We start from the raw sequence: 144,179 nt of genomic DNA on the forward strand, positions 1-144,179 counted from the left end.
TTGCATATCGTTTCTTTCTCTTCATTTTAGTCTCTTTCCCTTCTTTCTTTGCCACGACTCTCCATTTATTCATTTATTCATTCATTCATTCATAAATGCATACTGGGCATTTTCTATATACGCCATGTTGGATCCCAAGGATAGAAAGATAAAGATATGCTTCTCAACATCTAAGAGCTTCCTGGCCAGTATCATTTTTTTGGTGCAGGGCCTTTGCAAGATTGTTCCTTTCTTATTTATAACCTCTAGGTGTCTAGTTACAACTCAAAGGTTTAGCTTTTGGCTCTTAGCTTCGAATAACTGATTCCTAAATTTTGTTAGGTATCTGTGGAAGTCAACCAGCCAGAAGCTGTCTTTAGCCATCAGTTAATAGATATGGCCACTTCATATTAATTTTTTTTCATTTTGCAAGTGTCACTTTTTCAACAAGAAATTCAAAACTAGGATAATGATTTTTTTGAAGCTTAAGCTTTCTGGTAACCAGTTTTTAATCTTATTTGATCATTGCATTTGGAAGTGAATGTGGAAAGAAAAAATTTATTCAGATTGCAAAGTCTCACTCCTCCCTCAACTAAATTCTTATTGAATTCCTCTGATGAGGCTATAAGCTGCCTGCTTCTACTTCCTTTTCTTTCTCCTTAACAATTATGGAAATGGGAAAAAAAAGACACATCTCTATTTGAAGCCTATGGGATAGGTGAAGAAATTATTACAAACTTCCAGAGTTGAAGATGGAGAAGCTACTTAAAGCTATTGTTGTAGCTAAGCTAAAGGGCATATTAGGAAAAGACCTTTATAAGGAGCTATGGGAGTAAGTCTGTTTTGAGTAAACAGAACCTATTGAAATTTGACTTTATTGCTTTGTGACTGTCCTCTTTCCCAAAACTGAGTGGCTTAAAACAAAAACCATTTTATTACATTTCCTAATTCTCTGGGCTGACTGGGTTTAGCAGAGCCGTTCTTTCACTTCACATAAAGTCATCTGGGGCTACAACTATCTTGGAGCTCAATTGGGCCAGAGCATCTAAGATAGTATACTTAGACAGTGGATGGTTGATGCTAGCTGTCAGGTGGTAGCTCAGCTGGGGCTGTCAGCTGGGGGCCTTGATTCTTCTCCAGTCCTCCTATGCTTCTTATGGTGCTTAGGCTTCCACATAGAATGGTGGCTAGATTTCTAGAGGCAGGAAGTAGAAGCTGCCAATTCTCTTAAAGACTAGACTTAAAAGTGGTACAGCTTTACTTTTCCTGTATTCTATTGGTTACAGACTCAACTTTTATTCAAGAGGGTAAAGAATTAGACTTCACTTCTCAGTGAGGCAGTGACAAAGAATTTGCAATTATCTTTAATCTATTATAGTAACTCTGTGTGTAACTAACCAAAATAAAAGCTGATGTGTTAAAAAAAAAAAAAAAAAAAAAGCGGGGTGGGGGGAACATTAAAAGACTAGGAATTCAGCGTTAGGTGTCTCCTAAATGTATATGATATAAGGGGAGAAATTGGCTGCATAATGATCACATTCAGGTAGGCTGAAGAAGAGTTTACCTTGATTCTCAAACTTAAGTGTTCATCAGAATTACTAGGAGGGCATGTTAAAACACAGATTGCTGGGCCCCACCCCCAGAGTTTCTGATTAAGCAGACCTGCGATGCATTTCTGACAAACCCCTAGATGATGCTGATGCTACTGATCTTAGAAACCACACTTTTAGAACCACTGCTTTGGACTATGCCAGGCTAGAAAAAGTGAGAAAATAAAAAGAAGAAAAGAAGGAAATATATTATTTTTCCCCTAATAGTATTTTTAAAAGCCTAGTATCAGTAGTATAAATTTAAGTTTCAAGCCACCGTGAACACATTAATATAGGGCCTTTATGTTTGCCAGGGTAGTTAATCTTAGTGCCGCAACATTAACCCCTGAACTCTCATTAGCTTAACACAATAGAGGTTTAGTCCTACTTATATAAAGTCCAGTATGAGTCAGTGGCTTTCCTCTGTAGAGCAGTACAGCATCTGGAACATGTGGCCCTCAATGTTGCTGAGGTAGGGGAAGAGAGGAGAGATGAACAAGGTAAACTGGCTCTTAACTGACTCAGCCTGGAACTGACACAGGTTACCTTCTCTTAGAGTCCATTGGCCAGAACTAGTCAGATGATGATCTCACCCTAAGTACAAAGGAAGCTAGGAAATGTAGGGGAGTACATGGGTAGTTAGTAAGCCCTATATCTGTGCTAGCACCTAAAAACTTTAGTGTCCTATATTTTGTGATTAGGCAGAGCTAGAAGTAGAAAGAGGCCCGTGAGCTGTCAAAACCATATGTACACCACTTGCAACAGTAAGTTTTCAAACATTATTGTTTTTACTTTAAAAATATCTCTTCTATTCTATGAGTAATTTATGGTTTTATTCCTAATTTTCCATGTGGCAGTAAACAGAGTATCTAATGACATCACTATCTCAAAAGAAAAATCTGCTGTAAAAACTCTTTATCCCTGTTACAAATAATTTGGTAAGCCTTTGTTATCAGGGCATTTTAGTTGTTCTGTTAAAGACTGTTTAAATAAGGCACAATCTCTTTCTTTGCTGATTTTGCCAAGCACATAGTTCTTTAGGTAATTGCTGAAGTGATTAAATATGCTGCTAGAGTCTAGACAGCTTGTGCCGATTGGCAACAGGGCATTATCAGGACTTTAAAACCATCTTGTGGGCATTTTTGAAAACAAAGGAATGAAACTTATATTTAGTCTACCCATATAAATCCTACTGTTAGCTAAGTATTAGATAATATTGTACAGAATATTGTCAGTGAGAAATAAAGCACAGTTTTGGTTTAATTTTTTTCTTTAATTAAAGAATCTGAATCTACTTCAGATTCCCTTTTACTGCAATTGCCTGCCTTTGAAATTCTTTACTAATGGTGCCTCCACAAAAATTGATACTGTTGAGCAGGGCTTCTCGCCACATAAAGACTCTGGTCACGGGCTAACATCTCCTGTTTTCCTCTGCTGATGGGAAGACCTTACTTGGCAGAAAAAACTTTAGGAACATGCTACACACCCAGTCTCAGTAGCTCTGAGGCAAATTTCCAATTCAATTTTGTCTCTTAGATTGTGCAGGCTTAATTAACACTACTGATATGTTGAAACAATAATGATGATGATATGTTTTCTGTAGAAACATGCTTGACTGGTAGCAGTCACCTGTCTTTGGTAAACTGAAATACTGTATGTCATGATTATTAGAAAGCATCTGAGTTATGTACTTTGATGCCTTAGTTATATGGTCTCCACTTACATTTAGAGTTTTTATAGGATATTTCCCCCACAGTTATTTAGTAGCTACCAGAGAGGCAGCTTTTTTAAATTAATAAGTTACAGATCAGCATCATCCTTCCCACTGAACAGATAAAGAAACTGAGACAGTTTTGTGACTAGCCCGAAGCATTCTGGTGAGTCAGGGAAAGAGAGTTAAACCTCAGTTTATATGTTCAGGCTGAAGTACCTAGTGTAACTCTGAAGTTAAATTTCTGGAGGCAGAGATATTCTCTTATTTTAATATTTGTTAGAACAGTAGAATGATGTACAGTTATAAAAATTAGAGGCTATTTAAAACAAGTTATCTGATCCATCTCAGAAGTGTGGTTACAATCTTCTACCTGGGATGGGTAAAGAAAGACTTGAGTATACACAGAAGGCTGCAAACAGCAAGATGCTACAGTTGGTAGAAGTAGGTTCCAGTGACAGCTGTGTAATTTTAGCCATGTCACTTAACCTCTCAAGAACCTCAGTGTCTTTACTTATTAAATGTGAGGCATTGGAGTAAATGTTCCCTAAGATCTAAATTTCTTTTGCAGAATTTAAAAACTTGTATTTCTTTTAGAAAGAAACCTCCTTAGGTGAATCTTAATCCAACCAAAATTCCCATTCTTTTAAAGATTTATTTTTAAATGCAATTGCTTTTAGAGTCAGTTTCCTTGGCTCTGACTTGGCATCTGGAATTTTCTCTCTGTCATCAGTTCTGCTGAAATGCACAGAAGGGAATTGGGGAATGAAGCTTGGCTGTGAGGAAGCTGAGTGTGCAGAGCAGGCACAAACTTGTAAGGCCAGGTTCTCTTCACAACCCTGCTTCTCAGTCTTCCAGAGTTGGTGGCTGAACTCTAAACCACCTCCTGATACTCATAGCACCTTACTGATGGACAGAGGAAATTTTTGTGTAGGGAGGGTATTTGCTAGGCTATTTTGGCGGCTCTTATATTCACCTCGCCCTCACGTACTTGATTGGTTTGCCATGTAATAAGTCGGAGGGAATTTGCTTTTTTAGCTTCTTTCTCTTCTCCCATCCTTTTGTGAAGTGAGAAGAAGAATGTGGCACCAGCCTCATTAAAATACTGTGGTGCCTCCCTATTTTTCTACCTGCCCTATGAAAGCTTAGTGAGACTCATCAAGGGCAGAGCATGGGGGTTGGAGTCCCTTCGAAAGGTTTTCTCTGCAGAGGTCCAGGCTTATATCTAAATGTCACTGACCTAGAGGCCAGTTTCACATCCTGCAAAAAAGCTCTGAGAGAATGTGTCAGCAGAACTAACATTGCATGTCTAGACAAAGAATTGATATTAGCATCATCAGCCAGCATCCAATCTATTAACTCTCGTGTAAGCATTTGCTGTCTGTGCCTCAGGCATTTTTTGACTTAAAATGAAAACTGTAGCTCTAAGATTTAGACTTAGGTCTTTCAGGGGATTCTTTCAAAGGAAAGAACCATGAGGTACCTTATTTCAGGATCAGATATTTTATTGATTAATATGAAAGTCTCATCTTTTTTTTCCTTCTTCAATAAAATAGTAGCTGCCTCATCACTATCTTCATTCTATTATATATTCATTATTTCAAGAAATATTTATTAAACATCCACTAGAAACCTATACAGGGCATTCTGCTAGGCTCTGCTGATACATTGATGAATAAAACAGCTAAAGTCCCTGTCCCCTTGGAATTTATAGCTTAATGGGGGAGACTGACCACAAACAAGAGTAACAGGATATTTCTGTCTCAGTTTCGGCTGAGGCACCAAAGAACAAAGCAGTAGGTGTCAAGTTCCTTGGCTTTCTAACTTGAGGTGCTAGACTACCTCTGCAGGATTTTCAAAAAGGGTACCTCAAAACTGGTTCTGCCAGCCGGAACCCATTATCTACCTCCAGGGCATTGAAGAGAAGGCTTAGTGTTCTTGGAGGTTCAAATGCTTTTAGTTTGAAGAGAGTTGTCACTAGGTTGTGTGGTTCTCTTCACCTCAGGGAGGGGCTTTGTATCCCCTCACTCAAACCTAATTGGGAGGAGGCTTCTAGGGAACCACTCAGAGCACTGTCCTGTGTTTCCTGGAGATTGGGGACTGACTTCTGAGGCATCGCAAGGCAGAGGCTGGGGTGAGAGTAGAGTTGTGATGTGAGGGGGCAGCAGAGAGAAGGGGAGGCTGCACTGGGAATGGCCAGTACATTGAGAGGAGACTAGGCAAGAATTGACTGAGGTAAGAACAGACTAAGTCATCTTGAAAGCAACTTGACAAGGAGGACCATATAGAGGAGTGAGATGACTGCGGAAAAAATTGGGCCTCTGGAATATAGCAATTGAGTGAAAATGAGGGGAAATTCTGTGGATAAGATATCTGCCATAATGGGAATCCCTGAAAACCCCATAAAGAGTGGCTTTGGGAAGCTTGGGTGTCTGTCAAGTGCAGAGGTACCAAGCCCAGATTACAGCCATATCTGATAAGTTAGATCTGTCTTCCCCTATTCTCTTCCATCCTCCTGCCCCAAACGCACAGGTACCAAGATGGGAAGAGATGGAGTGAGCAGAAAGCTGACCAGGCTGCCTCCACAAACCTGGATAAGCTCCCAAGCCTGAAGCAAATCTGAGCTGGAAGAGGAGAAAAATTGCAGGTTAACTTAGGTTTGGAGTTTTGATAATGAAAATCACCTGAGACAAGCAAATATTTGTTTATGACTAGGAAGTGATTAGGATAGCTATGAGACTGATGGGAAATTTTCACCTAGTGACAGGGAAGAATATAAGAAAGGAGCAGATTTGAAGGAGCAGAAGTGGGAGAGGATAAATCACTTTCATTTCACACCATACTGGTCCTAGTTCCTTCAATAACCTGGTTATGCTAGTAAATGAATAAGAATTATAATACTGTTCTTAAAGGATAATGGGGAGCCTATTCAGATAGCGCAACAAGGATGACCTCTTAGGAAACAATGAGTGAGAAGGAGCCAGCTGTGCTGTATTTGCCAGGAGCTGGGTGAAGGAGGTAACTGCAAGGTCCAGGTAGAGAGAACAGCATGTGTAAAGTTTATGTGGAGTCATATGATTGGCATCCAGTAAACATTTGGGTGGCTTCAACCGAAGATATTTTCATTCTTTGCACAGGGCACTGAGTTAAATGTCAGGTCTACAAACAGAATAAATGCCTCCTTCACTGAGGTTTAAGGCTTAATTGATCAATGTTAGGAGAGAAAAACCCACTTTGATAAAGTTAAGATCTAAAGGTTCTAAAGAGCAAAGAAGCTCCTGTCCTCTGCCCTCAAATTCCGATGACCCCAGATAACATTCTCCTTTTCTGAGAATTGCCCTGACAAGCAGGCTTTCCTAGTGCGCTGGTGACCTTTTGTGGAGTGTAGGGGCAGCTGGGTAAAGAAACATAGAGCTCTTCTGACAGTCCTGGAAGGGAGGCAAAAACCTCTTAACTTGTTCTAGGACTCTGCTTATGTGTAAGGCTTAGAAAAGTCTACTTGTTGTAAGTGTGCCATCCAAAATAATAGAGGTAGATGTCAACAACTTTGTCAGCAGGGGCAGATATAACTCCTTGTGTTGATACAATGATTGGAAAAGTGGCTTGTCTTTGCTGACATAAGTTTGTTCACTCAGGAAATAAAAATTATAGAAAGATGAACTGGTGGCTTGCTGAAGTTCTGGGAGTCTCTGCGGAACGTGGACTCATCCATTTAAAACTTAGATCCTGGGCAGACAGTGACCTCAGGGAGGATTTGTGCGGGCGGCACTTTCCCCGCCTTGCTGGGGTTCCAGCTGGCACTCAGTCTCTACCAGGAGATGGAGCATTCTGGGGCAGGGAGCAATGCATCAAGTACTGTGGGGGCTCCCAGGAGACAAGAACTGATTGATAACCTTTGCTTTCAAGGAACTCTCTAGTTGGGAGACAGAACCTATATTGCCAACATATCCAGCAGTCACATGTTCAGAGCCAACCCAAGGAAATAAAGAGAGAGGTAAAATATGTTTCCTGTGAATCTAAATGACCAGGTTTTCCATATCTCTAGCTTTTAATTTTATGTATTCACTTTCCCGATAACACATGCTCAACAGAGAAACTGACAAGTGCAGACTGTGTAAGAAATCAGCTATTTTCGTTTTTAAAGAATATTTTATAAATAGAGAAGGGACTTCTGATTTTCAGAGGAAAGAGTTTGTGCTATGTCTTTCTTCTTTTCTCACTGGCAGGGAAAAGTAATTTGCCCTGTTAGAACCTGCACCCCTTAGGGAAGCCAATCCCCATCCAGGCTGTCTCGTGCACAGAAAGTTCTCAATAAATGTATTTTAAAAATCAAAGTTAAGGGATTTAGGGATATAAAAAACTTCAAATTTATTTATTTATTATAGTTTTAAAAACTTTAGAGTATTTTGTAACTAGTCTGTCTTGCCAGTATTGTATATCAATATCAGACCTTAAGACATGCTCTTTGATATTCCTTAATTTAAAATTCAATGTGTTTTATTATTTTTTATTTTTTTAACTTTTTAAAAAATTAAGTTTATTGGGGTAACGTTGGTTAATACAATTATATAATTTTCAGGTATACATTATAATTTGACATCTGTATATTCTATTGTGTGTTTACCACCCAAAGTCCAGTTTCCTTCAGCTACCATAAATTTGATCCCCTTTACCCTCCCCTACCCCCTATATTTGACCCCTTATGCGCCCCATCTACCTCCCACTTCCTACCCTCCAGTAACCACTAGTCTATAGTCCATGTCCATGAGTCTCTGTTTGTTTGTCCCGTCCATTTGTTGCTTTTAAGTTTATGTCCCACATATCATGTGATTTTCAACCTTTCCTGTCTGGCTTATTTTGCTTAGCATGATTATCTCAAGGTCCATCCATGTCATTGCAAATGGCAGTATTTCATCTCTTCTTATGGCTGAGTAATCTTCCATTGCATATATGTACCACAGCTTCTTTAGCCAATCATCTATTGTAGGATACTTCAGTTGCTTCCATATCCTGGCCATTATGAATAATGCTGCTATGAACATCAATGTGCAAATATCTTTTTGGATATGGGTTCTCAAGTCTTTGGGGTAAATACCCAGTAGAAGGATTACTGGGTCATATGGTAGATCAATTCTTAGTTTTTTGAGGAGCCTCCATACGGTTTTCCGTAGTGGCTGTGCCAATTTGCAGTCCCACCCGCAGTGCGTGAGGATTCCTTTTCCTCTGCATCTTCTCCAGCATTTGTTATTACTTGTCCTGTTGATTATAGCTATTCTAACAGGTGTGAGATGGTATCTCATTGTGGTTTTGATTTGCATTTCCCTAATATCTAGCAAAGTTGAGCATCTTTTCAAATATTTGTTGGCCATTTGTGTCCTCTAGGGAGAAGTGTCTGTTCAGGTCCTCTGGCCATTTTTTGATTGGATCATTTGTTTTTTTGTAGTTATTTACTTGTATGAGTTCTTTGTATATTTTGAATATTAGGCCATTATCAGGGGCATTGCTTGCAAATATATTTTCCCGTTTGGATGGTTTGGGGCCAGATGTCTTCAGAATTCAGAATTTTTTGGATTTTAAAAATATGCGCATAAGCCATATACCTAGTTGACTATTTCTTTTGCTTTTTAGTTTGATGTAGTCCCATTCATTTATTTTAGCTTTTGTTTCCCTTGCTTTTGAGGTCAAATTCATAAAATCCTCTTTAAGTCCAAGGTTCTTGAGTTTAGTTCCTATGTTTTCTTCAGGTCTTATATTCAGGTCCTTCAGTGTGTTTTAAAAAATCAGTTTTCAAGCTGATATTGTAGTCTTTACTGTATTTTTTCCTTGGCAACACATTATAGTAGAAAAAGCATGAGCACTTGAGTCAGGGAAATGTACTTTTGAACACCAGCCTTACAACCTTTAGATCTGGAATCTGGGACCCTTCTCTCAATTCCTACTTTGAAGGATCCAATCTGACTCTCTGAAAACTGCAGTCCTACTCATAGAGAAGGAGACAAGAACAAATGCCCACTTGAAACCTCTGTCCCTGTGCTCTCAGGACTCTGGAATTCCCTAACCAGACAACTGGGGATACATTTCCAGGGACTGCTGGGTCCTGGGATAGGCGGACTGGGCTGTTCACCCTTAGGGTGCAGGGTGGGGCCTGACAGGAGTGCGCATGGGGTGGAAGGAAAGGGATTATGGGGCAGTGGGCTGGGAAACTCATATGTACTCCTACATTAGGTCCTGAAAAATTCAGGGGTGGGTCCCTCACATCTGACTCACACTGCTCGACATTTCTGAAGCTCATTTTCCTCCTTTGAAAATGCATATAAGAATCCCTATCTTACAGATATTAAAGGCCCAATTAGATTATGATATAAATGTAACTGTATAGAACATAGTAAACAATAAATTCTTATCACTATAGTCAATCATGGCTAGAATTTCAGGGTAAACTGAAAATATGCTAAAGCTAAATGCATATAAGTGAAATGCACTACTAATTATACTATTAGCACTAACAGTGTTTTAGGTATGTGGTATATTATCTGAAACCTCTGGGGCCAGATAAATTCGGAATTCAGAATTTTTTTGGATTTTAAAAATATGTACATAAGCCATATACTGCATTACACTTGTAATATTTGAGGCAGGGTCATACTATCAAATACATTAATATTTTCATAGCAAAACCTATTGAATAAATATGTGGGATAAAGACTATAGGTAGCCTCATACCAATTCATGTCAGTATTAAAAACAATAACTTCTAAAATTTAAGAATAGTTTTAGCTTTACAGAAAGATTGCAAAGATACTACAGAGAGTTCTTATATATCCTGTGCCCAGTATTCCATATTGTTAGCATCATACCTTAGTATAGTAAGTTTGTTGTAAGTAATGAACCAACATTGATTGGTACATTGTTATTAACTAAAGTCCATCCTTTATTCAAATTTCCTTACTTTTTACCTAATGTCCTTTTTGTGTTCCCAGATTCTATTCAGGATACTCCGTTACATTTAGTAGTCATCATGTTTCCACACATTCGTACTGGCTGTGACAGTTTGGAAACTTTTATTGTTTTTGATAACCTTGACAGTTTGACACGTACTGGTAAGGTATTTTGTAGAAATCCCTTCAACTGGGATTTGTCTGGCAGTTTACTCATGATTAGACTGGGGTCAGGGGTTTTTGGGAGAGAGACCACAGAGGTAAAGTGCCATTCTCATCACATCTGATAGGTACCTACTATCAATATGACTTATTACTGCTGATGTCGACCTCGGTCTCCTGGCTGTTGTAGTATTTTTCAGATTTCCTCACTATAAAGTTACTCTTGTTTTACTCTCATTCTGTACTTTTCAGAAGGAAGTCACTATGTATGACCCATACCTACAAAGTGGGGAATTATGCTTCTCCTCGTAGGGGGTGGAGTTCTTCTACATGGGAGGTTAATCTCTTCTCCCCCATTGGTCATCTTTTGCTGCCGAATGGGTTAAGAATTTTTTTTTTTTCTTTTGTAATTTTGGTACTGGCTTATAGTCTAGAAGTAGTATTATATCTAAGTAAGTTTAAAGTCTAGCATAGTGCTTGTACCTACTCTACCCTTCCGGAGACAGAAGAGACTGAGTGACATTTTTTTTATATATAAAAAGAAAGAATGACAGAGATTAGTGGGAAGGGATAATGGTGGCTCTTCCCTGCCCATTATACGGCTTGCCTGTACATTCCTAAACAAGAAGTATGTTTGGTTGTTTCCATACCATCATAATAAACTCAGCCTGAAGGGAAATACTGAAAAATATGGTGGTGGCCAAGTTAAGAGTATAAACTTTAAAAAACAAGACAAATTTTCCCTTTCATGCTTTTATCAGACCTTTTAAAACATGCATTTTTATAGAAATTCTTGAATTGGCATTGTTCAGGACTGGGAAAGGCATACATAGAAGGAAATCTAGGTAGTTCTTGTAGTGGGCATGCAGAGTCACTTTCTACAGTCACCTAGGGACCTGCTCTGCTCTCCTACATTCCTGCCTCCCTCTGAAATGCCTCAGACCCACCCCCAGATCCTCCCTCAGAGAGCTCTACATGCCACACCTTCTCAGGCTGTCACCTTTCTCCTTAATTCTCTCTTACCTCCTCTCCCAGCTGGATGAAACCCTCTTGGGGTTTTTACTGTACGGTCCTACCTCCCAGCTATGGTCTCCACATGGCTTCTGAAACTCACCTCTACCCAGGGGTAATATTCAAAGTATCTAACAGTCTGCACCCCAGAGCTGCAGCTGGGTCTTGCTGAGCCAGGCACTACCCATCTAGGTACAGAGGGTCCGATGGGAGGGAATTCACTGAAATATGTGAGAGGATATGGAATGGTTGAGAGCAGCAGCTATTTATCAACCTAAACAGGAGTCTTTTGATATTTTAACATATGGGGAAGTAAATATTATTAAATGTAGTTTGTATCATATTGGTCATTGAAGCCTTCCAGAATTAAGCCCTACTGTCCACTTACTGATTACTGACGTATTGCTTACACATTCTCAGGGCTGACTTTCCAGCTTGTGGAGTTATTCACTGAAGCCCAAAGAAGATATCCATTTAATTAGGGCAAGATTATGACCTAATGATATGTTGCTGTTTAAACTTACCCCTGGAACCTAATAGCCTATGTCAGTATGGTCTTAGGGCTAACTCACAAGATGGTATGAGCCCTGGGCAGCACCAGAATTGTTAAAAATGGACCAACAGAAATGTATCTGTAGTGGCTTTTCCTACTTCAGTCTTCAAAGCATAGGTCAGGAGATTTCTCTTCTATTGATTTCACTTCATCCCTGTCCAGCCTATGACTTCACTGCCTACAGTCACGTGCATCTCTTTAGAATACTGTGGGTGATCCTATCTCTTCCACATAATTTAGAAGAAGAATGTGGATGTTCTGAAAATAGTACAAACTTCTGAGGAAACAAAAAGTTATATGTAATTTAGATGATGAATAATCTTTAAATAACTCCCTGAATTTGAGCTCCAATTAGGGAGAAATAATTAAGCATGTTGACATTGAAGAAATAAAATATTTCAAACCATTTTCTGATCTTGGTTGTGTCTCCTTTTCAAAATCCAAAAATTAAACACAATGATGGACTAGATAAATAAGTTCATTATCCACCATCTGGTTATGCCACTTGAATTGGCTGGAGTTTCTCAGAGACCTTTTCAAAGGCCCTTCTGGAGGGGGGGGGGGGCACAGTCCTCCCAAATCTAGTTTCTGTGGTGTCTTTCTTTTTTATTATTATTATTTTTTCCTGTGGTGTCTTTAAACTACATATCACTGGGTTTAATTGCCTACAGAAAACACCTCTAAACTTTTTTGTCAAACTCATCTATCTATTCATAAAAGTTATTTGACTACTTAAGTCTCATATACATTTTATACATTTACTACTAAAATAATATATTATGTGTGCTATAAAACTGTTTATACACATGGTTTGGAAATTTCTTGTGCATTGCTTTGTGAAAAATCTATTGTATTTTGAATTGTTTTTTAAAGAGTTGTTTTTTACAGTTTCATTGGTTTATTTATTTATTTATTTATTTATTTATTAACTCTGGATAGGTTTATAAAACTGTTAAGGTCAATAATTTTTTTAAAAAGTCTCTATTTATAACAGAACCTTTAGCTTAACTTGTTTTTTGGACAGAAAGACCTGGAGCCTGGTTTGGTTTTTCCCGATCTGTGTGGTCAGCAGCAAGCCACTTAACTTCCACGGGCCCTGCTTATCTCATCTGTAAAGGAAGGGCTTTGACTAGATGATTTCTAAGATTCCTATAGCTTTATAATTTGGACAATAGGATTTGATTTGGCAAATCTCCCAAAAGGATGTTCTCTGAGTTTGAGAAAGCTGTCGTAATTTGACTATGGACGTTTTGAATTTGGAAAAACCTCTTTCAGAAAACTCCCAAAGAGAAAAGCATACTCACTGACTCTAGAGGCTTGGTGTCCTAACTATCTTTATGCTGCAAGGTTTGGACAGTAGGTATGTGTGTTGGGGCAGTGGGGGTGGGGTGGTGGTATGGGAGGGGTGGGGGATGTCATTGTGGAATGCTACACCCATAGCGTCATGGCAGCAGGGGGATGGCTACACATGAGAATTATGAGACTGTCAGCAACAGCATTATACATAAAGAGAACTTAAGCTGAGAGCTGAGTTCAATAAATTTTAGATCGATATGCCAGCAATTGGCCTTCTCACGTTTCTTGGTTGTATTATGTGAAATTTATTTTATTTTATTTTTCTGAGCCTTTATGTAAAAGCTATGGTGTCTAGAGAAATAAATGCATAAAAATACAAATCAAAATGTCACATTCTGTAAACATACCATAAGCCGATTATTTAAAATGTTTTCTTTACTCAAGCAGGTGGAATTAGGACATGACAGTAATAAAACACTCATCTAAAGAACAGATTTTGATCAAGGAAGTCTTCCATTGGTTCTGTATATAATCTTTACTCTGTTAGTTTTCCCAGGGCAAAAATTGCACAAAAGAAACAAACCACAGCTCTTGAAATATAATACGTACCGGTAAAACAAAACAAAACAAACAAACAAAAAACAAACAAAACCTCAAGACAAAAACTGCCTTAACAATGCAAACTAGAGCTTAAATAAGATCCTTCCACACCTAGGCAGCCACCCATATCTAGTCTGTATCCTGGAAAGACTTATGACTAAGCGAAGAGAAGAGAGACCATGAAAAGAGTCAGTCGTGGATTTTTAATTTGTAAGCACACGTCGATCCAGGGAAGATTTACAGCAAATTTTATTTTAATGCCTTTTATTGTTTTTTAGCATACAATCTGTGTCTGTCACCAACAGTCTTTGATTACTTCTTTAGCCATCCTGAAATTCTAGGAAGATCCTTGTTTAACCAGTTTTTAATAATTGCATCTCTATGCCACCCTCACCATCATTTCATTTACTTTCAGGACCACAGATCTTTATTTATATTATATTTGAGGAGCTATTATAATATGATTATGGGGTGGGGGGCAGTAATTATACAGGAAATAAAAAAATCAAAATTTTACATTTCTGTCCCAGGCAAGGACCATAAATTATAGTTCAGCCACAGTGGCCCTCTTTCCCATGGGGTTATTGTTATAACATTAGTGACAACACATTTGACATTTTGTGTAAAAGATGATTTATATTTGTCATATGAAAAAATGTGAATGTGTAATAAGCATTGGCATCTAATATGCAAGCAGATGAAGATGCTGAGGTTAAACACTAGGGGAGAATTCCTATGAAAAATTGATAAATGTGTATTTCATGAAAATGATTGTTGGCACTACTGTAAGTAGATAATGTTGCCTTAGTAAAAAGAATGTAGAATAAATGCCAGTTGTTTTTATTTTATGCCTCAGTTCTTATGTTAAAAATTAGGTTAATTATCCAAATTATATGATTAATGTTTATATTGATTTAGTAGCACTAATAATTTTGTATTTTGTGATTCTTGGTTGTTCAAGCCTGCTGTTTTGCTCCCCAGGTGTGCTCAAACTGGGCGGAAAAAAAACAAAAAAACAAAACTTTAGAAACCAACTGAAGTCTGATGCAGATTTTCCTTTAGTCTTAAAAAGAAAAGATTTAATTATGAAATTCTGCAATGGGGAATATACTCTTTTTTGTGTGTCTGCGCCAGTGAAATCCCCACAGCATATTCATGGCTAAACAAGCAGAGAGGATGCATACCATGCTTAGTTTTTGCAGTCCGAGTATTTGGGAGACTCTCTGTGTCAGCACCCCTCCTCTGTGCCTTCCTCCTCACATGCCTGGGAGGGCCGGTGTGGGTAGGACTAGCTTTACCAATGGGGACAGTAGGTGGCTTTCTTTAAAAGGATACTTTCTCCCTATCGATTTGTCCTTATTAGACATCTATCTATCTATCATCTATCACTTTTGATTATATGTTGAAACTGCACTAAGTCCCTGAAATCCCAGAGAATATTACACTCTGGTCTTATAGTAAATCGATAGATATGTGTGTGGGTGCATAATTTACTCAATTGGTAAAATGTATTTACTACATTTATGTACAAGGTGTGTAGAAGATAGAAGATAGAAAAATATCAGTCTTTTGCTTACAGAAATGTGTGGGAGATGAGACATAGTCACATATAAATATAATATAAAGTGGAAAGTGTCAACTGCTAAAAAAGGTGTCCTTTACACAGAGGAACATGTGATAAGGCTTCTAGGGAGAGGATATGGTACATTTAGGGAACCACAAATAATCTGAATTTGGCTGAAGTAGATAGTACAAGAGGTAAAGTGCTGAGAGATAAGATGCTAGGTAGCAGAATGAGCAGGGGTCAATTACAGAGGGATTGTTAAGCCTTATTAAAGAGGTAGGACTTTAAGCTGAAGAGATGGACAATGTGCGTTTATTCATTCAACACATTTTTATTAAGTGCCTCCTATGCTCCATGTACTGTTCTAGGCACTGGGAATACATCAGTAAACAAAGAGAAGTCCCTGCCCTCATTCGGTCTATAGTCTAGAGGCAAGGGAAGGTAGATAATAAACACAAGAAAATTTTGAACAAGTAAGATGCCAAGGTTTTGAGGATTTTTGAGCTTGAGGCAATATGGAAGCAATTTTTCTTTCTTTTTTCATGAAGAATGTAGTCTTTTTATTTGCCATCCATAAAAATAACTGAGGGGCCAAATGGTGGAAGCAATTTTTCAACATTCAAGAGCTCACAGGTTAACAACAAAGAACTGATAGATATATTATTGACAAAGGCACTTGAAATTTTGACATACTTTTCACTTTTCTGAGTGAAGCTAAACTATTATTTCACAGACATAAGGACTATCTTTCCTTTGTCCTGAACCCCTTCTCATCAGGATTGCCCCATAACCCTGAATCCCATGGATTCTCAATGGTAAGTATTAATTAATTTTTTTTTAAAAAAGATTGGTAGGTAGACTGGTAGCAGGAGTGATATCTTAAAGTTATTTGAAACTCAGTGAAATTATATTGTTTTGTGGAGATTCTTTAATAATGTTATTTTGAGCTTAGAGCTGTAGCATCCAAACTTCTGTGCCATAGAACTTTTTGGAAGTTATACTAAATTTGGAAGAATATGCTATTAAAATACTTAGCAATTCAAGAGAACGTTTCATTTCCCAATGTATTTGCTCTATGGTAATTAAGAGTTGGTCACATGTGTGAATTAGATCTAAGGAGTAAAGTTTTGTGGTTAAGGAACTTTATTATTAATATGGAGACAGTAGAATTAGATTTAGTTTTTTTTAAAAATCCACATTTTACCAATAGGTTAGATTTCGCCAAAACACCAACAGATTGCTCTAAAGATAAGTTCCAAATTGCCATCAACTTCTTATTTTTGGACAGAAGAAAGGAATCCAATTTTAGCCTCTGTCTCTTTAAAACAAAATGTGAGGCGGTGAACTACGTGGCACTTTTGATTATATGTTGAAACTGCACTAAGTCCCTGAAATCCAAGAGAATATTGCACTCTGATCCTTTGTGCAGAATGCTCACATGAGTGCTCACAGGAACCAATCCAGAAGCAAATTGCTGCTGATAGTAACTGACAGCATGAATTACTGCACTCTCAGAGACTCTGCCAGCATCAACCCGTATGATCTCACTTTTGCTCATATGGCAAGCCGAGTTTGTGCATGTACTAGAACTAGCCTCCTAAGTTCAGGGAACAGCAAGGTCTCTCAGCAGTTGTTTGAAAATAATCAGCTCCTTTGAAATAAATCACTGTGGCATCTCATCAGCTCACCCTTATAAAACTGGGGATGGCTTTTCTTTGTGGAATTTCCAGTCCTTATCATGTAAAGTCCCTTAGAAAAAGGAGAAATGACTCATTTATTTGTCATATGAAAACCAGACAAGTCAATGAATGCAGAGAGCAACATCAATTTCTCTTTGGCAAGCTGACCTGCCTCTGGGTCTGCCACTTGCTATGGTTCATTTGCAGACATTCTGCTGCTGGTAATTGCCATGTTGATTCATAATAACCTTCAGAAATCCTCCTCTAATTTGGAATAACTAAAAATATTAAAAGAAGAACTATATTCTTCATTAGAAATGCTCATTTGAACTAAAATATATATGATGAAAAATGCTCTAAAAGTGCATTTATATTTGTGTATACCAATACAACCAAGATTACTAAAATATAATTCAAATATAAGAAGCATTCATCTCCAAGTATACATGCCTGGAAATAGAAGCAGGAACTGAAAACATTCTTCCAAAGAATGAAATCATTGATCCAATATCCAAAACCTAAGCTCGGTCTTGATATTTCTTCTCTTATTTCAGTCCATTACTAAACTCACCTTAATAGTACCAAAATTGTAGGGGGATGACCCTTTATGATTTAATGCCTTTGCCCATCATTAGCACTATTATCTACCATTTCTGGGAAAACATAGGCCTTCTGAGCTCTTGAACTTTGTTCTTGGCAGGAAAGAAGTCTTCCAGCTCATCTTAAAGGCAAATTTATTTTTAATTCTTAATTCTACATGTTTTCTGATAATATATTGGAATCTTAAACAAGATTGTTATTGACTCTTTATCTTAGAAAGTACTCATTTCTTCTGAAACAGTAGTCTCTTTGAAAATGGAAATTATTAAAATGGAGGAAATATAGCCTTTCTTTCTTCAATCCATATTTTTGCTTTCTCTAGAAGAGGTGGTAGACTTTAGCCCTTGCAGGATATTTCTTTAGAGTTAGCACTGTTCTAATGAGAGAGAGGAAAAATGGGAGGGTCTTGTCTGTCAGGACATGGGAATGGTTCTGGTTGAGGGTACCTGTAAGGGGAGGTTTTTAGATTGGATAGTCCCTCCTCTGAGGAAAGTCAGAGGTGGAAGCCAGACAATCCCAGCATGGTAACATGAAGTAACACACCTGGGTAATGGGCACACAGAGGAATGAGCACTTACCTTTCGACATGTATGTTCCATAGGCCTTTCCTATTCAATAGATTCAAAACGCAGCCAATCACCTCTTGCTTCTCTTCCTGTATTCCTGATCTCAGTGTAAGTCCCACTGTCCATCCAGCAAGAAGACAGAGAAACCTGCAGTTCACTCTTGACTTCTTGCAGTCTCTTGTGCACCACAGCCAATCTATCATTAAGTCTTTTCACTTCTAATTCATCTCTCTCAAATTCTCTTCCATATTTTTCATTTCCATACTAAGTATCCATGTCATCTTTACAAACAAGTCTAACTGCCCCAATCTCGTTCACTCCAATCTGATCTCTATACTTTCTAAAAGATACATTTATCATTTCATTCTTCTGCTTAAAAGGATCCCCATTGCCTTCAAGAAAAAAATAAAATCTAAAATCCTTTAAATGGTATATTTATCTCTCAGTCAGCATTTCTTCCCACCCTTGCTTCATCATAGTTTCTATCTTGAATGCCGTCCCTTCTTCTTTCTTCTCTTGGCTATTCCTACTTGTCTTTCAAATTTTGATTCAGGTATTACCTCTTCCAGGAAACCTTCCCCTGACCCTCTTCCTGGCCCTCATCACAAAATGCCTCCCAGGTACCTCTTTGACCTTGGTGCAACATTTTCATTTTGCTAACTCAGCATCTAGCATATTGCCTGGCAAAGTTGCAGGTAAATGAATGCAGGGAGTAATCGGAGAAGTCACACAGAGAAGGTGGAGTTGAACTGACTAACTCTTGAGGGAGAAGTAAGGCGAAGGAGAGAAGGGTATTTGAAGTAGAAAGAATAACGTGCAGGAGCACGAGAGAGCTTGCTGTGTTTAGAGAACTACAAGTGGTTTAGAGCAGCTAGAGAATAAAAGGTTGAGATACAGAGTTCTGTGTCATGAGCCATGTTCAGAATTATAACACATTTGTTATGATCTGTGACCAGCTTCTCTCCAGGTTTGGAAAGGCTTCCTGCTGCTTTGCTTGAGGCTCTAGGTATAGTTAAAATGAAGTGTCCAAACAGGATTATACAAAGTAAAAGTCCTATACACTTACATTAAACAAATTAGCTTCTTTGAAACAAAAAACTACAATGCAATTTAATTTTGTTATTTGCAAGGTATTATATGTACTACATATGTGTGTAAGTGTGTGTATGAATGAATATTCAAAGTAGACTATAAGTTTAAAGTTATGAGATAAATGTCTTTTGTGACTATTGTATATCTATAGGAGTATGCCGAGCATCCTTGGAAGGTAATATCAAAAGTCTATCTTTAAAAATATGAGCTGGCCGGCCCTTCACAACTCGACTCTTATCTCCTTATCTGACCTTGCTGGAAGATTCAGCTGTCCATCCTCCAGAGTTCTGGAAAAGTCCAAACTGCTTCTAGAACCAAGGTGCCAAATAAAATGATTCATTTATTTAATTGTTTTATATGCTAATGTATGTCTATATCCAAAGTTATTACTGAATTCTCTGCTTTTCTTTTCTTTTTTTTACACCCTTGTTGTAACTGTTTTCTCTTCTTGCCATCAGATAAGAATGCATGGGTGTCTTTGGGAATATTCACAACAGAAAACATGCTTACATTTGCAAAGTGACCAAGCTGTTATTTTATTCATTCTCTGATAGAATCTCTTAAAATTTTCACTTGGGCCCCAAATTTCCAGATTACTTTTAGTCTCTGATTGAATTTTGTTAGAAAAATACAAAATTTATATATTAGAATTTTTCTCCCTCTGGAGTCAGTGCAAAAATTTTCCTTCCTGGAAAATTCTGGTGAGTTTCTAGATGTTGTACATCAAGGCCTGCCTTTGTCCTTTGCCTTCTTTTTGGGGTTCCTGTCACCTTCTGTAGTGGACTTGGGACACAGGGCATCAAATGGTCTGGAAGAGCCACAGTTAAGCTCCCAAGGAGGATAGCAAGACTTGCAAACCACTGTTTGCCATTTTTTTCCCATTTTTTTCCTCTATCACATAACTGACTCAGGTCTTTGTTTCTCAGAAAGATAAAAGTGTGGTGCAGACGGATGGAGCAGCACAAGTAACTCAGTGGTAGAAACCAATTTAGGAAGAACGTAACTTATTGCTCCTGTGATTTTATTTTTTTCCTCAATATTTGATTTTATTGATTTAATATTTTTGATATTTTATTTTATTTTTCCCAATATTTGGGGTTTGGTTATTTCTTCATTAAGGGAATAAAGGAAAATATAATTTAATACTTTAAGTGACTTTATAACAAATAATAGAAAAAAGTGGTCAAACTTGTAGTATTGCATTTAGTTAGTTGTATAAATAAGCAGATGTTAAAATAGACAAGTTAGAGGTTATTATAATGTTGCTTTTTTTGTTGTGTAAACATACCAAGGAAGATTAGAAGAGGCCATTTCATTTGTTGTTTTTTAAACAACTGGAGGACCTCAGTAACACCAATTTTCGAAACACAACATTTTTCTCATTTCTGTAAAACGGATGAGGAAGATAAGCTGCGTTAACTTCTTATTTATATGCATAACATTTAATAGTCCTCATGATCTAAAAAAAATGCCCATTATATTTAGTATCCATCTCTAACTTCCTCAGTGACTGATAGAAAACTTCAGTATAATATAGTATTAATTCATTTATTTATTCAACTAACATTTATTGAATATATTCTATAAGCCAAGTGTTAATGATAGATGCTGATAGTCATAAGCAACACAGCAGTCTCTGCCCTAATACGATCTATTTAAAAAGTATGATGTCTCTAGATATATAAGTAAAAGCAAGCTACTATTTTTAAATTTTTCTATTTTTGCTTTGATGAAACAAAAATTATGTATAAGCAGATGATTCGCTAGTTGCCATTTCCCTGACTACTTTAACAGAACAAAATGATTTATCTCTGGTAATTATTAATTTACATAATTTCAAAATTAATTAAAATAGTTTGAAAAGAATATTTTGTATTTTGGTAACTAATATGTATACATTTTCTCCAAGTAGAAAAATTCTCAAGAAAAATAGATTTCAAAAACTATTTGGAATTTATATCAGAAACACTAGTAATTCTAGATCTATTTCCAATAACTTGGTTAAGCATTACTTTTTATTTTTTTATTATCTTTGATTTTTTCTCTCCTCTCATTTTCCTTTCGGCATAATATTCAGAAGAAAGAGCTTCTGGATCTGCATTTGAAAACTTGATTCAAGTCCACGCTTTGCTCCTTGTGATTGTGCAACCTTGGTAAGTCATAGTTAACCTATCTTGGCCTAGTTTCTTCATCTGTAAAATAAGATTATATTGAATAATAGTCAAGGTCCTTTCCAATTTTAGCATCATCTGTTTCTTTACTATTCTGGATTTGAGGGTAAAATGTAGACAAGTGGATGTGAACATATGTTGAGATATGCTACTAAAAATATAAACCCAGAATTTTGGATTCAGGTCGAGTTATGAATTCTGATTTGCTTATATCACAACATAGACTTCTGTAATCTGTTAGATTTATACTTTACCGATTCATATTTTCCAAGGCATTTGGAATGAATGTAGCATTTATTACAAAAATTCAGAGCCACCCCAGACTAGAGATACCTACATTGTCCTTTGCCAGGGCAGGTATAGCTCAGATAATATCACTCTCAGATTACATCCCAAATCACAGTTGCATCACAGCACTCGCCTGCAGGCATCCTGTTGACTCAAAGCCTAGTGTCCCAGCTCACTCCTGACATCGCCTCACTTAGTCTCTCCTGATCCCTTTCTAAGCTGGAAGCACTCTCTTCCTTCTTTATGCTCCAGTTCACTTACATTCAGTCTTGTATTAAAATTAGCTGTGTATAACTCTCTCTTGCTCAGTGATTCCTAAGCTCCCTGAGATAAGCAAAATGAACCTTTCTTGTTTATCTGTGTATTTTCCATGGTGCCTTGCACAAAGTAGCCACTTGTCATTTTTGTTGAAATAAATATGAAATTCAACTCAGTAGCTGACATTGATTTTAAGAACAACCACAAAAGCTTTGTGTTTTATATTTTTAATTCCACCACAAGGTTAGAGCTCAATAGAAGTACTAAAAAGTACTCTTGATAGTGGCAGAATGGCATCCAATGAAGAGTCTCATCTCTGCTAAGGTTTGGGAATGTTGACAGCTTAGTAAAGCTGAAAACAGATTCTTACCTGGTGCTCTGGGAAGAAACTCCAAATGCCTTTGTTGTTACCCAAGGGATAATAGTCAGTTTTGGTTAGCTCAGTCAGTGATCCACTCTCCCACCTGCACTGTCTACATTCTTTCATAGAGCCTGGCCATGGGTCATACCATTTCATCACATGACTCATTACTTGATTCATTACTTACGTCTTTATAGGCCTAACCTTTTATGTTGTACAAAAAAGTGCTAGCCAGAATAGAGAATGAGACACTAAATTTAAAAATCCATCTAGCATAGAAAGATTTAGTAGGAAAATATACTGCTCTCAGACCTTTTTGTGAATCTCATTCTTCTCAGTTAAAATTACTTTTAACTTTTTAAATGGTTTCTTGTATAAATAGAGTAATATGTTTGTATTGCTATTTCTCAATTAATCAACTTTATTATTGATGATTTTCTGCTCTGAATGTTGTAGATCTGACTTATTGAAGCACTATTCAACTTTTCTTCCATTCTTTCTCCCAATGTTTGGTATTATATTATTAATTTTAGGTTTTCTGTTGTAACTTTTTCCATATCTGTAATAATAGTATATTTTATTACTAATTAATAGTAAATTACATAATATTATGTAATATGGCGATAATATTCAATGGCTTTTCAATGTGATGGCTTGTGTCTTTCTACATTTTCTTCTTTTATTTTAAATAATTTCTTTTAAATTATGTTCTTCTGTTCTCTTTGTTCTCTTTCTGGAATCCCAGTTGGTTGAACTTTGTGGATTGATGCTTTGTGACTGTATCTTCTCTCATCTGTTTCATCTTTTTATTTCCTACTCTATGTTCTGATACATTTTAAAACTTTTTACTGCTCTTTTATGAATCTTTGAGTTTTGCATTTAAAAAAATTTTAAGAGCTGATTACTGTGACCTATCCCATTTTTATAGATTCTTATTCTTGTTTTTGTTACAATATCATTTAAAAATGCATAAGGACTCTAATTAGAATTAAAAAAAAAAAAGATTTCTTCTGTTTCTTTCATTTCCATTTATATCTCCTGAGTGTATGGCTTTGACTTTATCTTGATCTTTTACTTTAATGTTGTTAGTCTTCCTCATTTGTCTAGTAGTCCTTGCTTATCAGTTCCTATTTTAGGCTAAATGTTTAGGTCAATTATTCCAGGTTTCCTTGGCTGCTGTATTGGTCAGTTGCTTTTCCCAGGATGCTTTGTCTCTGAAATGAAGGCTTTTTGCATGTAGGCAGGGCTTATTATCTGCATAATTTGCACAAGGGTGAATGAGTGAGGGACTGAGAAAACAGAGCTCACACTAGCAGCCTGGACTTCAGGCAGCTTGCTCAACTCCTTTAGATACCTGTGCTGTTTTTATCTAGTAGCAGCGAACACTAGGTTGTGTTTTATTCTGCATATGGAGATCCTGGGGTGTGTTACACGTGTGTGTATGTAGGGCAACTTAGTGCGGCTATTTTATTGAAGGACTTTCAACGATTTCTACTGTCCCCACTATACTTGCGCACTCTGAACTGTGAGCATCTCCAAAGTCCCATTGGAAATTAGGCTCTGCCCTTTATTGAGGCCCCTTTCTGCCATTCTGTCCCGCTGCCTCCTGTTCTCCATTTTACTTATCCAAAGGATTCTGTCTGCTTTCTGTTCCTAGGAATTTGTTGATTTATCTCTCTTGTTCTCTTTTCTGTTAAAGCTTCATTCCCTTTGGAATTTCTTTATTGTCTTTTTCATGGTCTCAGGAAGAAAGTGGGACAACCTGAGCTGTGAGCACATCATTCTGACCTGGAACTCTTTTCCAATATTCTTGCTGTGGGTGCTAGTTCCCAGTTTGATGAGTCTTTTAGTAAGGTCTGAAGGGAATTATTCTAGAGAATAATACCATATATAAGATTGTAAAAAATTGTAACTTCTGTGTCTCAGTAGAAGCAGAAACCATGCCTGAGGCACTTCAACTAGATGACCCAATAATAACAGGCACATAGGGTTGCATATGTACTAGATGACCCAATAATAACAGGCATATAGGGTTGCATAGGCACTGTTCCAAGTATTTTATATATATTAACTCATTCAGTCCTTATAATAACTATATAAGGAAAGTACTATAATTGTTTCTATTTTACAGATGAGGAAACTGAGACACAGAAAGGTTAAGTAACTTGCCCAAGGTCACATAACTCATGAGTGAAAAGCCAAGATTCAAGTTTATCTTCAGAGATTGAACACAACCTTTATGCTATATTGCCTCTCGTAATTATGCCATTAAAAAAATAAATCATATAATAAAAGTGGAGTATCAAATAATAGCCAATGAAATATTTTCTTTAAAAAATGAATACTTTTTCAAGAAGAGATTTTAAAAAATGAATATAATTTCATGGTGATTAGGAGGGCTGAATTATGAAATTCTGACTATACGAAAATGCTCTCATTGGGAAGAAAATGAGAGGCAGGTAGAGAACCTGGCATATTTGCAATATAAACTGATAAGGCTGAAAGATAGCTGTATAAATTGTGGGTGGGAGCCCATATAACTAAGGAGAATACAAAGAAATGGGACAAGAATTTCAAGAGAGCTAAAGCCAAGGATTAGCTGAGGCTCGCAAAAACCACTAGAGACAGCAGCAGCAATTTTTAGAGCTATTTTCAGAAAAATAGATAGATGAAAATTATAGGTCCATTGCTTGAGAATGATAGTATCATGTTAAAAGAAAACACTGCACTTCGGCTTTTCTTCTGTCTATACCGAGAAGAATGATCTTTAAACTGGTAACATTGAAAGATCATTGCATTAAGAGGTCATTGACGTCCACAATAAGAGAAATTTAACAACAACTTAAATATTTTAGATGAATTCAAATCCCCAGACCCAGATAAAACACATTTTAGGCAATAAACAATCTCATTGATTTGACTATAGTACATATTTAAGATATTTTGGAGAACAAGGAAAATAATTCAAAAGAATAGAGAAAGATACCCATAACCTCAGTTTTCAAAATGAGGGATGTGATAGATTATATTATGTGTTTAAAATATTTGCTACCTTTTTCTTCAGGCACCTTTCAATGGGGCCTTTTGTACAGGAAGATTGTATTTCCCACTCCATTACTGTCAGGCTTGGCCATATGTCTTGCTGTGGCCAGTGGAATGTGAAGAGTGACATTAGTCACTTCTAAGCAGAACCTCTAAGAAATAATGTGTTTTCTGCCATCACTGTGAAAGAATATATTACCAATTACTTGAATGACACATAGATATTATATTTCTCAAGTTAATATGACATAGGACCCATTATATAAGGTACTCTCTAGAAAAGAGATTTAATATGTTAGAATCGAAAATTATATAGTTTGTTGAAAAGATGATGTAACAAATGTGATAAAATTTATAACTTTAAGTTTTGTAATTTTGAATAAATGGTAACCTGAAGTTGTATTTTTAAACATCGGTTGTACTGGATGGAGAACTCCTTGTTGGAATTTAGGTGAAACCAGATAATATGGATTGGTCTAAGCCTCAAATAAAAATCTGTGTGCCGGCGCCTTTATAAAAGTGAAGGTGATCCGAAGGCATATCAATAGAGGTTTGGCATCCATATTAATAGGGGGATTATTATGCATTATTATGTCCAATTTTGGCACTATGCTTTAAAAGGAATATTGATAAAACCCAAGGTGGAGTTGGGCGGGTAGAGAAAATGTATCTAAATGTAAAGCAAAGGACACCTGGCCTAATAAGAGAAAAGCTAGAAGAAGATGAAAGGGTAGTGATTGCATTTGTGTTCATACACAGGGAGGGAACAGGATAATGTTTATATATAATGATCTGCCTGGATGCTCTAAGACACTTTACCAGACGGCTGCTCTCCTAATCAGCCTTGTTCAATGGTGATATTAAGTTATAGATGCGTAGAAGAGACACACTAAATAAATGCACATTGTGAAAGTGCTTTCTAATCCTGGATAATTATCAGGATCATCTGGAGAACTTAAAAAAAAGTGCAGATACTGAACCTCACTTCAGACCTACTGAATCATAATTTCTGATGGTGGGACCTGAGAATTTGTTTTTTCATAAAACTCAGTTGATTCTAATGACCTAATGATTCTAATTATTTGTGAGCCACTGTATCTTGTGATGTGGTAGGTACTCGAGAGTCAAAAATTAGATTAGAGAACATTTATATATCGACAAGGGAGGCAAGGCTAAGGCAGTGGTTCCCAGATTTTGGTCTTCATGGACCAATACAACTCTTAAAGAAACAGGCCTCATCAACATATGATAGCTGACTTCCTAGTATAACAAACAAGCCAACCAAACTATGTTCCTTTTAGTTTTATTAAAACAAAACAAACAAACAAAAAAAGAAATTAAATTTAAATAGGTCCTGGGCAGGATATAATATAGGAAGAAAGTACAATCTTTTAGATTGAATGAACTTAGCCATTTTTCTCATTTCACCATGGACTAGTGACAACGTCATCATTTAACATGTCAGCATTTGAGAACCAACAGTATAAGGATATGTACAGTTCCATATGGCCTCTAGCAATGTGCCACTTCATATTATGCAGGGTCAAGTGGCTCATAAGCTGGTTTAAAGACCCTAGTTCTGACAGCGGTGGAGGGGAAGGCTCTGAAAAGAAATATGGATGATGTGATAGGGTTCAGGGATAACTTTGATGATAAAGGATCTGTGAATAATTGTTGAAACTGGCTGTTTAGCTGTAGAAGAAAACTTGTGAGAACCTGAAAGCTGTATTAAAATTTACGAAGGGCTTTCACGTATAATAGTTCTTGTTATACAAGGAAGTCCCTGGCAGACTCATTTCAGTTCAATGTAAACAAAAGCTTTCTGACAATCAGACGTTTCCAATAAAGGTTAAGAAACTACATGGAGATTGCCTCCTCTAGAAGAGCTCAAAACACATCTGAGTAACAATTTGTTGGGAAAGTGGATAGAGTTTCAGACTGAGCTGGAGATTGGACTAAAGTCACTATTTTCTAAGCCTGGCAGGCCTCGGTAGCACCTCGGAAGCCTTTTAAGGAAATACAGACTCCTGGACCTAGGCTTAGATCTACAGAAACAAAATCTCTATGAATGGGGCTTGGAAATCTGCATGTTTAATAAGTCCCCCAGGGGATTCTAAATTAAGTTGCTTGCAACCTTGGAAAACAATTAGACAAGTGAACTCCAGTGTCTTGAAGTGTCTGTAATGAAAGATTCTATAAAATTAGTAAAGAGATAACATTTTGTTATAGCATCAATATTTGAGTATCTACTTACTATCACATTTTACTATTGGTTACTTAAAAGTTATTTCTGAAACAACCAGTTATCTGATCATCAACACGAACTGAAAACATTGACCTGTTTTTAAAACATGGTTTGCTTTTGCTTTGAGTCTGAAAGAGGAATTAGATTCACATGAGGAAAAGGAGTCATGGACCTAATTATGAAATATGAATATGTGAAATTGCCAAACAGATTACATGTTTGTGCCAAAATCTTTTATTTACAAGATCGGTGACTCATTCTGTCCAATCTCAAAGAGCGTATTAGTTTAATATGTTTACTCCTATGAAAGAGAAGTTTTGTTGGGTCTTTGTTATTTTGAAATAATTTATTTTCATATAAATAGTTTATTCTGTTATAGTTTGAGTGACTGTCCCATTGATAGAATTATCAGGGCAGAATAGCAGAGTGGCTCAAAGGTCCTTATTAGTTTTTAGAGTCTGCAGTTCTGATCTTGACTTCTCTCTCTTGAGTTTCTATCCGAAGCTCCTTTGTATAGATTATCTAAAAGGCTTTCAACTGTTGATAGGAGGCTAGACTCTGAATTACAGGCAAAAGAAACTAGATATAAACCATTAATCGATTGAATATATAAATCGTTGCTTGTAGTTTCTTGAAGATCTAACCACTGACAAAAATTTTCCTAATATCTTTTGAGCCATTCAATCTCTTAGAAACATATTATCAAGAACACATTTTCCTTTGCTTATTTTAGTATCTAAGCTCTGGTCGCATATTATTCATTTACATATTCGGCAAAAACCAACTTTATGCCAGGCACAATTCTAGGTATTGGGTAAACAAGATCCCTGCTCTCATGAGGCTATGTTCTAATAAGGAGAGAGAGATAATAAACTTTTAGAAAATACATAAGACTTTCAGCTAGTGGGCAAGTGCTGTAAAGAAAATTAAATGGAACAGAGAATTGTTGAGGGGCCTTTTTTAAAGATAGGGTATTTTGGAAGAGGAGGTGATATTAGGGGAAGACTCGACCACTGTGAGCAGCTGTGAGAAGAGAGCTCCAGGAGGAGGGAACAGCCAGTGCAAAGGCCCTGAAGCAGGAATAAGCTGGGGAGTTGAGAGGCCGGTTACAATTACCGTTAACAGTGTAACAAAAACTTGTGGGTACGGAGGGGGTCAGAAGGAAGTCAAGGACCAGAGAATGCAGCATTTTACAGGTTATGTTAGGAATCTGAATTTGTTCTAAGTATAATAGGTTCTAACCAGGGGGTGATACACCTCTGTATTTTACAAAGATAACTCAGAGTCTATATAGAGAGTGGACCACAGTCAGGTCAGAGTGGCAAGAGGAAGACCAGCTAGAAGGCTGCTTTTGCTTTAGCTTTTGACTGAGGGAATGTATGTGAAAATCATATGTATGCCTCATTCAACAGATATTCTCAATCAAGAAGCTCACACATATGACTCTTACAACATGATTCTTGAACTTGTATTTTTCGGCCTTAATGTTCACATGTCCAACACTATCAGTTGCATTGTTTCTTGTCCTTAGCTTACTACCTCCTTCAGTTGATAATCACTAAGTTAGATGATTGGGCAAGACAACTTGGTGTTTATCAGGCAAAGTGGCATCCATCCCAGTTAAAATTCAGAGACCAACCTTCAGTTGTGTCTGCCATTCCCTTTTTCTTCCCACAGACTTCTCTTTTCCAGTTTCTATCACTTAACTTTCTGTCCTCATAGGAACACAGGCTCCTAAATTTTCCCCTACTCATCTGTCTTCTAAAAGACATACAGATATTGTTATAATTTGCTACTGTTTTGAGGGATTTACTTTTTGTTTGCACAGGAATACAGAGATGAATACACATAAAAAATATAGAAAACTCAATTTCTTCCACCAAAGGAAAGAGTAAGTGAAGAAGTTACCTTTCCTTTTCATGAAATTTTAAGTAGAGCTGGAGGGGGTAGAACATATTTTCAACACTTTTTTTTGAAGAAAAGTAATATATTGACATGGCTATTGAAAAAAATATAATATCTAACGTTTATTGATCCATTGCTATGTGCCGAGCTCTGTTGCAGATTTTTCTTAGACTGATTCTCCTGTTGTTATCCCTCTTCACAGATGAGGAAACTGAGGCACAGAGCTCCTAAGTAAGTGGCTCAAGGTCCCATAGAAAGTGAGGTGCCAACCTAGGATTTAAGGCCAAGTTTTTCTCTTTTCTAGGCTCTGCTGCTTTCGCAGTGAGATGATTTGGGAATCTGTAGAGAAAAGATCTTGCAGGTTTGAAGCTGAAGAACCATTCAATAGATATGTGCTCCACCTTCCTGCCTCTTGACTGTGGTCTAAACTCCCCTTCTAGGCTCTCTATGCTCAATCTACTTTTTAACTCTAGGCTTACCTTTCACTTAGGCCTTTACTGAAAAGTATCTCTTTAAGTATGTGTTTCCCAAAATTAAAAGAAGTATTTCCCCTCTTCTTGTCACTGAATTTCTGACTTGGGTGGTCCCAAACTCATTTGGTTTAACCGCTGCTATCTGCTTCTCTGTGGTTGCTCTCCTTGTGTCTGAAGGGAAGACCAGAAGAGCAGAGCTCCCTAAGCTAGAAGGACACAAAGCTTTCCTCTTTGTGGTTTGTCCCCTTATGTGCTGAGACATTCATTTATCAGCTTGTCCTTTTCACAGGTATACTCTTGGTCACAGCAGGCTCCAGGAGATTACTTGTCTCGCTACTGAATTTCCTTTATGTGTTTTTTTTAAGTATGTAGGAAATTATAGTCTTGAACTTTCCTTTTTCATACACAAACTAATCATTATGAAACCCAATAATGATCCCTGAGGGAAAAACCACATGGAGTGAAAGGGCTCAGACGTGGAGTGAGGGTGTTGGAGAACAGACATCGTTCCGGGATCTGTGGACACAGTTCTCTCCAGGGGGTCAGTGCACTGAATTTTATGACTTGAAGCTATTTTTAGGCTATTACGCCATAGTTTCCACAAAGAAGAGTTGTGTGCTGTAATGTCCATTTTGCATCCTCCGTATCATTTCTGAGCCTGAAATTGCAAAGTTTGAGCATCATATATTATTTATCTGATGATTTGACTTAAAGAAGAGAAAAAAGTATGAAGAGCCAGAAATATCGGAAATACTCCATGAAATGAAGGGACTGGTTTTCCGTAATCCTTTCAACAAAAACTCTTTAATATTTCATTTCTATGGGTTATGTGACTACAGGATGGTTAACTCGATAATTTGCCTTCGAGTATAAGAAAGGAGTGTGAAAAAGAAGTTTCTTTTATATTTAAGATTTAAATATGATTTTTTCTTTCACAATATGAGAGATAAATATACCTCAACATTTTACTTTTGAGAGAGAAAGATTTTGGTATTCTGTTTTAAAGTTAAAACAGTCCTGTTCTTGGGCCAAAATCAGAATACGGGAGTTCTGGCACATTTGCCTCTCAGAAAAGGGTGAGAAATCTGACTTTTTATCTTCTAGCAAAATCTATTCTTAAGAAAGCCTCAAATATTTATTTACACTAAAGCGAAAATGACTAAATACAGTTTAAAACATGATTTCTCCCAAAGGAAGTTGTAGTTTCACAAGGGTCAACTCTTTAGGTGAAAAAGTAGAACCTTCCAATTATTGATTTATCTATGTATTGTTTGTTTGTTTGTTTGTTTGCTTCTTTTTAAAACTATATATATATAGTTTTAAAAAAGAGATTTAAGACCATGCATTATAAAATAAAACATTAAAAAATAATTGTGAACATTAGGATGCCTTTAGTATAGGGAATTGGGGTTGTAGTGGGGAATGGAAAGAACTCATTATTTTGTGGTTGTTAGAAATCCTTTTTTTTTACCTTGAAATCTTATTGGGGCAGGAGTGGGGTGGGGTCACTGACTTCACTTATAGCAGACCACCTTTCAGCACATAGTAGATAATTTATGGTGAAAAGGTGTTTTTTGTTAAAATCTCTCAGTTTGCTTGGAGCATTTAGTACAGTTTATTATTCTAGGTTTAGTTCTTTGGTAGCCTTTTCTTTCATTACTTATTAACCTCCATTTAAAGTACAATTTAATCATTCAAGGTACAAAGTTCAGTTAATGTTTCTATTGGTTCTAATTATGATAATACATAAGGCCACTGTATGACTTGAAACACCTCCTAAAATATAGTTCATATATGAAATAATTAGCCTTTGGGGCCCTGGTTCTGAATACCAGCATTATACAGGGCAATCCTGCAGTAATAGAAAAATGCTGCCCATGTTAATGAATGTTTATATGATACTTGTGTTCCAAATAGTCTATATGCTTCACTCATTACCTCTCCCTCCGATTCCCTCTATTGCTCTCCTTAAAAGGACAGGATGTCAAAGGAGACCAAATTCTACCCTAGGGGAATTGAGAAAGAAAAAAGCAGTAGATTTCCATTTCTGTAGAGCTATGTTTATTTTGCAATTCATCAAGGATGATGATTTCTTAGGACCTAGAACTCAAACTGAAGACAGTGGTTCAGTTTATTCCTATTTGAAGTAAAAGGAGCCCCAGAAGACTTGAGTAAATTTATAGATGCTACGTTTACCAATCAGAAATAAATTGTAGGTCTCTTATCTGCTGTCCCAGAACCTAGAATGGTGCCTGAACATCATATGCATTCAGTGAACACTTGCAAGATGAATGTACAACAAAGTCTCCCTTCTGAAACCTAGCTTCTGAAAGTCAGTGTAATAGGAGGCCTAAGGTACTTTTTAGGTACAGGAAATCCTTCATTTTCTACCCTGTTGATTGACTTAAGAAAAACAAGCTTCTGCTCCTTAGTGTACTGTGTTGGTAAAGGGTGCTCAGCTCTGGAATCAAGTTGCCCAGATTCAAAGAGTATCGTCACCACTTAGTAGCTGTGTAAATGTGGGGAAGTTAATTGGCTCCTCTGGGATGCCGTTTTCTCAACTGTAAAAAGGATTATTAGAGCAAGTAAATAATGTATTAAATGCACAGCACTCGACACCCATGGCCTGATAAATATTGGCCAGCAACCACAGTATAGCAGCCCTAGCCTCCAAAAAGCCTCAAGTCCTATCTGCTAAAAGGAAGATTCTTTCTGGCTAGAAATAACAGGAACTTCAAGGAGTTAAAGACAGATTCACATCTACCGGTGGCTTTTTAAGTCATGTAATAATTAAAAGAATCTTGAGGAAGACTACTTTACAGAGAGAAGTGGGCAGCTATCCAAAGGATTTTGAGTCAGAAATAAATATTGGTGGATTTCTCTCTTCAAAAAGATTTTTAGAATTATCTCCAATAAAATGAAGAGAGTTTATGGTTCTAAAATATAAAAATAATTTTTAAAAGCTATAAATATGGGATTTTACTTAGAAATTATTTTTCTTTAACAAACATGCCATTCATTCAACAAATATTTATTAAGCAACTACTATATACCAAACATTGTGTTAGGTGCTACGAATAAAAAGTGAAAAAGGCATAGTGCCTGTTCTTAATGAGTTTAGAAAACCTGAATGTTCAGATAAGCAACACTCTTCAAAATCATTATTTTGATGATCCTCCACGCTTATTCCAATATTGTAACTGTGGCTGTCAACACCTTCAAACAACTCTTGGGCAGTGCCTTCAGAGTCAATGCCCGGGCCACACAAAAACAGCAGTGGCTTCTATATTTTGGAAGGACCATTAGTCAGTGGACATTAAAATGCCCCAAAGATCCATTATTGATCGATAAACGCCACAGCTCAGAAACCTCCAGGTGCCTACTTCTCACCACTGTTACCGTTTCCTCTCTAGGACCCTCTAGAATGCCCCACAATCCAGTTACTAAAGACTTAATACCTGAACCTTAGTCAGGGTCCTTCAGTGACATCTGTTCTGATTGATCTATGTTTTATCATGCCTATTGCTGCGTATTTTAAATATCACCCCTAATACAGAGTTTCACATTGCATTCTCTCTTGTCTTTCTGTCACACACATTTTTTCTATCTGGTACACCCAGGGCCTCTCTCCTACTCCAGCTTACTTTTAGCTAGATCAAATCTAACTTCAAAGGCCATAGTTTGGCTATTTGTCTAGAATAAAAAGGAACAGACTAAAGACAAGTTCAAAATAAAACTAGATACTATGTTCCATTTATTTCATAGTGATTTGTTGCTTACGTTAATAATATAAGAAAAGAAAATGTTCAGTTTCCATTAGCAGTTAATAAAAATAAAGATGTGAAATTTTTTCCTGTCCAAACTCATGGATAGCTTGGATTTTATTCATAATCCTTCACAGCCACAGATCTCAGGTTGAGAACCTCTGTGAACAATCGGACTAACTTGGAAGCATTGAAAATAGTAATAAGGAAGAAGTATGCATGTTCCCCCCAAATTAGCAAGATGAACTTAAAATAACAAAATGGTACTAAACTTGGTGAAACCATTGGGGGTTGAAAATCATAATCCATAGCACGAATAGACCAAGATGATGAGTAATGGTGGAAGAAACCTAGGAGGAGTTGTGGGAAGCTAATTATGAGTAGGCTTTCAAAGGAATGGAAGAGCAGAGAAAAACCCTGCTATTTCAGGCTTCTAATGAAAAGACATTGTGTTATTGAAAAGGGGAGAGTGATCTTGTCTCGTAGCAAAACCAAAGTGCCTCAGCCTCAACAACCAATGACTATAAAATGTTATCTTATTTTCTTTAAATACCCAAACGATGTGAGCTGCAGTCTCACAGACTAGCTTGACTACCAGAAATTGGCCCCTCTTGCAAATGCTCCACTAACTTTTCCTTCGTTCCCAAGGGCTCTGCCTTAAGAATGTGAGGGATGGAGGTCTTCTGTATTCTTCCATTTGGGCTTTCTGCAAAGCCACCATGTGCCGTCTCTGTTGTCAATGACCCTTGTGAGGTTGATGCACAAAGATGTTTTACCATCTCTCTGACCTGATGTTGGGAGTGCAGGGGTCCTCTTTTGTATTCTTAGCTACTCAATCCAAAGCATAAACCAGTTGCTCTCTTAATTCCACATACAGTAGAGACCAAGATGCAAGTTCCCACAAAACTTCACTAAACATGGTGGGCAGGGGTGCTGTTGGGAATGACTACACCGAATAACTTATATGCAGGACAGAGTCTCTAGGATCAGCTCTGTCTTAGGGCAGCTAAAGAGATTTCTCGCTTTCTAGCTTAGTGGGAGTGTTTAAATACTCCCAAGAGGCCCCCAGAGAAAAAAGTTTTTCTTCTCTTCAGTGAAAGTCCCAGCCCTCAGTGAAAGTCCCAGTCCTCAGATTCTCTACATTTCTAGTTCAGATCTCTTGGGGGACTGACAGTGGGAATACCATATGGGGAAGACCCCAGCTTTACCCACAGAGGCTATTAGTTTAGCATCTATACATTCTGGATTATTTAGTTCTAAATAACATCACGAGTAGGAATTCCAAAGCCAGCCCGTTTTATTTTTGTTTTTGTTTTTGTTTTTCATTTTCTCCTCCAGTATGTGGTGAAGTTCATATCTACATATCTTTTTTATAGTCTTTAAATTCCAGTCTTCTGCCAGCAAGTGCTGTGACAAGGACAAACACATCTTCATGTCTTTTGTCTATTTTCTAATTAGCTGTTTTGGGTTTTTTTTTTAGTGTTGAGTTTTAAGAGTTCTTTATATATCCTAGATAATAGTCCTTTGTCAGATATGTGATTTGCAAATATTTTCTTCCAATCTGTATCTTGTCTTTTCATCCTCTTTACCATCTTTCGCAGAGCAAAAGTTTTCATTTTGATAAAGTCAGGTTTGCCAATTTTCCCTTTTTATGGATTATGCCTTTGTTGTCATGTGTAAGTACTCTTTGCCTAGATCTCAGTCTCAAAGATTTTTCCTGTTTTTTTTTCTTAACAGAAGGAAACATAATTTTACATTTTACATTTAAGTCTGTGATCCATTTGGGGTTAAATTTGTATAATATGTGAGGTTTAGGTCAAGATTCTTACTTATTTTCCTATAGATGTCCAGTTGCTCCAGTACCTTATGATGATAAGGCTATCTATCCTCTTTCCATTAAATTGTTTTTACACCTTTGTCAAAAGTCAGTTCAGCACAGTCGTGCAAGTCTATTTTGAGGTTTTCTATTCTGTTCCATTGATCTGTGTGTCTCTCCCCTCAGCAGTACCACAGATTACTGTGGCTATACAACAAATCTTGAAATTGAGTAGACTGATTTCTCCCCCATTATTTTTCTTAAAAAGTTTTAAAGCTATTCTAGCTTCTTTGCTTTTCCGCATAAATTTTAGAAAGAATAATCTTGCCTATATGTACAGAAATTCTGGCTGAGATTTTGATAAGAATTGTATTAAACCTATATATCAATATAAGGGGAATTAACATCTTTACTCTGTTGAGTCTTGCAGTCCATGAGCACGGTACGTCTCTCCATTTATTTAGATCTATTACTTAGATGTATTTACCTTGTTCCTGATCTTTGGGGGAAACATTCAGTCTTTCATCATTAAGTATAATGTTAACTTTACTGTATTGAAGAAGTTCCTCTCTATTTCTAGTTTTTATTATGGATTGGTATTAAATTTTGATGTACTTTTCCTCATCAAGAGATATGACAATGTTTTTTTCTTTAGTCTGTTAATATGGTAGTTTACACTGATGGATTTTCAAAAAATCGAACTAATTTTGCACCAATGAAATAAATTGTACTTGGTCATGACATATAATTTCTTTTATTTTTAAAATTCTATTTGCTAATGTTTTCTTAAGGACTTTTACATGTATTTTCCTGAATGATATTGGTCTGTGGTTTTCTCATACTCTCTCTTTCTGATATCGGGGTAATAATACTAGCTTCATAAAATGAATTGAGAGTGTTCTCTCCCTCTCTCTTTTCTGGAAGAGATTGTGTAAAATTTATGTCATTTCTTTCATAAGCATTTGGAAGAATTCTCTAGTGAGACCATTTGAGCCTGGAGATTTCTTTCTTGGAGCTTTTAAATTATGAATTCAATTTCCTTAATAGTTATTAGACTACATGAATTATCAATTTCATGCTAGGTTAGTTGTGGTTCTTTGTATTTTTGAAGTAGTTGGTCCATTTTATCTAAGATGTCAGACTTATGTATATAAAATTATTCACAGTATTCCTGTATTATCCAGTATCTGTCATGATATCCTTGTTTAATTTCTGGTATTGGTAGTTTGTGGCTTCTTTTTTCCTTTATCAGTCTTGTTAGAGGTTTGTCAATTTTATCAATCTTTTCAATGAACCAGGTTTTAGTTTTAGTTATTTTCTCTATTGTTTTTCTGTTTTTAATTTCATTAATTTCTGTTCTTTATTATTTCCTTTTCTGTTTATTTTGGGCTTATTTTTCTTTCCTTTATCTAGATTCTTGAGGTGGGAGCTTAGATTATTGATTTGAGAACTTTCTTCTAAGGTAAGCATTTAGTGCTATAAATTTCCCTCTTAGCATTGCGCTAGCTGTGTCCTACACATTTTTATATGTTGTGTTTTCATTTTCATTTAGTTCAATGTAATTTTTTATTTGTTTTGGGACTTTCTCTTTGACTCATTGTGTACTGTTTTTCTTCTGTTATTGATTTCAGTTTGCTTCCATTGTGGTTAGAGAACACCTTCTGTATGATTTAAATTCTTTCAAATATGTTGAAGTTTGTTTTATGGCCTGTGGTCTATGTTTGTATATGTTCAATGAACTCTTAAAAAATGTGTGTTCTTCTGTTGTTGAGTGGACTAGTTCATAAATTTCAATTAGAGTCTGTTGGTTGATGGTGTCGTTGAATTTTCTGTGTCCTTGCTGATTTTCTGTCTAGTTGTTCCACCAATTATTGGGAGAGGGGTATTGAAGTCTCCAGCTATAATTACAGACAAATCTATTTCTTCTTTTAATTCCACTAGTTTTTGCTTAAGATATTTTATAGCTCTGTTGTTTGGTACATACACATCCAAAACAGTCACATCCTCTTGGTAGAGTGGCCCTTTTATCATTATGTCATCACTTTCTGTCTTTAGTAACTCTTTGCTTTTAAGTCTACTTTATCTGATATTAATATAGCTACCCTTGCTTTCTTTTGATTAATGCTTGCATGATATATCTTTTTCTATTTCTTTACTTTCAATTTACCTATATTGTATTTGAAGTGAGTTTCTTGTAGACAGCATATAGTTGGGTCATATTTTTTAACCCATTCTGCCAATTTCTGTCTTTTAAATGGTGCATGTAGACACATTTTTATCTTTAAAATTTACTTTCTTAAAATTAAATAATTAAGTAACGTATGCAGTATACAAAATTTAAAAGAGGGAGAATGGGATGAAGGGTTAAAGAAGTACAAATTAGTACTTAATAGCTGGTCACAGGGATGGGGAGCATGGCAGAGGGAATGCAGTTAGTATTAATATGATGGCTAAGTGGAGGGCCAAGGGAAGGGAGGGAGCAATTGGGGATATTTTATGAACAATATAGATGTCAAAATGATATTTTATGAACAATATAGATGTCTAACCAATGTACTGTATACTTGAAACTAATTTAAATAAATAAATTTTTAAAAATTGAAAAGATACCGAAGAAGACATATTAAAAAGTTGGTCTCCTTCCACCTTTTCTTCTAATCTTCCCATCCCCTTCCCAAGAGGCAAACATCTCTAGTTTTGTGTTGTCTTCTTTCAGAGCCAGTCTACAAGCATCCAAACATTTATAGGACTACATATTTAAAAAAAAAAAAAACAAATAAAAACAAAGTATGTATACAGGAGATCTTGGAGATCTTTCTATGTTGGTACATATAGAACATGCTGGAAACATTTAAATAAAAACATTTTCTTTAGTTTCAAAACTCTTAAAAGCCAGTCTAGAAAAATGTGCCATCTTATACAAGATTAAGTCTGAAAATCTACATGAGTCAAAGACATTTAAGGAGCAGAATGGAGTATGTAATTTATAATGAAATATGTAAATTGCTAAAAACAGCGAGCTTAAATAAGAAATAATTTAGAAGAAATATGGTGGAAATCTACTATTAATAAGTCATAAATTTTCAGGGACTTGTGAGTTATTTAGCAACAACTGCCTATATGACTGAGACTAATGGGATAAGATCAAAAGGAAAGGCAATATTTTAAGTCTAAAATATAGCTCCTAGAAACTTTGTAAAATACTTTATGCTGTTATTTTCTTGTGTATCCAAATGAGGAAAAGCATAATATCTCATGAAATAAAACAGAATTCTGGACCTTGGGATTTTCGAATTGCAGAATAAACAGATTTCTGAAGAGGGAATGGTTAATCTATTAAACAAATATATATTAGGAACCTACTGTGTTCCAGACACAGTTCCAGTCAATGAACAAGACAGACAAAGTCTGTGCAATCTTGGAGCTCACATTCTGGGAAAGACAGTGTGGAAGGAAGGAAATAAAGGAATAAAAACCAAAAAAAAGCCAAGTAGTGATAGACGTTTTGATAAGAACAAAATAGGGCTGTGTGTTACAGAGACACAGGGAGATTATTTTACATTTGGTGTTAAAAGATGCTTTTGAACTGAGAAGCTCAGGAAACCATATCCATAATCCAAGAAAAAGTCTTTTGCTTACATTGCTCTAGTTTGCTCTGTCCTCCTCTGACCTCCTTCTGGCCAAATTCTTAAAGCCACAGCACAGTCCCACATTCTTGGTAAAGCCTTCTGGGATATTCCTGCCAGGAGGAATAAAGTGCACCTGATGAGACAGCCACTGTAAGCACTGGACTGGAGAATGATCTGATTGGCCCGGTGCAAGAAGGGTCAGAGAGAAGAAACCACAAGCAGAAAGGCCAGATGAAGGAATTAAGCTAAATATATACTATCTCAAGAATATTCCCAGAAATTACTGTTAAAATTAAATCTCTGCTTACAATGAAATACTGTATAGCAGAGGTTCTCAAACTTTTTGATCAGAGGACCCTTTATGCCCTTAAAAATTATTGAGGACTTTAAAGAGTTTTTGATTATGTGAATTATAGCTATTCATATTTACTACATTATAACTTAAAACTTTGAAATTTAAAAATATTTATGTATGCATTCATTTAAAAATAATGCTATACCTATTGCATGCTACATATATACATTTTTGTAAAATGACTTTATGTTCCCCAAACAAATGCATTAGTGAGAATAAAGGCAATTTTAAATTTTGCAATCTCTTTAACAAATAGTTTATGAGAAAATAGCTGGTCTCTCATCTCTGCTTTTCCGTTTGATCTATTGCTATATGTTTTATTTAAAGTATATAAAGAAAATCGAGTCTCATATAGATAAGTAATTTTTTTACATAAATGTGAGTATCCTTCTTTGAGGCTACATTTAAACTTTACAAGCAGTAGTTCCTTAAAGGTTAGTTTTAATGTGGATTCTGAACCATACTGATGAATTTTTCATATTCTGTTACATTAAAATACATTCATTTATCATGAACTTTGAATGGATCTTTTACCTATGCATGATTTTGTATCATGCATTGATTATTTAGGAAATATTGGTTCACTCAGTTATGCTCATCCTCCAAATGTTTACATATTTCTTTATATAATATTTTAAAAATCACATGTAGTAAAGTCTTTAATTATTGGGACACTGTCAACTTCATGGTGGTAGACAAGTTTTCCAAAATTTTTGTTTGAAAGTTCAAGTTTTGCCATTGACATGAAATACAGCCAGTTTTCCTTGAAGTTACAGGCTCACTTCATTCATTTTTGAGAAAATGTTTGCCAAATAATCAGGTCTGAATAACCATAGTTTTTCTGTTAGTCATTGAAGTAAAAATGGTGTTCAATGACAAAAGTAATTAGTTTAGCTTGCAACTCAATTTGCTTTTCCTCATGAGTTTCCTTCATTGTACTTCAGGATGCAGTAAATTTTATGCATACTTTTCATTACATCACACAGAATATTAAAAAAATATGAATCAAGCTCTGAGAGTTAATAATCTTTTATTAAGGACATTGTTAAATGAAATTGGCATTGATTTTTATTTATGTTTTTTGTTTATTTATGTTTTGTTGACTAGTATTGAACAATGATAGAATGATGACCAGTACAGTTTGGTGCCATTACCTTGGTTTGTGCTAAGGTACTAGCAATTTTTTCGCACCATTGCTCTTGTGCTATCAGTACAGATATCAATAAAGCAAAAAAAAATTAAATCTTACTGTATTTATGGATTTTTTTAACTTCTGGACCATACTTTAAACTACACTTATGAACCACACTTAGAGAACTGCTGCTGAGCAAAATGAGAATGTGGTCCAGCAGAAGAGGCTGGCTGACATGGAAATAATGTAATATGCTTATTCATACTATGGCATAATGAACTATGTAACTAAAAGTATTATGTTGGAGAGGTAGAATTAGTACCCTAAAACATTTTAGGTATTTGGCCTTTGCTAAGATAATATTCTCCTTCCAGAAGTCTCTTCCATTTTCCCTATATCTTCCAAGCTCGGTTCAGGCCCTGTCTTACCCACAAAGCCTTTCCCATCTCTATAGCCTGGATTACCTCCCCTCTTTTGAACTCAGCACTTTTTATATTGCCTATTTTCCAGTTTATTTGTTTATTGATTCAATCTATATTTGTATAATTATCTAATTTCTATGTTGTGCTAGGTTTAGGATCTAAAGATAAATGGCTTAAACTAATTTGGGAAGAAGGCCAATTGAAACGTTACTTCAGCACAGCCTGGTAAGTGTGACACTAGAGATAAGCACAGGAGGCTGGGGCAATGCACAGATGAGACATTGATTGGGGCAGTATCAAGTGGAATTTAGAGTGAGTCTGTGATACACCTTGCTCTCTCAATCTTTCCTCAAGTGGAAAATGGAGATAATACTATGAAGAAATGTGTGTAGACAATGTAGTATATGCTTGGTAAAGGATCAGTGCCCATGAATGTGTGTAATACCATGGCCTAGGTGGTGGATTGTTTGAGCTACATCATAATAGCAAATGTGTAATCTCACTTTAACTCAAATTTTTGTATTTCTTGAACTCATAAAGGGTCAGGCTTAACATACAATTATATTGCTTAAGAAAATCTCTTTTCTTCTTCTTCCCTCATCTACTTCTATTATACACTCAGGAACTGGGCCCATACCTTTCTAAGAGTCCTCATTCAAAACTACTACTTTTCTTCCATGTTGTCCCTGTGTCGTGGCCCAAAAGTGGCCATTGGATGGGTGGGGAATGCTTTAGGCCTAGCCAAGGGAGATTGATGAGGGGATTGCCTAGCTTAGTCCTGTACATAAATATTTTTCTGTAAATGGCTCTCTATAAATGTTTGTATTTAATCAAAGAAAGTTTCTTCTAGATAATGTGTCAATGCCCATTATCCTATTGAGATGGGGCGGGGAAAGGGTATGAATTTTACAAATGGTGGATATCATCCAGGGCTCTAAATCCTCCTATCAATCCTTCATCACTAATCCAGTTCCCTTGTAATGATTGTTTCTGGACAATCCGAACAAATTAGGAACCTTAGAGAGTCTTCCCTTCTCACTTTGACCAAGTCCCTGAGATGCCTTTTCTGAGGAAGCTTATTAGGGAGAGGTCTGCTCAGTTTATTTTTGAGTGAGTAGAGCTAGGCATCACAATATATACTGTGCCAAGCCATTAACAACTCACTTTTAGGGGTTGTTTACCCACAGCCCCTTTCCAAGAAGTATGTAGTTAGGAAAGAGAGGGAGAGGATGGGAGATTGAGGAGGGGTGGAGGGTGGCGTGGGGAGATAGAGAGAGAGATTATATTACCTAATTACAGATGATTAATATAAATTAATTATATTCAGGGCTTTCTAAGAAAGAGAGTGGAAGAGTAAGTTATGGAGAGGAAAGACAGAGAAAGAAACTAACATTGTGTAACGTTGTGTATTTACTATATGTCAGGCACTGTACGGGTACTTTACACATGATCTCTCAATTAATCCTCAGAACAAACAAACAAAAAGAGGTAAGTCTTATATCTATTTTATAGTTAAAGAAACTGAGCTCTGTAGAGATACTAAATTTATCCCAGGTCAGTCATACAACTAGTAAGTGACATTATCTAGGCCATGCCAGAGTTGTTGGCATAGCTGACAAAAATTGATATCACTGAAATGCTTATTTCTCACTCAGTCCACTGAAGACCTTGCTCTGTCTCTCCTACTGAGAGGCCGCCAGAATCAGTTACAAAGGTTTTAAAGTCACTTTCTTTTGGGGCAGAGAATATCTGGCTGATCCTGTTTGTTGCCTAATGAAAGCTAGCTATTCTTCCTCCTCTTTCTTCCTTGCTGTTAGAACCTGTCTCTCATGATAGAGGCTGAAATGCTAAATACTGGTTTTGCCTGTCCTTTTTGTGGCCATGGCATAGGCTTGCAACTCAATCTGGCTAATGGGACCTGAGGAGAAGTTTTCTCAGAAGCTTCTGGGAAAGGTTTGCTTCCTTAGTACAAGATGCGTAAGAGAGTCTCTACCCTTCCTATCATTCCTGCTTTGGACATTGCTTTGTGAAGATGTCCTGAAGCTGTGGCAACCATCTAGTGACCAAAAAGTTTCCTCATGCTTTTTATTCTCATATGATAAAAGACACTCTCAGGCACACTAGGACTTACCTATAATTAATTTCTTTTATTGTTCTGTGCAGAATAGTTTATATAAATGTTAAAATTACCATGGTGAAAGTAGTTTTATTTATTTTTAGTTTTATGGAAACATTTTTGAGGAGGAAGGGGACTTTCAAATTATTTTGATTTATCAATCCTTCATTTTACAGAAAAAAACATTTGGAGCAATTAAACGCTTTTCTCAGAGTTATAGAGCTAGTTAGTGATAGAGACAAGACTAGAGCCTAGGTTTTCTGGCTCTATATCAAATGTTAGTTCCACAAGACATTTTTTGATGAATAGTAAGACATCACTCAGATATAGCTAAGCTATTGAAAAGATTTATGACTGGTAAGTGACCATCTAAAATGATTCAACTTGTTTCGTTTATCTTGTTTCTAAATAGTTCTGAGCTTAGTTGGCTACTTAAGAGATTATCTGGGTTTTTTTTTTTTTTTTGAGATTCTTCTTTGAATTTGATGAATTATAAAAGTACCATAATTAAAATTATTCTGCAGCAGAGAAACCCAATATACTTTCTCTGATTTCCTTTCTCAGTATCACTTATAAGAGAAAGAAGAGCTGTATCACTTCTCAGTGCCATTATTTATAAGGTATAGCTTTATTTATAATGGCATTGAGATTACAGTTAATTTCACTCATAACATACATTTTTAATGCTAAATTAAGCAGTATTGGAGGACATGAAGATGACTTTGTCCTCTCTGGCCTTTTGTGGGCTCATTATGGAGGACACGAAGATGACTTTGTCCTCTCTGGCCTTTTGTGGGCTGATTTGTAGCCCTTAAGAAGGTATGTTGAAGTCCAAAACTCTGACATATGTGAAGGTGACCTTATTTGGAAATACGGTCTTTGCAGATGTGTTCAAGTTAGGATGAGATCATACTGGATTAGGGGGAGTCCCAAATCCAATGATTGATGTCTTTATAAGAAAACAGAGATTTGGTCAGAGGGGTACAGAGACACAAAGGAAATACAGGTAGAAGACCTCATGAAGATGGGAGCAGAGATTATAGTGACACATCTACCAGCAAAGGAACAGTAAGCCTTGCTGGCAACCACCAGGAACTAGGAAGAGGCCAGGAGGAATTCCTCCCTAGAGTCTGCTGAGGAAACATGGCCTTGTTGACACTTCGATTTTGGTCTTCAGACTTCTAGCCTCAAGAACTGTGAGAGAATAAATAACTTGTTTTAAGCCACTAAGTTTGTGGTGATTTGTTATGGCAGCCACAGGATACTAATTTACCTTCTCAAATGACAAACAAATAGCAAGATGGTTGTCAGCAGCTCCCCTCAGGGTTGAAGTGGGTTGAAGAAGAGAGCATTTGTTTTGGTATCTTACATACGAGTAACAGAATTCACTCTGTAGTGGCCAACTTGGTTCAGTTGCTCACCACTGAACCAACTGGTGTGTCTAGGGAATTAGGTATTCTAATTGGCCAGAAGTGAGTCAAGTGCTTGGCTCCCCGTATTCAGGTGAAGGCTCACCCATCCACATGGACCAAGAGTTGGTGCAGCCTGTTTCCCAAGGGAAAATGTGCCAACTGGAAAACAAGTTATCTACCATAAGATGCTCATCAGAGTTCTTTCACATAATAATGCCACCCTTTTCTCAGTCCTTAGTACTTTGCTTTATAGATCACTTAATTAAAGTAGTATACTATGGTTTATTTAGAATTTCTATGGTTTCTCTTCTAGATCGTAAATTCCTGGAGGTTAACGGATTGTTTTATTTTTAGTTAGTGGCCCAAATTATACGTAATATTTTCTTGTTAGTGTTGAATTTAATATTCAATGAGTAAATAACAGTAAGTTATGGTTTTATTTTGTTCAGTATCTCACTGTAATAGCAAAATTAGCCAAGAATACATCCATAACACCTTCAAGTTCCTTCAGTGCGACATAATCTCATCTCTATAATATCTTGCCTATCACATAGTCAACTGACTGTACATATTTTCTTTTTTCTACCTCCTCCATCCAATTATCTTTTCATTAAACCACCATACCCTAAGTTTAACTTGGTTTCTGAACAATAATAACTACGTAGCCATGTATCTTCATAGCCTATATTACTGTTTCTCACCTCTAATGTTTGTGTTATAGGTGCCTCAGAAAACAGAAATTTATTTTTCAAGAGTTTAGAGGCAATTGTATCTGTGCTATCTAGCATTTAAATGACAACAAATTCTCCTCAGTGTTAAGGGATGGCTGTTAGAAACTCTTTTCTTCTCCTTAGGAATGTGAACTTGACATCTATCTAAATTGTAGGCTGATAAATGAGGAATGCACTTTTATAAGGGATGCCCCAGATCTGAAAAATAGACCAATACTAGATGGATTACAAAGGACTTTAAAACTAATTTAAAAAGTCAATACTGACCTAGTGAAGAAATGAAAAACCAAGTTCTGGATCTATTTGAAATATGTTCTGTCATCCACTGTGAAATAGAATGTAAAAGGTAAATTTTCTTTCACATGTTCAGGTAATCAATACCAGTAATAGTCTTTTTTTTTTTAAAAAAAATAGTTATTTAAAAGAAAATAAGAAAATCTCTTTTTTAACACATCAGTTAATCTTTAGCTATTTTGCATTCTTTAATTTTAACCCAATTGAAAAAAGATTTACAATTGTCTATTAACCTGCTTATCTAGAAGTAATGCTTTCAGAATAGATATGAAAAAGAAAACCAAATTTAAAAACTATTACATATCACCATAATAATGAGGGGTAATTTGGTACAGTTTCCTGATATTTGAGATTATTTAATTGTTGAAATATTTTTATAAAATTATTCTTATGTAAGAGTAGATACATAACAAATAATTAGATAAACGAACTTATTAAAGTGTGAAGTGCCCAATGCTAAGTTTAATAACAATGAGTGTTTTATATTTTCCTATCTGAACCAGTATCACTTTCAAAAAGCTTACATATTTATACCTCTAGAGTAGAAGGCATAAATAAAGGAGAAAATGCTCTCCTTAAAGAAGGCCCTGCTCTAACTGCCCAAGGACTACAGGAGTCTGGGAAGAAGGAGAATGGGGCACAGTCACTTACTTACCTTCCATCTTGAAGGAAGGCATGGAGGTAACTCTTCTAGCTTTGATCTTGCGTGAACTCTAAACTTAAAATCATACCATATATATGGGATAAAATTAAAATTACTCCATTATTAATATGAACATAGAGGCAGTTGTAACACTTCTCTGCCATTTACCAACAAGGATATTCAATAAATGTTTATTGACTTAATTTTTCTTTTCTTTCATCCCTTCCTCCTCTCCTGTACTGACTCTCTCTATCTTGTTTGGTTAAAAAAATAGATCTATGGAAGTTTACAATAATATAAATAATATATATAATTATATATAGGCACTTATATATTATCTATGTATTACAATTATATATTATATATACACAGGCACTTATATACAAGGCAGTGTATAATATGGGAGATATAGGGATGTAACAATTTGAGTAACAAAATTAGATGCAACTTTTACTGTCATGTGCTGCATAACAACATTTCAGGCAACAATGGGCTGCATATGACAGTAGTTGCATAAAATTATAATGGAGCTGAAAGATTCCTATTTTATAGTGACTTTGTAGCCCTCATAATGTCATAACATAGTGCATTACTCACGTGTTTATGGTGATGCTGGTGTAAGCAAACACTGTGCTGCCAGCCATATAAAAGTGTAACATATATTTATGTACAGTACATAATACTTGATAATGACAATAAATAACTATGTTACCGGTTTACATATTAACTGTACCATACTCTTTTTTGTCATTTTAGAGTGTATTTTTTTTGCTTATAAAAAAAAAAAAAAAGAAAGAAAGTTTACTATAAAACAGTATGCCATGTTAGCCTGGCAGAATCCTCATCCATCTCATGTTTACAAAATCTCTTGATTGTATCATGCTTGATTAAATCTCATGTTGTTTTGTTCATCATGACCCTTAAATGTACCAAATCCACTGCTAACGTTACCAGTAAGAGGGCATGTTAAGTGATTGACCTGAAAATGATATTAAAAGTGATTAAGAACTCTGAAGTTGGAAAATTAATGATGGTTATTGCTTGCCAGTCAGGCATGTCTCATTCCACCATAGCTATAGTCTTTTTGAACAAGACCAAAATGACAGAAGCTATTAAAGAGTCTGCTTCATAAAAGGCAATGAGACTAACAAAAATTTTAGAAGGGCCTGTATCAGACATGCAGAAACTTTTAACAACCTGGATTGAAGACCAGACACAGAAGCGTATCCCTCTCAGCACTGTGACAGTCATGGCCAAAGCAAAAAGTTTATTTGTGATGTTGAAAGAAAAGGCTGGACCCAACTATGATTTTGGATATCGAATTTATTGCTAGCTCTGGGTGGTTTAAATGATTCAATGTGAAAATGGGTTGGGAATCTGTGAGTGCTGATATGAAAGCAGTTGAAATTTTTTGGACACTCTAGATAAGCTGATTGAGAAGGAAAATTACTTGCCAGACAAAATATTTCATATAGGAAAAGCTCTCTATTCTGGAAATGGATGCCTGAGAGGACTTTCATCCATAAGGAGGCCAAATCAATGCCAGATTTTAAGGCTTTTAAGGACAGGATAACAGTCTTGTTTGGAGGCAATGTTAAAGGCTACAAATTGAAACCCTGTGATCTGGCACAGTGAAAACCCCAGGGCCTTCAGCCCTATCTATAAGCACACCTGCCAGTATACTACAGGAGCAATAAGAAGTCATAGATGACCCAGCTCCTTTCCAAGATGGTCTCCTTAATTTCTATGCCTGTAAAATGGAGAAGTACTATTTGGAGAATAACATACCTTTCAAGATTTTGTGTGTTGTTGATAATGTTCACAGACATCCTCTTTATATTGGTGATCTTTATGCTAATATCAAAATGGTGTTTCTCTCTCCAAATTCCACCTCTTTGATTCAACCACTGGATCAAGTAGTTATAGCACTTTTAAGTCCTACTACCTGAGGAGGACTTTGCCCAGGCTACTACTGCAACTGAAGAAGACACTGAGAAGACACTGATGCAACTCTGGAAGGATTACAACACCTATGCATTCAGAACCTTGCTTGGGCTTGTGGTGATGTAACCAAAGAGTGTATGAATAGCATCTGGAAGAAGACACTTAAGAGGTTTGTTCATGACTTCAAAGGATTTGACAAAGATGAGAAAGTTGGAAAAATCAATAAGTCTGTGGCTGAGATGGCAAATAACTTTAGACTGGATGTGGATGCGAATAACATTGAGGAGCTCGTAGAGGCAGTTTCTGAGGAATTAGCTAATGAGGAGTTGTTGGAGCTGAAATACATAGCTGAAGAGCAATAGAAAAAGGAAACAGCAGAAGAAAAAACAGAACCCCAAAGAAAATTGACAGTGAATCATTTAGCAGAAACTTTTGTAGATCACAATAAGCTCTTTAAAAAGTTTGAAAACATGGGCCCCAACACTGAAAAGGTTTTTATTAATAGAGAGGAATGTACACGACACATTCATTGTCTGCTTACAAGCAAATATATGATGAAAAAAGAAACAAACCAAGTAAACCACCATGGACATATTTCTGAAAAGAGTGACACCTCCTCTGGCAGGTCCTTCAGGAGGTGGTCCAGGTTATCATAGGACATGACAGCTCCATGGGTGTTATTGCCCCTGAAGACCTACTAGTGGGCAAGATGTGGGGGCAGAAGACAGTGACATCGATGATCCTGACCCTGTGTAGGCCGAGGCTACTGTGTGCATTTGTGTCTTTGTTTTAAACAAAAAAGTTTAAAGAGTAATAAATTTTTTATTAGAAAAAGCTTATCAAATAAATATATAAAGAAAAAATTTTTGTATAGCTGTACAAGGTATTTGTGTTTTAAGGTTGTTATTACAGAAGCATTGAAAAGTCAAAAAAATTAAAAAGTTTTAAAGTAAAAATGTTACTGCAATGTAAGGTTAACTTATTATTGAAGAAAGAAAAATATATTTTTTATAAACTTAGTGTTGCCTAAGTATACAGTGTTTATAAAGTCTACAGTAGTGCACAGTAATGTCCTGAGCCTTCAGTCACTCACCTGCTGACTCACCCAGAGCAATTTCAAGTCCTGCAATCCTGGTAAGTGTCCTATACAGGTACACCATTTTTTATCTTTTATACTGTATCTTTACTGTACCATTTCTATGTTTAGGTATGTTTGGATACAGAAATACTTACCATTGTGTTACAGTTGCCCATAATATTCAGTACAGTGACATGCTGCACAGGTTTGTAGCCTAGGAGCAATAGGCTGTACCATGAAACCTAGATGTATAGTAGGCTATACCATCTAGGTTTGTGTAAATGCACTCTATGATGTTTGCACAATGATTAAATCACCTAACGATGAGTTTCTCAGAATGTATCCCATCATTAAGTGACACATGACTGTACTTTAAAACACATGAGGAACATGCTAGATACGTGGGAGTCTAAATACAAAAGGGTGGAAGAAGCTCATTTATGTTGCTGTAGAAGAGGGGAAGGCATTAAGTTTACTTGAAAAACAATGAAAGTAAAATTATATATATGTTGGAAATTTTCTGAGAAGTTTTTACTAATAAGTTATAGCATACCTTACTAATGTACATGTAGACAGCTACTTTTCTCTCTATTTAGCTGATTTTCTTAGGGGTCTGTTGTGGTTTCTGAGTATTTACAGATTCAACAGAAACAGTAGAAAAATAAGACAAATTATTACATAAAGATAGGCACATAATTGGTAAATATCATTGATGAGAAGTAAGTTGTCTAAACCAGGAACTTCATACTTGGAAGGAGCTCTTCTATAATATATACCTTTTCATGGAGAAAAAACAATTTAGTTTTCCCTACCTCCTTTTTCCTCTTCCCCTTCTCCTTCCTTTTTCTTTGAATTTCTATAGCTCTTCAGTTACTAAGCTTCTTACCTTAGCAGCCATCTGAGGAAGGTCAAACTCCTAATGTGGCATTAACTATAGTTGTTTCCTGACCAGCTTCTATTCTTACCTGTACTCATCTGGCACTTCTCAGACAGGGAGAGAATAAAAATGACATGAGTGTTTCTGAACTTGCAGAAATTCTTACCAAAAGGCATCAGCTGCCCATTGGCTATAGTGGCTGAGAAATGAAGAAGAGTAGGAGTCATCTGTTTCTGTATAAACTGAATGTCTTTCCTTAGTCGATTTATCAACTTGGGGACTGAACCAAAGGTGAGGAGCAAGATGTTATATCCTTTGTGACTATGAGCAGTAGGGACTCTTTGAAATAACCAGCCTTCTGAGTGATGACAAATGGAGGGGGAAAATCAAATTTATTTTGGATTCTAAGAAGGTATTTTATTACAGTTAGTAAGTGGTGTTTTTACCTTTTCCAGCTTCTTGTTCTCTAGGTTTAATTTTTTTTTTTTTTTTTCCTTTTGGGTCTGCTCTACAGCCATCTTGGCAACTCCTCCGTGGAATCATTTCCTGTCATGACATTTTTAGAAACCAAAATAACAGCATTTACAATGTAACAGCTAAATATTCCCATAGAGTATCTTGGTAAAACAAGCATTTTTGCACGGTAGTTTTGAACACACCATTGGGTCTGTATTCAGATGGAAACTCTTCTGGGTGTCCATAGTTTCTGGCTGACCAATAGATTGATTGCAGCATTGTTCGCTGTTGCTCTATAATCACATCTGGCATACACAGCTGGCGACATTCTGGCTTCCATGCTTTTCTCATGTAGTGTCTTGTTTTAATTTTAGAATACACATTAATTCAGTGTTGGGAGTGCTTTTAATAATAAGGGGCAGCTGTATAATTCTCTGTAAAAATGAAGCAGAGGTACATTGTACCTCTGAGAGTATGAGATACCACAAAAGGAATGTCAATTGGACAAATTCAATACATTTTGAATTCTTTGGATTTTTTTAAAGAAGATGATCACTCATGTTTTTTCCAATAGAATTATTTACTTAGCCTTTTACATCATTAATTTTCCATTTTAAATTTAGTGCAGCATAAACTCAGAGAGGTGCTGGGAAAAAATATCCAAAGTTTCTGCAGACTGTTTTTAAACCACGATGGCAAAACCTCAAAAATAGATGCAGACCCATCAAAGTTAAATTGAATGACTCAGTGTCTGGACCACTCAGAAGGTTTTTTTTCCTAGTTATGGGAGGGAAGAGACTGTTCACTTTAGAAATCTGGAATCATGGATGGAGGAAGTTAGTTTTGTTTTGTTTTTAGAGAAGGAGAAAGATGTCATCATAGAGAATTTGAATAAAAACTAAAGCCTCTTAAAAATATATAAAGTCAGGCCACTTGTTTTCCTTACTTTTTACTTTCAAAAATTACTCATTAGTCTAGAGCAATATACCTGGGAGATCAATTTACCCAGCTCCCGCATTTTATGGATAGATCCATTAAGTTCCCTTCTCCCTTGTCCGTCTCTCTCTATAGAGGCTAGATAAGTCAGATACTCACTGTCCCAGACTCTCTTTTATATAGGGAGGTCATGTGACCAAAATTTGGCCAACGGTATATATGGCATAATCTGCTAGATTGCTTCAGGAAAAGCATAGATAGATAAAAAAAAAAAAATTTCAGCTTCCATAGCTTCATGTTTTTTGAATGGGAGTGTGATGCCTGGAGCTTGCTAGCCATCTTGGAACTCTGAGATGGCAAAACTAAGGATGGAGAGACAAGAGAGTAAGAGAATGGAAAGAACTTGGATCTTTGACAGCTGCAGTCAGCCACTGTACCAAATCTGGAATATCCTATCTCTGGATTTCCTCCTATGTGAGACAATTGTCTTTATTTCTTAAGCTGCTTTTAGTCAGTTTTTCTGTTACATTATTTCTATACATTCCTAATTAATATACCCTGAGAAATTAATTAATCTGCTCAAATTCATAAAAGAATATAGTAGCAGTCTTGACTGGAATTCAGGCCTTCTAATTTTTTGGTTTAATCCTCACTTCTTCCACCCTGTTCCATCACCAGATTAGTCTTCATGTGAATAAATGGGGTTTGGTCTTGATTAAACCTGTTTTTAAGTGTGATGCTCCAGTAAAGTTCATGTATCCTGGAGATTACTGTTTGCATTTACAATCCATTTAGCCAAAGTACCTTTTGTAAATTTTATAATCCATCTTTGTGTAGAAAGCCTTGACAAAGTAATTTCAGGATTATGGGATGATTCATTTTTACATTGAAATCTTTGATTTGAGGAGAGGTAAATTATTCTGAGTCAGATTAATCCTGAGAGAATTTAATGTGTCAACATGCTTGCAAAGTTGATTGTATTTCAAAACCTCAAATTCCTGTCCTGAAGATTGTTTTAAGGAACAAGTAGATAACATTATATCAAAATGGAAAAATATGAGCCAATATTTAACAAAAAATTTTAAAGAAAGAATAAAACATGGAGGTAACAATAGCTCAAAATATATGGAATTGTGGACCAAAATTATCTGAAAATTAATCTCTGTTTCTGGTTCTACCAATTATTTTTGTGTAATAAAAAAACTTACCCAATTGGTTTTCTCTATCTTTAAAACAACTATTTTATAGCGCTATAGAATTCTGTGTTTAAGAAGACTCAAAAATTCAGATTATCCATTACCTGGCTTTATGAAAGGACCCATCCAACCATTCCACTTGGGTGAGAATGGATTCTCTTCCAAAAGTTCTCCATCTGTACAACATGGAGAATGATCACGTGTCATGATTACATATCAAGTCACGTGTTAAGAGTATTTCTAGCTTCTTAAACGAAGAATGCCAGATATAAAAGACACTTTGCTTTTTTCTCCATCAGGTCCTTAAAAGACATTTTGTTTTCTACTAGGTTGTCCAATGACCTTTTACACTTTACCATTGCGTCATGATTGAATCTGTTTTGCATGATTGATGCCTTCACAGTACAGTGACTTGGTTTAGAAAGTGTCCACCGGAAAAGAGATATGATTTCTATCTTTGTAAATGGGCAAAGGGTAAGAATAGATATTTCTCAAAAAAAGATATACAAATTATCAGCAAACACATGAAGAGATGCTCAGTGTCATTAACGATTAGGGAAATGCAAATCAAAACCGCAATGAAACACAACTTCGCATTCACTAGAATAGCTATAATAAAAAAAGACAGACAATAACAAGTGCTGTCAAGGATGTGGAGAAATCAGAACTCTCATGCATTGCTACTTGGAATGTAAAATGGTACAGCCACTTTGGAAAACAGTTTGGTAGCTTGTCCAAATGTTAAACATAGAGTTACCATATGATACAGAGTAGAAAGGCCCTGTTGATGGGATTTATGACTTCTGTTCTACAAAGTCCCTACAGTACAACAAAGCTTAACTTAAAATATTTCTCAGGACTTTTATTATAATTTAAATGAAAACAGACGGTTTAACATATCTATAGGTTCTAATTCAAGGAATGAACAAATTACTATGGTCCAAGATCATCTACCTTTCCCTCTCAACAAATGCACACATCCTTGCCTTGTCACCTTTTTATAAATTACTGTAGAAATATATTACATGTGATGATTTGGTGTAGTTTGCAATATTATGAATTAAATATTTTTTATGGGTTAGTGTGAGAATTTAACTATCATTTATGATAATGTTTCCATTATAAAAGGCTTTTTATATTCATGATAACCTACTTAATAAATGAATTTTAAGATTACATACTGCTCAGAAGTGGAGGATAATCTTTTGAGGAAAGAGCAGTAAAGAAGTTGCTCTGGTTTTAGTAAAATGGCCCAAAATAGATTAGACAAACCAGTAGTAAATGTAAAGTAGGAAATGACCATCTATTTATATTTTCTAAAAGTTGCTTTAAATGCTTACAGTTAATTTTAATTATTTGCCTTAGGTCCTATGAAAACAGAGAGCAGGGAGCAAAGGAAAGAGAGAAAAAGTATAAGATCCCTAGGGGAAAAAAATCTCCCAAAACCTTTTCCTTTCTTCATGTGTGAAATTATGAAACTTCATTTAAAAACAGAGAAAAGATGATCTAAATATTTGGAGAGATATACCATATTCATGGATAGGAAGACTCCTAAAAACATTAACTCTCCACAAATTTATTTAAAAATTCAATGCGATTCCAATCAAAATTCCTAGAGAACTTTAAGTAAAAATGCACAAAAATGCGCAGCAATTCTCCTTCAAAGTACAATCATATTTTAGAGAAACATTTGTATCTGTGTATATAGATATTCATTACAGCATTGCTTGGAATAGTAAAAAATGAAGAACTTGTCTGCTATTCATGGAACAGATTAATTAACTGTAGATTATTATTATTTACAGTTAAAATGAAGCACTTGCATCAATCTGCATTTATCAGTATGAATAGATTTGAAAAACAAAATATTCAATGTAAAAAGCAAACTACTAAAAGATATGTACTTATAATATGTAAAATTTAAAAAGCAAAATGCTATTGTCTATATTATTTTATTAATACACATGCAGTAAAATTATGTAGTCTAGCATGGAATTGATTCCCCAAACTTCAGGCATGGGGGTGGAATTAGAACTTTTGCTGTATCTATAATACTTTACTAAAGAATAAATAAATATGAAACGAAGAAGTACTAATATTAACCTCTGTTAGATCTGGGTAGCAGATAATTAGCTTCTGTTACATTTGAAATATTTCAAAAAACAAAATCAATAAACAAAAATCGATTTGTAGAGTTTTCAATACTGAACAACTCTTTTAAATGAGCTGACATAAAGCCCTATACTTAGATTCTCTCATCGATATTTGCCATACCTGAAAGCGGACAGATGGCAAATATAATATTCTTTCTCCTTGACAGATGGATGAAATGGAAGCTTTAATTACTTTCTCCTAGTTACATAATAAGTAGCTCTGGAAACAAAATATTTTGGTCAATAACTTGGGGGTTTGGCCACCACACAAAATGTCAGAACACAATGTTTAGCCTTAGTTTCTACTATGAGACAACTTAACATTCACATGTATATTCTATTACATATACAAAACAGAAAACCTATGTCTTCATGTATAATTAGACACTGTAGAACAGGAAAATATATTTCTAAAATTTTAGTTTTTCTCGACTGCTGTTGTAAATGAGCTTTTCCATTCTGACATAGTCCAAATAAATTACAATTTATTATTATTATTTTTAAGTTGGAGCATCTGACATTAAAAAAAAAAAAAAAAAGCCAAGAGTAAATTAGATCTCTTGCCAGAGCATTTGATTTTCCTACTCCAGAAATGGGTATTTAGAGCAAAGAGCATCTGGCTTATACTGAGGGGACATAAATTTTCATCTCAAGTCTGTCACTGGCTAACTGTGGCCTACATCAATTCTTTAAATCTTCCCAGGCCTGTAAGTTCATAGAAGAAAGATATATGAGGTTGAGAGAATAGCATTAATCTTAAAATACATTGTTTGTTTGAAACATAGAAAGAGCTTTCTGGAGCTGGAAGGACATGTCTGTGGAAGGCTGGAGTAGGAGATGAGACTGAGGAGGTTTTGGATTTTACTCTGCAGCAACTGAAGATTTTCTAGAAGTGGTTCTGTGTTATCTTCATTATGCTTTGCTTGAGAATATTGTCATTCAGTAAATGTAAGTAGCAAATGAAGAAACCATACAATATCAGGTCGACTAAATAGAAACTTATTTTGCTCACCGAACAAGAAATTAGGAGGTAGACAGGCCAAAGCAGGTGCTGTCTCTCCAGAAAGTCCTCAAGGACTCAGATTTCTTCTAGCTTCCTTTTTCATCAGCCTTAGCTTGAGATTTTTGTCCTCATTTTCATAGGATGGCTATCCTACCTCTAGGCAGAAAGAAAAAGAAACCCAAAAGGTAAAATATTCATTCCAACTTAACAGTAATACAATAGCTTTGATGGGAACTCCATCTAGTAGAATTATGCTTACACTCATTAGTCAGAATTGGTTCACAGGAAGTCTGGAGCAGTCTGTGTTGTGCGTATGTATATTTTACTACTTTATTGAAGTCTAATTTACATAAAATAAACTACATGTATCTAAAGAGTATAATTTGATGAGTTTGAAATCATTATAATAATTAAGATACCAAATATTTCTAGGAGGTGAATATTTTTAAATGGGAACTTTGTCACCTGAATAATTAAAATTATTTTAGCAAGGGAAAAATAGCTATTTGAGAGGCAACTGGCAATATCTGTTACAATTTCTAGATTCATAAGTTCTCCCAAGGGTACCCTTTCATGTGGTTCTCTCAGTTCAGCTTGGCAGACCCCACGAGAGCTTGTTGAGAGAGAGCCTGGGCAGGAGGTTGCCATTGAGACTGGTTGTGGCCTAAGACTGCCTTGGCTATCAGTATGATATAGAGGTGAGTGTGTTTTTTAGAGTCAGATCAAGGTTCAAATCCCAGCTCCCTCCACGAACTCATTGTGTAGCTTTGAATGATTTAGTTCAATGAATACTTATTGAGTACTAACAATGTGCCAGGCACACTGCCATTCCTTAGGCATACAGCAGTAAAAACCAGCAGAGTCCATCCCTTCACAGAGCTTACTTTCTGGTGGCAACTGGGCCTTTTCTATGAACAGGAGTCGTGACAAGGATACATTTAGTTCTTACATCATGTAAATGCCAGTTAAATGGTAATTGTTCGGAAGCTGTCCTAGATTTGGTTTCGTTCTGTGGAACTAGTATGTAAATTTGGGAACTTGGATCTCTCCACTAGAAATTCCGCTTGCTTTTGGATTAGTCCCAGGAGTTCTGTTCTGTCTTTTTTTTTTTTTTTAAGCTAATTAAAGCCAACTATCTTCTCTCATCCCCAAACTGAGATCTTAAACCTCATTGGGTTAAGAGCACATGACCTAGTTTTTTCCTTCTGGAGGAAGAAAGTTCTCAAATATCTTCTTGGAATCTCAGAAATTCCTTGCCTCTGAAAATCCTCCTAGTTTGAAATCATTCGGGGACTGGAGCATATTTCTCCCACCCATCTGTGGGTAACTGGTTTCCTTTTCTAGCAGCAGGAACCTGGGAATGATTCTAGCACCCCCAGAGACATTGGAATGCTTGGGGATGTTGGAACTGACCCTAGATTATAGGGACTTTGATTCTAGACCACAAGATCCCTGATTTCTCTTGGTGGTGTGAGGAAGTTTAGTAGTTCTCTTTGCAATTTCTTTGCCTTTTGATAACATCAAAAACATATTGGAATATTATATTATTACCTCTTATTTAGTAATTACTGTACTATGAGATGGGTGTTATATATGCTCATTTAATAACCTTGCAATTATTCCCATTTTACAGAAAGGAAACAGTCTGCAGAGATGAGAAGCACTCGCCCAAGGTCACTTAACTCACAGTGGTTGGAGCTGGGATTCACACCCACCTCTGTCCGACTTCAGACCTCTCTCTCTCTCTCTCTCTCTCTCTCTCTCTCTTTTATTAAACCACTATGCTATACTGTGGCTGTTTTTGGAATTACCTGTTCTTGGGAAATATTTATCACAGCCATCTTTGGACATAGTTTTGTGGAAATCTCAAATACCATAATGGTCAGATCTATTTCCTTTTTAAAACTCGCAACTCAGTGATATGTCCAGGAAAAGTGACTGTCTTTGCCAAGCTCCTTGATTCTCTGCCTTGAGCCTGGCTATTTGCTCCCTGGCCTGGCTCTGTGGGCAGATGCCAGTTCTGAGAGCTTGGTGCACACTCTGCCCTGATGGAGACCAGAGTCAGGCTCATTATACACATTTGCCTCTCTAGGACTGCCTCTCTCAGGGATTATAGAGTCCTTCCCCTTTTTTCAGTCCAGAGTTAGCTATGTCTGAAATGTGCTTGGATGGGCATTCCCAATATATTCCTTTAAATTTTTTAGTGAGTTAAGGGGTAAGGAATGGAGAAACGGCAAAACAAAACATTCTAAGAATATCCAAAAGGCACGTTAAAGGCATTCCTGATGAAATTTCTGATACTCCACCCCTGGCCCTGCGGTGGTTTTCCCCAAATATTGAATGTTGTGGACATATACTAGATATTGTCTGTTTATCTAAATTTCAAATTTAACTGGATTCTGCATCTTATCTGGCAATCCTAAGTTGGACAATGTATTTATTATGATTCTGATTTACTGGACCTGGGTTCTTTTTTTTTTTTTCACTGTGTTGCATTCCTCTGCATGTATGATGATACAAACGTGTCCAAAGCCTGTCTTTGAAGAACTAATCCAAATGCCGCCTCTTTCCTGATCTTTGTCTTTCCTATCAGAAGTAGCATCGTCTTCCTCTGAATCCTGTAGCCTGCCTCTTTTGTTCTATTTGTGTGTTTGAAATATAGTTGTGTAAGGATATCTCAAAGAGGAGCTAAGATCCAGATGCTTCTGGTGAGTGAAGATAGATGACAGCTCTTTTTCCTTTTAATGATTCAAATTAGTTGATGTTCAACAAAAACTAAAACTGCTTGAAGTCTGTCCACAATGAGAGTTCATAAATCTGTGTGATGGCTGAGATGATCCTCAAGATTCTCATTCTCTAGGGAGAGAAAACTACAGCCCTGAGAGGAAGGATCTGGAGAGACCTTAGAACTTTCGTATTGGGGTTAATATTCTTGGTTTGTCTCTGCTAGAATTACTGACATGAATCTTTTTTAAATGTGAATTTGAGGGGATTTTTAGGTCTATCTGCATGTTAATTTTGTTTTTTAGGTTTGCTTCACCTTCTAAGTTACTGAAATCTTATTCTTAGTTCTTTCATTTTAATTATTTCTTAATGAAAGATTATGTATTACCAAAAACAGTTTAAATCATCTCCCATAATTTAAGAAATTTAATGTTATTTTTTAAAATGATCTTCAGAAAAGTAAAACAAAAAAATAAAAACCATTCATAGTTCGACTATCAAGTTTAACAAGTTTTAACCTTTTGGGGCATATCTTTTTTGATTGTTCTCGTTCCAACGCTCTCTTTTTCTCTCTGTATGTACATATTTTTAAAAATGACATCATGCCGTGTATGCAATTTTACATTTTGTCTTTTTTCAGATAGTATTTTAATGTCATGAAATTCAAATCCATATCATCATCTTCAATAGCTGCATAGTTTTCCAGTTTGGATATACCGTAATTTATTTAAACTATCTACTATTAATGAATATTAAAGTTTGTTTTCTGTTTTCTATGTTAATATTTTTACTATATAATAAGAACTGAGAAATTAATAAGGTAGGAATGTTGTATTGGAAATGATTATACATACCTCTTTGTGTGGCAACCTTATTATTTCTTTAGCGTGGATTTCCAGATATAGAATTGTTGGTGAGGGAAGTCATTGGATATGGATATTATTAATTTTGATAAGTTTTACCAATCTTCCAGATTGGTAATGTCATTTATACTCCCACCAACTAGAATGAGAATGTTTGTTCTGGGACCAATTATTATAATTAACAGTTGTAATCATTAGCAATCTGATAGAATAATATTTTTAATGATCTTGTTGTTTTATTTTCTAGTTCTTCAATTAATGATGAGGTTGAACTTTTGATAAATTTATTGACCAATTAACTATGTAAATATTATTTATATATATAAACATATGTAATTTGTTTGTTTAAGTCATGTAAATAGCACCTGGAACCAAAAAAGTGCTATGTAAGTGCTACTATATTATTATTAATTTTAGTTTTGTTTTATAAATTGCCTGTTATTATCCTTATTTTCTATTCATATTTATTTTTAAATTGTCTTTTAACAGGAGTTTTGAGTTCCTTTTGATCCCAGAGTTAATGAGGAGTGATATTTGAGGCTTTTTTCCCTTTCAGTATGGACTTTGTTTGATTTCCCCCTCAATTTTTCTAGCTTTGCTTTTTTCTGCTTAGAAATATGTAGGATTTATTCTTATTCCTGAAATGTTAAAATTTCAAGAGGTATTGGCCCTTTTTCACTAATCTGCCATATTTGAGAATCTTTTAATATCTTTCAATTTCCTTTTATTATATCTTCAGCTATTGCTTCTGTCTCATTTTCTTCTAGTATTATCCAAATGCTAATAACAATGGATTTTGGGGTTTTATCATCCATTTATAACATTTGTTCTCTCATCTTTTAAGTCCCTACTTCTTTTCTTAACATTTTGAAAGAACCTTTTGGATTTATCCTTCACATCAGTAATTTTATTCTCCGTAGTGTTTTTTCTATCCTAGATGCTTTCACTCTAGGTTAAAGTTACGATATTGCATCTTTTGGTCTCCTTGCCACTTCTTCTACTTTTTGCTGCCCTTTACCCAAGTAAACTTTCATCTAATTTGTAACCTAACCTCATTCACCTTTTGTAATTCATGCTTTCTTAATTTGTGGGGACACAAAGCACATGTTTTCTAATATTTACTTCTATTTTCTATATAGTAGGTAACAAATTTCGCTTTTTAAAAATCTCAAATGTTGTTTTTAATTTATTGTGCCAAAAAATATTGTTATAACCTCATCCTCACATTTTTTCTCCCTGCTTCTTATTCTTGTGTGAGCAGTGGACTATCCATGTTTGGTTTTTGCCCACAAACCGGTGAGTTAGATTCCAGCTTTATGCTCTTAAGCTTCACTACAGTTTGATATCAGCTATATTATAGGTTCACAGATTCATCTCCCACAGCCTTCAAAGAGGAAGAATGGAGGCAGACACCTGGGTAGTCCAGTAGTGATGTTGACTGTGCAGTGCTTTCTCTCTATATTTGGTGAAGGTACTGTGCAGGTGTCAGATTTCTGGATTGAGCTTTCTTTACTGCCTGTTTCTTAGCCAGATTGCCTTACGCTTTATATAAGCTGCAACTGTGCCCACCTTCCTTCCCAGCTGCAATCTTACTGTTGGGTATGGCCTCTGCAATGATTTTTGAGAGCTTTAGGAAACACTGTTTTCAAATGCCAATGATTTGCCTCAGCAATTAGAATCCCAAGGGGTATATTCACGTTCTGCTGTCTTCAAACTCCCAGCCATCAGATCTTGTCCCTCCAAATAAACAACTATGCACTGGAGAATTTGAGTTATTCCTTGATGACTGGTCTTATTTGCTTTTTATTCAATGTACTTTTTATTTATAGCTGAAGCTCCTGTAAATTTCTCCTTACATTTGTTGAAAACTTTGAAGTTTCTTCATATTTCTAGATATTTAAGTGTCAATAATGACAATCAGGTTCTGATTGGAAAAAAGTTAGGACTACTCTTGAAATAAATTCAAATATTTATTCTTTCATTTATAGAATAAATTTATTCCTTCACTGCAAAATAAATAAGTTCAAATATTTATTACTTTATTTGTACAGTAAATTTTGATTGCACTCCTTCAAAGTGTAGTCCCCGTGTTAGGAACAACAGATATAAGGATGAATAAAATATGGTTTCTACCCTCCTGCAGAAACCTCACACTATAATATGATGATGAATTGACACCAACTGCTTATCTTTTCTTTTCCAAGTCAAACATCAGAATTGTTTTTTGAAAATGGAAGTCCTCAGAATAATGAAATGTCTTTTTCTCTCTGGCAGTGAAACTCTTATTTATTTAAATAAATCAGTGACGGAATTATTTTACCAGAGGCTTACAAGAGATTGGGAAAATGTTTATCTCACGAATCCTGGGGTACTTGAGAGAGAATTTCCTCTTTTATGATTCCTAGACTTACTGGAGTCAGGAAAGTTAAACTGGACTGAATTAACATTTTCTTTTAAGTATCTTTTTGTTAAATACTTATGATTTTTCAATTAATAACTGGAATCAGTGTGGAATCATATACTCATTGTAAGTATTATACATTCCTACTCATATATATAACAAAAGACAAAATATAACTTCTGTTTCTGTAGGATAGGCATTTTATTTTTGAACTTTCTAAATGCTAGCCAGTGCACACCACTAATAGAAAATGTTTTACCAACTAGAAATAGAAATATGGATCCCTTAGAGGTAGGCATGTGGATTTTATCAAATGTAGTGGACATCTGTGGATTTTGTCTGCCCAGCTTCATTTAACCCTTCTTTTGAGAAAATAACCCTGACTTTCCTATTCCATCTTGTCTTAGTGCAGCTGTCAAATGCAAGAGAGTAAGGCTCAAGCTACTGATGAGACTTTTTTTCCTGAGAATACCTACCTCAAACTATTGTTATGATTAAGTGAGTTAATACATCCAAAATACTTAGAATTAATACTGGCATGGGTAAGCAATACATAAATGTGAACTTTGGTTATTATTAAACAGAATGACAGAATATTAGAAAATAGCGGAGTTGGAACATTCTCTCCACAACTGCCCTAGCACACGCTCCCTTAAATCCTCTACCTTGATACCCAGAGTGACTTAGTTCTGTCTTCCAAAACCTGGCCATAAAGCATTTCCTCCAATTCTATGAGCTACCCTGTATCCTTCCAATAAATTTACTTTGACTCAACTTTCTCTTCCTTTCAATCTAAGAATCTTAATAGATAAAAAGAAGCTCTCAGTAAAGTTCCAAGTATTGGAATTAAGTTACATTCTAAAATTTTTTTAATTATTTATATTTACTTTGGAATGTGTTTTCTTATTCCTTCTGAATATGGTGCTCTATTGTTGTCAAGCAAAATAATAAAACCATAGTAGGATTATCTGACACAGAAAAAGTTGAAACATGCAAAATGATAGAAATAAATAACTGTGCTGATAGTGTTATTAATTCTTAAAGAAAACTCATCATCATCACCATCAAAATCATATATGCCAGACACTATGTTTAGAGACTTACAGATATAATTTCTAATTATATCTATAATTACAGATATAATTTCTTTACAGCAAGTCTGCAAATAGTATTAACCCATTTTATAGATGAAAAAGCTAAATGTTTAAGGATTATCCATTAGTTAGCAGCTATCAAGAATTTTAGTCCAGTTCTACTCACTACAAAGTCTGTACTCTCTCTACAATGACACTATTTTGTTGTTTTAAATTGTGAATTTTTTTCTGTTTCCATGCTTGTGATGTTAAATTGAAATGTTTAAATAGTATTTATTTATTCTTTCATTAAATATTTATTGAGTGACTATTTGGTAAAGTCTCTACGCATGGGGAGAGGGAGGACATGTTTTAAGAAGTGGGAATAGCAAAATAGCATGTAGAGGGAAGAACTTTGTAGATTATTTAGATTAAATCTAAAATATGTCTACCAGTCAAGGGCAAGGAAAATAACTACTTCTCGTTTTTGTTTAGATAATCCACTCACAATTTATTTCAATTGACTCCAGAAAAATGTTATTTCTTGTTCTTGTAATCCCAATCTATCCTACCGTTCTAACATGTATTTTTACTGTGGTATGTTTAGAAACCTTTCTAAGTTCTAGAGAATTTTATTTCACTTAATTTTATGGCATTGCTATGCAATAAGAATACAAAGGGCGTAACTTAATAAAGAGAAATGGAAACTTCTAGAAACTGGATAGAGTCCCAAATATACCAGTACTACTGTATAGGACCGTAGATGAATAGCCACAGTCCTCACCAGTAAGGAACTAGAATCTAATGATTGTACAGAAACTTTTAAAGCATCTGTAGCCAAATCTGGCAATCACTTTATCTTTACCTTTTCTAGCACTCATAATGGGGATCTTCCGCGAAGGTGCAAAAAACTGAATTTTAATCTTTTTCCTCCCCTCAATTTCACACTATACACTATCCCTATTCAGCAGTAGAAGGGAAGAGGTTAAACAAGTTGCCCTGTTGACAGTAGAGTTTACTTAGTTTGTGCAGAAGAAAATTTCTGTGTGCTCAGAGATATCAATGTTTGCTTTCCATGTAATGGAAAAAACCATAAAGGTAATGAATAGACACTCTGGCAGCTAAAATGCCAAAGAAACATCACTAGGCTTTGGTTCTACCCATGCTAGAAGGTTTTACATATTCAAATACATTACTAATGATTCCTTTTATTTTTAAGGGTTGGTGTATGTGAGGCTGTATTTTAAAAATCTGTGCAGTTGGGGGGATTGTAAAATTTCCTTGAAAAATTAAACTGATGGAAAGATGGAAGCTAGATAGTGAGTGTGAAAGCCTGAATAAATGATTCAGGACAAAACAGGCTAAACGATTCCTAAGTGTAAGCTTTTATTATTATTAAATGGAGTGGCAAAATGTTAAAACATGGTTAGAGTTGGAATAGTCTGACCACCAGTGTCAGCTTCCTGAAGAAAACTAAAAAACCAACAACAAAGAAAACTAAAACTTTGTTTTTCTCATAACTGGTCTTGATACAGTAAAATAGCCAGTTCCCTTTTTATTTCTTTTTAAACACCTTTTGTTGGTGGTGGGTGGAGAACAATTACTTTATAATAGAAAAATAAGTCAAGGAGAGTTTTATGTTTCTTGTTCTGTCCTCATCTCTTTGAACTCCATAGGGTGCTAGCTAGGAGACTTACAGAGCTCTTATGGGAGAATGTGAGTGCTGTGTGTCCACAGTGGGAGCCAGACTAAGTGTTAGTGTATCCCAAAAGCACCACCAACTGCCCTTTGGATTAGAGATCCCTCAAGGTGGAAGTGGCTGAACTGAGAAGCTCAGGCACTCAGAGCACCTCCCCAAACCACAGCATCCCAGGTCAGTGGTCCCAAACCTGGCTGAGGTTTTAAAAACGCAGACTCCAGGGTCCCAACCAAATATTCCAAATTCACATATCCAAAAATGGATCCTGGAAATCTGCCTACTTAACAAGTAATCTGAAGATCAGCTAGAATTCCGAGCTTAGTTATGTCTTTCTAAGTCTTTTTGTGAAGAAGGAGTGATCATCCCTCCTCACTCCACCAGCAGGACTGATGTCCTGCATGGTGCAAGAATAGTCACTAATGTATTCTGAAAACTTAAAGACCGTGTTTGGGGCAAGCTTCTCAGTACATCTGTCTTTTTTAAGACTATGTGCTCCTCTCAGATTGCCAGCTTTACTGTGTAGTAATCTGAATTCGACATTTTTATCCACTTTCCCATTTTCTGGTTTGACTTTGCTCTGCTCAAGTATTAGGCGGCTAGAAAAGTGACCATGTACCTTAAAGCTAATGCTGATGTATGATAATCTGAATAATTAGTGAAGGTTCCAAAAAATGGAACTTTACCTATCGAAGTGCCAAAACTTAAAAAATATTAAAACTCCTCTGCTTTCATAAAGTATTGAATATTCGTATCTTTCTTAATGATTCAGAATTGTCATCATAATATGATTTATTTTACTGTGCTATGCAATATATTAAGGAAGTTGTTGAAGTAGATTATTTTCTTCTGCAATTTTTTATTGTGTTTTTGTTACCTGTTTCAGTTTGCTCGTGTGGTGCCATTAACTCTGCCTCTTCTTTGAGGGCCAGCTGTTACTGTACTACTATCAGTATATTTGTCTGGGCAGTACACATCCCTTCATTTTTCTGTTTCTAATCCTTGTGGCTGCAGTAGCAAAGAGCCAAATTGCTTAGAACTATGTCTTAATTAGAATGAGTTGAATTCTGGGGAAAGGTCTGGTAATCTCTCCTGGGAGTAACTGTCCCAGCTTTGGGAGATGAACATAATGATGTGTATTCTGGCTGCCTAGAAGGTTTTGCTTACTTGTTTACTTTGTTTACTAGTGTATGGCTGTGTTTCAGAGGACTCTGAGTCACTGGAGTGGTTGACTCTGAAGAACTGAAGAGATCTTGTCTATAACACAATACTTGGAGTGAGCATTTGTCCACGTGTGTCAGCATATTCATGCTTAACATGCTCAAACTAGAGAAGAAGGATGAAATGTTCAGTTGGAATGTAGAGCAAACACAATCAGAACATTGATTTTTCTTCCCCTCTGAGGATGTCAGCAGTACTAGGTCTTGGGCTGTCTCAGGAAGAAGACCTGACTTTTTGCCTTTGTTATTTTATTTTGCCCCTAGAAAATCACTTAGCAGCTGTCATAGCCAAACAAACCTTTGGCTGCTTGGTAGCTTAGGAGAATGCAGCCATGTTTTTTATGTGCTGATAATCAGAGCAAAGAAAAACACCCTCAGGATTATCTTATGGAAGCAAAGAAGGACTAATGCTCAATCTCTAAAGAAAACCGCCACCACCCTGGCTGCATTCCCGGGCCAGACCTTTGGTGCCACAGAGCAGCTGTACACAGAGACACACTACTTGGGTACAAGAGAAATGATGTTCCTGGCTTACAGACTCAGCCCACAATAGCCCCTTGGTGGAAATAGGCAGAGCCACCACTTATAGGAGACATTCACCAGAGCAAGTCATTGACCTGTATACAGTTGAGGTTAGTGAGAAAGCCTTCCTACCAACTTTCTGCCATTTGCCATTAACACTATAAATCTACTTAAATGATAGCCATTACATAGCATTCTTGGCTTCTCCTTTATTTATTTATCTTTGCAAATTTTACCATTCTTTCTCTCTATTCCTCTGTTTCTCTCTCCCTTGCTCCTTATTCATTTTGGACCTTCTGAATGTACATTTCATTTAACTGCTTGATCACTTGATGAACATTGGCTGAGTGTGAAGAAAGGGAAAACTGTTTTAATGACCCATCAGGCTTTTAGTGTCTGCAGTCAGCATGGTTCAGGCTAAACTAAATGGGATGGTAGCCATGGTGAGAGGAGTGGAATGGCCAGGCCAGGCTTTTGTGCCAAAGAGAGATAAAACACATTTCATATATGTGGATGTGTTTAAAGTTGGTCATTTCAAAGTTCTGATCCTGAATTTGTCATTACTGATCAGCTTGCAAGACAGAATAAGAATTTATCAGAACAAGTGACAAAATAGGATAAAGCTTTAAGAGGATTCAAAAATAAAACCAGATAGAAATGGTTTAGAATAAAAAGATGCTTAATAAACTAGTGTTTAATTTGTTTAGTTGTACTGTTAGTGACGATTCTTTTAAATAACTGAGCAGTTATTTCAGCTTTTAAAGGACAAAGTTTAAATCCTAACGATGGTTTACAATGAATAATAATAATAATAATAATGTCCCAACTTGTACATATTCATATTCTTATATTATCAGAGTTGTAAGAAAAAAGTTTGCAACCTTTACAAAAGAGGTGTTTTGTTTTTCAAATATTGAGTTAATATGTGGCTTTTAAATCTCATTATCAGATTTATTGTGAAAAATTATTTCCTATTTACACTTTTAAGATTTTCTAATCTGTGGGTTTTTTACTCATTTATTAGTAGAAAAAGATTCAGATTCTTGTTGGAGCTTCTCTGCCTTATAAAGGTAATTATAACTGTTTGTAGAGAAAGGTTGACCTCATAACCCCTCACCAATTTATCCAGAGACTACATATTTACCTTTGTCACATAGCTGCCATATGCTATTTAACGTGTATTATTTGTTTTTCACAGGGTAATGTTTAGAGACCAAGGATAAAATGACATTAAATGTAAAAGAAGAAAGTACTGTTAAAGAAGTATTTAAAGTACAAGGACATTTGCCTTCGTAATTTGTGGTTTGATTTTATAGTACTTGTAATTCATTTGCCATTTTATTATGATCCTTAACATGTCTTTTTGAAGCCAGATATGGAATAGGCACAGAGAGTATAGATTGCTCATCAAATAGGTCTGGAATATGATTACTGAGTTCCACTGTGGCATTACCTGTGAAAAATTATTTAAATTAAATTCTCTATGCCTTATTTTCATCCTTTAGTAAGAAGATAATCATACTATTTTCCTCATAGGATTGTTATGAAATTATAGATAGTCAATTTAAAGTACATAGCCCAATGCCCAGCATGTTGTAAAGATGCAACAGAGATTTTATAACTACCATTTAGGTTGTCCTAGCTATAAATTAATTTCTGTATAAATTCTGACAAATTTAAGACACTTCCAAAATTAATTGAAAAGTCTTTGAAAGAATTCTACAAATAGTGTAAAAGTTATGTGGATTAAACCCAATAAACAAAGCAATAAAGGTTCACTTTATAGGCACTAATAAATATTTATTGTATTAAGGAGAATTGGGTATTAGACATTAGGAACTCATAGATTCATAGTCTCTCTGGATTGGGTGTGGAAATTTAAGTAAACATCACCCTTTCATCTTCAGTGTTTTTATCTCCTTTATCATATTTCCATGGAGTAGATATTCAACCTAATACTTGAGCCCTTCCAGTGATGTTTCCCTATCCGTGAGGACACAGTTTATATTTGAATATACCTACTTTTTATATTCTTCATTCTCTTCTTTTCCCAGACATAAATCCCCAGCTCTTTCAACCTTGCACAAGTTACATGATTTCAAGTGCTCTTATGATTGATGAACTTTAGAACTAAAATTATTTCAGTTAGAAACTGTATTTAGCTATAAGTAACAGAGACCGCCAAACTAGGGGCTTAAAACAGTAAAGGGTTTATTTATTTCACATGAAAGATCCTGCAGTAGATAATTCAGAGCCAACATGGTGACGGCAAATTCATCAGAGATGCGTGACCTTCTAGATTTCTTCTTTGCCATTCTGAAGGTGTGATTCTCATCCCCAAGCTCTGGAGGTGACCATTGTGGTTATAGCCGTTGAGTTCCCATTCCAGTCAAGAAAAATGGGAAGGGCCAAAAACAACAGGATGTATACCTGCTGAGGCTCCCCTTTTAGGAGCTCTTTTGGACACATTAACAGCAACTTATACTTCTCATTGGCCAGAACTGTGTCGCATGCTCAATTCTAATGTAAGGGAGGCAAGGAAACGTAGTTTTTAAGCAAAGTTTCATTGCTACCTGAATAAAAGTAGGGTTCTTTTATAAGAAAAAGTAAGTAAAAAAGTAAGAAAAAAAAGGCAGACTAGATAAAAGGTAGGCAATTGGCAGTCTGCATTGGGATATCCTCTTATAATATTCCCTTCTAAAATATGCCCCTCCCCCTTCAACAGTCTAGATATGGATGACAATGAAGAGTAGAATGGGACTACATCTGTCTCTGGAAACTAAACTTGACTTCTAGAGTATGGTACTGATTCCTTTAATAGCAGAGAGAACGTACAGAGAAGTCCTTACTTAGGCAAAGCTTTTTCTGTCCAACTCAGTTGAACTCAGAGCCATAAATCTTGATGTTTACCAAGGCTTCCTACCTACTGAAAGTTGAAAGCCTACACTTTCCTGGACTGTTTTCTGCCCTGCATTATAACCAATATCCAAATATAGCGGGTCCATAAACCAGCCTCTGGATAGACTAACTTTTTCATAAGGGCATGACTTACTAAAATGCTGATGAGTAAGTGGCATAGTTGTAAAATCATTTTAGGAAGGTGTAAGTCAGTTAATGATATGTGTATTAGTGCCAATAATATTTTAAGAAAATATTCCAGAGTACAGAGTCTTGCTGGGATGCATGGCACTGAGAAAATGCATCTACCCACTTTGTTGTTAACTTCTTTTTCTGTCCAAAGGGGCAGGAGGGAAGCACAGTAGTACTCTTTGGGAAAAACTGTAAGTAAATGTATACTTACTCTGTAAGGAGTCCTGGAAACTTGTAGCTGTCTCTGAAAGTGAAAGGAGATGAGGTAAGAAGATTAACTGGTCTTCACAGATAATCAGTCAATACACACATTCCCTCTAGAGAGAAACCCAGACCTAAGTAGCTCAACTATGGTTTATAGCCAGATTTTGGTGGTGGTAACAATCAAGGGAAGGGCCTTGTTGCCCTAGTCTAATGAATACAGGTAATGTGATTAGCAACTGACTTTATCCCCCAAAACCTAGAGAAAAGCCTCAGTTAGTTGATTCTCTGGGCCCTTTAGAAAAGGAACGGTCTTAGCATAAAGAATGCTAACATTTAACATCATTTATGAAGCCAAGTTAAAAAGTATACCCTTTCTCTTGTTTCCTCCTCCATTTTCATGTTAGAGTTAAAATCCTGTAAACTCTTATCTAATTTCCCAAATGCCTATCTTTCTGAAATAGATAGAATGGAATGTAAGACTGCAATCCAGGAATAGGTGGATGATGCAAATTGTCTCATTTCCCTGTACTCTTACTTGACTCTGACAGAATTTTATCTGACAGTCACTGAAGGCTTCTCTTCAGCAGTTTTTCCATCGGCCCATAGGAAGAATTGGCAAAAATATGGTCAGAAATATGGTTACTGATTTCATAAAGGCAATGATAACTTTGGTGATAGAGTGAAAGAAAAAAAACAAAAATGCATTTTGTTTTTACCTTAGAATTATTAAACTGTGTTTTCTGCGACTTCCAATTACAGTGATTCATTCATAGATTTATTTATTCATCTATTTAATGAATATTACTCATTTACTTAGTACCTACTATGTGCTTGGCATTGTGCTAAGTTCTGAAGATGCAAAAATCTCTGAAAAATTGTTTCCGCCCCCCTAAAACTCATGATTAAGTGACTACCGATAACTTACTTTTGTATTGTATTTTGAGTTCTTCAAGTGCACAAGTATGATAACAAAGTCCTTTAAGAATATCTCAAGGGAGATAGGGTAGGTATTAAAAGTCCCATTTTAAAACTGAAGAAATTAAGGCTTACAGAGGTTAAACAACCTATCCGGATTCCACAGAGAGTTAAATGTTAATTCTTGATAAGTTTCACATTTTAATGTAATGAGTTATTTATATATGAAATTTTATTATAAGAACCTGTAGTCAATATTATTGTAATGTCTGTGTGTAATGCCAGATGGGTGCTAGAGTAATCAGGAGGATCACTTTATAAATTATATAAATGTCTAACCATTGTACTATATACATGAAACTAACATAAAATAATAATAATAATAGTAAAATAATAATAATAAAGAAACAGGTGAAATTTGATGTCTGTTTTAAACAACTTTCTTCATAATAATCTTCAGACTTAGATTCCTGAAATGTAAGTATTTCATCCAGGTCGGTTCATGTATTACAGATCGGAACTATTGATAAAATGAGATAAAAATAAACAGCAATTGAATTTTTTGGTTGTTGAATCTATTTTTGTAGTCAAAATTCTAGTGGTCTCAGAATGACTCGAGCCTGACAGTTAAGGTTTGACTCCTGCCATATGGCAGCTGCTATGGACTTTGATAAAGACACATAGGCTATTAGGAAGTGTGTGTTTCAAAGCAGTGAATCATATTTAAAAGATTACTTAAGAAAATGCAATACGTCTCCTGTTTTCTAAAGAAGTCAGATAACTTTTTTTTTCTTTTTAAATAACCAAAAATAGAGACTTTTTTCCTTTACCCTTCTTTCCACACAACTTTCATTTCTCATTTCATAGTAGATTTTGTGGTGGTTTATATCTCTCTTAATGTAGTCTGCAGTGAGAGAATTTAATCTATCCAGGACTAAAAACACAGAAAATATGGACATGGTCAGTAAATGTTATTTCTCTTTACAGGAGGCAGAATGTCTGGAACAGTTATTCTGAAGCCTGGCACATACCAGGCTACCTGGAGAGCTTGTAAAATGTGCTGCTGCCTGGGCCCTGGGTTATTCAGAGCCATAGAATTTCTGGGAGTGGGGCCTAGGCGTTGGCATTATTTCAAAATACCCCTAGGTGATTCTAATGTACAGCCAGGTTGAGAAAAGCTAGAAATTCCCACTTCTGTTGGAAAGCAAAGCAATTAAATTAAACTAATTGGTACTAAAGAGTGAACAGATTATAGTGTCATTTGAATTTCCAAAATTAGTATCTAAGGGAGATTCTGGTCAGTGTGACAAAGTGTAATGAAGATATTCAGGCAAGGGCAGAAAATATTTCACACAGGAGAGTCGTCTGTATTTTTTAAATTTCACCACTTGGGCTATCCATCTAGCTTGGACAACTGCTTTGTTTATGTGGCCCTGGCTTTGAATTCAGCTTCCTGAAATCAAATGTGTTAAGCACTTATCTGATGCCTATGTTTGCATAGACTTTTTCCTGAAATTGAAATGTATAAGAATGTGAATATGTTTGATTGCCTAGAGCCTTGTTTGTACATCTGTCTTTGTCTCTTTATCATTAGAGCTATGCCTATACAGGGAAAGTAAAATCGACACCTTAACATAATCGGTGGGATATTAGAGCATCTGAAGTCTCATAAGTTTTTTTGTTTTGTGTTTTGGTTTTAGATATTTTTGGCCAATATAGAAGGGGTCGGTTATCAAATTATGCAAATATTTGTCAGATTTTCTAGTTACCTAGAGTGTATTCTCCTATTCATTACATTTCTTTGTGCATTAACTTCAACACGTATACATTCATGACTGGAATGCTTATATTCTCCTTTTCTGGGTAGGTGTAACGCCTATTACTTTGTCAAATTCTTCAGTATAAGATGTGTAAGCAATTGGATCTAAAAGAACAGAATTCACATCCTGGTTTAGCTTTGATGAACTTGGGCAAATCATTAACCCCTCTAAGCTTCAATTTCCTTATCTGTAAAATGGGAATGAAAAGTTCTGGTCTCTTAACCATATCATAGAGTTTGAAAAAGATAATGTATGTAAATCTCATGGCACCTGTGCCTAGTACAGAAGTGCTAAAGATTATTATCATTATTGCTATTATTGTTGTTCAAGTGTTTGAAAAAAAGTTTGAAGAAAAATGAATAATTGCTTTAGAGATTAAGGATTTATCAATGGAAAAAGTTGCATTTGTCCCTATTGCAAGTATTTGAGATATGATAATTTGAATATCTGAAATCTAAAATCAAGAGCTATGATAGCATATTTGATCTCAAAGGAATACTATAAAATTTCATCTGTTTTTGGTATATGCTTTATCAAAGTCATCTTACTTACCTGCCTCTAAATTTTATGTGAGAGGCTAGCAAATATGCACCCACTAGAAAGAAGGAGAGTAATGAAGTCTTTTTTTCTGGCAAGTCACAGGAATTCCATAGGACTGGTGTGTGATGGAGTAGGTAGGAATGTGATCAAATCAGTAATGTGTTGCTATAAACTCTTAATTCTTTTTTTTTTTTAACACTGCTTCCAATCTTTATTGAATGTTAATAGATTGATCTGACTCTGAACTGATTCACGGTGAGTTCATTCTCACCTCTTCTCTCCTGTATTAGGCATGTTTGTTCATTGCTAAGCCTTTTCAGTTATTCATGATCCTAGTTAGAATTTTTAGATGAATTAAAATGTGTTTCCTTGTAGCTTATGTTTCAGGCATCAAGTGTTTCAAAAATAAATTCATGTTCTTACTATGAGCTTAATGAGTCATTCTCTGGGGCAGAATGGGGTTGGTGAGAGGAAGGAGGGAGATGCAAAAGTAAAAAGTAAAAAGCAGGTACGTATTAGAAAAAAACTCTAGTCAGCGCTGATGGGCTGAAGTTTATCGATGCTGCTTTATGATATGTGTCTAAATAAATGCAAGAAACAGCTTTTCTTTAAAGTTTGGAATGTTGTGGTAACTGATATTTAAGTGAAGGAATGTTACAATTGGGAGAGCTGACCTAAAATTCTTCCCCAGACGATCAATTTTATTTATTAAGAGAAGAAAGGTGACAAGAAAGGGCATGGATCATTTATTTATTTGACAAGGTGCTCAGTTATTTTCCTTGTTAGAGCAGCAATTCAGATGAACTTTACTATGCTCGGCATGTGTGTTTACCGTGGATAACATTATTTACATATTTACCAGTGAGGAACTAATGAAAATAATCAGCTTAGAGGACTTTTATCTCCCCGTCTGTGGAACACTGTAAAAGTTACATTTTTAATGGATGATGACCACAGTTGTTTTTAGGATTCCTGAATGAAGTCATGAGGTCTTAAAAATTTTGGAACCCATAGTTTTGACTCATCTTACAATTTGAGTAAGTGCTTTATAGGAAAAGGCCTGGTCTAATTCTGAGCTTGTGGCTTCATTGTCATAAGTTAGAGGCTCGTTTTCTGAATATAATATTTATAAGTCCCATAATTAAGGCTATACTTTAGTTAGACTTCTTTAAGTTGCAAGGAAAGAGATACATTCAGGTTACCTTAGGGACCCATTTATCAAATCAAGTGTCCTATGCTACACTTTTGCACATAAGTGTACTGCAAAATAAAGACTTTGGGGCCCTCTGCTAAATAGAATTAAACTTTTTTTTTTTTGAGCAAGATTTGTAAGAGATTTAAATGTGCAAGTAGACATTGTGACTAATCGAGAAAGGACATGGCATTTAGCATTTCCCGGGCTATCATCAAGCACTATCTATTCTCATCTCTCAGAACTCTGTTTCCCAGAACACAGCAAGGGAAAGGCTGCCTGAAGTAACAGGATTCCTTATAAGTACACAGCAGATAGTCAGCCCCTCTGGACCCTGGTCTTCCAAGAGTACATCACCATTTCCGATTCAAGAGCAGGACTTGTGACCCTCTTTTCTGTGCTACTTGTTTTTGTACTTCCTGAGAGAGAAGATCCAGCAGAATCTATTGGCCACTATTCAATATAGGGCACTCCTGTTGATTCGTAATGTGCCCCAGATCACTTTGGCCTTTATATACGATCCTTTGGCCTTAGCACAAATTCTTGGAGCAATTAGTAGTGGCCAAGATAATAATATGAAATGGCCCAAACCACAGAATTTTAGTGTTGTTTTTCCTTATATGAAGACAGTTAAGTTTCAAGGATTGTTCTGCTTAGGTGGCATGGCATCCACTTTCATAAGATATTCATTCATTTATTCGGCAAGCAGTGCGGGGTACCCGTTATATGTTGAGCACCGTGTTAGGCTACAAACGTGTGAGGCTACAAACATGAATAAGATATCATCCTGATTCTCAAGCAACTTATGGGTTATTCAAAAAGTTCATGTAATGGTTGTTCTTGCTTGTTTCATAAGATATTGTTTCGATATAAAACCAGTTGCTTCATTTTTGAAAGCCAGCATGAGTGATTTAAATATGTGTACATAACCTCCTTGTTATTTTCCTGTTACGCTTTGATCTTATACTTGGTCTAAATGTTCTGCAGTAGTCTCCCACAGAGACCAGCATCAGGCATGGAGCACAAGGAATGCAGTACTTGTTGGTTGTTTAATTGATAACGAGGGCAGGTAATGGCCTCTTTTCAATGCAGGAGACATGATGCAAGCCTTCATGATGTCATCTCCTTTTCCCTTGTGTATTCTCGGGACAGGAAGCCCAGATGGCACTTGACCCATTGTGGTACAGGAAAGGAACATGGCTGCAGCACCCACAGCATTGCCAGAAGGAACCCATCTGTAGCAGTTGTGTGGATCTTTGCTGCCTATAGGTTGTTTCTCTCTCTGCTCAGGTGTAGATCTTGATGAAGAAGAAAATTCCAGGGCAAGAGGAAAATTAATTTGTTCTCTTATTTAAATTTAGAAGGATCCTAGGCTCATGGCTTACTATACTTCAAGTTCAATATTGCCAATGTAGAGGGATCCCTATAGTTGTTGGATTCTTATTAAATATGTTGTAAATTACATGCAGGAACATCTGTTTGGGTTTAAAAAAAGGAAAGTTTCCCTCCTGGGAAATTTAAATATTTCTTTTAGAGTTAATTTCACAGTAAAATAAAGTTGGGATATCTTGGGATAGTAAGGATAAAAGGCAAGATTACTGAATTTACTGTTGATGATGACACCTGTTGCTAAAAAGATTATTTAGGATTGCCTTCCATACATAGCCAGACAGAGATAGTGAATGGAAGAAGACATTCTTCCTGGGCTTTCTTCTAAGAACTCCACCATTCATACTTTTGGTTAGCGCTCTGCAAAGCAACAATCTCATTTGCTATTCTTTATTGATTGATTGGGTAACTGCTGACTCCAGAACTAAATGATAACACTGCTTTTCATTGGGTCAGTTATTTGTTCATCACCGTGTGGAAGGCACTGTGCAAGCCATCTGGGGAAATACAGTAGTACATAAGGCACACTCTCTGCAACCACTGACAGGTAGACAACTAAACATAACACAAAATGTGTGTGATACATTTTATGTGAAGTGGTGTAAAGGAAATTGGAACAGCTTTGTAACATATGATCATGTGTAGGCAGATCCTGGCCACAGATAGATCAGTGTGGATCAGTTTGTAAATAAGGATCCTTAGCAGATCATCACAACTTTATTTTTTATAAACAGGAAACTCATGTTATTGTATTGTTTCTGGACTGCATTTTGCAACGTCATGTATTCTTGAAGCAAAGACCATGACACCATAGTTTTTGTTCATTTTGGACAATTTACCTTCTAGGAACATAAGTGGGTACTTGGTATATCATAGGCCATCACCAGCCCCATGCATGGTTGAGGGTCTAATCTGGTGCTCAGTGTTTAAGAGGCAGGTCTAAGATATGCCTCTCTTTAAGGCAAATTGTTCTTTGATTTATGATAATATTTTAATATTTTAATGAAGGAGCTATCTAACTTTAATTATGTATTACCTGCATTTAAGAAATCATATTTACTTACCATATATCATGGATTTTAAGGCACACATTTTTCCACATTTTAACATTTTTGAAATCAGACGTGTTTTACAGTCAATAGCACGCCATCATTAGTTGGCAGCATTTCTCCTCATCCTTTAAAAATCTTCTTTAAAGACACATGCCTTTATTGGAGGAGTATTAACCACCCCCCAGCACCTTTTCTAGTACATGACACTTTAAAGGAATTCAGGGATTCATGCCATTGGGGTCCTACAGTTGTGAGAAAACCAGGGCTTCTTTTCTTATATCTTGACATATTACTGTATCTTCTCCTTCATGAAATAGGAAGCAATAGCATAGATAGATATGGGATAAAATTGGTTCATGAATTTGGAATATTTCATAATGAATTCATTTAACATTCAGTGAATACTACAAAATATATATTCTTACATTATGCATTATACCCATGGGCATATTTGAAGAATATAGCAAGTAGAAAAGACACTTCCATGTGATAAGGTAAATGACTATGCAAGGTGTAATCATACAATATATGAAAAAATAAATATCTAATGACAGGGTCAGCCAATCAATATAAATACTCAGTAGGAAAAGGTTACTTTGGGCTGGTAAAAGTTGACAGGAGATATATGGGAGGCGAACTGGGTTTTGAAAACAATAAAAGATTTGGATAAGAAGAAATGGGAAAGCGAGAAAATATGTGTTCTTCTCCAAAAATTTTTAAACACCTATCTCCAATAGACACAGCCATAGATTAATTCAAAGTGAATGTGCTTTTTTAGAGTCCAAACACGTGTTTGAAAATACATTTATGAGATTGACTATTTTACTAAGAACCATTTAGAATATATCTTCTTTTCTAGGAAGTTTGCGCATTTTTCACTAACTTGGGGTGGCAGAAGAAGATAGCAAAGCACTGATGACTCACGTTTGAGATAGCATAGAAAGGATTGCCTAGGCAGATTTAAAATAAGAGAAGTGTTAAGGGGACTGGCTATCTTAGACCTGAATATGAAGTGAGTTTAACCTGTGTCTCAGAGAGCAGTCTTGAACTGGGTAATATGACTAAGCCATTCTCATCTGAAACAAGCTAGACTAGGCCGCACTTGGATTAGTTAGCAGGTAATTATGAGGTGTTCTAAATAAATAAGTCACAGTTTGAGAAGATAGTCTTGGTTTCCCTGTGGTTATGCCACTTATATTTCAAATCACAGTGAGCCTCTTCTTTCTGAGCTTGGGCTGTGCTACATGCAGGATTTAGTTGAAGGCTTGTTTTCATTCCCTTTCCCTTCTCATCCATTTCCTTCCTTCTAACACTCTAAAGCTTAATTTGAGAATTTCAAGACAGTTTATCAATAAAACTTGATGTTATTTCTTTACATTTGCAGCGCGATTCTAAACTTTTTAACTAAGTGAGGAAAATTCACTCTGCGATCAAGAATATCAGATTGTGTTGCTCATTTAACATTTTCTTCTTTTTGTTTTTCTGTTTATGTTTGGTACTAATGACTAAAAGGCATGTGAGAATACATTTAAGAAATCTTCCATTTTAATAACATGTCCTAGAGTTAGATATCAGATTCCTCTCCTTTCCATCCTTTTCATTCTTTCCATCTGTTGGAGGAGCAGTTATCCGCCATGCTGCACAAAGATATTTTTATAAAATACCGTGCCCAGGCCCTACCCACAGAGATTCTGATTTATTGGCCTGAGGACGGGTTTAGAATCAGGGTTTTTAAAAATTGAGATATAATTGACATATAGTATTATATTCGTTTCAGTTGTACAACATAATTTTTCAATATTTGTATAGATTGAGTAATGATTACCACAAGTCTAGTTGACATTCATCACCACATGTAGTCGCAAATTTTTTTTCTTGTGATGAGGTCTTTAAGATCTACTCTCTTATCAACTTTCAAATATGCAAGAGTATTATTAACTATAATCACCATGCTGTATATTACATCCACATGACTTATCTATTTTGTAACTGGTAGTTTGTACCTGTTGACCCCTTTAACCCATTTTGCCTACCCACTATCCCCTGCCTCTGGCAACCACCAATCTGTTCTCTATATCTATGAATTTAGTGTTTTTTTAATCAGTTGTTTGTTTTTTCCCCCCTAATTTCCCAGGTGATTGTAGAGCTAGGCTGGAGAACCTCTGTGTCAGTTTTGAAACCTGGTTGGAACCAGTGAAAATCTCTTAACCCAGAGGGCACAGCTGGTTCAGTTTAGTAAATCTCATGAGGCAGAATTTCTCCAGAAGCTATTAGAACAAAGACTGCTTGGGTATCCAGAATATTCTTGGGTCTCAGTACTGAGTTATCCCTATATTAAGGATTTTGACTCCTTTATCTGTTTTCTGCCCTCTAGCTTCAGAGTGGCCTGCTCAGTCACTTGGCTAACTTATGCAGTATCTTTACGAAAGTTTTTTAAAAAGCCATCTTTTGTTTAAGAAACTTATTGCTATTTTCTGGGAAATTGCCAGAATAAATATATAAATCTATAATCATTCTGTAAAAGGTACCCTGTGGAGTTGTACAGTACAGAACCTGCACAACCACACCCTATGACCCAACATGTTCTTGTTTTTCCTGTTTAAATAAGCCACTTCTGAACTAGTGACCTGGAGACTGTAGGCCTTAGATGCCAGTTGTTGACAGGCTGGTCTAGGCATAGCAACTAAAGTAAAAGGCAACTTCAAAGTCTAAGATAGTGGGTTAAGATGTTCTCATAGGCTCCCTGCCTCTTAGCTCTGTCATATTGCTTAACTTAGCCCAAGTTGCTAGAGAAATGAATTCAAAATTGACCAATTGTCTAGAAGCTGTGCATGAATAATACATGAAATTCATGGCCAATATTCCTTTGCTTGACAACCTTGGACAGTTCTATTTGCTTTTGCAGAGCTAAAAATTAACATAACCTGCCCAGCCTTGGCAAATTGCTGACTAAGCCAGGCTTATTTTCAGATTCCTTGGCATCTTCTTTTTTTGTCCCTTTCTTCCTGTAAGTGGTCACCAAGAAGAGGCAGGTCTATTTCACTTGAAATATTCTGATAGACTGATTTAGCCCTGTACCTCACTGCCTGGCCTGTAGGTTTCGTGGATGGTTCCTATCTTCATTGTAACTATGCTTAAGCAGGCTCTGGTAGCATAGCAGCACTGTCTACTAGATCTTTCTGCAGTGGTAGAAATGATCTATAATCTGTGCCATTCAATAGGGTTCGTGTGTGTGTATACACATACGTAGTATAAATGTACATATATACTCATATATATGTGTGTATGTATTATAGTATAAATGTATATACATATATATACACATAATATATATAGTTAAATATAAGGTATATATAGCTATATATGTTATATATTTATATTTGTGCTATATACAATAATATATATAGATATATATTACTAACTACATGTAGCTATTGAGCACTTGAAACGTAGCTAGGGAAACCAAAGAATTGAATCTCTAATTTTAAATACTTTTAATTAAATTTAAATAGCTAGTGCCTACCATATTGGACAATGCAGGTCTGAAAGGTAGCTCTTATCTGGGGGTGAGGGGGAGAGGAAATATTTGTTATGCAAATTCCATTTGTCAAGAACATTCTTTTTTATGATCTTATTCGATTCTCACAAAATCTTGCAAGGCAGATCTTATTATCTCCATTTTATATGTTGAAAATAACTGAAGCTCAGAGAATCAATTGCTCAGTGTCTTATGACTAATAAATGATCAAATCAGCTTTCAAACTTAGGTCTCTGATACTAAAGCCAGTGTTTGAAGTTTTCCTGGGGAAGTAGTCTTCACTGTGAAGTTAGAAACTAAATTCATAATAACAGCAATAAAGGTAACTATCAAAATACTGCCATCAAATGTCATTGTATGCCAGTTATAAAAATAGTTATGGGGCTGTAAAGTACAGCGTAGGGAATAGAGTCAATAATATTGTGATAACTTATGGTGCCAGATGGGTACTAATCATGGGATCACTTCATAAGGTGTATTATTGTCTAATCACTGGGTTGCACACCTGAAACTAATATAATATCGTATGTCAACCATAATTGAAAAATAAATAAAAAACACGTCACTGTATGGTAAAATAATTGCTAAAAAAGAGTGAGAAGAAATGTGTGGTGGTGAAGAGCAGAAGCAACACACTCAGCAGATAGGAGTATGGTGTCGGAGGATGCTAAAGCCTACTGGTGAAAGACAGGTTACCCTATGGCGTCTTCAGTTCTTCATATCCCCAGAGTTATGTGCTCTAACCTTACTCTTTTCTTCTTTCATCATATTTAAATTGGACTTTAGTACCCTGAATAGAACTACTTATTAGTAGCTGCATAGAACTGAGTACAGGCATGTCTGGCAGTTGCCAGCTTCTTTTCATTAAAGCCCAAGTCCTGGCTAAGGACAGGTCCTATGAACTGGTTTTCTCCCCACCCTCACCGCCTCTCCCACTTTGTGCTTTAATATGCCCAGAGTTCACATGTATTGCCCTTTTGCCTATATCCTGCTTTATTCATGATTCTTCCCTACATGTAGTGAATGTGTATTCATCCTATAAGCAATCGTTCTCAGCCCTGGTTAGAATTAACCGGTGCTCTTTATAATTCCAGCTGCCAGGAATCTACCCAGACAAACTGAGTCCGAATTTCTGAGAATGGAGTTTGTCCATTGATATGTTTTAAAGGTTTCCTGTGCGACTCTAATGTGCACACAGGACTGCATGCATCCCAGAGCTCGACTGCTACCAGACTTTTTGAACTCAGGACTCTATGTAGGTTAGTGTTGTGGGTAGAAAAGGGTGGATGTTGTGGGTGGTAAGTAATAAGCAGCTGGACAATTGGCTCAGGGACCCTGAAGGTGAAGAAGACAAAAGAGATGGGGCCAGGGCCCCTCAGAAGTTTCTGTCACAAGCCATTGTGGATGGGTGGAGCACAAGAAGCCCTGATGAAAGAGAGCTTCAGGGTGAATTACCCGGATGACTTTTCTTCCATTCAGCATCATGCATTGAGAACGTTAGCACCAGCCCCTCCCACAGGGGCACAAAGATAGACAAGAAGTGCTCCTGCCATAGAAAAAGTTGCAAGGTATGGACCTAACAAAAAGAAGAGAAAGATTAGAAAACTCGACCAAGTAAGAACAACCCTAATTTAACTACTTATGGATACCACTTGCCATTTATTATCCAGCACAATTATCTCACACACATCATTAAGTGTGTGTTGTATTATCTTTGTTATAAATTGTATTCAATTATAGCTTATAATTTCTTAGCCTTCATGTGGTCTGTTTGTGCACAGTTTAAACAAATAGAAAGGAGCCTTAGAGCAATGTTTGCCTGCAACTTCTCCCAGAAAGATTATGTGTGAAGTAAATGTCATAATAGCTTTTAGCAAATGCATTAAAGAAGTCCACTTATCTTCTCTTACAACCCCACCCTGCCTCGCCAACCCATTCCTTCCTCCACATCACATCTAACAACTCTCCACTTCTAACCATAGCTTAAGTCAAAGTATTTTCTGTACTTCGATGGAGATATAAATGGGAAAATTAAAGACAAACTTCCCTGGTAGTCAGGGTCACAAGGAGTTTGTGCTTGAAGAACACCATCCTTCCTGGTAGCAGCATCGATGTGTCTCCATGGCTTTGTGCCTGCCCGTCATATGCTTCAGCATCAGTGTTCACTTGAAAAACTGCCTTGATTTTATCATGTGTGTAGTGCTTGGGGTGGGGCCCTCCCATAGGAGAAGTGGGCAGCTTAGAGAATGATGAGCATGCCATCCTCTGGTCACTTGACTTCCTCTTTACATCTTCATAACAAATAACATTAACATGGCATAAATTAGCTTTTATCTGTCTTTGTACTTTATATAAATGGAATCACACAGTGTGTATACTTTATGTCTGGTTTCCTTCATTTAACACTGTGTTTGTGAGATTCATTCATATTGTTGGGTATAGTTCTAGATCATTTACCTTCATAGCTGTAGAGTTTTCCATTGTGTGAATAAACTCTGATATATTTATCCATTCAATTGTTGATGGACATTTGGGTAGTTTTCAGTTTGAGGCTATTAAAATCACTGCTATAAACAATGTGGTGCATGTATTCTAGTGAATGTATATATAAATTTCTATTGGGAATATACCTAAAAATGGAATTTTGGGGTAATAGGTTATGTGTGAATTCAGTTTAAATAGATACTGCCAAACAGATTTCCAAAGCAGTTCCACTGATTCTTGGGTACCAGCAGTGTATGAGAGTTCTGGTGCCTCTACTTGGCCTTTTCTGTCTTTTTTATAGGCATTCTAGTGTGTGTATAGGATCACGCTGTGGTTTAAATTTTTATTTTCTTGGTGACTATTGAAGTTGAGTACCTGTTGTGTTTATTGACCATCTACAAATAGCTTTTGGTGCTTGTTTTAACAGGGTTGTTCTAATAACACATAGAAAATTTCTTATCCTACTTTACCCCTAACAATTTTTATAACTTCTTTAACCAGTAAAGTATCATAGAGAAATCAATTCCCTCCTATAGGCTAACCTAATACAACTGTTTTCTCAAGCTGTCCAGTTACCTAGTAGTGAAGGAAACAACTTTTGTCTCAATGCAAAGAGGATTTTACTAAAATTAAATGATTTAATGTATAATAAATGTGAATAGATTTAAGGAAAATTATGCATTGTCATTTTAGAACTTGAATAACTGATAAGTCTTTAGATGAGATAAAATATTTTACATCAATTATGTTTTCCTCAAAACATAGTCGGCCTTAGTGCTAAGAGAAAGAACAGACTTAGAGAAGAACTTACCCTGATGAGTTTCTAAATGAGGATACTGTTCTAGAGTTGATATGACGTTGATAAATTTGATTTAAATCAAGTAAGCTGTTGTTTAAGAGGCCTTTTCTATTACTGGAATTCAAGGCTGCCAAGCTGTTCTGTGAAGTGTAGTCATGGAACTTCAGAGAAGGTTTCCACAGTTAGGTGAGTTGAATAACTCATTTAACGGACAGAGACGGGAGCATTTTGGGCTTTGCTCAAGACCACATGGGCAGAGAGATAGCTGAGAAAAGAAAAGCAAGAGAATAGTAGGAGTCACAGGAATCTAATCAGGGAGACTGTCTGGCTGTATCTTCATGTTTCTGTTCTAAGCAAACACACAGTGGATTTATTGCCTGTCAGTGAGTGGCAAAGGTATAGAAAAAGTGCTGGTTCTCCTTGTTAGAGAAAAATATTTTAGTTGGTCATGTATTGTTGACTGAACCTTCTTATCCTTTGAGGCATCAATAGGATTTAAGCTGATCCCAAGGCTCTAAAGATTGCTTGCTTAGATATTTCTCTACACAGAGGATAGTCTCATAAAAATGTCTAATCAAAGGACCGTTTTCTTAAAAACTTTAATTCTTTGAACTCTCTCCTTCCTTGGTCAAGAGCAAACACAGTGCAGATCTTTCTTCATTTATCAGTTCTTGCTCATGGGTATTCCTGATTGGCCTTAGCAGTAAATGGATCAGTGATGTACTGAGAGGACACTGAGGCCTGACCATCTACTACCTCATCCTAGTACCAGTCATTCTATCATTATTGCTATACTCCTTTGAGTTTTGAAGGCTTGGGGTTTTGGAGTGGATTCTTTAAAATATGTGTAAACTTGGGAGAGGACTCACTTGAAATTTTTATGATTCGACATCTTAGCAAGGACTTGTTAAAATAAATCCTGCATAAAAAAAAGAGGAGGCAATCGGAGGTCGTTTATAACAGAAGAAATTAATTAGAGCCCCAGCTTGGTAAAACTTTATTCTGTCTTTATTCTGTCTAAAAAATTTACCAAAAGCATCACTCCTAAAAGTTATATATATATTTACTTTTTACCCCAGGTTCATTGCAAATTTGAGAGTAAAATGTATTTTGAAACATATCAAGAAATAGTTCAAATATAGTTTCTATCATTATTAAATTTGCCCTTAGGCTAAACATAGGGTTTGTGTGTATATTTGTGTATGTGCGTGTGTGAGTGTATTCATTTTTACCCATATCCCCCTAGAGATAACGGGTGGGACAACAACAAAGAGGAAGGGAGCCGATTATTTCTCCTTGTCATTGACCTTTGCCTCTAAAATTTCTCGTGGTCTGTCATACTGACACATTCCCCTCTGCCTCTAAACAGCTCACGTTTTAAAAATATTTTGAGAGAATTGTTCCACTGTGTTTTCCATCCATAGCAAAAATCTCTGGTTGTATGTTCTAGAGAAATGTTACAAATAATAAACGGGAAAGAAGGATCCACAGTAAAGTCCACTGAATAAATCCCTCTTTGAGTTCCAGACTGCTGTCCAACACCCCCTTCTCTTCCCTTCTGGAAGTGCGTGAATTATAAATCCTCATAGGTAGTGAACTCTTTGTGCGTTAAGGAGAGAGAAAAAAGGATCTGCTTGACTTTTACTGAAGTGAGTCAATGCCTTGAGGTGGTAGCAGATGTTACTACCTGGAAGGCACATTGACTTTTGATTTGAAAGAAACCAGGGCTTTAAAGTTTCAGATAACTGTGTCTGAGATAATTCGCATCTGGTCTGGAGCCCTTGCCTCTTTCATTGACAGTAAGCCATATTTTAACTCATCCCCAGATGTGCAAAGTTTATTATTGACTCAATGAGTCACTAATTGCCTTTAAAGTTTCATTAAAAGAAGAGACATTACTAAAGAGCTTGTATTAGTCACAGTTTGATCCAGGTTCAGTTATTCATCTGAGGCGAGAATTGTTAATGTAACCAAAGATGCCAAAAAAAAGAAGCTAATGTAACTATTGGACTTTCCGCTAGTCAGGTCCAACAAATACTGAAAAATGTGAAGGACCTGTTAGAATGGCATCTGTCAGCCCGTGTGACATGCTCCAGTGAGGATGGATATTATATTATTGAAGATAATGGTTTGTGTAAGCTGTCACGTTGCCCTGCCTCATCCTTTCCCTTTCCTCACCTCTACTATACTGTTCTTTGCTCTCACGACTTCCACATAAATAGCACATCTACTCAAGACATAGAGTTTATTTTGAAGGACACAAGTAATTCAAAAGCTTTTTATGTTTAGATATTACTTACCTAATTTAAGTAGTCTAGCAATGATGAAATACTAGCATAGCAGAATCTAAAAGTTTGGCCCAGATTATTAAGTTGTTATGATGCACATTACAGTCTCATTTGCTGTAATTAATTAGTGGAGAGAGGATAGAGCCACAGCCTTAATTGCTTCAATCTAACAAATGTTTTTGAGGAGAGTTCATTTATTAAGAGCACAACCGAGGAGAGAACATATGCAAAAGCTCTTTTTGTTCTACCTTCACTTTACATCCCTCTCCAATGCTATTATTTAAAATAAAATTTTTGAAGCTCTAAATAGAAGCATGCATTGTGTTCCTTTGCCAGTGGACTTTTATACTAAACTGACATTTCCTAAAGCATGGTCTTTACATGCAATATGTTTTTCTCCCAGTGATTGCTGACACATTTTTGTGCTTTAACTCTTTCAAATCCTGAGAGTATTCACAGAATTGGGAGGAATGATGGGACCCAATTCTCTCTCTCTCTTTGTCAAGCCTCTAGAGCAGGATAAGATGACTAATATAATTTTTCAGAGTCAAAATAGCAATATATAACCCATAGTAAAGATATACAGTATGTTAATATTGGTTCCTTGAATTAGCATGACTGTTTTTAAAGGATATCCATTTTTTTACATGTCAACAAGCAAACAGTAATAATTCATTAATTATTTATTTTTAATAGTTTTCAAGGTGGCTTTTTACACGTATTATTTCATTTAGTCATCTTCCAAACACTGAAGCAGCCTGGGCAAAATGCTATTACTTTCTATTTACAAACAAAGGAACTGAGATTAAAAGGTGTTAAGGGATTTGGCCGAGAGCACACACCTGTCTTTAGTGGAGACCAGAAACAGGCCTGGCCTTCTGATGGTCATCTGGCATATAACCCTCTACATCACTGTTGATAAAGATTTTAAACACACAGAAAATAACTATAACAGATACCCACATATCTACCTGCCTAGATTTAACAAATGTTAGCCTTCTATTTGCTTCAAATCATTTTTGGGCGTTTGTAATCAAGTATTGTGAATGCATTTATTTATTCTTCCTCCATCTCTTTTTCATCCCTTATGCCCTTCCTTGAGAGTCACCACTGTCCTGAATTTGTTTGGAAGCATTTCCTTGAAAGTTTTCAGACTTTTACTCTGTGTGTATATGTCCATAAACATACATAACATTATGTCGTGCTTTAAAATTTCACATATAGGGAATCGTATTTAACCATTTGCAACTTCAAGTTGGTCCTGTCTCTTCAGTAATGTTTGTGAAATTTATCCCTGTAGATCTAGTTCATTCCTTTCAACAGCTGCATAGTAAGTATCCCATTGTATGAATACACCACTGTCTACTTACTCATTTCTTATTTGGGGACCTTTAGGCTTTTGTTCATTTCCCCCTATTTCAAATAACGCAGGAAAGAACATCTTTGTGTAGTTCTCCTCAGCTAAAGGTACAACAGTTTCTCTAGGCCTGAAGGCTATGTCTAGAAGTTTAATTACTGTACTAAGCACATTTTCAGATTTTTGAGGTATTATCATACTACTCTTCAAACTATTGTACCAATTTGTGCTCCCACAAGCTATTTATAAATTCTCTTTCTCCACATTCTCTTCAACAATTGGTGTTATCAGCTTTTATATTGTCCACCCCCACCCCCATCCCCGCCATTTCACTGGTGTATAATGATATATCATTGGTTTAATTTGATCCTAATAAGTTTGCTTATCTCTTCTGACACTTATTGGTCATTGAGATTTCCTATTTCATAAATTGCCTGATTATGTGATTTAATTTTTTTCTATTGAACTTTTTGCATTTTTCCTATTATTTGTAGGAATTCCATATATGTTCCGAATACTTTGCAAATATCTTCTCCCAATATGTGCCTTGTTTCAACTTTGCTTATGATGACTTTTTTGAAGATTTTAATTATAATGTGCAATACAATTTATCAATATTTTCCCTTACATTTTGCAGTATTCTGCCTTTTAAGAGATGCCTTAGACTGATGTCATAAAGATACTTATATTTTTTTCTAAAGGCTTAAAGCTTTGCATTTCACATTAGGTCTTATATTTATTTTGAACTTATTTTCGTAGATGGTGAAAGGTAGAAATATACTTTTATCTTTTCCTTGTGAATAATCAATTGTCGCAATGTCAATTACTGAACAATCCATATTTTAACTTTTGATTTTTAAAAATTTAGTTTTAATTTTATATCAAATTTGTTTATATACAAAATGGAAATATTCAAGAATTCTACAGTCATTTTTTTTAATGAAAAGTAGAAGTTTCCTGCTATTACACCTCTTACCATTTCTCTACCCCAGATAAAAACATTATTTCACTCTTAGGTTTTATAAACTTAAAAAAGCCTTTATCTTTTAATAATATGTTTATGTTACCAGTTATTAATTTTTCACTTTAAAGCATTATTTTTGACCTTTAAACTTTGGAAGATGAAAGTTCTTTCCTTTTTCCATTCTCCTAAAATAGTATTACTGTAATCTTGTTTTCAAAAGTATTCCAGGTTTAAATTATTTTCATTATGTAAATCCTATTTAGAAGTGAACTATATACCATAGTTTAATTACTTTTCTTTTCCTGAATATTTTTTGGTTCATTTTTTCTGGAGTTGTCTTATTTTATTCATTTTTATTTTTTCTATGTTTTTATCATAATTATCCTCAACCTCTCATGTTCAAACACTTTCATTTTCTGACAGTATCATCTTTTCAAAAAATTTTTTGAGATATAATTGACATATAACATTATATTGGTTTCAGATATACAACATAATGATTCAGTTTTTAAGTATATGTTGCAAATAATCACCACAATAAGTCTAGTTAATATCTATCACCACACAGTTACATTTTTTTGTAATGAGAACTTTTAAGATCTACTCTCTTAGCAACTTTCAAATATACAATACAGTATTATTAACTGTAGTCACCATGCTGTACATTACATCCCATGACTTATTTATTTTATAACTGAAAGTTTGTACTTTTTGACCCCCTTTACTCATTTTGCCAACCCCCAACCCGCCAACATATAAGTGAGGTCATCTGGTATTTATCTTTCTCTGTCTGACTTATTTCACTTAAGACCCATTCATGTTGCCACAAATGGCAAGATATCTTTCTTTTTTATTACTGAATAATATTCTATTGTGTGTGTATGTATATAGCACATTTTCTTCATCCATTTATCCATTGATGGACATTGAGGTAGCTTCCATGTCTTGGCTATTGTTAATAATTTTGCAATGAACATGGGAATGTACATATCTTTTCGAGTTAGCGTATTCATTTCCTTTGGAGAAATACCCAGAAGTGGAATTGCTGGATCATATGGTAGTTCTATTTTTCATTTATTGAGGAATCGCCACACTAGTTTTCATAGTGGCTGCACCAATTTATATTTCTACCAACAAGGTTTTCCTTTTCTCCACATTCTCACCAGCACTTGTTATCTTTTGTCTTTTCGATAAAAGCCGTTCTAACAGTCGTAAGGTGATATCTCATTGTGTTTTTAATTTGCTGATATCATCTTTTTATAGAAGTCTATTCGAAAGTATTCTCAACTTCTGAAATCTGAATGAGTTTCTTTCTAGCAAGTAAATGAGCTGCTGTCTTGAGCTCTCCCTTTAGCATCATTCTGGGAATTCCCTTTGCTTTCCTCTTGGATTAGATTGCCTATTTTCTAGATTTCATTCTTCATCTCTCTTGGCTTAATTTGGTGAAATGTATCCATTAGGAGCTTTCCGAGAAAAGTGCATGTGAGATAAAGTTCTGAGGATTTTCTGTGTCTGAAAATATCTCTATTCTAGCCATAACTTGGCTAGATGTTTAGATTAAAAACCATTTTCTCTCAGAATTTTGAAGGCATGGCTCCATTATCTCTTACTTTCTAGTAATGCTCTTGAAAAGTCAGAGCCATTTTATCCCGATCCTTAGTAAGAGAAGACGAGTAATATGAAAGGAAGAGTGAACAGAGCCATCAAGATAGAGTTATTGTTCTTACTGGGAATGCTTCAAGGTAACCACTGAGGACGTCTGAAAGGAGGGAGACTGTCATCTCATTTTTAAACTGAAGGCTTCCTAAGCTGCAGAACATGAGAGTCTCTATCTAGTGCTAGAGTGGAGTAGCAGTGAAAGAGTATTTGGAAGAATCTCATTTGTGTTTGGTGTCTTCTTCCTGACTGGGCGAGGTGGGCAAGAGACATCCACAAGGCCTTAGTGTGGAGAGGTCAGTAAGTGGGAGGAGCCAACAATCTGGAAGACCAAGGTACATGAGTTTCCTGTGGGCCAAGTGAAGGTAGCTAGGCTTGTATTGCCCTCAAGGAGCCACCCCCCAGGAACTTCCTTCTAGGCAAGGAGACTACAGCAGTAAGAGAGTATGTGTGTATTTTTTGGATTAAGATCTGGGAGTTACACAAGAAGTCAACTGAAAAGTGTTTTGTTGCAGTGTGGAGACTCCAAGGTAGGAGACTGACCCTCAAAACACTCTCACATTTACTTTTGAGTGCCTGCCACCCAGAGGATACCCACAGCCAGATTTCAACAGCATCCTGGAGGATCCAGTGGAGATATTCTCAGTCATACAAAGTTTGCCACACAAAAATCCACTTTGTAAATACTCTTGGAAGAAGTTCTCTAATAGGAAAAATATAATAATTCTAGTACATGCAGCCAAAGATATAGAAAATAAAGATGACTAAATAAATGTACTAAAGTTTGTTTTGTCCAAGAAATTATCAGAGGCCAAAGGGAAGGAAAAAAACAAACAAACAGCAAAACAAAACAAAATCCCTGAGCATTCTAGAACTATAATCCTAGATAATATTAGAATGAGGAAGAGAGAAGTAGAGACTAGAAGGACGTAAATGTCATAACATCATAGCCTCAAAATCTACAGAGCATCATGTTTAAGTAAGGTTTTTTCCTACCTGAAGTATAAGGATGGTTCAACATCAGAAAATATCAGGAGATTACAATATATTTTTAGTCTTAAAAAGAAAATCGTATATTCATTTCAAAAGATGCAGAAAAATCATATATTCATTTCAAAAAATAGCAGCCAGCTGATGGTGAGTAGAGTAGTGCCACAAGGAAATGTAATAAGAAATTACCCACTTCCTCTTTTCTTGAGGCTGTTGACCTTCCTGTAGACATCTCTGCCTTGAGTGGAGGGTAGAGAATCTTAACTTTAAATTAAAATAGAGATTTTTTGTTTTGTTTTGCCTTAGATTGGGTTCTCTAGAAGCAGAGTCTGAGTGTAGAATTCAGGGGCAAATAAATTTTTGACAAATGCTCTTCAGAAAAAGTAAGGATAAGGAAGGTGGGAAAGTAGAGCAAGGATATAGTTTTGGGTAAGGTCTAGCCTGGGCTTGATCTATAAGGGAGGGCTCTGCAGCCCAAGTTGCACAGCAAAACTGTTTCTCCGGGAGCCAGAGGCTGGCCTCTTGTACCTTTGAAATTAGTCGTTGATGTCTATGTGGTGGTTGGGAGTGGAGGGGAGGTGTTCTGATTTCCCATGCCAGGTGGTACCTGTCAGCTGAAGGCAGTTCTCCTGAGAGTTCTCTGGGAGCTAGTCACAGATAACCTTCACAGCAGCTGAGTGATGGGTATGCAAGCACAGTAAATGGGATAAGGGAAGGATGGGGACAACACCCTAGCTCTACCACACTGATTCATATATCAAACTGGAAATTCTAGTTTCTGAATCAAGATTGTGTTTTACAACTTCAAGTGATTGCTTGTGATTCCAACTAATAAGGACGGCAGGATACAAAAACAAAGTGGCTTTTTATGATTATACCTCATAAATCCAGCATGCTCAACATACTATATATGTATGTATACACACATATATATCATGTATATATATGCATGTGTACATATTTCATCGCATTTCATATCATAGATACTTGTATGTACGTGTACACATATGCATATATATTTCATCTATCTAATATTCTATAGCTTATAAAAATGAATATTCTATTCTTACAATGATCTTACAGGTGGCCACTGTTGACCTCATGTTGACATAAACACTGAAATCTATATGGCTATTATTGCTATAGCAAAAGTATAGACGAGACGATACTCATATTTTTTTGTCAGCATTCTACTTCTTTGAAATAGAGAAAGTTGAAAAGAGGGCATTTCTTTTTCTGCCAGAGATCTGGAAACATTTTGTCCCTGGGATGGACTTCCAGCCAAATGAGGATCTCCATAGGAATGGAAGAAATCACATGTTCTGCTCCAGAACCCTGTCTGCCAGGTCACATTGCTTTACTTTGGATTTCTACCATCTGGGTAGAGGGCAGTCCAAAGACCTGAGACCCACCGTGGTGCTGCATATTGCTGAGCATCGCCAGGGAAATGTGTCCTCTTGTGTCTTTGCCAGGTAAGGATCTGAAGATGAGGTGTTTGTATCCCTGGTGCCTCATGTTTTGTGCCAAACCAGGACTGCACTGCAAGAAGTCCCCTTGCCAATTTTCTTTTATTAAAAATATATTCCTTTCCATGCCCAAGAATAACATTATGGAAAAGGATAACCTGTCTGCTCTGCTTGCCCATGGTCCTAAGAAATTCGGCAGGATCCCACAGAATTCCAAACCACGCATTTTTTAATTCACACGCTAAAGATAAAAGGTATGTATGTTAATGGCATGACAATAGAAGATGCATAATTCTTTCGAATGCTTTACAATGTCACCAGAGTGCCAAGCATAAATGTTATTAAGGTGGACATACAGTATGGCTGTATACATAGTATGCTTATGTTATATTTTGAGCAATAATAAAATATGCTTCTTTAAAATTTATGAAAGCTAAGCTGACCATTAAGAATTTGGCATTTCATTTTGCCATATTTAGATATTTAGCCTGCGGTTTCATACCTTGCATTTGGGGGTTCTTCCAAGCTCAGTGGTCCTAGACATCGTCAACATCCTCTTCTTCTGGAGTTTATATAGCCCCACTAGCATTCAGAATCTCCAGGCACACACTGCACTATTATTTTAAAGCACATCTTTTAGTGCCAGACAACAGGCAAACACTAGTGAAGTTTTAGGCAGAGGCATGTTTATTTGTTTTCTGTGGTTCAGAAACCATTTCCGTTTGCTTGAATAAGACACTGTCTAAAAGCAGCTTTCTTTTTTTCCCATGGCTCCTTGGAATGGTAAATTATTAAAATTATCAGGGCTACTGGTATAATAATGAATTAGATTTTATATTGGAGAAGGCACTAAGCAGAAGAAAAGACCTGAAACTTAACATAAATTTATTCTATGAGACTCAAGGTTGGGATTTGCTGTCATTGTTTGGTACTCTTTCCTTGATCCACACACACTCTCTTAGGTTCCAATAGTGCATTATAAAGATGATCCATCTCAGGATGAAGTTCTGTCTTAGCTCATATCACTGCTCAAGAGAGGTCCCAAGTAAGAAGAAAACAATGAACAATTAAGTAGAATTCATAAACAAAACTGAATGAAGCTGCTGAAAAGAGAACTTTGTTTATTGGTGGATCTCTGTGTACAGAGAAACACAGTACATCCATACTGGACTGTTAATCAGAAAATATGGATTCTGACCTGTGCTCTGACACCCATGTGACTTTGGGCAGGACTCATAACCATACTAAGTCTCAGTTTCCACTTCTGTGAAATGGTGAAACTGGTTACCTGCTTTGCCTACTCCAAAGAATTGTTAAGTATCAAATTAGATAATATATGTCATGAACTGCAAAGTACTTTATTAATATAACACACTAGTAGGGCAAGGCCCCCATCATCTCGCTTCCTACTCATGACTGGTCTCCTGTTCCCAGCCTCATCTTTCAAAATCCTCTCAGTCCCTCCTGGACTTTGAAGCCAGCCAAATCTTCCTAACTTACCATTTCCAAGGAAATGTCTTAACTCTTGCAAGCCACTGAAGCCCCATGTAATATTTTCAAATAATAAAAACAACATTATCATGGGGAAGGAATAATGTAGATGATAATGTAATTTAGATGTCAGTTTAGATCTCTCTGTCCCTTGAGAATCTAGAGAGCTAAATAAATTAATTCCTACTCTCAATTCCATAGCCCATAATTGGTCACAATAATGTCATATAAATGAATGAGAGCATACTTCCTCAGGATTGCTAGATTTATCTGAACTTCTTTTTGTGTGTGTGTGTGTGACAGAAACTCAGTTTAAAATATCTTAAGCAGAAAAGTAAATATCCTCACTTATATAACTGAAAGGTAGTATGGCTTTAGGCATGGCTAGATCCAGTGACTCAAGTTACATCAACATAATTCTGTCTTTTTCTTTTTGTTCTTTCCTCTGCATTGTCTTCACTCTTAAGTAGTCTCTCTCCATGTGGTAAATATGCTGATGAAGGCAACCTGAATTAACTAAGATTAATTAGCAGTCACTTACTGTTGCAAGTGAGAGAAAATAAAATAAAACTGGCTTAAAGAATATGCTTTATTTCTCTCTCACACATGAGTTTGGATGTGAACAATTCAGGGCTGGTAAAACAACTATGTTTCATGAAGTCTTCAGGTACCCATTCTCACAGCTTTCTGAACTGCCATCCCTGGAGTGAGGGCATAGCTCAGGTCTAAGATGGAGCTCCAGTCATAACATTCATATTCTAAGCAGCAAAATGCAAGAAAGAGATATAACAGTGAAGGATACAAAGCAAATCTCAAAGATTTCTGAATGTTCTCACATGACATTTTTATTTATGTACCATGTGTTGACAAGGCCATAAGTAGCTGCAAGAAAGGCTGGAAAATGCAGGCTTTATTCTGTATATTCTATAAGACCATTTATTAGTGTGGAGAAAGGAGAGGACAGATATTGGAGAACAAATAATATCCTCTGCCATATAGCCCCAATACACATTGCGTTAGCTTTGTAACCTTCATGGAAAGAGAACATCTCAAGTAGGTCTAGCAGAAAACTCCTGGCAACTCTCTGATAAGCCCAGCCTGAATCTCATACCCATTTTTCAACCTTCAAAGTACAGGAGGGACTTAATTTCAACCAAGTACTGGTGGGATCACTGACCAGGCCTAGTCATATGCTCATTCCTATTGTGGGGATGGGAGATGGGGCCACAACAGCCATGTAAGACCACATAGAATGGGTTCTTCCAGGAAAGAAAACTATGTAGGTAGATTGCGATGCTTAATTTTATATGTCAGCTTGACTGGGCAAAGGGATGCCCAGATAGCTGGCAAAACATTATTTCTGTGTGTGTCTGGGGGGCGTGTCTCTGGAAGAGATTAGCATCTGAAGTGGTAGACAGAGTGAAGAAGATCACCTTCAGCAATGCTGATGGCATTATCCAACCCCTTGAGGGCCTAAATAGAACCAAAAAGATGGAGGAAGGGTAAATTCACTCTCTCTCCTTGAGCTGAGACATTCATCCATCTTCTCCTGCACTTGGAGAATCCAGGCCTTTGAACTCAGACTGAATTACATCACCAGCATTCCTGTTTCTCCAGCTTGCCGATGGCAGATCATGGAACTTTTCAGCCTGCATAATCACACGAGCCAATTCCTACAATAAATCTCCATGTATGTCTCCTATTGGTTCTGTTTCTCTGGAGAACCTTGGCTAATACAGAGAGGGTGTCTAATGTGAGACAAAAGAGGAAGGGATGCTGGATGGGTATGGAGAACAGATGTTCACCATGGCTTCTCTCTCTCCAGCTTTAGGATATTCTGTTTTATTCTATGGTCAACTGAGAAGCAAAACTCAGTTTCCTCACTGAGTGAAAAAAAAATTCCTCCTACTATAATTTATTTCTGTACAAAATGCTTAGGGTAATATCTTATCATATATGTCTAAATATGATAAAAGCATGTATATTAGCTATGCCCCTATTTCCCCAATGAGATGTGAATGTTATATGAACGCAACTCTTTGGATCTGTACAGTGCATAACCTAAACAACCTTATGAGGTATCCCTACATGCTATCATTGAAAATTTTACTCCAACCCTCAATCACCCATTGATGTAATGGTAGGATGGGTTTTTATTTTCCATGACTCTTGTAGGTAAATATTCATAATCACCACAACCTAACCACATATTGTATTTTTTAATTTTTTTTTTTAAATAGTCACCTATATTAACTAAGTGAAACCCAACACTTGTCATTTCGAGGTTATCATAACCTTAGGAATATTTACTAAACCTCGTATTTTAAAAACTGCTAATTTTATCTGGTTAGTGCTTTCAAACTTTGGCTGCTGCACCTTAGGATCACCTGACGTATCTTAAGAAGAGAAGGTTCTCATTGTCTACCGATTAAATCAGAATATCTAGGGAGTGAGGTGTGATCCCCATCTTTTTCTCGCTTTCATTCTTGTTCTTTCCTCCTTCTTTCCTTCCTTCCTTATTTTCCTTCCTTCCCTCCCCTCCCCTCCCCCTCCTCCCTCCCTTCCCTTCTCCTCTCCTCTCCTCTCCTTTCCTGTCCTGTCCTGTCCTTTCCTTTCCTTTCTTCTTCTTTTAATGTAATTTTCATAAGATTAACCTTCATGAGCAAGTAAAATTAAAATTGATTGAGATCTATGTGGGCTAATTGATCTTTCCTACACAAAATTTGTCCAAAATAGAGTATGAGAGACTTCATAAAGCCTCAAATATAAAGAAGTTCTTTGCCTTATATCCAAGCATATACAGGACTTAGGTTTTCTCAGAAATCTCAGTCATCTGGAGATGCCAGAACTCTGAGCATCTTTCTAAGTGGGGATACTTGGTCTCACTCCTAAGAGGGATCCAAACTCCCTATCCTTTCCACCTCCCTGACACTTGTGACTGGCTGGGATTATTCTGCTGTTTGAACCTTACGGTTTATCTTTGCTGATGAACAGTCCTAGTACCATTTCCATCTTGTCCAGACTAAAGCTCAACACCGCATACACTGTTTAACAATTAAAAGAAATATCCTGAGCTCAGCTCTGTCCTAGCACACTCTGCTAAAACTCCCATTTGTCTTAATACACGTGCAGGGGCCTGGCACAGCCCGTAACTGGCTTTGTACCAAGCAAGTATATTTTGCTTGTCCAGCGTTGTAAATCCACCAGCAAATCTGTGTTTATTTAACTTAGTTTCTTTCTTAAATGACTTCACAAAATGTTAGTAACTATGGGTTAGGTTCAGAAAGAATTTATTTTCATGTTCTAATTAGCATTTCCAGTGGCAGAAACCTGATTACCAGAATGTCTGTGTCCCCTCACTCCTTCTTTTCAGTTCTTGCTTAGAAGGCACCATTTTGACTCTAATGGAGATGTGATGCACTGCTTTAAAGGCAAAATTTGAACTGGATGTTAGGAGGGACCCACGAGTCATGATTGGTCGCCTTCTGCAGCTGCTCACTACTGGCTCTAAAAGGCATAAACTTAGTGTTTTACTAAGAAAAAAGGAAAGGAAAGAAGGGGTGAAAATAAAAGAAAGCACGATATCCTTACAAAAATGTTTTGGTGTAGCTGGTGAAGGAGGGAGGAAAGTTAAAGTTGATCCACCCATTACCACCAGGGATTGAATCCTCTTAGAATAGCTATTGGCTGAATCATTACCTCCTTTATCATTCTAATCCTAAAATCAAATCCTAGGGGATTTTCAGACACCCTTAAACTGTCACTAGTGATCTATATGCTAATAATCAGGTCTCTAGTTACGCATTTTGCACTCCTCTACCACAACCCCTCTGCAGCTAACCAGTATGGAATTAAGCTTCTGCTGAGTTCTCTTGTCAAGGGTGATTGTGGGCTCTGTTCTAGGGCTCCCAAAGGTCGCCTCTAAGGAGCCAGGTCTTTCATGGGGGCAACACGGTGTAGTGGAAAGAGCCTGGACTTTGGAACCCGATAGATCTCCAGCTTCTTGGTTGTGAGTGAACAAATGGCTAATGTTCAGTGTTGTGGAAAAAGGGTTCAATAAATGATATCTCTAGGTCATACTAATTACACAGGATAGAAGAGAAGATACCAGGGAAAAAGTCATTAACATAAAGTAGCTGATGAGACAACAAACACTTGAGCAAGGCAATTTAATTTAGGAAAATGATTAAGGAGAAAAGAAAGCAGAAAAAGGTTGACAGCTATACTTTAAGAGAAGGACATGAAGTTATTCCTTTTTTTCTCTTGCATGGTCTTCATGGAAAGTGACAATGGACCGATTCCGATGTCAGTAAATCTTTGACCACCTATGTCTAGTCCCTTTGCACAGTCAGCAAAGTAATACTAGAACAGACCTGGAATTAGGAATTAGATCTTTTAAATCATAGCTCTGACCCCAATTAACTGTCATATTTATACTGTCATAAGTAATTTGGTATTTTGAGGTCTTGGTTCGCTTATCTGTAAAGGTGAGAAATTCATGTCCGCCTTTTTTTCAGGGGGTTTCAAGACTCAAATGAAATCGTATTTATTCATTATTTACCTATTTCATTCATTTAACAAATATATATTGTGTACTAAGCACTGTTCTAGGTGCTGGGGATATAGGAGTGAATGATGCAGACTAAAGTCTCTGCTTTTATGGAGCTTACATTTTAGCAGTAGGAGAAAGATATAGAAATCAATAGATAAATGAATAATAGGTCAGGTATTGATAAATACTTTGAAAAAAAAGGATAGCTAAGGGGGATAGAATTACTTAAAAGCTTTATAAACTATAAAGTACTATACAAATTTAAGATTTTACCTTAGTTTCAAGCTTCACTGATTAATAGGATTTAGCTCAAGGTCTTTGACACTGGAGACTATATTTGATTCTTTCAAACAAGCGGAATTCCTGTTATTGTTTATTACAAGATCGGCCTTTTACAAAAGATCCCATTTTCCCACCTCTTTCTAAGACCTTATATTGGCATGAGGCTTCTAGGAAAAGACTCATCTCCTTTAACATAGAGAGAGATTTAAGTCAGTGGCAGAAATATCTAGAATTTGAGTGTTTTCTGACTCCTAATTCCAATCTTCCTCTCTCTAGATCTTTGGAAAGATTTTTTTGCGGGAGAGGGGGAGGATTACTCTGCTTTGTTTTGTTCTCAGGCCTGATGAAGATGGAATCAGGCTATCTTTATAGGTGGTATGTATTAAATATTAATCTTTAATCATGGTTACACTCAGTTCATTTTATGGAATTTCTTGATTAATGTTAAAAAGCATACTTTAAAAACATTTCTGAATGTGCCTCTAAATGGAAGGCATGTCTCTGAATAGAGAGAATAGCAAGTCACTCTATTCTTACTCTGGGGTAAGCACAATTGAATCACAATTTGAGAAGCCAGTTGCAGATTTTATTTTAACATGAAAACAGAGCACTCTCACCTAAGAGGCTGAGTACTACCAGCTCCAGCTGGGAGGATTGCTTCCAAATAATATGAGTTGCCCTTGGGCATTAAGGTGGCAGTTCTGCAAATGGAATTCAAATTAATTTAGATATTCATTCCATTAAGCTGGGCTACTTTAAAATGGAACTCCTTATGTTAACATTTAATAATAATGGTTCATTATCTCCCATTCTAAGATGCTTTAAATACTCTTTAGACAATCTCTAGTTGCCACAACATAACTGATCTACAAAAATATTTCCCAAGCCTGTTTAGCAATGACAAGACAATAACTTTTCTCTCAAAGGTCAAGGAGCGGGGGGTCAATAGATGGGTGCTGTGAACAACTCCTATAGAGAAGTCTTCCTTCACCCACTCCCTGGACTCAAAAACTAAATATTAAGAGAATCAATAGAGTATTTTATAAAAGGATGAACCCCTAAAGTGAGGAGAAGGATATGGATTGTGTTACATCTGTGAAAACACTGTGCGTTGCACCAGTAGCCAATATAATTAACTTAGATTGTCCTCAAAGCTTAAATCCAGAGATTTTTCTCTAAATTTGTTTCTCTGAAAATTTTTGTCTGAATTGGGGAGACCCTTGCATTTTTTATTTTAAAAAAATGCTAAGAAGGCTAGAAATTAAGATAACATTGAGATTATAAAACATAAAATCCAATTTAATAGTCTCAGCATGAGAATATATTTTAAAACAATTCATTTTTCACTTCCCTGTCTTCAATCTATTCTTTTTTTATTATTCTTAAAGGAAATGAAAGATTTTATTTCTTTGTAATTTGTTAGAAGAAAATAAATTTTTACATGATACAAACACTAAAATAAATAGATTTAATTAGGTATTTAAATATATTTCTTTCTCAAGTTCTACTTTAAAAATCAATTACTTGTTTTGAAAAGAATTTTTCTATGTTTATGTGTGCCATAATTTCCAGTATAAAACTCAAGTTTTTTTTTTAACTCAATTTTTTCAAACTAAGAATTATAGTCAAGATGGTCCATTCCATTTCTTTTTTCTTATTTTTCTTGCCTTTTTTCTTCAGTTTTCAACAGGCTGTGCATTTGTGCACCTGAGGGAAAAGACAAACATCGTTTCTGAATAAAGCTGTGCTATACAATTTGCAGCATAAATGAGAAGAATTCTCTCAGACACACTTTTTTTTTCCTCCTGCCATTGATCAGAGCTTCTCTCTACCCATACTCCAATCTCATAATTTGAAAAGAAAAAGAAAACATTGTTCCAGGTTATTCTGGCTTGAAACAGGCCTTTAAACGGTATTTAGAAAGAGTCATTTCCATGACAATATCAAAGCCCTCGATCTCTATTCCTTGTTATGAAGAGGAAAATCTCTCATTTCAAGTGACCCTTCAGACCTATATTTTTCCAAGGTGTAAGACAGATGTGAAATGAACTCATAAAGAAAATGGTGGGGAAAAACCTATGAGCACATCCAGGGATTCTTTCCTAGGTTCTTAAGAGGTTGCATGTAACCCTCAGATCTATTTGCATCAATCCTCTGTTGAATATAAGAATTATAGAAAGCAATTTAAATAAGGAAATTGAAACTTTATCTACTTCTATTCCAGATTCTATTTAAAGTCCAGACACATCTAATAAAATAAAGTTACATTTGTATAGGCAGTAGCACATTTCTAAGAGGTTAAAAAATTCAAATAACTGAGGAATTTGCAAGGTCAGTATTTAAAGAGCAGCCATATCTGTTTTCACTTTGAAAGTGATGAAAGTCATCCTACAAAGGGAATTTCAGTATTTTCTGTAGCTCCAGAAACAGAATATCTTTTTTTTTTATGGTGGGATTTTTGAATAGTAATTTGGCTTTTGGTATTTTTCAAAACACTGAAGATAGTGAAATGAAACATAAATATACTGAACTTTTAAAAATTTTACTTTTTACAAAGCTGTTTTGGATTTCAGATGGAATTTTAGTCTTTTTCTTATTTTGTAGAAAGGATTTTGGCTTTTAAACTGCACAGTGAATCTGACCCTCGAGAGCAAGAAAATCTTGGACGCACATTGAACTGATGCTGTAAATTTTCTTAATATGTCTTCAAATACTTTGGAAGAGTCTACACAAGATAGGCACTGTTTTTTTCCTCCTCCCCATTTGAGAAGTAAAAAGTACTATTGAACACAGAATTTCATTATAATTGCATAATTAATTTTGTTTTCTCACAGATGTCAGCATGCTACTGGTGAGGTACAGCAGCACTGAAAAGAAGTCATCTGAGAACTGAATTTAATCACTTAAAAATATTTTCTGCGGCCACTCTCCTTCCCTCCAATTTGCAAAAAGCCATTTAAAAAATTTATGAGCAGTGACACAGCTGCACAGAATGAAGTGATAAAATAGAAATTATAAAATCATAGCTAGATTAATATTAACTCCAAAGTCAATGTACTAAAATAATAAACTCTGCATTGTTTTATAATCTTAAAATATTTTTTATATGAACATTTCATTTTCCAAAAGATTAGAAAAATTTGGGCATGTGACTATGTTACAAGGACAAATAAAGTACTGTACTTGAAGTCATGGGGCAAAATTCTTTGGCTAATTCCATTTGTATGACTTGGGAAGAGTAAATTCTTATGTCTCAGTTTCTCCATTAAAAACATGGATAAAGAGACCTTTGGCCAATAAGCTCAAAAGATCTCAAAGTTAAGTTTCCTTCTGAAGTTGCAAGTCAATGAGAACGATAAGGTATACATTATAAAGTGTAGATAAGGAATACATTATAAAATGAAAGCAGATGAGGTTTTCTCTTAGGCGCGCTGGTTAAATGAGCAGACTTTTTCCCTTATATCTTTTCTGAGCAATTTTGTAGTCAATATCTTGGACTGCAGAGTTCATGTGTGGTACAAAATTTTTCATTTCAGGTGTCATGTTCCATTTGATACTGCTGCCGTGCTGCATTGCTCAATTTTAAAGCTATATAATTTTTTCGTTTTTGTTTTTAATCTTAGAGTACTTTGGGCATAGCGGGTACTTGTTAAAATTGATAATGATAGTTAATTTTTTTTCTCCTATGTTGTACATACATTGCTTTTATGATTTAAATATTTCCATTGTAAATATTTTCCTCAAAGTATTTGAAATTTGCCTTGTGTTGAAAAAAGAAAAGACCACTTTATTGGAAACAATGTGCTTAGAGGAGTGAACACAGGTTTTGGGGTCAAGAATTCCAACCCTGGCTTTACTAAATATCCTTGGATAAGTTATTTAATTTTTCTGTCTCTCAGATTTCTCAACCGAATATTAGAAGTAACAATGCACAGTTCTCAGTTTTGCTGGGAGACAAATGAGATGAAAAAATGTGCCTAGTGTGGTACTTAATAGAGGCAAAACTACTATGTAATTTTGTTTAAAACCTTCTTTGAAGGTTTTTTTAAAAACTGAGTTGACTAAATGGAGTGACCAAATAGATTAAGTTACCCAATAGTTTTGTCGTATGTGGATAGAACTAGTGACATTTTTGTCTTCTACTTCAAGCACTGGTTTAATTTTTATCAGAATATGTGGGCAGTGGGTATTTTGGACATGTGTGAAAGTCATATATAACCTACATTGTTTTTCTGCATCTTAATTTTAGCTCATACCTTCCTTGTGCTATTTGTAATTCTATCATCTTCCCAGGGTTATATACAGTTTTTGGAGGCTTATACAATACAGGGTACAGGTATGGGAATTTGTAAATTCTCCCTTAGTTATTGGTACACACCAGTCACTTCTAGAAATTTTTGGATAAAGATCAGGAAAAACTTCATTATCTTTGCCAGGTCTTAAGTTAGTTGACTATTTTTATAAAGCAATGAGTGAAAGTTCAGGATTTTAAGAAACAGATATTTCTTAGAAGAGTTTTTATAGCAATGCCCTTTTTATTTTCCATTCAAAATAAAATGAAATGAAGATCAGATATTATGCACACTGGTTTCTCAGTGCTTTATTGATGAGATTTGATTTTGATTTCTTTGGTCTAAGCAACAAAGATGGAGCTTCCCATATCCACCTGATGCCTTGTCTTTGGCAAACAGACAAAAAGAAGTTCATTCAGAGTTAAATTCAAAGAACACAACCTACTCAATGCTTCCTTTTGAGAGTGAGGTGAACTGCCTTCTTCTTTTATATCCAAGATGACTGATAGAGGTGACATTTAATTAGAATGTTTTTTTTTTTTCTCGTTCGAGGCAAGAATCTTTTATTTTCTAGTGGAAATATTACAAAGAAGTAAGTTGTGGCAGCCTCCAAAGTGATGCCTAATGAGTGCACCGCTTGCTATTCTTGATCTTGTATGATGCCTTCCTGCAATTGGTAGGCTTGACCTGTGTAACCAATAGAATTTCAGAGGAAATGACAGTGTACGATTTCCAAAGCTTCATCATAAAAGACATGTGGCTTCTTCTGTCTTAGCTTCACTTGAATCTCTTCTAGGGGAAGCCAGCTGCTGTTTTATAAGGATCCTCAAGCAGCTCTATGAAGGAGAGGAATTAAGGCCTCCTGCCAAAAGCATCGGTGAACCTACTAGTCATGTGTGCGAGACATCTTGGAAGTGGATCTTCCAGACTCAGGCAAGTTGTCAGGTGAGTGAGGTCTCAGCTGACATTCTGATTCATGAGAGAGCCTGAGCCAAAATGACATAACTATCCTACTCTCAAATTCTTGACCCACAGAAACTTTGTAAGACAATAAATAATCATTATAACTTAAGCCATTCATTAAGTTTGGGGATAATTTGTTATGCAGCAATAGATAACTAATACAAAAGTATACAAAAATTATTATGAATAGATACAAAGGCTTTGTTGCTAATCCATTGCTTTTTTTCCTCTGTTTGTAAAATATACAAATTATTTTTGGGGACTGGAATGGCTCAAGTTTTATGGTTTTGCACTCTCCAAATGACAGTCCATCTTCATCAAGTTCATTTTTCCCCCAGAAAAAAACACAGGTCAGATGATTAAGAGCTTTAGTCAGCTGAGGCAAAACAGTCCAAAATTCTCCTGTTTGTGTCCACGTAGCTCTCTTAGCTCCTTCATTTCTTTCTCTTGCTTCTTGTCCAGTCTTGGTAGAGGTTGGTGGGACTCAGAAAAAATTTTGTTGTTTTTGTGCCAAGTATTAGGGGGACATAAGTGTGGGAGATCCTGGGCTTTCTATATTCTCATCTGCGTAGGTCCACCACAGCTATGCCTCCTTTCCAGGAGTCATGCCATAGGGTTTTCTTTACAGGACCTTCCAAAATCTCTACTGTTATCACCATCAAGGGGACTTGTTTCTAGTGTTTATGTATAGGTGGTGGGGGTGGTAGGTAGAGAAGATAGATGTACAGTCATCCTGTTTCTTCCAAATATTTTGTCTCTACCCCAGATATTTTCTATTTAAGTTCTTAAGCATTTGAAAACCAAAGCCAAAAAGACTCTCAGACTTTTCTGCTTTTTGCCCTGTTTCACCTCTCTTCTTAGGCATCCTCTTAATTTCAATAAAAAGAAGGGAAGAAGAAAACACTGATAGAAAAAAAAATATTTTAATGTTTTAAAAATATTATCCCACACATTTGTGACAATTAAAACAGGGCTTTCAAGTTTCATCCGCCTTTTGCCCTAAAATTGTATGTGAATAAACTTATCTGAAGGTGAGGATAGGCTTCAGGAATGAAATTTAAGTAAAGGTTAGAGAATTTGTGGGTCATAGGTGTTTTGGAAAACTTGAAACATCTATTCTTAGCACCCCAAAATAAAAAGTTTGATGATAGTATAATTTAGATACATTTTAATACCATAATAACTGCTGAACTCCTTTAAATATTTCACAAATTTAGGAAAGCTAGTTCTCAGTGCTATTTGCCCAATGTGCATGCCAGTGGGTGCCAGTTGGTCTTACACATAAGCATCACCTAGAGAGCTGTTAAAAATGCAGGTGCCCAAGGTCTGCCCCAGGGATTCTTTTTTTTTAAATTAATTAATTTTTTTATGATGACATCGGTTAACAAAATCCAAAAAGTTTCAGCTATATACTTTAACATTAAGGCATAACCAGGGATTCTAATTCAGACCGAATTGCTTCTGTTTCATTTAAGGGTGTGGTCACTTCTATTTCTCAAAGTACTTATTTACTTATTGACTAATAGGTTACTGTTCTCACAGGTGATTATGCTGAGTTTGGAATTAATAATAAAGGCAGGAGAAATGATCATTATTAACTGGGAGAATTTTGTCTTTCAGTTTGTACAGCACTAAGCAATTTACAAAGTACTGTCAGAGAATAATCGACACAGAGGAAGTGGAGTCAAGGTATGGGGCAAGACACGCGGGATTCTGATTCCGATGATACTGTCTATTCACTTGAAGCCAGTATATCTCTGGAGTATTTAGGTGCATGAAACGATAAATTCCTTTTTTTTGACCATGCCAGTTTGAGTTGGGTTTTTCGACATTTTAAACCGAGTCTTGACTGATACAATTCTACGTAAATGGTCATTGAATATATGCTTGAATGCAAGGTTGAAGAATGCATGGGAGGGGCACAAACAGTGGCCAACTCTTCCTGATATTTTTCTTTGGGTGGGAGAAATCTCTGTTGCTTCGCAGAGTTCCAGTGGCCACCATTCACATGGAATATAATATAGATAATGCTCCTCAGATTGTAGACAAAATGGCAGACCTGAAGGAAGGTGATCGTGAGATGAGAGAGAATCCGTGGTCCTTTGTTCTTTAATATTTAGACCCTGGATTCCCATTTCCCAAAAGTGGGCAGGCCCAGTTCTATAGATTCCCTTCAGGGGTTTCATCCAGTTTCTTTTCCTTCTTCCAGAGAACCCCAGAAGCATTTATTCCGGCTATGCTAAATAGTATTTAGAATATGTGTATTTCTTAGCTTAGGCCTCATTATCATATACTTATTTATAATTTAAGTAAATGTCAGATTATTTTTATTGTAAGTCTTATTCTATTAAAATACTCATTTTACTGAGTCAACTCACCGTGACTCAGGCTTCATAATGTATTGTTATGTAAAATGTTCAACTAACTACAATTTTTTTTTTAAATTGGAGAATTCTTTCTCTGTATCGTGCATTGACTTGGGTTTAAGTCTCCTGGCCAACTGTGTGTGTGTGTGTGTGTGTGTGTGTGTGTGTGTGTGTGGTGTGTGTAATTTCTGTATCTAGTTCCTTTGTACATTCACTCACTCAGTGGTTTGAAGAGACACAAGAAAGAAAGCATGTGGAAGAAAACTGGCCTGTTTTTAAATTTAGCAATATACTTCCTCAACATAGTTCACCTCAGGGATTATTTTTTTCCTGGAATTCTGTGAACCTTATTTCATTGAGTTTTTTAAGTGATTGCTTTTTGTTGAACTAGCATTAAGTCCAGCTGAATTAGTTCTCATGGTGATGCCGAAAGTGGAGAAAACCCTGATTTGTTTTGAACTATCTGCAGAGAGGGAACACATATTACTATGCGCAGAAGGAAGTTGCCAGTCTCTGAAAATATACCTTTCTCTAACAGGTCAATGTGTAAGCATTTTTGTTGGCTTCTGAAAATATTTTATCTTATAATATTTTTGCAAGTGGCCAAACCTAAGTGATATATTCTATATGTTTTCTCATTTAAAAAAGCTAAGTCATCAGCCAAGATTCCCAGGTTTTCATTGAACATTTCGAGCCACTAAGCTTTGGAAGGGTCACTCTACACGGAAGAGGAAGATATACACTTTTATGTAGTAGCCAGCGTAGATGCCTTCTCTCCTGGAGTTATTTTCATCTTGTATTGAAATGCGCCATCTTTTTAGCATTTCTAGGTTTTCAGAAATAGAAGGAGATCAAGGCAATTTGTCTGCACCTTGCTAAGGCTTCTGGGCACATGAGCATCTCCAGAAGAAAGTTTTATCAGTTAATAGGAAAACATTCTCCAGTGTTATGTTGCTCTATATTTGGAACATTTACTACAAAGTGAAGAGATACTTCCCTATGTATGTTACTATGGGAAATACTGAAACAAGCAAACTATAGATAGAAATATCCAATAAAAGACTCAGATGTGCAATGGATATTATTTTTTTTTTTTTCAGGAAGAAAAAGAATCGTCACATTTAACATAAGAGTTCTTTTTAATCATTCTTTTGTATCGTATGCCCCCCATGGAGACATAGTAAAAATGAAGCTCTCTTTTTGTGTATGAATAGGATAAACTGATTTTGGAAGGAGTTATGCTGGACTTTACTCCATGTCACACTATTTAGGGTGTGGTAGAAGAGTAATATAATGCAACAGTATGTACCAATAGGCTCACCGAGGACTTTGTATACACTTGATATGACCCAGTTCTTTCATAAATGAGACTTGATAATGACATCGACAGTGGTAAATAAAAACATCTCTTCACAAATTTGAAGCCATCTAGTTCCCAAAGTGAAACAGAAATGCTCTAAAAGCCCAAAAGAAATTGAAACAAGTAATAAGGGATTAGGATTAGGGCCTGACTACTCCACAGAATCAGGATGTATCGAATCTTTGCTAATGTCTCTCTGAATGTTTTAATTTAGGAAACTAATATATACTAATATCAAGCTAAGAGATTTATTGAACTAAGGATTATTTCTTTCAGACAGCATAACTGGGGCTTTTATTTGCATTTGCTCCTACTTGCCAAACATAATGGGAAATGGGGAAAAAAGCATTAATGAAATCAGAACAACAGATAAAATTCTGTAAGTAATGTCACATAAAGCAGATGTTGGTTTAAAAATATGAAAGTGGAAAAAATATAAAAAACTCTCTGTGTAGTAAGATATCCAATTTTGTATATAAGGCATATCATACGCATGATGTATACACACACACACACACACACACACACACTAAAATGATTGAAAGTCTATAAATGTTAACAGTGCTTAAATCTAAACAGTGGTATTATGGAAGATTTGAAACCTCTTCTTTGTTCTTTACTATATTTTTCAAATTTTCTGTAATGAATAGTTGTTACTTTTATAATTAGAGGGAAAATAAATGCTATAAAGTATCTAAAGTTTTACACAAATTTTTTAAGTAGTGTTTGGTTACTAAGCAGAGCTGTATTGTTTCAAGCATAAAGCTACCTGGCATAAAAAACTCTAATTAGGTTGCATATTCCTCATTACAACATTTCCTTCTGCAGGACTTGCTGCATTTTCTGGTTTGGTTAGATCCTCTTTTGCTTCTTCACATCAAAGTTTTTCCAGTAGAAATAATACATCTTTGCCTTTAAATACCATTTACTCTTTTCCCTGGAAACCCATGTCTGTAAATCCCTTTAAAATGTCCTAAAACTACTTCTCTTCAGTAGGTCTTTTCTGATTAAATATACCCCAGATTAATTATTTTTAATGTAAATCTTCAGCTCTTGTGCATTTAAGATATTACTTTATGGTTGTTATTATGTTGCTTTATAATTCTTTACAAATCATTTTTTATTAAAGCATCCTTTTGTATCTAGATAGTCTCAGAATACAGAGGCTAGGGCTTTGCTATTTTTATTTCCTATAAAACAACTGGAAGAGTGAATCTATACTAATTAAATGGCTGAAAACTATATAGTAGCAGGTGAACCAAGAATCCTGTGAGAAAAACTCATAGGATATTGGGTAAAGTTCTGAACTCTTGGCTGCTGGTCGAATCACATCTCTGCTGCTATCTGCTCATCTCTGCTGGTTATATCCAAACTATTGCAATACTGTGATTTTGGAGAAGTGTCTTGGCTATCTGGTCCTCATTTTACATCATGGACTAACTGGTTTTCAGAGACAGGAGCCTTAGCAAGTTGGCCCAACTTCAGATTTTATAATGGCTTTTTGACTATCCTCTTAGACCCTAACTGATACTTCTCCATTGCTCCTTTACATTAAGTAGTGTTTCGTAATTGAGTATTGTGTTATTTTGAATTATTTTTATGTCTTCCAGTGTAAATCCTAAAATTACAGGAGGCACAGGACCAGAAGTTATTTTTGGTGTGAACAATTACTTACATTATCTTAGAAAGTCTCTAATAATGCACAGGTTGGAAGTTACTTCCTTTTTGTATATTTAGGCAGCTTTCTTTTTAAACAGGTTCTTTACTCACTGAAATGTGGCATTTGACAAAGAGTATCACTCAGAAAGTTTTGAGCAGGGAATTAATATGGTTCTGATTGCTTGTTCTTTCCAGAAATATTAGTTTTTGAAAGGGGAAATTCAGCAAACTATTGCTTTACACGAAAGAATAATCTGAGGGAAAAATTTTGGAGCTGGGGAAGGAAGCTACCTAATGGACAATTTCTTATTTCTACTCTGAGTGAGGTTTTTCTTCACATCCAAATAGACGTACGTGTGCTTGCACGTCATGAATTTGCTGCTGCTGCCACATTCTGCTGGTGGTGAGAGAGAGGGCTGGAGTCATGCATGCATTTCTCGCACCCAGCCTAGATGTTTGATGTGAAACATGGTTCTCGGGATGGCATTTGCAGCAGCTACCTCAGCTGGTGGCATATTTCTTATATCCTCTTCATGTGCTGCTGTTAACTAAGCAGGAAGATAATGTAAAATATTCTAAAATATTGGGAATTAGAAAGATATCCTTTGCTACTGACAGAAGAGCCAAAAATGGACTAGGCTCAAATAGTCTGAAATAGCTATGGTGCTTTTGTTTTATTTTATTCTGTTTTCCCTTTTTCTTGGGTAGTGGTATGGCCATGCCTGACTTCCAAGTTTACAGAATCCTAGTAGACACAAGAAAATGTTTCTTCTCAGCTTATTGTACCCTCCATAAAGTCTAGGAAGCACTGTGTGTGAAATAGTTCCCAAATATGAAGCTTTTAAGTAAGTTAGAAGTTACTGGAGCTCATCTCCTATGATCCTTTCTGTACTTATGCCCTCAAAAAACAGGAATAATGAAGCATGTGATCCATGTTACTCCAGCCAGACTTTAATCCCACAATATATAGATGTTGTGTTGCCATGTGATATCTGCTGGGTGTGAAATGAATTTTGCTACACTTTAAGCATGTGCATTCAGCATGTTTGCTGGATGATCTTAGGCACACTGGGAATCTTTCACAACTCATCCTAGACTGTTTTGGAAACTAGGCTTCTCTGTATCAATGACGTAAAACCTGCAAGTGACCACTTAAAAAGAAGGAATGGAAACAATCCACAATGCAGGGGCCTGAACTCAGAATATTGCCTTTCTCCTGTTTGACTCTAAACATAGTCCTTTCAGGTGCTGCTTGGTGAGAATTGCTTGTACCTGAGTAATGCAAACCTCTCTCGCCAGGCAATCCAATAAATTCATCTTTGTTTCTGATTGCTATTTGGTAGTCTTTGTTTCTCATTGTCTAATATGAGATAAGTATAATTAATCAAGTAGTTGGCAGAGATAAGGTATGTGACTTTGTTTCTCATCGTTAAAGTAATTGTATCTACCGCTGTGGATTGTTGTGATGTCCAAATAAATTAGTACAAGAAAAGTGCTCAGGCCAGGGCCTAACCCATGGTAAAGTTTAGCTATTATTATTAATTCTGTAATTTGAGAATATTATCATCATTTTCCATTGTCTGAAAACAAATCCAAACTGCACCTGACAAATACACAGACTTCTGGAAACCACTGGCTATGGGTTGAATGACGAGAAACTTTAATCTGTAAGTAAACTTTCAGGGCTTTTAAAATTGAAATGAAAACAAATAACAGTTACAATACCAAATACTTGAATAAGGAGTCCAGATATTAGCTATAGTTTCAATTAAGGAGAAGATTTATAAAAACAGAAAGCTCTTAGGACTCTAAATTGGGTGTTTGCATGTGCGTGTGTGTGAAAAATTAAAGGCAGAGCACAGAAATTCTCTGTTTATGGAGAGGTAATTTGTTAATTGATTCAGTATCTAGGATCAAAATCAACAAGGTATCAAAAAGGAAGACAGTGTAAAAAGACTGAAAAATCCTAATGAAGTCACTTTAAAGTGATTAGCTGTGGCTTCCAGTAGCTAATTGAAATGGTTGGAAGAACAAATCATAGTGTTGGGAAACATCAAAATGCTCTCCTCTTTGGTAAAGTTGTACTCATGCCTGCCCAGCGTCCATGCTCCTGTTGGCTGATCCTCCTCCCTGCTCTACCACACAGCGGTTACAGCTTTGTCAGAGCATGCACATTTCATAGTAGCATTACTTTCAGAAGTTCTGAGTGGAAGACACTGATGCAAATTAGTATTTATAACCAGCAGTTTGCATGTATATTCATAGCATTTGTTTTAATAGAAAATTTGCCTGATTAATATTATGCTTTATAATTTCAGTGCTACATGGATTTTAAGGTTAATATTCTCTCTGCCTCTCACTTGATGAATACTTTGTTGTAAACTTAGTGCCAGATGTCACTTGATGTGCCTTGGATGTCACTGTAGAAAATTAGTCTAAGGGTCACTCCTTTGTTGTGTTTCTCAAGCCCTGTTCATTTTTTTTCCTGCCCCATTGAAGAGCATTTTATTGACTTAGATTAGCTTTATAAAGAAAGCACTGCCTAATCTACTGAGGAATTTTAGTAGGAGTTTTACTTCAAAAATTTTACATCCCAACACAAGACTATCAAAATAAGAAAGATAAAATACCTGTTTACAAAGGGAATGGCTGGCTGCCCTGGTGAATTAGTTCTGATTTGTGGTTTGAGCCTTATCTCTAAGAAAGCAAAGGGATGGCACACAGAGAAAGTAGTAGAAAAATTCTTTCCATGTTTTCCTCTGTGGTGTTCAAAACTATTTCATTCAATGAAGAAGTACCTAAAGTACATGGCTTATCTGGCTCCCGCTGTTAATATCCCCAATTGGTCTCTTTCATGCTAGTTTAATCTATATAAGCTTTTTGTTCAATTGAAGTTCCCCTCTAAACCATACAACAGAGAAAATTATTTAAGTGATTAGATCCTCAGTCTCCTCAAAGATGGTATATAACTAGGACCTCTCTAGCTGCATTGGAGAGAAGTTTGCTCATTACATACAATGGATGCTGTAGGAATGAATTCTCTCAAAATTGGCTAAACATGGCTGATAAACATTCAAGTCTACTGTTGGATAGGTTCTATAGTAAACATATTATGGTCAACAGAAGACTAAGTGTCAAAAGCTTTCAGAGCTGGAAATGATCAAACCAATGTTCAAATGAAAATTCAAGATAACAACTCTCACAATTCTCAAGGTTTTGGGTTTTTTTTTCTGTTTTAGACATACAAATTAATTTTGTTGTTGTTATTGAGATGCAATTTACACACAGTAAAATGCACTGTTTTTAAGTGTAAAGTTTGAAGAATTTAGACAAATTTATATAATCATGTGACTACTACCAAAATCAAAATATAGGATAATTCCTCATGACCTTTTGTAGTAAATCCCCCTCCTTCACCTCCAGCTACCAGGAACCATAGATCTGATTTTTTTTTCCCCTACTTTTCTTCTTTTCCACTATATCATATAAATTAAATCATTCATTATGTGGTTTCTTGAGTCTGACTTTTTCTCTTAGAATAATGCTTTTGAGACTCAGTCATGTTGTTGTATGTATCTTTTTTATTGCCATGTGGATATAATTTGTCTATTCACAAGTTTTTGGACATTTTGGGTTTTTAGCTTTTAACATTTATGAATAAAGCTGCTGTCAACATTCATATGCTTGTTTTTGTGCGGATATAGGTTTACATGTCTCTAGAGTAAATACCTACATGTAAGTTTAACTTGATAAGAAACTGCCAAACTTTTTCCGAAGTATAATTACCACCAGCAATATATAAGTGTACTAGCTGCTTTGCATTCTCATCAGCATTTGGTATTGTCATATGTATATATCATTACTCTGAGCCATTTTAATAGGTGTGTAATGGTATCTCATTGTTTTTCAAGTTTTAATAGTTAAGTTTATAAAATGAGTTATGAAAGACACATCAAATGATTCAAGGTGTGTCAGACATCAGAAAGACAGTTTCTTTTGGACATTGGCTCTTTGCCATGTTCTCCTATTGATGTTGTACCACTGGGCTATCACTAATCATAAATTATAATAACTATGCAATACCCAAGCACACATGGCTCCAGCAGGCACAGAATCTTTGCTTTCTAGCCAGATTAGGATCCTACTATCATGAGATTTATAATAAAATCATTAGAAGATTTTTGCTCTTTTTTTTTCATGCAATATGTCAGGGAAATGCCTACCAGGGACGTATTTCTGTTAATCACCTCCAAAATTGAAAAGAAGCCAACTGTTTTCTGTAGCCCTCCAAGCCAGCCTCGCATAGAAAATTGGAACTCGTCACAGTAAGAGAGGAGTAAAAGTTGCTAGAGCTATAGCAGCAACTTACTTTTTATCTTTGCAGAAGTTGGGCATCTTTCCTATTGCCTTTATGTTGAATATCTGTTGAGCCCTGTGACCGCTTGCTCTTGCTATTCTTCCTCTTGATGTTACTGAGTTTTGACATGGATTGAGATCTTCTCTCACCCATTCTGTGGAGTTATAGTGTATGAAGATGAGTGAGGATCTGATCTCTCCTCCTCAGCTTTGACCAGACTAGACCCTTCTCTGCTCCCCAAGCATGGCAGCTCCTTCATGACTTCATGAGTTTTTTTGCCCCCTGCTGTATGCCTTTGCTCTCCTTCTCTGCCTAGGAAGTTCCTGCTTGTCCTGCAAGATCAAATCGAATGTCACCTTGTCTGTGATGCCACCCCTCCACACACACACACACCAGTCCTGTTAATCACACCCACCGAACTCTGCTCTTATCTTGTTTGAAGACCCATCACATTGCGCTGTGATTATCTGTTTACGTGTCTGTATCCCTCCTAGACTCTAGACTCCTCCCAGGCAAGAACCACATGTCAATCATTGTTTACCTAATACATAGTTCACACTCAATAAATATTTTTGACTGATTCTTGACATCTGTAACATAGCTATATTTAAATGCTGAGATTTTCTTTAGCTTAGAAAAAGAATGTTAGAAGCATCTGCTAAACAAATTTTTGTTCAGTAAAAGCCACTCATATATAGTTTGGCAAAGTGGTGGTTATAAGCTTTGATTGATCTTGGATAGAATTGGATTTTTCTCACTCTCACCCAATCAATGTGGTTAAAAACCTCATGTAATGGGAAAGAAAAGCCAAAGAATTAAAAGAATTCTATGACCCTTGTCTCCATTATTATTCTTTTATATGTAATTGTTTTAACCATGCCGGCAAAATATTAGGGCTATGGGACTAAACAAATAATTGTTTAGTATGAGTATATCTCATGCACTATTTGGGTCATACTTATACTAAAAAAAAGTTTGTTGTTTATCTGAAATTCAATTTTAACTAAGTATCCTGTATTTTATCTGGAAACCCTAGCCAAAGTGAAACATCTTCACTTAACACAGTGGAATAACTGGTAGGGAATTGTAAGTAATCTTGGAAGTCAGTTCAGAAATATGTAATGGACAATATGTAGCTATTATTCCCCCAGACTGGCCAGTTTAGGTCAACTCAGCTACCTGATTGTCTTAGCCAGTGTAGGATACAAGACCAGGATGAAAACTAAGATCAGAAAGAGAAGCAGAAGCAGTGAAGTCACTGACTCTGTGGCCATTTGGGACACATAAAGTTCTGTAACTATGGTAGATTAAAGAAGGCCACATATTGTGTGTTACTCTTCTCATTGAGAGGAGAAATTCGTTGCCTTCCCCTTGAGGGTGAGAAGGCTCTGTAACTGCCTTGAGCAATAGAATAATAGCAGAAGTGACACTCTGCCAGTTTCTGAACCTAGGCCCAAGGCATCTCTCATTTTATACTCCCAGTCTCTTAGAACACTCTTTTTGAGGAGCCATGAGTCTCCATATAGGATGTTTAAAACTCCCCTGACACTGCCATGCCACAGAGGCCATGTGTGGGAACTTGTGCTGACAGACCCAGCTAAGCCACCCTTCCTACCATCCCTGTCAAGTCTCTTGAAAGTGAAGCTCTTCTGGACCCTCCAGACCCACCTGAGAGCTGAATATCACCGAGCGAACTCCTTCATGCTACATGGACCAAAAGAACCACTCAACAAAGCCCTGCCTGCATTTCTGACCCAAGACATCTAGAAATATAATAAAATTATTGATCTGCCAAGTTTTGGATGGTTTTATAACACAGCAATAGATGACCAGAACAGTGACTACCAATAGTAAGTTACATGATCTGGTGGTGACTTTGTCAAGAAAAGAGTGCTTTAAGTCATTGAGTGTTCAAACTCCTCCATTTGCTTATTTATTTGTTTGTTTGCCAATGATCTTGCTTGGAATGAAATCTTACCTAGAACACTACACAAAATAGAACTCAAAGCTGAGCTGCCTCAGCTAAAGCATAGCTAGGAGTCCAGAGCGACATCTTCTCTGCCCTTGTCTTGTCCATCCCCAACTCCCCAGAGGCCAGGAGATGTTCTCCACTTCAGCTGAGGACTGTGAGATACGCCTGAGACTTAACCTAACAGTAAGGTCATCAACAAGAAAATGTGCAAACCTGGGAATAGATGTAGAGAAAAGCACCATAGGAGGCAAAACTGTCAGTATGAGATACACAAATGTGAAGGGAGAGAAAGATGTCCTGGCTGAAATTACCGTCAGCAACACTTGCTGAAACAAAGACACTTTCTGCAGGTAGAAGTGAAGGCTTAGAGAATGCAGAGGGAATCTGAGAAGTCTACACGGAGTGTGTAATCGGGAATCCCAAAGGTAAATGATGCAAGAAGAATGATGCAAGGAGGGGACTGACACTCAGATCCGAGTCACCCAGGGCCAAAAGACTTTACTAATTCCTTTGTGAGGAAAGATTAAATAAGACCACACCTGGGTTATATATGCTGTAATTAGTGATATTTATCGAACTTAATTATCAAATAAACCTGTTCTAGTTTTACTTCAGTTCTTCTCAAATAAGGTCATTTGTTTTCTGAAATATTACACATTAAGATCTCTGTTTAGGTATGGTTGAATGAGAAGTACCCAAACCTGGGTGGTTCCAAAAGATTATGTAGTTACGTTCTTGGTGCCTAAGGAGGGATTAAATTTGAGTCAACAAGGACCCTGAATAATGTATAAGCACAGATACCCAAGGAGAGATTTGCCCAGCATGGGCGTTGCCAGCAAACCCTTTCACACACATTCGGTAGTTCAGAAAACCACTGGTTTGTTAAAGTGAGGTACACCTGCATCAGAAAGATGTCATTCTATTTTAGAATTAAAGTCTAGCATGTTTTTTCTGTATATACTTGAAAAATAATTTTATTTAATGAATATGTATACTGATTATAATAATATTTAGTCATATTATATGAACCTTTCTTCCAAGGAAGTGCAAACTTTTTAAACAAGCCACTTCTGAAAACCATCACATCCTATTGCATGCAGCAACAGTCAGAGAAGCCCTGACTCTCACGTTACTATATTAACATAATAGGCTGAATGAATTCTTAGGTTAGCTGAGGCGGGCCCCTTGGAAGACCTTAGAAGAGTTTTATTAGGAAACAAAGAGCACATATAAAGGTTTGGTAATATTTGCACCCCGGAATTACTCATAATATATATTCACAGCCTACAAAGCTGATGCTTCCTTCAGAGCCAATAATACTGCATGCTGGAAAGCAGATGAGCAATAGCTCAAATCTATTCAGAATCTATAATGCGGACCACATAACAACAGAAAAATAGTCAAGAAATACTATCGTGGCGTGATCAGTTATTATAACAAAAGCTCAGTGGCTTGACTTTTTCAGCAGTAAAATATCTACACATCTGAACTTAAAAAAAATCACAGCAGATTTTAGTCATAGCAGCAAAAATGTGTTTATAACCATAAGAATTCATTTTCTTGCCTGTTAACCTTCCTGCTGGAATGATTGCTCCCATGGCTGGCTCATTTGATGATGAAGTGATCAGTTTCTGGACACCTAGCAAGTGGCTGTATATTTGAAACTCTCTAGGGCAGGAATGGGCAATTACTTTGACTTGAAGCACAACTTAGTGTGTTTGGCTGAACTCAAAGAACTCCCTGTGGGGAACAAACACTTCTTTGCTGATGGGTTGGAGCACACATATGTGATAACTGAATGGTAAGAGCTTAACTATGTTTCTGGATTGACTCTCTTCTTTCTCCTATCTGTCTTCGTTTAGAGGGCCATGGTCTTCTCATGAATACATTCCTGGTTCTATTCAAAGTAAGACGAGCCAATCGCTGTGTTGCACACAACTTTTCACTTTCATCACTTGTTTTCTCACACATCTTATAGTACTCAGGGGCCACAGTGTGAAGTAGAAAGACACTAGATCTGGTATCAAGAGACAAGACCCAGATTTCAAATTCTCAATCTCCCCCTTGAGTGATGAATGACTCAGCACTTGGTTTCTTGGTTTCTTCGTTGAGTGAGAGTGATATGGTTACGAGGCTAAATTTTGCAGTCAGATTCCTGGGTTCTCTGTGCTTCAGTTTCCTTATCTGGAAAATGATGGTATTTATAGCTAACTCCAGTGCTTACTTTGTGCCAGGTTATTTCCTAAGTGCTTTACATATCTATTAACTCATTTAATTCTCATAACTCTATGAGGTAGATACTACTATTCTCATTTTTTGGATGCAGTCTGTGCTCTACTACCTGCTCCATAGGTTGTTATGGGAATCAAAGTTTGGCTATTCTATCTATAAAATAAATATAATAAGACCACACCAACTGAATTCACAAGGTGTTCTATGTATCACAGTCACAATAGATGTGATGACAACATGAGAAGTGCTTAGAAACTAACATAGTGTTACCTTCTCTGCAAAATTGCTATAAAAAAAAAACTGGTAGCTTTGTGTTCCAGAACTTTACAGATGAAATTATATGATAGAAAACTGAATCACCGCATCATTATTTAGTCACTCAAGAAAGTAAATGCCAAGTGCTCAAAAATGCAAGTGTCCTATGTCTGAGTCAGATGATTAAAGCCAGGAAAAGGCCAGATGAAAGTTCCTTAATGAACAGTGAAAAGCCCAAGGCCAGCCAGATGGTTTTAAATTTGTGATTCAAATGAGGAGCCTCCTCAGACATGAAGAGATGTCACCACCTCTCCCCTCTTACTAGACATATCAGCAATCTTTTGGGGCTTGGCCCACTAAAAGAAGTTTCTGGAGCCTCCAGATTTTCATGCCCTGGTGAGGCAGGAAGATTCAACAGCCCATACCACTCTTTCTGAGCAAGTCACAGCATCCAAGAAGCTGAGGCCAAGAAAGGCTCACTAAAGGGCATGGCTGGTTTAAGAAGGCTTTTACCTTATATCACCTGAGCTGGCCTGGGGCTCTGGGATTTAATCTGACTTGAAGGAAGAGAAAATCAAATTTGTATTAAAACAAAACCCGAGTATAGACTAAATTCAAGACAGAAGAAGAAACACAGGAGTTTCATTTGCTGCTCTCCATCACTCACTGCATGTTTGTCACACTTACTCATTTGGACAGTCCCTTGCTACCCCCTCCACCAAAAAAAAAAAAACCTATTTAAACTAATCTTATAGAATAGCACAATAGCTCAGGTGGCCATATTTTTTTCGAACACATACTCTTGAAGGCTAAGAGAATGCAGTTGGTTTTTGCCATCCAAGATTTAAAAGAGAGGCAGCAAACTGGCAGCCTGCAGCTAAATCGGACTTCTTTCTCCTGCCCAGGCAAGTTTAGTATTTTGAAAGAATTGAATTAGTTGTCACCAGCACTTAAAAGGAAGATGAATTCATGTAAAAATATAGATTAATGGCACTGGAGAAATTGGAAGATTTTGGCAAGAGTAAGTCCTGATCCCCTACATGGCCATGACGTGGCAAAGGTGAGAGGTGGCTGCCTCTCTAGGCTGCCTCCCCGTTTCATCACTCAGCTACCTACCTAGCCAGTGTATACACAGAGCATGTCCTCAGCAGCATTAGTGACATTTGGGGCCAGATAGTTATTTGCAGTGGCGGGGTATCCTATGCATCATACGATGTTTAGCAGCAGCCTTGGCCTCTATCCACTAGATGCCAGTACCAACCCTCACCCCCTCGCGCCCCTACCTCACACCAGTTGTAACAAACAAAAATGTCTCCAGACATTTCCAAATATCTCTTGGGAGAAGGGGTGGGAATGGCCTCTGGTTGATAACCAACCACTGTGTTAGCATCTGCAAACTGAAAAAACGATACTGTAGATTTTTACACATTGACAATTTCCCTTCTTACAAAGGGAATAATTGGCAAAGACTGTCCAGGCCTTGTGATTGTCTTAAAACTCCTGGCGAGGCTGGAACATTCTTTCTTCCCAAATGAACTTTCTTGTAATCTTGATCCAAGATTATTAGACCATTACTTGTCACTGGAAGGAATTTTATAGGTCACTGATGTCCTCATTTTACAGGTAAGAAAAATTGAGTCCAAGGAGGTAAATCGCCCAAGGTCACATAACTGGCTAGTGGTTTGAATTAGAACCTAGATTCAAATTTCTAGCTCAAAACTTTCTCCACAACATCAAACACTGGAGCCATAAAGAAAAATCTAAGCATAACACACAGATGTCCTGGTGAGTGTATTTAACTATATTTATCATAGCTGTTCTTCTGGGTGAATTCAGGTCTGTTATAATTATTTCTGTGCACTGCTATGATATATATGATATCACACCTCTGCAACTAAGCTGCTTTGTGTGAAAAAAAAAAAAACCACCACTAAGAGCTTTATCTAATGACTACTATCCAGATGTCTTATGCTAAACATATGGGTTTTAAATAATTACAAACTACTACCTTTTCAAACCATCAACTGTCAAAATAATCTTTTCACTGCTCTGGGACCTGTAAAGGTGGGCTCTCTTTGGAGTGCAGACTCCTTAGGGGAGAGTCAAAGGAGGACACTCTGCCCTATTTTATTTGGATGTCTACTCTTTGGAATTTATACCACAACTCAAAGCATGCCCCAGTGCTCTGCTTAAGAAACAAGGATGCAAGTAGGACCTTGGGGCTAAGAATTGTGATTCTTTTGTGGCATTTTGGGAGATCCCTGGTTGACCCTGAGAGCTACAGAGGCTGGCAGGCTATGCAGAGTCTGGAAGAGGAGGCAGCCTTGCCAGATGGTACGCAAACTTCTGTGGTCATTTGCAAGGATAGGAGCAGTCAGCCTCACAGCATGCCGATTCTACTCAGGCCCTTCACTATTTACACATGCTTTTCAAGCTGCCTGGTATCAAGTGACTTATTTTCCCCTTTGAAAATTGGCCTTGCTGTCCATTCTCATTCAGTTCTACTGGTGCTCAGGTGCTTGTAGGTAAGAGCAAATGTGCCATTAGAGACCCTTGGGAAGGGTCAAGCGTTGAGACATTTCAGGCCTCCCATTTACTCAAATGTGCAGCATGCCTGGCCCAGGGTAGAACAAAAGGTAGAGCTATGCTTTTAGTTTGTAGCAGGCAGCGACTTTGAAAACGGCTCCATTGTTTGACTCCCTTGTTTGTCTGTCTCAGTGGCTTCTATGCTGCTGTTTCTTTTTGTTTGTTTGTTTTTAAAGCCTACAGCACCTGATATTCCTAGGTGAGCTCCCATCCAAGTACTAACCAGGCCCGACCCTGCTTAGCTTCAGAGAACAGCCAAGATTGCGAACGTTTAGGGTGACATGGCCGTAGACTTGTGTTGCTATTTCTGATAGCTCTATATCCTGGTTGTAAGAACCCTCATGTTGTCTTGAAATACCAAAAATTACCAAATCTAGCAGAATGTTTAGTTTTCCCCAGCTCCACTACTACATGGATGACATCATACTCCAGAGTTGACTTCCTTCATCTCCTAATGGTGAGTTTACGAGGAGAAAGGGACTCTCAGTTTACTTCTGTCGTTATTCGTCCTATATGTCACTTTGTTTTGGGTGTATACATAGTGGTATGAGGGTTTTAATCACCTGCCTGCTTGATGCCCCCTCACCCCACCTTGCTTTGTGGTTTGAGGAAAATTGACTTTTATAGTCAGTCAGCCCTCCCTAGTCCCTGTGCTGGCCCTCAGTCAAAGCCGAGTAACCAAACTTTAACCTAGAAACTTCCATGGATTTTCAGGGTTTGCAGCATTTTCAGGAGGTAGAAGGTAAATTGTCTGTTTACCTTGTCTGAGGCAGCTGTCTGTTTTTTTTTTTTTTACTTGCCCTCGTGTACATAAGATATTTGATGCCTAGCTTCAAAATGTTCACCTTACCACAGAGTGTCTGGTTAGCAATGACACTTTCTAGTTGAAAAAGTTTCTATGATTTTTAAGCTTTGGTTTCCAGAGAACACTGTCACTGAGGGGAGTGAAATCTGAGGTGAATGCTTTATGTCATTTCTTATAACCAGGGGTAGTTTGTTGATAGCTGTGGCCTAAACCTCTTATAACAGCAAGTTATCAGGAGCTGAACCGAGAAATAAGCCATAGTCCCACACTTTATTTCTCGTTTTTGTTTTCAGACACGTGACTTAAGAAAATGGGACAATTCCTTTTATATTTTTCTTTTTTTTCTTTAAAATCTGGGCTTCAATACCTGTTAGTACCTATTCAAAACCAACAGGCAACAATTATCTGTTCTTTTTCTGGCCCAAGGTTTCATTTTTTAGCTCTTTTTTGGTTGTCATTGTTACGGGAACTGTGTTTATAATTCAAATTTCAAAGTTTCAAGGGACCGCAGAGGTCACAGAACTCAACCCTTCTATTTGACTAATGAAAAAATTGAGGCCCCGAAGTGAAGTGTGTCTTTCCAGTTTCTATAGCAAACGTCTAGCAGAGGTGGGAGTAGAGCCAGGACCGGGACCCTTACTCAAGACCAGGCGCTCTTTTTCGTGGTTGACATTGTTCCCTTTTTCCTTTTCCCTGCCTACTTCTGCCCCCCTTTCTTTAGGTTCTCTAGGACATAAAATGACGGGACATACAACTTCAAGAAACCCTTTTTGAGTTTTATTTTTTAGCAGATGGCCTTCAGATCCTAACCCTGGCAGCCTTAAAGGGTAACCAATATCTAATGGATGGAAATTCTCCACGCTGATCTTTATTTAATTCACTGATTCCTAGGAACTTATCCTTTCCAGCTGGTTATTAATTATCAGGCAATATCCTCTTGAGCTCTATTTCTTAATTACCTTATTAATTGTATTCACAGAAATTGATCTCACTGACATTTGAAGTCTGACTCACTGAGGAAATAAGTCTAATATTCACAAGAGAATCCAACAATCTCACTAGCTTAACTTATTAGCTCCATTATGCAGACTGATATCACTAGATGCCAGATGTGACTGCTTAGCTGAATGGGCCTTTATCCTAATCGTAATTAGAATGTCCTTTAACAATTCTTGCTTACTCGGATACACATGAGACATATCAGTTCTTTTCCACCCTACCTGCACTCTTTAATCTTTAACACGGAAGGAATTTCCTCCCTCATATTATCTTGCTGTAATCCTTTATTTGCAATTCAAGGCAATTATGGGGAGTAAACATGAATGTACTTTAGTTCTTCGGTTTTTACTGTAACACTGCACCCAAAGGGCCTGATGCCCAATTAAACATTTAAAAACAATTTTTAAAGTCGTTTTTATATACAAAGATAATTTCTCAATTGTGTGCTATTTGAGAATTCTTATTTTTCCCCTTCCTGACAAGGTACACACTGTTTAACCCCATGCTTTTGCTCATGTTCCCCTTTTAAGTGATAAGCGTAAACAGGTTCTTATATATAAGTTGGTCATTATATATACTTTTTCATAGAGTAAGTATATATTAAAAGAAGTTAGAGAATTCCTAACTTCCTAACTGCATGTTTATTTGAAGTTGGGGAAAATCAGCTCTGATCTCTTAGAAAGAAATGAGTAATATAAATTCGAAATGCCAATATTTTTCATGGTGAGAAAAATGTTTACTTGGATGCCACCAATGGGCAGATTTTGTTTTGACTGGGGATACTAGGATCTGATTTGATGATCTGTGTGACTGAGTCTCTCTGTGTATTTATGCGCCTGCAGAACATTCCCAGAGGTTCTATCAATATTACTATCTCAAACTACTCCTGACTTTTTATTGCCTTGCCCATTCTCTCAGCCAACCCAAACCAGGAGCCTGAATGTCATCCTCAAGACTCTTCTTCTCTCCCTATTACCTGTCAAACTGCTTCACCTAATCAGTAGTTAAGTTTAGTTCTGTTGATTTGACTCCCTTATTACCTTTCCTCTTTAATCCATTTCTCAGCTCCTCATCCTCTCTTTCCAAATCTATTGCAATGATCTCTTTTCTGATTTTAATGGCATCTCATCTCCCATTGAATGACTTACAAGGCCCTCTATAACCAGCCTCACTAGTCTAATATTTCTGCTGCCCTTTCTCTCATCCTATACGTTAGCCATATTGACTATTCACAGGTCTCCAAGTGGTGTGGTACCCTATCCCTTTGAATGTTCTCTTCTTCTTGGAGTGTCACTCCCATACAATTTTATCTGTCAAACTCCTACTCATAATTTGAGACTCATCTCAAGCATCTTTTTCTAGAAAAACGTCCTTGGACTCCAAACAGAGTTGATCTTTCTTTTCTTTTTGCCACCTCTCACTTTGTACATACCTCATAATTATACTTATTAACTGTTTTGCGGTGGTTTGTATGCCTATATTTCTTTTTAGAATGTAAATTCCTTGAAGGCAGGAAGTATGAAATTTCATTCTTTTTCATCTTTAGCATCTAAACCATTATGTAGCACACATTAGATTCCCAGTGAATATTATTTGAATGAATGAAGGAGTCTATGATCTCTTGTGATTCCTTCAAGTTCCATTTATATATAATTTATGATATAATACTTATTTTAGGTTTCAGCATTGATTCTAATGTCAAGGACCAATTTGTTGCCCAACCATTGTTTTTGTCAGTCTGCTTACAAGTCTTATATTTCTCCAAAACAGTTGAGGATAGGGTCGGGGAGAATTAGTCACCCTGTGCAGAAAAGAGCAAGGTATAATGTGCTGCTCATCATGGTATAGTGTAATGGGTGAAGGGATGGCTTTGGAGTTAAACTGACCTCAGCTTAAATTTCAGTTTTGCCCCTTATTTCACGTGAGACTTTGAACAAGGTTAATTGGCTTTTCTGAGCCACAAATTTGCCATCTGTAAGATGGTAATAATAACACCTTCCTCCCAAATTTGTTGTGAGGATTAAATCAGGTAATGTGTGTAAAGCACTTACATAGTTCTTGGCATGTAGAAAATTCCCAACAAATGACCGTCGTTATCATTAGCATTGCTATATTATTGTATAAACTTCTATAGGGCATAGGCAGGGAGAGCTGTGATACTTCCTTCTGGTCACCAAGGGACTCTTTCTTCAACGACAACTGTTGTACCAGGATTCTTATCCAAACCATAGAACACAGACAATTATTTGCGTAATTTTTCTCAGTTCTCCCAACGGCGGTAGCTAACTAGTGCCATTCTTTGCATAGGAGAGGCATTAATTCATTATATGCAAAAGATGCCTTGGGACATTCATTTTCTCCTTTTGAGAAAAGCAGGCTGACCATGCATTCTAGCCTAACCTCAGTGGGCTATTGGGCTAGAAATGGTTTTTTTTAGAATCTGTAATGAAGTTGTTAAGAAATTCAGGGACGTCTTGGATTAGCCAAAATAAAAGAGAAGGGGTGTGTGTGTGTGTGTGTGTGTGTGTGTGTGTGTGTGTGTGTATGGCCAATGATGGCATGGTGCGTGCATGCGTGCATGCGTATATGCATATGTATATGTATATATGTGTATATATATATATTCTTTTAATTGTCTTTGTGCCTCTAAGGTAAAGGAAACAATTCTGTGGTCAAAGACCATAGGACTGGAAGTCAGAAGACTGGTTCAACAGCTTACCCTGGGAATAATTAAGTTAAGGGTGACTACTTAGATTTGCACCAAGATCTTCTACATCTCTATGACGAGGTTAAGACTCATCCTGTTGAACTGCACCAATTCTTGAGAGTTCTAAATCACATCATAAATTCATAAGTCTTTTACAATTTAAAAGTGCTATACAAATCTTAGTTATTATAAAGATAATTATTCTGCTTTACTGCCATTCTGCTTTCTTTACTAGATGACACTAATCAGTCCATATGTCTAACAGTAACTCAACTGGTTCAGAAATGAAATAAGTGGCTTTAGTTGAAATTGCCCAATTTTTGTCTGTTCTTTTCCCATCTTTCGTTCTTATGCTGCTGGGCTTCCCTTGGCCTTATCATTGACTATTACAGATTTATTCATGTAATCCCAGCTGCTATGCCTAACTGCTTTTCTGAAAAACATTAAAAACTCAAAGCATCCATCAGCTCTGTCAGGCCACTTACCAAGCTCCCAGACCACAGGGAATAGCCCAGAAAGCCGGGGTGAGTCTTTTAATGTGCCGAACAGAGTTATCTTTCATTTGTCCTTGCAGGTTGGAAATATGAGTGAATTTAGCTATTATTCCCTTTTCTTTTTCTTTTCTTTTCTTTTTTTTTTTTTTTTTTTGGATGTGAAGTAGCTACTTCATAAAATTGAGTCTGTATTTGCTACTAGATTTCCCTTCTGGACATTTGTGTACCCTCTCTTTTCAGAGCACCAGAAACCAAGGTAGATTCCAGGCTGATTATCTTAATGGAGAGCAAGTTAACAAATCATGGGTCTTTCTCACTAACCCACTGCTAGAAAAAAGAAAGTTATATCATCTCTAACAGCATTTTAAACCGTCTGTCTTACGACTAAAATTAGATCTTTCCTACTCCCAGCAAAAAAATCTGTCCCTTTATTCCAGTCAAACTGTTCTATATTCACTAAGTCCCAAACATGCCATTTCCAGCTCTTTTACTTTTACTTGTCCTGGCTTTCCACTTGGTATCCCTTACTTTTCCTCTCTCACTATGAGAAAAATGAAACAAAGTAGGAAGCCATCAATTAAAGCTCTGTCTCCTCAATGCTTCTTTAACCCCTCCTGCTTCCATTTGAATTCTCTTTTTCCCTCTATGCTATTTATTGTTCATATTATACATTTTAGAAATTATTGCTAAATGTCCTATGTGTATTTTGTTTGGCAACTTTTAAAATAATTTTATGAGTTCTTTTTCTCCAACCCACATGGCAAGAATCATATCTTAAATATTCTTTCTTGGTACAGAATTTTAACTGGACTTATAATTATTATACATGTTTATTATTGTTGCTATTTACTATGTACTATTACCATTATTATTATTCATACCTGTGGATTCACTAATAATAAGCGAGGGTCCAGTGGAGACTATAGGTCGTCTCTGAACTTACTTGTATATATGAGGGTGCAATTGGCCTCACTATTATACTAGGGGAAGAAATGTTCAGAAAACAATGTGATGACATGTGTGTTTTTAAATTCATAAAAGTTGTGAATTTTAAAATTGTGTGTACGTCAGCATATTATCTGTTTTAAAATTTTGACTCAATTACGAAGCTTCTCATTAGGGACTTCAACTTATTAACAAACTAAAGCAGTCCCTTTCTGGCTCCCTTAGGAAAAGGCCAAAAAAACAGATGGGCCTTCCTTGGAACATCAACTAACAAGAGTCTTGCTCCTGCTGATAGAGCTTGTAAATTTAACTAGTGACCCCTCTAGACCCTTCTAGAACATAAGCTCCGTTGCCCAGTTTTCCTGGGGAGCTGTAGCTAGAAGTAACAGAGCCAGAGCCTACCTTTATTGCACTGCTGCCTTTCTTTCGGAGGCTCAGTAACCAGTAACACTAACACCATAAGTTGAGGTCTACGCATCATGCCCCTACGATTTTCTGCTCCTAACATAGCTGCAATGGGTACTGTCAAGATCTAACCATTTCAACTACTATAGACTAAAAACCTTCTACACAGCAAAGGAAACTCTCAACAAAATGAAAAGACAACCTACAATACATGAAAAAATATTTACAAATCAGATATCTGATAAGGTGTTCATATTCAAAATATATAAATAAAATATAAGTATATAAGAACTCATACAACTCAATAGCAAAAAAACAAACAATCCAATTAAAAAGTGAACAGAGGAACTGAATAAACATTTTTTCAAAAAAGACATGTAGTCCATGGCCATGCCACCTTGAACATGCCCGATCTCGTCTGATCTCAAAAGCTAAGCAGGGTTGGGCCTGGTTAGTACTTGGACGGGAGACCACCTAGGAATACCAAGTACTGTAAGCGCTAAAAAAAAAAAAAAAAAAGACATGCAGATGGCCAACAGGTACCTGATAAGGTGCTCAGCACCACTAATCATCAAAGAAATGCGAATTAAAACCACAGTCAACTTACACCTGTTAGAATGGCTATCATCAAAAAGACAAGAGACAACAAATGCAAATGAGGACATGGAGAAAAGTGCTCTGTTGGTGAGAATGTAAATTGGTGTAGCCACTATGGAAGTAGTCCGGAGGTTCCTCAAAAAATTAAAAATAAGAAGAGATACTACACTCAATCTTAACCAAAAGGCCCAGAAGTGATAAAAAATTAAAAATAGAAATACTGTATGATCCAGCAATCCCACTTCCAGTATATATCCAAAGGAAATAAAATTACTATCTCAAAAAGATCTCTGCACCCTTATGTTCACTGCTGCATTATTTACAATAGCCAATAAATGGAAACAACCTAAGTGTTCATCAACAGATGAGTGGATAAAGAAAAAAATATATATATCATTATATGTGTTATATATATATTAGTATATGATATATGTATCACTTTATATATTATTTAGCCATAAAAAATAAAGAAATCCTAATATTCATGAAAGCATGAGTGGACCTCAAGTGCATTATGCTACGTGAAATAAATCCAGAAAAGACAAATACTGCATAATCTTTTTTATATGTTGAATTAAAAAAAAAAAAATTGAACTCATAGATAAAGAGAGCAGATTATTGTTTGCCAGAGGTAGAGGATGGGTGGAGGAGGTCAGCAGGTACTAACTTCCAGTTATAAGATAAATAAGACCTGAGGCTGTAATGAACAGCATGGTGATCATGGTTAACAATACTGCATCGTATATTTGAAAGTTGCTAAGAAAGTCAATCTTAAAAGCTCTCATCACAAGAAAAAAATTATAACTATGTGAGGTGATGGATGTTAACTAAACTTATTGTGGTCATCGTTTTGCAAGATAGACGTGTTTCAAATCATTATGTTGTACACTTTGGACTAATACAACGTTATATGTCAGTTATACCGCAATAAAACTGAAGGAAAACTACCCAATGCCTTAAATTTTGCTCTTTGAAAAATGATCTCTTAAACTGATAAATTCTCTAAGGAAAACCAGGGACTTTGAGTAGCAAAACAATTTAAATTAAAAGTTTATAAAGCTAATTGAATCAAATTTTTCATTGGGTTCATAAGAGATGAAGGCCTTATCTAGTTTGCCCCCTTGGATAGATAGATGCATTACAGAGAAACCAATAGATGCTTGTGAGAGACCAAACAGCCTGGCTGAATGCTTCTTCTATCCATTCCTAAACTCATAGGAAACTTTAACACTTAAACTTCAATAACTGTCAGACTTCCTCTGCATAAAATAATCTTATGCCAAACCCTACTATTTTTAATACTGAAGATTATCAATTATGGAAAATTGATACTATTAAAAGATTAAAAATTATATACCAGTAATTAGGCATTAGTTAAATTATGGTATATCTAGACTGTTAAATATTGTAATTATATGCATCAAGGATTTAAAAAACAAAAAGATCTAACAATTTCAGAGATGATGCTGATCCAGAAGTCTTTCTTTGTTAAATAATTTCTGAGGTATTAGCTATTCCCTATTTATTGAAGTATTTCTTCCTTCCTTTATGATTAAGCTCAAGAAACTCTGCAAATGTCCCTATACCCAGCAACCTCTGTTTTTTGGATTTGCTTAAGAGACGTCTTGAAATTTTAACATTTCTTTCCTTTAAAAAACATTATTATAACCAAAAAGAATGGGCAACTTGTTTTCACAGTGAATTACCTATCTCTTGTCTTTTTCTCCAGAACCTTAATTATATCTGCCAAGGAAAGATGAGTTAGGAACATCTTTTTCATGCCCAAATAGCTGGAATATCCTGCTTTGGAGGTATTCCATATACTAGGTCGAACCTTATGACATTGCCAATATTTTGCCATCTTTTATTTATAAAGATGGTAGTTTTATTTGGTAGAACCTAAGACGTCTTTTCTCCCCATGTCTGGTAAGAGTTAGCTGGCCTTTCAGATGTGGACAGAAGAGAGGGGCTTCCCCTGGTCTTCCCCCTCTCCCATCTCTGTGCCAACAAAGAAGTGGTAAGGGTTAATGCTAGCTTGTCTCTCTTACTTAGCTCAGTAAGTACAGAGTGAATGTCTCCAGGGGGCTTCACTTTATAGACAAATGTGCTAATTTTGGATTTTTAACTGTCGCATCTTTTCAATAGCTCACCATTTTATTATTGCTTCTTCTCACACCTGTCCTCCGCAGATCTCATTCAGTTTATTGGCCTTTGTACTTTTAGAAGGCAATCAAAACCATGCTTTTAAGAAACCTCTAACAATCAGCACATGGCTTCAGTCATTCTGCATCTTCACTTAATAGTATCATAAAAGATTTTCTTTTCAGTCAAAGCTAATGGAAATAATATGTGGTAGGAATTACGCAAATCTAGTTGGTGAATATCTAGGAATGCTTTTATGATTTAATAATAGCAAAGGTGGTGTGCCTTGTATTCTGCACAGGGTTCCCTTCTTCCCAGAAGGTAGAGTGACTTTAGGAAAATGTGAAAAACCTATAGGTGCTCAGCATTGGTAGAAGAATAGGAGAACAATAACTTCTATGCCTATCTTCTGCCACTTACCTGCTTTTATACCTGTTCACTACCCTGTGATTCTCTGCCTATTATAATAATAAAACGCGAGACCAGGAAGTGACCTTAAGTCATCTAGGACATGGTTGTTGACACTTGCAAATCAGATGAAAATTATGGATTCTCTACCTAGAAGAGTGAAATTGTGTAATCACAACATTTTAAATTTGCTTTTAGAAGTCTTACATAGCTCTTACAGAATCTGTGGACACCAAGTTAAGAATCCATGGCTCAGGAGTCTTACCACCTTATTTACATGTGGGAAAATTGACACCAGGCAGATGTAATGATATGTCCCAGAATATAAAACTTTCAATCATAAATTGGAGAGAGACTCAAACTCAGTTCTAGTATTTCCACTTTTAGTTCTATTTCTTTGAGTGTCAGGTTATATGCCTCATTTTCATTCTGTTTCTTATATGCAGAACTCCATAAAACCAAACTATAGGAGGAGGTAGGAGAAGTTGACAGAAGGGGAGTTTTGTGAGATGCCCCACTTGAAAACACTGCTACTAGGAAATGCAGGCAGAGACTATACCAAAAACATTAATGAACTTAGTCAATTTGTTGAAAAAATTTAGGTTTTTTTAGACAAAATATCAAATCATTTATATTTTTAATTTTCTATTGGATCGATCAGCTTGTGTTCTCTTGCAGCTTATTTTCCTTATTTCTGTATATTTGCCAGTACTAAAATAGATCTCTTCTTGCTTTTATTTATCTTCTTTTGAAAGAAACCAGCTGAAACGAAGGTCAGAGTTTAAGGAAATTATTTCATTGACAACATTAAATATTTACTGAATTTCAGCTTTATCCTGGCACTGAACCAAGTTACTATCTCTGCCTGATGGGTTTATAGACAGAAATGTCACGGATTTGGAAGGCTTTCCAAGACTAGAGATTACAGTGGATTAAACACTGGTCTAACTGGTTTTGCTTTTTCAGTCTTAAATGAAGAGATAAAGAGGAAAGATGGGAGTATAGCCCTCCATGGGCCAAAGAATCTCATATCACATATGAAAATTAATGTGGCCTTCCTGTTTAGCATTTAATATGTCATTGGAAGAAGATAGAAGAGTCGTTCTTCATACTTTACTCTTTCTTTAGGAGGTCTTTATTAGGAACTAGAAGCCCTCCACAGTTCTCCAAACCCCTGGTCCTGTAAGTGATTTGGGATAAAGGAGGCCCAGAATCCCTCAACTGTAAAATGAGAAAATGAAATACACCCATCTGGAAAGTTTAATAGAGCAATAAAGAGCCTCCCACAAACAAAACAAAACAACAAAACAAAACAGAACAAAACAGAACAAAAACAAATCTCGGGGTATCCACACAGGGTAGGAGAATTCAGACCATTTATTATAACATGAAGCTTTAAACCGCGCATTTTCCATTTATGCTCACAGTGAGGCACAGTTGACTGCTATTGACATTGCTCCTTGTTTAGGAAGATTCTGGGCAGTTTTTCCTAGATTTGGGGCTGTTATATATCACCTTTATTATTTTTGTCAGAATTATTTTCTCTGAATTGACTGACTTTTTTTAAAGTAATTTTATTCATTATAAGTGGAAAACTAGTATTAGTTATTATAACTAGTGAGTGACTGTAAAAATAAACATGTAACTATTAAAATAAAAATTATCATGTGCCCTTAAAATCACTTTGCATATAGAGTATGTTTACCCTCCCCTCCTTTGAGAGACCCTGGTCTAGGGGATCCCAGAAACTGCAGTGTAGGGTCTGTTTAGGGATGGAACAAGGACACAAAAATCCAGGATGCAATGTGGTGGAGTGGTTTTATTTCCAGGAACAAATCAGGGAGAGCATAATCAAGAAAATTGGCCTGTTCACACAGCAAACTTATGTGAGCTTTTGCTAGCTCTGCTCAGCCTGATCTCTCCTTCCCCACCTGGCTTAGTCACCTGGCTTGGTTGGGTCCCTTCTGTGCCTTTGGGTTCAGCCACAGGGTTTTCTTTTGGCAACCAACATTCACAGTGTAGATTTCTGCTTCGGTCCTTGCTGTCTGGCCTTTCTTTCCTAAAGGACCTAGGGTTTGGGGCTGCCAGTTTTAAAGGGGAAGCCCTAGTCTTTTTATAGCTTCTCTCCCTGCCATTCCTCGATTCCATTAATATCCCATCAACTAAGTGCAGAGTGCTCCTTTTCCTCCTTCCTCAGCGTGAAGCGGTGACCCAGTTTACAGGAGGCAGGAGAGCGGGGCTCCTTTGCCTCTGTCAGCTCTTCCAGGATTCAGTGTGTACCCGAGTTTGAGTGACCTGTACAGGGTGTTCTTGGTGCAGATTTTAATATAGGGAGGCTCTGGCTGTTCTTTTTTGCAGTTAAATGAGGAGCTGTGTGTTTGGAAAAGAAGCGTGGAAAAAGAAAAACCAGAATGAGTGGGCTTTTCCTGTTGATTTAGACTCTCTAGGTGTCTGGGCAACCCCTCCAGCTACTCAGAGACCTCAGTTCTCTTTTGTGGATGAAAGGGACTGGAGCCCAAGGGCCTTCTCAGCTTTGATTCTGCAGTCCCCTCCCTCCCTGCGCAGTAGCAGCTGAGACGAGCAGCTGCCTGGTTCTGGCCTGAGGGCAGCCTCCTGGTGTCAGGTGAGGCCAGGGACCCGGTCCAAAGCCGGGGTGCCTTTGTCCTGCTGCTGGGAGTCAGTTGTGAGAAGGAAGCTAGACTGCTCAAGCTGGTCTCACCTTTTGTGGTGAAACCTGAAGTCAAGGCAGCCTCTGTGTGGCGCAACAGCCTTGCGTGAGGGGCGTGCACAGCACAGTGGTCACCCCGGGTTGGCGCTGGAAAGGGTGCTGCTTTAACTGAGGGTAAAATGAGAGCAAACAGGCTGAAGCGCTGCTGTCTTGGGTGGCTTTAGGTATGACCTTTAGCTTCTCTGAGCTTTATTTATTCTCATCTGTAAAATGTATGTGTGGAAGAGATTCACTGGAACCTAGAATAGCGGGTTTAGCAGGTCCTTTCCAATATCGACATTCTTTGATTCCAAGAGTCTAAAGACTCCTTGTTTAAAAAAATGATTTTATGTGTCTCACACCCTCCATCTGAAATCCATTCCATATTCTCATTATTAGCAAACTTTCTACTTTGTCAAGAAAATTGAGCTGTATTGGTGATGAAGTTTCTCCATGATACTTAGGAGTGAAAAAATGTCATATAGCACTTAAAAAAAAATTAAAGTCAAAATTTTCTCTCCAAGGTGGCAATCATTATTGGAGCCCCTTCTCTCCAAGGATTGTCAGATATCCCTAGAGGACTGTTCGGTGCAGGAAACCAGAGGAGACCTTCTCCAGCCTACTATAGTTATAGCTTAGTTACTTACCATCTGGGCCGGAATGGTTATCCTAAGGCTGGAGGCTCCATTCCCCAAACCTATCCACCCCATTCCACGCCTTGACCAACTCACCCAAGGTGACTGGGTTTTCATGACTGGTGAGCTCAAGACCCCTCACAGATGTGTGCCATCTCTTCAGAGATCCTGCCAGCTTCCAGGAACTGCTTCCAGGAGGGGCCTGGCTTTAGCCACTAGCACAACTCACTACCACTGGCCCCTGTTTCTAGTCCAGAAAAGTCACCCCCAGGGTCCTGTCACTCACCTTCTTCAACCTCCATACCAGCTCTACCTTCACTTCCTCAGATATAAACACAGATACACAGTAGGCAGTTTAATGACCGTTTGTAGAATCCCAATTAAAGCACCACTTCAAAGAAGAACCTGCAAGGAAGCAGCCATCCTCGTATCCCAGAAACTTGCTTTCAGCCCCAGAAGTATAAAAGTGATTCCAGTCCTTCAAGGTAAGGCTGGGAAAACACAACAGTCTGACCTGTTCATTTGTTGGAGACGACACAGTAATAAGAGCAATATAAAAAATAATAAAGTCTCCTGCTATAGAGGCAATTGAACATGAACTCCCCCAATTTCTTGCCTCCTCCACACCTGCGAACTGAGCTGCACCCACACCCCTCATTATGTTTCTCCAGTTTCAGATGTGGTGCCCCCTTTTGTTCTGGGCCCGCCCCGTCGTACGTGACGAAATCAGTCTCCACAGCCATCCTCCCTCTTGAAACTTCATCCTTTCCTCCTGCGGAGCTGTGTTCCCTTTAGACTATAAGCTTCTTCACCTCCTTCCCATTCATTGACAAAGAAATCTACCTTTGGCCTAATGTCCCCTGAAGAATATCTCATGTCTTCTTCCCTCTTATCCCAACTTCTTAAAAGAATAACCTGTACTCAATGTGACCATGTCATGTGCCTTTCATTTATTCTGTACCTCCTGCAATCTGGCTTCTGCTCTTATTAAGGCCACCAGTATTTTTTAATTAAACAATCCAATGGACATTTTCCAATCTTTGTGTTGCTACACATTTCTGGGGCATTTGGCAGTGTTGATTATGTGTACCACTGCCCCCCCCCCCAAAGTAATTCTCTCAGTTTGTCTCATTCCTTTCCGTTTCTTCTCAACCATGGGCTTCTTTCTCTGTACCCACCACTTACATGCTAGTATCCCCCAGGGCCTGCTTTTAGCTTACTGCTCTTTTCATTATTGATACTCTTCTTAGGTGAATTTATCCACTCTCAGGATTTTCACCACCACCTATATGCTAATGCTCTCTAATTCGATCTCCAACTCGGATTTCTTCTCCCAGCGTGAGACTCACCAATTTTATTACCTGCGGGACGCCTTCACTTTTCACTTGGGTACTCTTCATGTATTTCAGATTTGAATTTTCAAAACTAAGTAGCACTTCTCTCTAACCTCAATCTGTTTGTTGTTTCACCTTCTCTTCACCCAGTGACCAAAGTTATGAAATGTGAGCCTTGATTTTCCTCTCTTCCTCACCCTCGTCATCTAATTATTATTATGTCCTGATGGTTTCCTCTCCTATGAGTTCCTCAAATCCATCTTCTCCACTCCCCTCCCTCCACCGCTGCCCTGTCTCAGGTGCGCGTTCTCTTGCCGGAACTAATGCGACAGCCTCCTAACTGGCTTTCTAGTTTCCAGACTTGCTCCTCTCCATTCTGCTCTTTTTAGAGCTTCCAGAATGATCCATATAAAACCCAAATATGACCCTGTCTCTCTCTGCTAAGCCATTCCATGGCTTCCTGGAACCTACATGAGGAAAGTCGACTTCCTTTCCCGGCGTGCGCGGCCCTCTGTGCCCGTCTTTTGCCTCCTTTTCAGGCCTTGGCTCCAACCGCTTGGACTCCAGCAACAGCAACGCTCAGCTGGCAGCAGTTCTCTGCACGCATCATGTTAGCCTTCTGGTCTGCGCTTCTGCTTTTAAAATTCAATGTTTTACTTTAGAGAGTAGGGTTGGTATTCTAAAGGAAGTTTCAAGTTCATTTTGTGTTAAATTTTCGAGCCTTTGTACTTGGGGATGGGGGAGAGTGGCAAAGGCCCACAGAGCTACATACCCATTTCAGTCTCTTTCTCCCCCACACAGACAGAAAGAGTTCTGAGCCTGAGATATTTGTGTGTCCTGTTTGATTTAAAATTGTTAATAAGTATGTCAAACATTTTGGGTTTTCGCTCCAGGGAGTTCTTCTGAACCCAGGAACTCTATCCGTTATGAAGAGAGCACTGCCCTCTAGAGGTGGCTTCCTGGGAAAGAACATATCAATTTACGCTATTAAAGCATTCTGCAGTTTGTCATGTAAAGCAAACTTTACAGTGAGACCTTTACTATTACTGCTGTTTGTCCACAATGTGCTTACCCAGATGACTGATTCTAATTCCTAACTTTTAAATTTACTTCATAGCAGTGTTTGGGGAGAAAGCACGTGATGCACTTCAAAGAGCACTCAGCATTTGGAGTCAGGGGGCTCAAGTTCTGTGGGAGTCCTGGTTCTCCCACTGATGTCTGTGAACTTAGATCTCTCATCTGTTAATCAAGGGGAACAAGGTCCCATGCAGAAGACTGAAGCATCAAAAAGTATATTTTGAGAATAAAACTGGGAACAGAAATATCAATAAATATTTCTTATGCACTAAGTATTTGCAAGGCACTAGGCTAAGAGCTGTTTTGCAAAAGTTATGTGTTTACATTTGATCTTTAAAAAGTCAAATGAAAAATATTTGAAAACACATTTGGAAAAAAGGTAAGGTTTCAATTTAAATGGATGACTTTAACCCCGATACCATGGAAACCCAAAAATGAAACGGAGGTAAAACAAAAGTAAACGTCAACCTGGGGGTTCCAAGAGTCTATTCCAATAAGAAAACAGAGGTGACTCATAGAAACACACACACACCCATAGACACACTTTAATTTGCCATTAAGCTATGATGTAAGCCCCTTTTAGTCTGATTTCTCCTTCCTTATTTTTAACCAAGAGAATAAAAAGGAAGCCTTTCATTTAATAAGCCAACTGTGGTCTCTATATGTCTATGTAATAATGATTGACAATAGGTAAAGTTATTATCTTACAGTGGCAATCAACTCCTGAGAATTTCTTATAATGCAAGAAAAAGGGAAACATGATTAGGATACCATTTACGTTCTTAGTCACACTGGGAGGAAGATGCCACAAAGCCCAGAACACAGTAGCCGGGAGGCCAGAGGTCTGCATTCCTGTGACTTCATCCCCGCTTTGAGGAATCTGGGGATATCAGGTGAATCTTTTGTAATGCAAGGAGCCATATCTGTATACTATGTTTATAATGCTGCTTCTGTACAGTGTAATGTTAATGCCCCTTTTGGCATCCGCCTCCTGAGATGGAAGATACTGCCAAGTTCAAAGCTGGCCTACTGTTTTAGGAAACGAGCAACCTGAACAGACTGAATCTTTTTCTCGGTTTATAGATCTGTATATCTTTGGACCTGATTTCTGACATCAAGCCAATCACTTTACCTCTCTCTTTATCAGTTTACTGTCTGTAACTCTATGGAGTCCTATGCACATTATCAGAGAGGTGTGCCTAAGAGTGTGTCACGTACATTTTGAATACATATAAGACATTATAACTTGAAATTCTTTCTTATGATTCCATAGCTAACGAATCCTTTAAAAATGTTTTGGGGGTCTCAGCCTAGTCTACTCAGAATTCCTTGCTGGAGTCACAGCTAGGAAATAAGTCTCAAATAGGAAATGAAGGGAGTAAACACTTTACTAACAGTGTTCATATTTTTATTCCTTAACAACAGTTATTAGACCGCAATCACTGAGAAATTCTCTGCGTCATCTTCCAAGTGTTAGGCTGAAAACATCAAAACAACAAAAACCAAAAGCAAGGACCTAGTTTTATCCTGCTGTCATATTTCAAATGCACTTGAGTTCAGTTTCAAATATTGTTACTATAAAAACTTTTGCTTGCTATACATAGTTCTTTATGATTTAACTATACGCTTAACTATACACTAGTTTATGCTATTTTATCTGTCCTCTCCATGCTTCACTTATTATTCTCTTCTTCCCTTACTTTTTCCTTCATAATCCTGGTTTACTATATTAATAGAACTTTAAATGTGTGGGCTGGGTACAATCACAGTGCAGGTAACTCAGGAGGCCTAATAACAGTATACTTAGACAGTGCACAGTATGGATCACTGAGTGTGGAGTGGGGAAAGTTGTTCATATCACTTCTCCCTCAAAGAAAACTATTCTGAAAAATCAGTCTAACTTTTCAAAATCAGGCTGACTTTTCAATCTGTAGAAACGTGATTTGGTGGATGGTCTTGTTGCTCTTTCCAAGGTACATCCTGTGCTCTTCCTAGACTGAGCCCCTGGGAAGAGGGTATGTTGTGAGCGGTGGATGCCCTGCCCAGAGTCCAGGATAATTGGAAATGCAGCAGCACATCCTGTTCCTGAGAGACCTTCTGCCTGCTTGTTTGTTCTCTAGAGACTTGGCTCTTGGCGTTCTTGCCCAGACCCTTGGAACTTGGCAAGGCCACTTCTTGTGTTTTCTGTCTTGAACCATGTGCTGTGCTGGCTCTGCAAGAGGTTTGGTTTTGTGTTTGTGTGGTGGCAGTGGAGGCTGCATGGACTGCCCGGCCACACACTTGCCCATGTACACTCCACTAAGTTTCAGAAGCAGCAACAGAACATGCATTTAAGTTGGAAACAAAAACTATTACTTGAGCAAAAATGTAACAAAACATCTTTCTTAATTCTTGCTAAAATAATGAAGAGCAAGGTCTCTGGCTTTAATGGTGATTACTAAAATTTTTGACTGCTGCCAGATACCAATGCTAAATATTTTTATCTATACAACCTGATTTGAATAGTATAGAGCAGAGAGCACAATCAGAAGCTTTTGAAAATATAGTGCCAAGTGAATATGACAACACACGATCCCCAGAAAATTATTCAAACATCTCGGTGTCTTGGTATCTATATCTACAAAATGAAACCAAAATGTAAAAACAGCATAAATAACAAAAACTTTCTCACAGGGGTTTTGTGAGGGATACCAGGTAGCCATCATGAAGTATTTTAAGTCTCCTGGAAAGAGGGCCCGTTTTCCAATTATCGGTCATAACATTGCGCACCACTATAGGTGGGAAATAGAAGAGTGGTGGAGGTAAGTGGTGAGGCTAACATCACACAGCAAGCTGGGGAAAACCCCAGAGTAGAGGGAGATCCAGATTAGTTTCATCAGGAAACATAACTATATCTGGGGAAAGCCCCAGAGTTTAGTGACAAGGGCATTTGACACAGAACTTGAAGTCATAGGCATGTAGACAAATAATATAGCTACACTTGTGAAATGTAGGTGGAGTCCAACCAGTTCGGAAGAGAGCTGAGGTGGGTCCTATGATTGACTTGCAGGTGCAGTGAGCAGGTGACCCTCAGGAAATTCCCCCCAAGTTCCTGAAGGAGACAGGTGGAGAGGAGGTAGGCAGAAAGGGACAAAATTCAGTGAGATCCTGTTTTCAACCTCCAGACACTTGCAGGAACTCATGGCCTTTCAACTGGGAAAACTTGACGGTAATGAGTTATGAAAGAGAAAAAGATGATTGGGCAAGACTTTGTAAGCAGTCACCTTGAAGAGAAAGAAGAAAATTCAGGCAAGCTTTGTCTTTGCTGTTTGCCTCAGGGTTATATTTTGCACACATAAAGACAACAATTAAACAAGGACACAATATTATCTGATTTGTGATGTTGTCTTCCCAGCATCTGGAACATTTTCTTCAGGAGCCCACCTTTATCTCTAGGAGCCTCTGGCAAATAGTTTCATTTCAGCTCACATTCTTTTGTAGAAGGAGCTTGATCTTGAAAGAAGTTGGCATCTTCTGCCCTCAACCCCTTCTGATGATTAATGTGTTTTTCATCTTTGTTCTGAATTGTACTAGTTTGGTTCAGTTTTTATTTGTTAATTATTAATGAGTTAGTAACTCAAGGGTCCTGGCTCTGAATCTCTGGAACTGAGGGTTGTTAGTAATGATTGAATCAGCTTGTTGGCTCCCAATAGTCTCTGAAATCCAGTAACATTCATGGTGTGCTTATTTACTTGGGTGGTTATTGGATTCCAGCAGGAAAAATGGCCAAAGAGAGGAATCCAGTCAAAGCCTCTTTGGTTGCCAAGAGAATCCTAGTTGAATAATCTCTGCCCACATTGAAGCATCACCCTTCGAAGGAGGATGTTACTATCCCCTTTTATCATCACTTACTTGGCTTTACAACAAACTTTCACATCGTCCAAACCAGTGAGCATGTTAAGACTTGCTCCAAGCTCTATGAAGTATACACTATGACAATTTTCTAATTAGAAATTAACTTACATTACAACTATAACTCTACATGCTGAACTTAATGCAGGATGATAATGGAACTTAACTGAGTAGTCAGTATTTATATACAAAAGCTACCATTGCCACATATGCCATGGGAAGTATTAATATGTATTCTTAAGATGCATTTAAATGGAAAAAAAAAATACAGAAATAGAGCTATAGAGAAATCTTAACTCTAGGATTAATAAAGCCATATTTTGTTAAAACCAAATGCCTACAACATAATATACAGAAGGATAATTTGTGCACAGCATGTAAATAATTATGATTCTCAGTGGGAATTATTTGCATTTTCATTGCTAGAGTAATAGAAGAGAGTTGTATCTTCTTATTTGTCCTCTTCTCATTAGAAAGGATAGCTTACCATAAATTTAATTGAAGTTTTTATCTTTAAAAAGTTACCCTAAAAATCTGTCACAATTTCCTTTTTTCAATGTTCTTCTGTTTTTGTTGTTGTTGCTGTTGTTATTGTTTTGGTTTTTGTTATAACTGATTGAGTAAAGTTCAAGGTAATATATATATGCTTTTCTGAAAGCCAGCCTAAAGGTTGAAATAGGAATAACAATGGTCTCTTTGAAGAGAGGAACTGAGTTTGAAGTCTCTGAGTAAGCGCCAGGGTAACAACCCACAGTCTTCCTTAACAGAGTGTTTCCAATTTACATACCATACCCTCCAGTCTCCTCTGCTATCACTCTCCTAATGTTTTTCTTTAAAATGTTGCATCTTTCACTTAAATAAATTTTCTTTAACTGGAACTTATGAATAATGACTTCAAATGGAAGACCAGTTATCTCCTGCCATAATTCATGTTAACCACGAAGAGAAATAATGGAGAAAACAAGAAAATATTATTGAATTCTAGCTAAAAACTGGAGATTGCCAAGGCACTGAGCCTGAGGCTTTTTCTTGTTTCGTTTCTCTCTTTTGGTAAAGTGTTAAAGATGAATGAAAGACACTAAATGGAGACTGTCTCTAGACATACTGAGGAGCATAGGGACATCGAAATGAAAGAACTCTCTCACAGGGTGACTTCTCCCACTCCAAATCATCTTCACCTTAGAAAACAATGCCTCAGTAAAACTACCTCAAATCCCCTGAGTTTAATAACTGGGTCTGGTGGTGCAGCAGTTCCCAACCTTTTTTGACACCAGGGACCGGTGCTCCTATGAGCATCTAATGTCTGATGATCTGAGGTGGAGCTGAGGAGGTGATGTTAATGCTGGGGAGTGGCTGCAAATACAGATGAAGCTTCCCTTCCTCGCTTGTCACTCACCTCCTGCTGTGAGGCCCGGTTCCTAAGAGGCTACGGACTGGTACCGGTCCATGGCACAGGGGTCGGGGACCTCTGTGGTAGTGTACAGCTGTACAAGTGAGGCCAAACTGGACCCATGGTTTTTTTTCTCTAAGATTATTCTTCTCCTAAGGGATTCTCACTAACCGCTGCTGCCGCCACCAAGATGGCCTCAAGGTGTGCCCTCTTGAACATCCTGGCTCAAGCATGAACACAGGCTTCCTTCCTTACTTCCTCTGAGGACACCTGAAAGGGACTGGAAATTTAAATAAGACTTTATAAGCAAATGGGATAACAAAAAGGAAATAAACAGAATGACTTAATTTTTCTTTTTATCATTGGTTTAGACTTCCCCTGAGGCAGTTGTTCTAACTATAGATTGTATGGAAATCACCTGGAGAGCTTTTTAATACACTGAGTGCTGGGCCCACCCCCTTGTGTTCTGATTCAGCTGGTGTGTGTTGGGCCAAGAAGCTACATTTCCAACGGTGCCCAGGTGAGGCAGAGGCTGCTGGTCTGGGAATCAGACGTGGAGAATCACTGGGCAGAGGAGACTCATGGCTGCCTGGCATCTACTGCCTGCCTACCTTTAAGCCAGGTCCTTATCTGAGGTATGTGGAGAGACTCCTTAAGGAAAGATCCTAATTCAAAAATGAAAAGGCAGCTAGTCTCATAAATAACATTGAATTGAATTCTCTCCCTCTCCCTCTCCCTCTCCCTCTCCCTCTCCTTCTCGCTCTCGCTCTTGCTCGCTCGCTCGCTCTCACACGCTAGCATAGATCAGCTCTTTCCTTGTGAATACCCACATGTCTCCCTCTCAATGAGGTCACCCAACTATATTTCCTCAATCCAATTCTAAGGTGCACATTTCCTGCATTTTCACGTCATTGAAATTGGCATGTGATTCATAGTCGTTGTTGGTCATGTTGTAAATGCCCAAATGAATCTATAGGAACCTGGTTGTTGTTGTTTAAGTTATCATTGCTTTATAAGTTATGTGCATTTCTGGCACTGCAGGAGTGTGTTTTATTGACATTTAAAATGTCTTTGAAATTATCATACTGTGATTAAGTAGCGAAACAAAAAGTTAATTGTGTATGAAGAAAGGTGTAGGAATAGGGCAATGGGCTTACATTTGGTACTGAAGCAAATATTTTGTCACTAGAAAAATGATTGCAGCTCCATATTTTAAAAAAAGAGCCATGATATAACAGTTTTATTTTAAAATAGCAATGTTTACAATACACCTATACATAGTTTGCAATTATTTAAATGATCGAGAAAATTGTTAATCTCACCTTAAAAATAAGGCATACATAGATTTTAAAAATTCCTTTAGGTGATACAAAAGCAAAAAAAAAAAAGTGAAGATCTCAGCTCTAGATTGTAGTTTCCCAAATGGCCCTCACAGTATTGGCACCTGGCCAGAATAAATTCTTTAACCTTCCATGGCAAAATGAAAAAGTAAGAACAACTTATTAATTCCTTAAGGAAAAATGAAGCTAAATATTTTCAGTTTAACCTATATAATGAAAACTATAGGACCCTATTAAAAGAAGTCGAAGAAAATACAAAGAAATGAAAAGATATTCCATGTTCTTGGATTGGAAGAATCGACATAGTTAAAATGTTCTTATTACCTAAAGTATTATACAGATTTAATGCAATCCCCATCAAAATCTCATCAGCATTTTTTAAAGAAATAGAACAAAAAATTATCATATTTGTATAGAAGCACAAAAGACCCCGAATTGCGAAAGCCATTTTGAGAAAAAAGAATGAGGCTAGAGGCATCACTCCGCCCGACTTCAAATTATACTGCAAAGTGACAGTAATCAAAATGACATGGTATTGGCAGCAAAACAGACACACAGACCAGTGGAACAGAATCAAGAGTTCAGAAGTAAACTCATATTTATATGGGCAAATAATTTTCTACAAAGAAGCCAAAAACACAGTGGAGAAAGGAAAGCCTCTTCAATAAATGGTGCTGGGAAAACCAGAAAGCCACCTCCAAAAGATTGAAATTGTTGTCTATCACCACACACCAAAATGTTTTTCAGTTTAAAGTTCTGTCCTATATTTTTGGAAGGGAAGGAGTTAAAATATCCTTTAGTTTCAAAATTATGATATTGATATTTATCAGGCCTCTTTTTCCTTTTCCTCGTTTTCTTTTAACGCAACAACCGTATCCTTTATAGCACCTACACAAGGAGACTACCCATAAACACACAAAGCAGGATTTCATTTTCTGAGATGCACACAAAAGTGTGGCCTATAACTTGCTAAGCATTGCAGTGGAAAGCTGAAGAAATTGCCAAATTTCTGAGAATATACGAAGTAAAATTCAAAGCTATAAGACTATCATTTTAGGCATTGCAGCAAGTTTAATTAGCATTGTTTTTCTTAGTGGTCCAGAAAACAGTGATGAGATGTGCAAATGATGATGCTTAAGATTTGATCATTTATCCCAGCACCTAGATAAGCCAATGCTCACTCAATACACATGTACTGAATGAACTGATGTTTATAGGACTTGGAATGAAACTTCTACTTGGATATCATTTTCCTCTTACGCTTGGGGCCTTGATAGAACTAATAGGGCTGTCTTTGTCATGCTAATAACTGAGACAGATCCACATTTTAGGGGAATTGGGAGACTGGCCAAGGAATAATATTAAAGGACCATACAACAAGCTCTAAAGCAATGAAGAAGATTCACATAGGGAGGCAGTTATATATGAGGGAAGCGGCGGGGGCGGGGGGGGCGGTATTAGGACAGAGAAGGAATAGAGGGTTATTTTTATATAGCCTGGCATATAGTCAGTACATACTTTAATGTTTTGATGAGTGAATGAGCAGAGCAACATTTGAAAATTTCTCTCAATATGAATATTTTCTCATGAACTAATAGTTATCTTTTTAAAAATATTACTCTCATTGCTCCTCCAAGGCTAAACAAGATAGCA

General features: G+C 36.6%; 1 long non-coding RNA gene and 1 pseudogene across 1 annotated transcript; both read left to right on the forward strand.

The window, feature by feature from the left end:
* The first annotated feature begins 21,416 nt into the window (after positions 1-21,416).
* LOC120612558 (uncharacterized) lies at positions 21,417-110,425 on the forward strand. Its single transcript, XR_005655485.1, has 6 exons — positions 21,417-21,493; positions 81,374-81,538; positions 92,061-92,289; positions 103,697-103,845; positions 105,484-105,552; positions 107,330-110,425. It is a non-coding gene; the product is annotated as an uncharacterized LOC120612558 (long non-coding RNA).
* A 16,960-nt stretch (positions 110,426-127,385) lies between these two features.
* LOC120612644 (uncharacterized) lies at positions 127,386-127,504 on the forward strand (annotated as a pseudogene).
* Positions 127,505-144,179: the final 16,675 nt, after the last annotated feature.

The sequence above is a fragment of the Pteropus medius genome, unplaced genomic scaffold, assembly GCF_902729225.1.
Source record: "Pteropus medius unplaced genomic scaffold, Ma_sr-lr_union100, whole genome shotgun sequence".
Classification (NCBI taxonomy): Eukaryota; Metazoa; Chordata; class Mammalia; order Chiroptera; family Pteropodidae; genus Pteropus; species Pteropus medius.